The sequence below is a fragment of the Lissotriton helveticus genome, chromosome 1_1, assembly GCF_964261635.1.
Source record: "Lissotriton helveticus chromosome 1_1, aLisHel1.1, whole genome shotgun sequence".
In the NCBI taxonomy this organism is placed as follows: domain Eukaryota; kingdom Metazoa; phylum Chordata; class Amphibia; order Caudata; family Salamandridae; genus Lissotriton; species Lissotriton helveticus.
The window spans coordinates 29,645,076-29,789,254 of NC_136057.1; the positions used below are offsets into that span (position 1 = coordinate 29,645,076).

The 144,179-nt window shown below is 44.1% G+C and overlaps 1 protein-coding gene and 1 pseudogene across 1 annotated transcript; one reads left to right on the plus strand and one right to left on the minus strand.

Moving 5' to 3' along the window:
• Nucleotides 1-2,956: 2,956 nt before the first annotated feature.
• On the minus strand, nt 2,957-75,815 carry CD5 (CD5 molecule). Its single transcript, XM_078646381.1, has 5 exons — nt 74,960-75,815; nt 29,854-30,168; nt 27,227-27,289; nt 23,970-24,293; nt 2,957-3,273 (listed from the first exon to the last, which is right to left on the minus strand). The coding sequence occupies exons 1-5, from the start codon at nt 75,813-75,815 to the stop codon at nt 2,957-2,959; spliced, it is 1,875 nt and encodes a 624-aa protein (XP_078502507.1).
• On the plus strand, nt 4,665-4,735 carry LOC144780534 (U6 spliceosomal RNA; annotated as a pseudogene).
• Nucleotides 75,816-144,179: the final 68,364 nt, after the last annotated feature.

The following is a 144,179-nucleotide window of genomic DNA, read 5'->3' on the forward strand; positions in this document are numbered from 1 at the left end:
GCAATTTGGGAATAACGATTGATAACAAGCTCTCCATGAAAAACCACGTCAACCGTGTTTTGGGTACTTGTTATGGTATCACGTGGAAACTACGTAAAATCTTTAAATGGCTACCAATTGAAATCTGGAAGCCATTGGTCCAGGGCTTAATTGTGAGCCGCATGGACTACGGAAATGCGCTGCTGGTCTAACTAAATGAGGATCTCTTCTCCAAGTTGCAGATTTTGCAGAACACTGTAGCCAGACTGATCTTCAATCTACCTCCAAGGTCCCCCTCATGCCCTAGTTTAAGGCTCCCCCACTGGCTTCCAGTCAGGAAAGGAGGTCACTTTAAAATCTTATGCCTAACACAAGTATCTAACACAAGTATCTATGGTACTGGTCCCGGCTACCTAACAAAAAAAAACTTAAAAGATTTCAACCCCAAAGAACTTTAAGGTCTGGTTCAAAGTTTCTCCTTACCCCATTACGAGTTCGCACTACACGAAATGGGGGTCGATCTTTCTCTTTTCTTGCCCCGCATCTTTGGAATACGCTAACGCTCCATCTTTCGTCTATCAAGGAATTCCGCAAGGAATTGAAAACATGGCTGTTCTGAGTGTAACCATATATGGGATCACTGAAAGAATATCGACTACCAAAATATCGACTACCCAAAATATCGAGGAAAAAATATCTACAGCAAAAATATCGAGTTTGTATGTACAAACAGGTAAGTACAAAAATATCGAGTACAAAATATCGAGGAAAAAATATCTACAGCAAAAATATCGAGTTTGTATGTACAAACAGGTAAGTACAAAAATATCGAGTACAAAATATCGTTTACAAAAATATAGTTGTAAAAAATATCGTATTTACTAAAAACAGTGTTAAATTACATTAATATTAATAATTAATTACTAAAATATACTTAAAATTACTTAAATTAACTTATAATAATTAAATAATTAATGAAAGTTAAATAAATATTTTTTTATTTCATATTTATTAAACATATATATATAGTAATAAAATATAATAAAATAATACCCAAAAACTGAAAACTGACCCTGAACCCTAAAAATACCCCTTTACCCAAAAACTGAAAACTGACCCTGAACCCTAAAAATACCCCTTTACCCAAAAACTGAAAACTGACCCTGAACCCAAAAAATACCCCTTTACCCAAAAACTGAAAACTGACCCTGAACCCTAAAAATACCCCTTTACCCAAAAACTGAAAACTGACCCTGAACCCTAAAAATACCCCTTTACCCAAAAACTGAAAACTGACCCTGAACCCTAAAAATACCCCTTTACCCAAAAACTGAAAACTGACCCTGAACCCTAAAAATACCCCTTTGCCCAAAAACTGAAAACTGACCCTGAACCCTAAAAAATACCCCTTTACCCAAAAACCCAAAACTGACCCTGAACCCTAAAAATACCCCTTTACCCAAAAACCCAAAACTGACCCTGAACCCTAAAAATAAAAACGATATTACTTCACTTACCTTAAAAACGATATTTTGGCTGTCGATATTCTGTCCTGTAGATATTTTCTCCAAACGATATTTTGGAGTCGATATTATGTCCAAACGATATTATGTAGTCGATATTATGTCTGTGCACCCATATGGGATCTAGTTTTGGAATCTCCGCAAGTGCTATGAGACCCCCCGGTGATATGTGCGCTCTATAAGATTCTTTGACTTTGACTCTATTGAAATAGCTGCTGGGTGGACAAGGTAGAAGTCAAAAACTTATCTTGTGTATTTAATAAAAAACAAAGGTTGAAATTCAGTTCCAGTTGAAATGCTTGTCTTTCAGGAATGACTGCACCTATTATTTCAGTATGAAATCAGTAGCTGCCAAGATGTGTAACTATGATTAAAGACAAAAACGGTTCTGTCGGGACACACCCGACAGAACCGTTTTTGTCTTTAATCATACCTACCCAGGTTCTGAGGGACACAGGGTTACCCCTTTTTGGTAAAACAAGAAGTGTAACTAGGCGGAGCTTAAACAATTGACAGCTAACTCACAACATGCCTCTTACCAGAACTGATACACCTTTCAGTGTCAGTCTAGTGCTCTGGCCTTCTGTGACAGCAGACCTGCAGGAACAGGGATGACATTGGAAAGGAAAGGCATGTCATTTTTAACGTAGATCATACAGTGTCTGAGCTGTGTCCTTAGCGGGGCGCAAACCAGGAAGATTTACAAACTCATGCACGGTGGTGGTGATGAAGCCAAGAGACTCTACATCGATGAAGGAACCTCCAAGATAGGATGTTGAACCTACTAACGCTAGCAGGACACAAACCAACGAAGATCTTCAAACTAATACACAGAGAAGATGATGCAGCCAGCCGACTCAACTTCGATGAAGAATCCTCCAAGATGAGACGTAGAGCGTCCTACCACTAGCAGGGCGCAAACCAACTAAGACTGCCAAACTAATGCCCGGTGGCGGTGATGCATCCAGCAGACGCTACATCGATGAAGAATGCTCCAAGATAGCATGTAGAACTTACTACCGCTAGCAGGGCGCAAACGAATGAAGACTTCCAAACTAATGCACGGTGGAGATGATGCAGCCAGCAGACTCTACTTCGATGATGAATCATATCGAATTTACCACATAAATCAGAAGATTTAACCATGACCATTGAACTCTAATCCAGATCCTGTGTTAGGAACTGTGGGAAGGTGTGATTGACTTATTAAGTTATACTAGTATGGTAAATCCATCGGAGAGTATATCGTACCCAATAGAAGGTATAAAGCTCATTGGAGTGAATATAGCACTAAAACCCAGTAGATGGACAAGAAGGTACACAGTGCAGAGAGGAAGGAAAGAATAAAATAAATGTATAGACGGAAAGCCTTTACGCAAGAGTACTATGACAGTCTTCAGATCAGAGCATCGGGTAAGAGAACAACTCCTGGAAACGCCAAATGTGCAAGAATGCTAACACTTACAGGTAATCCTTGAGGGGGCACAAGCAGCTTCTGTTTCCACCTTCAACAAATGACATTCCTCTAACTTTTTTGCAGAACAGGAGACCCCAGCTTTCCCACGCCTGCCCTCTGAACGGGTCTCGTCCAGCTGTGATATCATGGAGACATTGCCACAATGGAGGTCTCTGCACACCTCAGCACCCCAGCTCTGGGCCTTCCCACTGTCTAAGCACAGCGGCCGCCATCTTCCAAAGTGGAGCACCTCGACTGTCCCATCACAGCGACTCACTCCGTCCACCAGCCGCGTCTTCACCTTCGGCAGGAATCCTAGAGGAGAAAGAATTAAGAGAAGTGAGAAGAACCTGTTCCAAAAAGTATAACTATAAAAATAAAACTATACAACCTATCTGTAGAATCTGAAAATAGCCATCCCATTGACTGAGCAAAAATTGTCAATTTCCCGTCCACTGGGACTCCAACTGGGTTTGGCAAACCCACCAGAGTCACATTCAATCCTCGGTGTCAGCCTGCCTGATTCTCTCAGGAATGTACTTAATGTTCCCTTGGGTTATCAAATCCTTCTGGGCGCTAGCTCAGCTTTAGGGCTCGCCTTCAAAGTTTTGAAGACATACACTATGTCAAATGACAGAACGCAGGTTCTAACTTTAATACAAATCAAAGCCCTTTTGGTTAACCCTAAATGTCATACACATCCCAATATCGAAGGCTCTGCACCAATCGGCCACTAACTAGCTGCCCCTGCATGGATCTCACAATTATACAAATGACCAGTACTAGTTCATCCAGCCAAAGACTGGCCAAACTTCAATCTTTAATGCTCTATGGAGTTTTATTAGAGTTTAAGTGAGGTTTTAGTAGGGTGTTTCTCTGACATGCCTTTGTAGTCGAACTGGGACTTTTTTAGAACTTTTCCCAGTGGCAACCTTTGCTGTGGGAGGACGAGATGGAGTATTCCTGGCATGGTCTTGGTCAGATTAAATCTTTCATTAATTTAAAAACACTAAGTTAAATAAAAATTATTGTCTGAAGATTAAAGTAAAAGGTAAATTCCCACCTAAAGTAAAACATATATTTTTTTATTATGCTTTTTTGTATAAACTCTTTTTATTTGTTTCAATATATAAAAACAAGAGGGAGTGCAGAATACCATATTGCATGCAAATTCTATGGTGTAATCTATGGGACAAAGTAGGCCTAATGAAGTGTAAATTCCACCAAGAGGGACCATTACAACATAGACCATTATCCAAAGATTCATACATTACATGACACTGTGAGCAGTCCCACCATCGTCCCCTCTGGTCCATTCGCTCTTAGAGGGGCACGTTCGGTATGCCAATATTTGGTGATACCTCTTTTAGCTGTCAACAAGCCCAAGCCGACAAGCGTTGTAGTGTACTGTGGGCCACTTCATTCCACCATAATTCCCAATAGTATAATTTTTGTTTCTAACTCAATCTGGTAACCCACCCAACGTAGTCATAGTTTCCTGCCAGTAACTGGAGGGCATATTACCAAGCCTGGCGATATTGGATTATCGCCGCTTTAGCGGCCGGCGGCGATAATTATATCGCCCTATTAGCAAGCTGTCGCTAACTGATGTTAGCGACAGCTTTTAGGCGATAGCGAGCGGTTTGGGCCCGCTTTGCATGTCAGCGATATTTATCGCTAATGACATGCAAAGTGGTCATACCCATGTGCTCAATTCGGCAGCACATATACTAAAATTGGAACGATACAGAGAAGATTAGCATGGCCCCGGCGCAAGTGGGCATACCCATCAGTTAGCGACTGAAAGCAGTCGCTAACGTCGCTATCGCCTATTAGCAAGGCAGGCGTAGCGATGGAAATATTCACACTAAGCGCGAATATCTCCAAAAACTAACGCCTGCTCAGACCAGTTCTTAGCCATTATATCCAATGGAAGGTGGATATTCTGGCTAAGTCCCTGTTAGCGATAATGCGCGAATATCGCTGGATTCTCAGCGATATTCTCGCATTTCGCCGTTAACGCCTGGAATTTTATCGCATTTGAGATAAACGTTGCTAATAGCACGTTATCTCTGCGATGAAATCAGGCGAAGCACGGCGATAGAAAATATGTCGCTAATCATAGTAAGCGATAATTTTCGCTAGTTGTTGATAATAGGCCCCTGGCTTTTTTCGGGTATTCCCAAACCATATGTATAGAAGTGCCTAATGTCGCTTTGCATCGCTGAAAGCAGGGGTCGGAAAAGCGGTTCTTTTTCTCCAAGTGCACCAGGTAGTAATATAACCTGTGAAAATATTTAAATTGGATCATTCGGAGGCGGGAGGATATTGCTAGTGTTCTCACTGCCAGTTTGATTTCTATCTGCTTATCATGCTCTATTTGGCCTGTATCCTCCTCCCATTTTACTGTCAGGGTGCGCATGGGGTCTGGGCAGCTGACCACTGAGTTGTGGTAAGTTCTCAATATCAAAAAACAACAGTTGATGGACAGAATGCAGAACAATGTCATACATTCACCCCAGTACTGAGATCTGGGCCTAAATCCATCGTTTTTCTGCACACCACGCCATTCCAGTTTGAACCCAGCCATATGAAAATCAGTCTTGACCCTGTGCCCCATGGGAACAGTCCAGCCCGAACTGCCAGGCCAGGTCCTCCCTGGACTGGAAGCAAGCATCCTAGGACCGGTTTCGGGCTTTCAGCCCTCATCAGCCGGGATAGCTTGACTCCAGTGACATCGAGAGCACAGGACTCACGTCTGAGCATACCCGTCCCACTCGGGGTGACAAATGTAAACAGAAAAATTGATGGACAGAATGCAGAACAATGTCATATATTCAACCCCAGTACAGAGATTTGTGCCAGATCTTTGGACTGGGGGAGAATGTTTGCATTGTCAGCATTTTGTCCATCATTTATTTGCTGCAACAAGTTCTCAATATCCCCTTGTCCCCCAGTTTCTCCATCACCAATGTAGCTTCCAGTGGGTTACTCTCCAGGGCCATCACTAGCTTCTCTCGATATGTGTTCAAAGTGCCTGGATACCTGAGAAGTAGCGCTCTACAAATCTACTGATTGATTGATTGAAAGTGTGCCTCAACTGCAGGTAGTGGAAATACTGGGGTTTGTGCAACGGGTATTGATTAGCCAGATCATCATACACTTTTATATGGTCTCACCACCAGACATCACCCAAGTGTGTTATGCCAATTAGATCCCATCGGTGAAACCTTGCAGTTGTGCCAATCCCATGCCCCTCCACAAGGGGGTTGCCAACGCGAGGACGCCATGCCACTATATATATTGTTACTCAAAAACATAAAAGTAAATAAAACGTGTAAATTACTCACTAGTGTAAGTTACATTTGAGAATAGCAGTGTGAATTTGAGCAAGTTCATTAAGTACAGCCTCACTGCAAAGTCTGAGCTGAAGGGATTGACTCAGGCGAATAAGTGGATTTTTGTAGATTTATATTGTTACAGGTACAAGGTAAGGAAATAATTAAATTTAATTAAAACAAAACCACATTAAAATCACTTCATTTCAAATGTAATTCACTGATGTCGACTATTCCTCTAAAAAAGAGAAAGACCAGATGGACTGAATGTTGACTATCTACTACAAAGGACTTCTTGGTGCTGAAACTTAAAAGGTGCAAACCACAGTTACCATCATCCAACTCTGAAATATAAAATTGAATATAACATCTAATACCACAAACAGTTTGAAATATGAACCATATTTAAGCACATTCTAATGTTTTCCATGTATGGTAAGTGGGGCAAAGTCCATGGTGACCCCACCTGCACAGCCCAGAGAGAGACAGTTCACTATTCACTCATTGGGTAAGCACCATTCAAACAGGATAGGGGGTAAGTCTCACAACCAAAGCAACCTTCTGCCGGTAAGTCTTCGGCACCGCTTAGCTAGCATGTTTCTTCGCCCATCCTGTCAGACAAACATGAAAGATGTTCTTCAGGAGAAGTTGTTTCACTTTCATCAATATCTTTCAGGGTTAGGAGCAGGTCTTCAAGATAAGACATAGTAGAAGGACTTCCCACAGACTTATGGTGACTTATGGCTATTAGCCATTAGCCATCGTCTACGCTCTACGGCAGAGTAAATGGAAATCTGAGAGGATGGATGGATGGATCGGTGAAAGGATAGAAGAGTAAATGGAAATCTGAGAGGATGGATGGATGGGTCGGTGAAAGGATGGAAGAGTAAATGGAAATCTGAGAGGATGGATGGATGGGTCGGTGAAAGGATGGAAGAGTAAATGGAAATCTGAGAGGATGGATGGGTGGGTCGGTGAAAGGATGGAAGAGTAAATGGAAATCTGAGAGGATGGATGGGTCGGTGAAAGGATGGAAGAGTAAATGGAAATCTGAGAGGATGGATGGGTGGGTCGGTGAAAGGATGGAAGAGTAAATGGAAATCTGAGAGGATGGATGGATGGGTCGGTGAAAGGATGGAAGAGTAAATGGAAATCTGAGAGGATGGATGAGTCGGTGAAAGGATGGAAGAGTAAATGGAAATCTGAGAGGATGGATGAGTCGGTGAAAGGATGGAAGAGTAAATGGAAATCTGAGAGGATGGATGAGTCGGTGAAAGGATGGAAGAGTAAATGGAAATCTGAGAGGATGGATGAGTCGGTGAAAGGATGGAAGAGTAAATGGAAATCTGAGAGGATGGATGAGTCGGTGAAAGGATGGAAGAGTAAATGGAAATCTGAGAGGATGGATGGATGGGTCGGTGAAAGGATGGAAGAGTAAATGGAAATCTGAGAGGATGGATGGATGGGTCGGTGAAAGGATGGAAGAGTAAATGGAAATCTGAGAGGATGGATGGATGGGTCGGTGAAAGGATGGAAGAGTAAATGGAAATCTGAGAGGATGGATGGGTCGGTGAAAGGATGGAAGAGTAAATGGAAATCTGAGAGGATGGATGGATGGGTCGGTGAAAGGATGGAAGAGTAAATGGAAATCTGAGAGGATGGATGGGTGGGTCGGTGAAAGGATGGAAGAGTAAATGGAAATCTGAGAGGATGGATGGAGGATGGAAGAGTAAATGGAAATCTGAGAGGATGGATGGGTTGGTGAAAGGATGGAAGAGTAAATGGAAATCTGAGAGGATGGATGGATGGGTCGATGAAAGGATGGAAGAGTAAATGGAAATCTGAGAGGATGGATGGATGGGTCGGTGAAAGGATGGAAGAGTAAATGGAAATCTGAGAGGATGGATGGATGGGTCGGTGAAAGGATGGAAGAGTAAATGGAAATCTGAGAGGATGGATGGGTGGGTCGGTGAAAGGATGGAAGAGTAAATGGAAATCTGAGAGGATGGATGGGTCGGTGAAAGGATGGAAGAGTAAATGGAAATCTGAGAGGATGGATGGATGGGTCGGTGAAAGGATAGAAGAGTAAATGGAAATCTGAGAGGATGGATGGATGGGTCGGTGAAAGGATGGAAGAGTAAATGGAAATCTGAGAGGATGGATGGATGGGTCGGTGAAAGGATAGAAGAGTAAATGGAAATCTGAGAGGATGGATGGATGGGTCGGTGAAAGGATGGAAGAGTAAATGGAAATCTGAGAGGATGGATGAGTCGGTGAAAGGATGGAAGAGTAAATGGAAATCTGAGAGGATGGATGAGTCGGTGAAAGGATGGAAGAGTAAATGGAAATCTGAGAGGATGGATGGGTCGGTGAAAGGATGGAAGAGTAAATGGAAATCTGAGAGGATGGATGGATGGGTCGGTGAAAGGATGGAAGAGTAAATGGAAATCTGAGAGGATGGATGGGTCGGTGAAAGGATGGAAGAGTAAATGGAAATCTGAGAGGATGGATGGATGGGTCGGTGAAAGGATGGAAGAGTAAATGGAAATCTGAGAGGATGGATGGGTCGGTGAAAGGATGGAAGAGTAAATGGAAATCTGAGAGGATGGATGGATGGGTCGGTGAAAGGATAGAAGAGTAAATGGAAATCTGAGAGGATGGATGGATGGGTCGGTGAAAGGATGGAAGAGTAAATGGAAATCTGAGAGGATGGATGGATGGGTCGGTGAAAGGATGGAAGAGTAAATGGAAATCTGAGAGGATGGATGGATGGGTCGGTGAAAGGATGGAAGAGTAAATGGAAATCTGAGAGGATGGATGGATGGGTCGGTGAAAGGATAGAAGAGTAAATGGAAATCTGAGAGGATGGATGGATGGGTCGGTGAAAGGATGGAAGAGTAAATGGAAATCTGAGAGGATGGATGGATGGGTCGGTGAAAGGATGGAAGAGTAAATGGAAATCTGAGAGGATGGATGGGTCGGTGAAAGGATAGAAGAGTAAATGGAAATCTGAGAGGATGGATGGATGGGTCGGTGAAAGGATAGAAGAGTAAATGGAAATCTGAGAGAATGGATGGAGGATGGAAGAGTAAATGGAAATCTGAGAGGATGGATGGATGGGTCGGTGTAAGGATGGCAGAGTAAATGGAAATCTAAGAGGCAGGATGTATGACATAAATGGAAATTTGCGATGATGAATTGATGGGCAAAAGATAATTTGATGGATGAAAGGTTTAATTGATGGATGGGTAAGACAATGGATGGATCAAATGGCAAAAGACTAAGGGGATCATTACAATGGCAGGCGGACCATAACGGTATACTGGACCGCCCACCAGGGGTGCAGTGGTTCCGCCGTGCAAATCAAGATGTTACCGCCACCCTGGCGGTCGCATCCTGCATTTAATGCATTGTGGTGGGTGGTGCTGTCAGCAGCACCGCCGCAATGCACAATATGTATGTTGTACATTTGCATGCACAAAGTGGCAGGCACAGCGCGGTGCATGCCACCTTGTGCATGCAAATGGAGGGGGTAACATGGGTACCCCCAAGTGCACCCCCCACACCCTCCAACCCCTGGGGGCACGCAACAGACCCCCAAAAGTAAACTCCGCCTGTCTTTCCATGGCAGAGTCTACGCCATGGAAAGCCCTGCACCGCTGGGCATCCTAATATGGATGCAGACACCGCCACCATATTGTAGCCCTTTTCCACCCGGTCACATATTCGACCACCAGAAAATTGGCGGATGGTCTTGCCGTCTGCTTGGGTCCCCCGTGCCACCGTAATATGGCGGGGGGAAATGGTAGGCGGGCAGTGGAAAATGGCGGGTGGATTGCCACCGCCAAATGGGAGGTGATGATCTGCCTGCCATACTAATGACCCCCTTAGTGATGGATGAAAAAATATAGGGGTGACAGAATGTAAAGGTGAAATGGTGGATATCAGTGTGTGAATAGGAGGATTAAAGCATGAATGGATAGATGCTTGGATGGAAGAGACAAGGGAGCTCTTCTAGGGAGGTTTGGGCTTTGCTTGCCAGCTACAGCTGGGTTGAGGTTCCTATTGGCCTCTTTCATCTGTAACTTGGCAAATATTAGGTCACAATTGGCTCTGCAATAAGCACTGAAAGATGGGCAGAAGAAAAAGGCAAAGGAGGATGGATGAGATGATGAATTTCGCATGAGGGTCCAAGGATGGATGAATGATTAGGTGAAGGAATAGTCGGATGAAAGGAAGGATGGATGAGTGGATGAAAGGATGGATGAATCAGTGGGCGAAAGGATGGATGGATGAGTAATAAAAGGATGGGTGGGTGAAAGGATGGATGGGTTGGCATAAGGATGAGTGGGTAAAAGGATGCGAGAATGAGTGGGTTAGAGGATGGGTGGGGGAAAGAATGGATGGGTAAATGGAAAGATGAATGAATGGGTAAACAGATTGGTGAATGAATGGGTTAGAGAATGGGTGGATGAGTGTGTGGGAGAACGGGTAGATAGGTGAATGAAAGGATGGCAGAGTAAATGGAAATCTGAGAAAACAATGGATGGAAGTTTGGATGGGTGGATGAAAGGATGGCAAAGTAACTGGCAATCTAGTGAAAGACTGAATGATGGATGAAAGAATAAACGGATGACAGAATGTAAATGTAAAATGGTAGATATCTGAGTGTGAATGGGAGGATTAAAGCATGAATGGATAGATGCTGAGAGACAAGGGAGCACTTCTAGGGAGATTTGGGCTTTGCTTCTTTGGTGCCAACAGAGCTTTGGTTCAAAGTGGGGGTTATTTTATTTTTCTGGCTACTCCTTTGCTCCAGGGCTGTGCATCATAGCTTTGAAGTGAATTAAAGATTTCATGAGGGGGGCGTGGCCAAGATGGCGTCGGAGTTGGACGCTTTCTCGAGCCTCTCCGGCGCCGGATCTACATAGCACCGAATAGCGGGGTCCCGGGGGTGCTGCCCGGTGTCAATGGGAAGGCGGAGGCTGCCGACCCCTGGAGGAGTGTTCCGGTGCCGTCGGCGGGTCGCATTAGAGCCTGGGGAGCCCGTCGGAGAGGAGGAGAATCGCGGCCTACGAAGCGGCGGCCTTGCGTATCCCGGGGGCCGCCATAGCAGTGAGTGGTGCCTGCAGGGAGAGGTGACGCCGGAGGCGGGTGATCCCGCGTCCCCTATTGCGGGGGCTGGGTGTTGGCCACACCGGCCGTGCTGCTAGCAGCGGGAGTGGATCGAGGGCTGCATAGACGACCCGGCTGGGTGTGGCGGGAGCACGCCGGAACCTACGGAGCGGAGCCGTCCTGAGGCCAGTGCAGCCGCGGTCTTGCGTGACCGGTGAACCGACCCGGATTGGACGGCGCTCGGCCTGGCGGGGAGAGTGTTGTGAGATGGTGGCCCCACATCGCCGCTTACAAGATCAGCGGATGTGCCGTGCCTATTGTGGCCCTGCCTCCTGAGGAGTTGCCTGCCGAGGCGGGTCAGTGGACGATCCCGGCGCTATTAGCCGGCAGCGGCCGGGCGTAGCGGTGGCTCTGTGGGCCGGGACCGGCGGAGGGTCCGGGCGGGGAGCCCCTGAGTGGAGCAGCTTTCGCGCCAGTGGGCGCTGGGTGTAGCGGTGCAGTGGCAGTAGGGCGGGACGCTACCCATACGGGACTGGCCTAGTGTGAGCCCTGGCCCTCGGATCTGCTGTGGTCCTCGTCAGCGGCGCCCAGGGCGACGAGGCTACTGCCCGCCCGCGTGCTGGACCCCCTTTGCGACTGCGCAGGTGGCGCCATTTTGGAGGGGCCTTGCAAGCGGCCTTTGGCGACCAGGTCCTGATAGTTCTTGCACTTGGCTTCTGCGGGGGCACTTGCTGTGGAGGGGTCACGCACGCTCTGTGACTGGGCGCCGACTTCGGGGTGCGGGCCCTGCCACCCGCTGTCTGCTCCTTGGATTGGAAGCACCCCGGGCACTAGCGGCACTGGCGGATTGTTGCTCGCCCTGGGGAGGGTGAGGCCGCTGTGCTGACGGGGCGTACCGGAGTGGAGAGACGCCGGTCGGAGAACTAGCTCCCGGCTGCGACTATTCGAGCCTTGTGACAGGGGAGCTGCGGCCACTCGCGGCCATGTCCAACTCACAGCGAAGGGGGGGGGGGAAACGCCGAAGGATGGAGCCTCCAAGTCATCGCAGCAGCCAGCGTCGCCGGGGGCCAGCAGTTCCTCGAGACAATCAGATGACGAAACGCCTGCGACTAAAGCGTTCATGAAGGAGCTCTTCGCCTCTATTAAGGATGACATTTCTGAACTCCGTGCACAGTTGGCCTCGGACCTCCGGGAGGTGCGGAGGGACGTGGATGGGATTGGTGAGAGGGTGGCGACGCTAGAGGATCACGACCTCAGCATGGCGAGTGATGTACATCAGCTCCAGCAGGACGTCCTACGCCTCACGGAACAGAATTTGGATCTGCAGACCCACGCAGAGGACTTGGAGAACCGCTCCAGGAGAAATAACATTCGTATCAAGGCGGTACCGTGGGACAGTGGGGCGGAGGACCTGCGTGAGTACGTGCAGGCCTTGTTTGTCCAGATCCTGGAGGATGAGGAGGTGCGTGACATTCAGATGGACAGAGTGCATAGAGTGGGGTTGCCCAGACGGGGCGGGGGCCCGCCACCAGATATCCTCGTCTGTGTGCATGACTTTCAGGTGAAGGAAAGGATTTTGAGGAAAGCTAGGAACGTCACAACGTTGCAATTTAGAGGCCATCACCCGCAGCTCTACCAGGATCTGGCGGCGACAACCTTGCAGAAGCGGAGGGACTTCAGGCCTGTGACCGCCTTCCTCCGTGAGCGCGGGGTCTCCTACTCTTGGGGCCATCCTTTCCGGATTATATTTCGCTGGGAGAATAGACTGAGGCAGCTCAATTCCCTGCAACTGGCGAAGGATCTCCTGGGCATAGAGGAAACCGGTCCATCGCAGGAGGCGCGCGGCTCGCCATTCCGGAGGCGGCGTCGCTCTTCTTCCTGGCACAGAGTGGGCCCATCCCCGGAGCGGCGGCGACCAGACCCCGCGGCTAGGGAGCAGGAGAGGGGAGCAGCAGTGGCATCGGTGGCCTCCGCCACCATGGCGGATTCCCAGACGAGTAATGGAGCAGCTTGACCCCGGCCTCATTGAATGCCGTCGGAGGGGCTCTTGGCCTGAGGTCCCCGGGGTATGATGGTACTTTTGGAGAAGACACCCGGCCCGTGGCCCTGGGGGTCACCAGGTTGACACCCCTGCCCCGATTCCAGACCAGTGGGGGACTTCCGAACCGTGACCTGCTGGAACTGAGGACTACGAGGTTCAGGTTCAGTGCCTTGCGTTGCAGTTTGTTGTTCTACTTCATGGTGCACTGCACTGTTCTGGGATGCTTCGATGACATCACGATGAGTATCGTTATAACTGTTATTGTTTTGCATGTCTTTTTTCGATGTTATGGTTGCTTTTGTGGGGTGGGGGGTGGGATGGGTGGGCCAGTGGTGGCGTCTGTTTGCGATGTATGTGGTGTGTTATCTTCCCTAGACGAGATAGATCTTGGCTTCTCTCGCAGGTGCCTCCGTTCAGGCCCCCTCGCTGTACTGGGGCTGGTTGCGAACTCTATACTTGCTGTGCGTTGCTTGAATGTAGATCTGGGAGGGTGGCTGGGTGGTGATTCCCCCGGGAGGGTGGCATCCTGGCCCTTGCGACTGCTGCCTCCGCACAACTGCTTTCAATTTGTCATGTTTCACAACACTCCTTATGTGCCTGGCGCTGGGAGCTTTGATGCTGTGGTGCGATGGGGTGGGGGAGGGGAGAGGGAGGAGTGGAGATGGTTGTTTGGGGCGTGGCCTGGTCCGGGGATGGTCGGACATTCTAGTGGTCGTGATCGGGGGAGTGACCGGATCGCAATGGGAGACATACAAGGCGAGACTCTAATACGTCAGTATGCCTGTTAGTGTGGGTACATGGAATGTGAAAGGTCTTAATTCTCCACAGAAACGCCAGAAGCTTTGGAAATACCTGACAGACCATCATCTCGATGTGGTAGCCCTCCAAGAAACCCATTTAGCTAAGAAGGATGAACTTAGACTCCGACACAAACATTTCCCCCTCATATACAGGGCATCTGCATCCACCAAGCATAGGGGGGTGGCCCTCATGTTCAAGGCGTCCCTTCATTTTCAGCCCCTGGGAGTGAGCACTGATAAGGAGGGACGTTGGTTGATGGTGAAGGGATCGCTGTATGGTCGACTCTGCACGTTTGTGGTTGTTTATGCCCCTAACGCTGGACAGAATGGTTTTTTGCAGGGCTTGTTGGTACAGGTGGGTGATTTTGTCGAGGGGCACCTGTTCCTCCTGGGAGACTTTAACATGGTGTGGGACAGAAGCCTGGACTGTTCAGGGTCACATAGGGCGGACTCTGGGATCTTCTCTGGTGAAACACAAAGACAATTAGGTGATCTGGGGTTAGTGGACAGCTGGCGGTTCTTACACCCACATACCATGGACTACACATTCTTTTCAAATGTCCATCGCTCTTACTCCCGCATAGATCATGTCTTTATCAGCCAGGCCCTTAGGGGGGATGTCCGCATGTCCAGTATCTTCCCTCTATCTGTCTCGGACCATAGCCTGGTGGTTCTAGGGCTGCATTGGCGGGTGGGGGGGGACGGATGGAGGAAATGGTACTTCCCCGCAGCGCTGGTGCGTGATGAGACGTCCTGTAAAGAACTGCGGAGAGCTCTGAGGGAGTTTATGGCCCTTAACCCTTCTTCCGACACCTCGGTATATGTCACTTGGGATGCCTGTAAGGCCACGATTCGGGGCACTTGCCTCGCTCTTAATGCAAACCTCAATAATTTACGGAGGAAGGAGAGGGAGGATCTAGAGGCGTAATTGGCGAACCTCGAACAAGCACACAAGTCTAACCCCTCTAGGATAACCCTGCGGCCGCTGACGGCGGTGAGGGGGAAATTGCGGGCCCATTATAGCAATCGTGCTGAGTTTACCCTCCTCCGGCTCCGACGCATATCCTACTCTCATGGGAACAAGGTGGGGCGCCACCTGGCCCGGCAACTTCGTGATAAACGTGAGAAAGACTATATTGGGGGCATACGAGACCACGCGGGTACTATACAGCACAAGGACGCGGACAAGGCAGCTCTTTTCGGCCGCTTTTACGCGGATCTCTATTCCAGCGACACTCTTGCCCCGGCAGCACAGTCTGCATTCCTGGAGGGTCTCCCGATCCCTCAAGTATCCAGGGAATGGAATGACTTGCTGTCCTCCCCTATCACTAGGGAAGAGGTGTTGGACGCTATCGGGGCTTTGAAACTCCACAAGGCCCCCGGTCCTGACGGCTACACTGCCTTGTTTTACAAGACGTTTGCGTCAGACCTCTGTGATTATTTGGTCTCCCTCTTCAACGCCATGGCATCCGAGGGGAGAACCTCGGAGACTATGGCCGAGGCCCTGATTACTGTCATCCCCAAACCGGGGAAAGACCATTCAGAATGCGCGTCCTTTCGCCCGATAGCGCTCCTCAATTTGGATGCCAAGCTGTACTCGTCTATTTTAGCTCGTAGATTGCAGGACTTAATGCCGGTCCTTATACATCCTGACCAATCCGGTTTCATAAAGGGCAGGCAAACGCATGACAACCTGAGGCGTGTCCTCCACCTGATTGAAAAGGCTAATAGATCTCAGGTGCCGGCAATTTTAGTGGGGCTTGACGCGGAGAAGGCCTTCGACCGTGTCGATTGGGGCTTCCTCCACCGCACGCTGGTGGCCTTCGGGTTTTCTTCCCATTTCATTAGAATGGTTGAGGCTAATTATAGCAACCCCACCTCTAGGGTGATAGTTAATGGCCATAGATCCGGGTGCTTCCGCCACTCGCGTGGAACGCGGCAGGGCTGTCCTCTCTCCCCACTCCTCTTCGCTCTCAGTATTGAACCACTGGCGCTTGCGATCCGGAGGGACGATCACATCCTGGGCATCCCCTTCTCTGGCGAAGAACATAAGATCACGCTCTTCGCGGATGATGTGTTACTCTCGGTCAGAGACCCCGCGCTGTCCCTGCCCCATATCCAAACGCTGCTCTCTGCCTTCGAAGAGGCGGCGGGCTTCAAGGTTAACCTCTCCAAATCGTATGTTTTGAACCTCACTCTTCCTCCCGAGGATGTACAACAGGTCAGAGCGATTACTCCACTGTCGTGGTCGACCTCCTCCTTGCTGTATCTGGGAGTGAGATTGACTTCTACCTTGGGTGCGTTATTCCAGGCCAATTTTCCGCCGATGATGACGGCGATCCGCGCGGAGCTGGAGAGGTGGAAGCCGAAGTTCATCTCATGGTTGGGCAGAATTCACGCGCTTAAGATGGTCCTCCTCCCAAAACTCCTATACCTCTTTCAGGCGCTGCCCATACCGGTGGACTTAACCTACTTTCGCCAGCTCAAGACCATGATGTTGAAATTTGTGTGGCAGAACGGCCGGGCTCGGCTTTCCTATGCAGTGTTGCGCCGTCCACGTGTGGATGGGGGGGTGGGTCTCCCTGACATGCACCTGTATTATAAAGCTGCGCAACTACGGGTATTGGTGGAATGGTCCCAGCAGCTCTCGGAGAAGCACTGGCTCAACATGGATCGAAGTGTAGCCGGACGGTCCATCTGGGATTTGGCCTGGAAACCCAAGGCTGACCGCCCCAAGAATGCGTATGTTAGTACTCCCACCAGCACGGTTTTAAAAATCTGGGACACGGTTAGTAGCGATGACCGGTGGACCACCTTCCCATCTCCGTTCACTCCGATTCATTTTAATCCGGCCTTTCCCCCGGCCTCGACCGACGGTCCTTTTGACATCTGGAGGAAGGGTGGTTGCAGAGCCCTTACTCATCTGTTTCATGGTGTGTCACCTCTCACCTTCCAGAATTGTATGCAGGACTACGATGTCCCCCCCACTGAACGCTATCGTCATCTCCAGCTCTTGCACTGGGCGACCTCGGCGGGAGTGGTCGACGCTGCTACTAGGCCACTGACTAAGTTTGAGGCTTTTATTCTCCGCACTTCTACTATGAAGGGGACGATCTCCTTTCTCTATGGGTTGTTGCTGGACACCGCGGTATCACCCCGCCCCCGTTACATGGGCCACTGGGAAACCACATTAGGTAGGGACATCACTGATGCAGAATGGAGGGCCCTCTGGAGGGACGTAGCGACACATAACCACTCGATTGATCTCAGAGAGGCACACTTGAAAACTCTGTATGATTGGTACCTCTACCCATCTAAGCTACATCGGATCTTCCCGACCACCTCAGACAGGTGCTGGAGGGGCTGCGGTATGCTGGGCGATGCGTGATGAGTGATGAGACGTCCTGTAAAGAACTGCGGAGAGCTCTGAGGGAGTTTATGGCCCTTAACCCTTCTTCCGACACCTCGGTATATGTCACTTGGGATGCCTATAAGGCCACGATTCGGGGCACTTGCCTCGCTCTTAATGCAAACCTCAATAATTTACGGAGGAAGGAGAGGGAGGATCTAGAGGCGTAATTGGCGAACCTCGAACAAGCACACAAGTCTAACCCCTCTAGGATAACCCTGCGGCCGCTGACGGCGGTGAGGGGGAAATTGCGGGCCCATTATAACAATCGTGCTGAGTTTACCCTCCTCCGGCTCCGACGCATATCCTACTCTCATGGGAACAAGGTGGGGCGCCACCTGGCCCGGCAACTTCGCGATAAACGTGAGAAAGACTATATTGGGGGCATACGAGACCACGCGGGTACTATACAGCACAAGGACGCGGACAAGGCAGCTCTTTTCGGCCGCTTTTACGCGGATCTCTATTCCAGCGACACTCTTGCCCCGGCAGCACAGTCTGCATTCCTGGAGGGTCTCCCGATCCCTCAAGTATCCAGGGAATGGAATGACTTGCTGTCCTCCCCTATCACTAGGGAAGAGGTGTTGGACGCTATCGGGGCTTTGAAACTCCACAAGGCCCCCGGTCCTGACGGCTACACTGCCTTGTTTTACAAGACGTTTGCGTCAGACCTCTGTGATTATTTGGTCTCCCTCTTCAACGCCATGGCATCCGAGGGGAGAACCTCGGAGACTATGGCCGAGGCCCTGATTACTGTCATCCCCAAACCGGGGAAAGACCATTCAGAATGCGCGTCCTTTCGCCCGATAGCGCTCCTCAATTTGGATGCCAAGCTGTACTCGTCTATTTTAGCTCGTAGATTGCAGGACTTAATGCCGGTCCTTATACATCCTGACCAATCCGGTTTCATAAAGGGCAGGCAAACGCATGACAACCTGAGGCGTGTCCTCCATCTGATTGAAAAGGCTAATAGATCTCAGGTGCCGGCAATTTTAGTGGGGCTTGACGCGGAGAAGGCCTTCGACCGTGTCGATTGGGGCTTCCTCCACCGCACGCTGGTGGCCTTCGGGTTTTCTTCCCATTTCATTAGAATGGTTGAGGCTAATTATAGCAACCCCACCTCTAGGGTGATAGTTAATGGCCATAGATCCGGGTGCTTCCGCCACTCGCGTGGAACGCGGCAGGGCTGTCCTCTCTCCCCACTCCTCTTCGCTCTCAGTATTGAACCACTGGCGCTTGCGATCCGGAGGGACGATCACATCCTGGGCATCCCCTTCTCTGGCGAAGAACATAAGATCACGCTCTTCGCGGATGATGTGTTACTCTCGGTCAGAGACCCCGCGCTGTCCCTGCCCCATATCCAAACGCTGCTCTCTGCCTTCGAAGAGGCGGCGGGCTTCAAGGTTAACCTCTCCAAATCGTATGTTTTGAACCTCACTCTTCCTCCCGAGGATGTACAACAGGTCAGAGCGATTACTCCACTGTCGTGGTCGACCTCCTCCTTGCTGTATCTGGGAGTGAGATTGACTTCTACCTTGGGTGCGTTATTCCAGGCCAATTTTCCGCCGATGATGACGGCGATCCGCGCGGAGCTGGAGAGGTGGAAGCCGAAGTTCATCTCATGGTTGGGCAGAATTCACGCGCTTAAGATGGTCCTCCTCCCAAAACTCCTATACCTCTTTCAGGCGCTGCCCATACCGGTGGACTTAACCTACTTTCGCCAGCTCAAGACCATGATGTTGAAATTTGTGTGGCAGAACGGCCGGGCTCGGCTTTCCTATGCAGTGTTGCGCCGTCCACGTGTGGATGGGGGGGTGGGTCTCCCTGACATGCACCTGTATTATAAAGCTGCGCAACTACGGGTATTGGTGGAATGGTCCCAGCAGCTCTCGGAGAAGCACTGGCTCAACATGGATCGAAGTGTAGCCGGACGGTCCATCTGGGATTTGGCCTGGAAACCCAAGGCTGACCGCCCCAAGAATGCGTATGTTAGTACTCCCACCAGCACGGTTTTAAAAATCTGGGACACGGTTAGTAGCGATGACCGGTGGACCACCTTCCCATCTCCGTTCACTCCGATTCATTTTAATCCGGCCTTTCCCCCGGCCTCGACCGACGGTCCTTTTGACATCTGGAGGAAGGGTGGTTGCAGAGCCCTTACTCATCTGTTTCATGGTGTGTCACCTCTCACCTTCCAGAATTGTATGCGGGACTACGATGTCCCCCCCACTGAACGCTATCGTCATCTCCAGCTCTTGCACTGGGCGACCTCGGCGGGAGTGGTCGACGCTGCTACTAGGCCACTGACTAAGTTTGAGGCTTTTATTCTCCGCACTTCTACTATGAAGGGGACGATCTCCTTTCTCTATGGGTTGTTGCTGGACACCGCGGTATCACCCCGCCCCCGTTACATGGGCCACTGGGAAACCACATTAGGTAGGGACATCACTGATGCAGAATGGAGGGCCCTCTGGAGGGACGTAGCGACACATAACCACTCGATTGATCTCAGAGAGGCACACTTGAAAACTCTGTATGATTGGTACCTCTACCCATCTAAGCTACATCGGATCTTCCCGACCACCTCAGACAGGTGCTGGAGGGGCTGCGGTATGCTGGGCGACTTCCGCCATATCTGGTGGGACTGCCCCTCCATCCAACCCTACTGGGCTGAGATCCTATCTCACATCAAAGACGTGGTGGGATACCCGATTCCAAATTCGATAGAGTATGTCCTGCTGGGGCTCAGAGACCCGCTGTTGGAGCACCAGACCAGAGCTGATCAACGCATTATATGGCTGTGCTTGGGAGCGGCTAAGTTGACCCTGGCGGCCGCTTGGAAAAGCCCGTCAGCGCCGGCTATCTCGCTGTGGCATGCAAGGTTGTGGCGACTCCTAAGTATGGAGAGAATGTCTGATATTTTTTTGGGGAATTTTAAAAACTTCATGTTCAAGTGGGGACCGCTGGTCAGGTTCCTGTCCAGGGGCCTGCCTTCTGCTGTTTGCCCTTCAACACTTCGAGCACTACACCTTTTCCAGGTCTGACCGCCGTCACGAATGTTGATGTGATGTTTGTCTGTTGGTCGCCACCACTGGGGGTAGGGAGGGGGGTTGGGGTATTTGGGGTTGTTGGGGGGGGGGTCTTTGTTCTCCACTTTTGAGTGCACCGCACATTGCGTGTGGACCTGGGGGACACAGCTTCCATACGCGTTTGTGTTCTCCCCTGGGGACTCCGGATTCTGCACTATGGAATGGATGCTGCGACCTGGGCGCTGCTTCGCCTGATATTGACTGATGGACAAGGGCATTGCCCGAGACATTCCATACTGTGATTCCCTTCTACGGTTATGTTCCCTTGGTTCCACAGCGATGCTTTCTGCACCCCCTGTGTGGGGTAATTTGGCGAATTGTTCCTCTTTCTATGTCTCTTTCCCACCTATCTCTTACTCCCTTGTTTTTCATACCTTTCTTTCTCAAAAACAAAAATTTGAATAAACGTATATTTTACAAAAAGATTTCATGAGAAGCCCAGACCCAGCTGTTAGGGCACATACTCAGGAACTAAGACAAAGCCAGACAAACTCGTGGTTGTTAAAAGCTTTGGCTGAATCATTTCATCCGTCACATGTTGTTGACTCCCTCGTTGTCCTGCATAGTACTACCTCAATCCATACTCCCTTTCAAGCAAAATGTCTCCACCACATTTAACTCCATACTTGTTTTTATGTGTTCCCTTATTACCATTTGTTATACTTCTTTTTTCTCTCTCTTTCCCAATTAAGGTGTGGTCCTCCATCAACGTTTCTCCCTCTCCCAATCCTCTTTCACCCCTCACCCCACTCTTTCCATTACAAGACAGCACACTGCCAGCACTCCCCTCAGTTGAAATAATTATACTTTACTTATGGACCCCAGAACAATGAATGCTGGAGTCGGCCCTGTCAGGGTGCCATCTATGACCAATGGGCTACTTCTAATCGCTGTAGTGGGGAACATCCTTTACAACTCAACTTTTACAATGAAGTACCTTTACGACGCAACCATTACAACGCAACTTCTACAACGTCTTGCGCCTGGGGGGGCGCTCTAGGATAGGGAAAAGTTTCCAACACCTTCCCTACTATCCATGGCGACTGGAGTTGGAATAGTAAATTAAACTATTCACTATCCAGCCCCCCCCATCGCAAGTCGTTGTAACGACTTGCGTTGTAAAACTTCCTTTGTAAAGGCATGCGTTGTAATAGCATGCGTTGTAACGTCATACATCCGCTATAGTAGGCAGCCACCCCAATGAGCTATCTTACTCATCATTAGAAAACACACTTGAAGGGTCCCCTAGTGAGACTGTCCGTCCTCCAGAACGAGGCGCGGCTGAACCCTGAACGGTTGCAGCTTTTAAGAGAGTAGCCCTTCCAGGTTCAAGAGCTCGAACATAGGCTTGTGTTTTTACCCAACTAGGATGTGTTATCAAATGTCAAATGTCAAACATTCTTGTATAGCGTGCAACTCACCGTGAGGTCTCAAGGCGCTAGAAGTGAGCTGTCTGATGGAGGACCAGGTGTACCAGAGTCCTGTCCACTTTTTATATACACTGAAACGTTTGCATAGCTGGTGGTTATTCTGGAAATCTGACCTAGTTAATGCCATCCTTGTCCTACCTTTGTAATTGCTAACTGACATTACCTGGCTACCTATATATTTAAAAACACACTTTTTTAAATTATTGATTTACATAAATATTCATGTAGGTCTATCACTGTAAAGCTCCCTTTTCAGTGCTGGGTACATTTCTGAATACAATAAACAAGCATATAAATAAATAGTAATTTGATAATCTGAGATGTCAGTAATGTCTCATGCGGCCTTGTAGGTTATGTGGGCAGGCGCAGAGCCTCTTCTTTCACTGATCTTCTATCGACACCGAATGATAAGTGTCTACAGCTTCCCTGTAAATATCACGCTGAGTCTCATGAAGTTGGGATGCATTGCACCCATCCATGCTTAGAGTCCGGCCTGTTCCATGACCCAGTAGCCCCTCCCACACTTCTCACTTCCTGTTCCCGCCTCTAAGATGGCTTCCTGTTCCTGTTTCTAAGATGGACCGGAAGTGTTCCTCTGGGCAGTTAGAACCTCCACTTACTGAGGAGATTTCCAGGCTGCAGTAAGAAGATATATGGCCCTCATTCAGTAACTGTGTTGTCCTGGCTTAAGACAGTTTCACGATGTTCTATATTTGTGCTTCCTTCATTATGGCTACTTGGTGTCAGTAGTCCCTCCTTTGTGTTCCCACCTTCCCAGCCTCCCATAGTACCTGTGAGTGTTCTAACTTGTATGTGAAATTTCTAGTCTTGTCAGTTGATGGTCTGGTCAGATGGTGAGGTGTACGGCTCTGCTGTCCTATATTAATAAATCTATCTTGTAACCTGAAGACGTGTCCTGCTAACTACCTAACCTACTTACAACACACAGCAATCCTAAAACTGTCCCTTCTGGCTGCAGGCCTACAATTTCCAAACGATAACATAACTAAATCAGGTCTGTAGGTCGCAGCTTCTGAAACGGGGTGCATTTGGGTCTAGTGTATTATGAATGCTGCATAAATAAAGTAGCGGTGCAAAAGGGGGTGGTGATGGACGGAGAATCTGAATCAATCAAACACTCACACCCAGTCAAAAGATCTGGGTTTAATCCATCACCGTTCTTTAGCCCACTCTGCCACCCCAGTTCAGACATGGCTATATGCAAATCAGTCTGACCCTGTGCCTCATGGGAACAGTCCAGCCCGAACTGCCAAGCCATGCCTTCCCTGGACCGGAAACTAGCTTCCGAGGACCGGTTTCTGGCATTCCAGCCGTCTTCAGCCAGGCTAGCTTGAATCCAGTGGCAAAGTGAGCAAGGGACTCACGTCTGAGCATACCCTGCCACACTTATGGCGGCCAAAAGCGGTACAAAAGAGGGTGGTGATGGACGGAGAATCTGAATCAATCAAACACTCACACCCAGTCAAAAGATCTGGGTTTAATCCATCACCGTTCTGTAGCCCATATAAATATAGTAAACATACATTCGAATGTGGCATGCAGCAGGGAACAGAGTTTCTAAAGGCCTGCAACTCGCCCAGGGTAGTTAGGATTGGGGGCCTGGGTAAAGCTAATGAACCAGTAAGGTCCTTTTAGCTGCACTAGGTAGTGGGATGTGAGATCAGAATACCTACTGATATCCACTGTCATTAGCATCTAAAAATGATATATTATGATGGACTCAAGGTATAGACCCTCTGAGGACCTGGACACCACAGCTGGTACTCACCGGAGCAGATAAGCTGGGCGGTTTCTGTGCATCTTCTTGGGAGGTCCCGAATGGCGCAGGACTCAATGTCGCTGATTGCACCCGGGGTCAGGCAGCCTTTGAGATTCCACAGGACAGGGGCCCTTGGACACGCCCACACAGGGGCCCGGCGGCTTCCGGTGAGAACTTGTAGAAAGGTGCCACAACCAAGGGACCTGCAGATCAGCTCACCAGTTGCCCTAGGGAAGTCTATGAGGCATACAGACCCCCACCAACCCTTTAAGTAGAGCTCCACCGCCCCAGAGCAGGTGTGAGTGCCATCCACCAGCCGGAAGCGGGGCGCGTCTGGAGGAGCGGGAGGAAGGAAATGGGGAGAAGAGACAAAACATATAGTTATATAGTTAGTACTATGGAAATGAATGAAAGGAGCGAGAACAGCAGAAGAAAGCAGGGAACAAACTATATAGATAGATAGATAGATAGATAGATAGATAGATAGATAGATAGATAGATAGATAGATAGATAGATAGATAGATAGATAGATAGATAGATAGATAGATGGAGTGAGGGTGATAGATAGATAGAGTGAGGGCGATTGATAGATAGATAGAGTGAGCGCGATAGATAGATAGATAGATGGATAGATAGATAGATAGATAGATAGATAGATAGATAGATAGATAGATAGATAGATAGATAGATAGATAGATAGATAGATAGATAGATGGAGTGAGAGTGATAGATAGAGTGAGGGCGATTGATAGATAGAGTGAGCGCGATAGATAGATAGATAGATAGATAGATAGATAGATAGATAGATAGATCCACTGAAAAAAACAGTTAAAGTAACATTTTAGTTAGGTGTTGAAATGGGTTAAAAACGAACACTTGAACCCCCCCCCAAAAAACACTAGTATGCATTATGATTCAGTGAACTAACTATAACTTCTGCCCCCACCATGCACTTCTTATGACCTCAGAAATTACATAATTCATGACATGTTAAATTACATCATCCAAGCTACTACTCATTAAATTAACTACTCTATAATTTTGTAAAAGAAAGCAATTAGCAAAGGGCCCACAAACATACTGCATACACTGATTGTATGTACATGTGTACATTGTATGTACATGTTATGTTATGTTACCACACATTTATAACGCGCGCACCTACCCGGAAGTGTCCTGGCGCGATAGACCAATGTGAAGGTGTGTGCGTTGTATGTACATGTGTGCATTGTTCTTACATATATACATCTATGAAATATAAATAGCATAGTCCTGGCAGCAAGTCTGATTCAGTATGGTTAGAGTTATATGGTATCAATTTAACTACTAGCACAATTTGAATTGCAAACTGTACTTCATTTAAACAAAATAGAGACCAAACACAACTAGTGTGAGTTGCAGACGCATGTTACAAATAGGTTGTGGCCTATATCAAAGTCCTGTTACCAAAACGCGTGAGAAAAACAAAAGCTTATGTTTACAACTCATTATTCACTTGTGTTGATTTCTATGCACATGCTGATATTGAAGAGTTGTCATGTAGTCTTATCGACAATTTTTATATAAACTAGAGATTTATAAGTTAGAGATATTTATACATTATACATTATAAATGTATGAGAGGTTGAAGAATGCACAATCTATGGTCCACTCACAACCAGTTCACGTCGCAGAATGATTTTAAGCGTTGTTGTAATAATGTACGTCACTCTGCTCATCTCAAGAATATGTGTAATGTATTTTAATAAACATGTCTTATCAGTGGCTAAAGCATAAGTATGAAGCAAATGATTTCAAATTCTATGGCAGAGTAGGTATTTAACAGATACCTCATTAAGGTAAATAACGGCCAAACACTCTTTTGAATATTATTTACGGTTCTAGAAATTTCAAAGGACATTAATATCTACAGATACATTATGTTTATTACGCATGTGAATACTAGTAAAAAAAGACCACAATCCGTGCTAAATGGAATAAGTAGACCTCTGTTAGCCCTATGGAAGTGCAGGCATATCGACATTTAGTCCCAGTAAAAATATGGCGTCCCATGAAACTCCAATTAATTTACCCAGAGGGACTTTGTGTTAGGAAGGTAACGTCACATATCAAAGACACAGGTATTTAAGTGGGCTTCCTTCATCCTTTCTCCAAGAGAGCACCCACAATAAATCTGACTTAGGGCCTAATTTAGATTTCGGAAGATGGGCTACTCTGTCACAACGGTAATGGATATCCTGGGCCTGATTCACAGAACTAACTTAAGACTAAATCCTAAACTTACTACTTTTGGTATTCACGGAAGTTAGGGTTTTGTCTTAAGTTTGTCTTAAAACAGACTTAAGACAGACTTAAGTTAGGATTTTGTCTTAAGTCTGTCTTAAGTCTGTTTTAAGACAAACTTAAGACAAAATCCTAACTTCTGTGAATACCAAAAGTAGTAAGTTTAGGATTTTGTCTTAAGTTAATTCTGTGAATCGGGCCCCCTGTCTGTAAATATAAATCCTATAGGATATAATGGAATTTAGATTTCAGCGGCTGGGATATCTGTCCCCACTGTGAAATCTAAACCAGGCCCTTAATGTTTTTGAGCCTTTATTCAAAGCTGGTCTAGTGCAGAGTTTCTAGCAAATATCAGAAGTTTACAGCAGATAGCAAAACAACCGCGGTGACTGTGAATGAACATGCAGTAAATAACATAAAGCCTGACAATATATTACATTATATGAATTATCTTCCTGTTAAGTCCTGGCCTGTAATAATTAGCACTGGTAGATCTACCATCCAGATGGGTATGGTATAGGTGTCCTATATCTGATTTTGGGAGGCAGGCAGCCTGGAGTCTGCAAAGTCAGGCAGTTTATACAAATCCACCATGTTGCCTGTCAGCAACCTTGATAGAGAAACATGCTGACCGTAAGTCGAAGAGGCTCTCCTGTCCCTGAGAGAGCGGAAGACGCTGTTTTTATAGTGATTCTCAGAGCATTGTAAGAAATTGTCCCAGTGATTAGTGATGGAGGGTGAAAAAACTCATGGGAATTATCATTCAATATTGCTCATACAATTCTACTAATCCTACAGTAAGACACTAGTAGATGTTACATGAATACATAAACTAAAAGCAATCAGGACACACACATCACATATTGTGATCAACAGCTGTAAATAGGAAACAACTTATGGGCGCAAGGGGAATAAAGGAATAATGGGAAAGTGTGCAAGATAGTGGATGGATCACAAAATGCAAACACATGGCACACCTTACCTGTGGGTTGTGGGGCGGTTGTCGGCCTGAAAGTTGCTGGCGAGACAGTGCCAGGATCAGATTCTGCAATGATATCAACATCAGAAGCACTTATTGGAAATTAGATCTCCTGCCAATATCCAAATATCCAGGGAAACAACCTTTACAACGCAGTCAAAACACCGCAATACATTCATAATGCTGCATTTACAACCCAAGTCATTACCACGACTTGCACTGGAGGGCGCTCTAGACTAAGCAATAGTGTGATTTACTATTCCAGCACCTTCCCCACTGTACGTAGGCTGGAGTTGGAATAGTAAATCATACTATTCCTAAGTCCAGCACCCTACAGCACAAGTCGTGGTAACGACTTGCGTTGTAAAAGCTGCGTTGTAATGTACCGCAATCATTTTGATCGCGTGGTAATGTCATACATCCAAATATCCATCCTTTCACCAGGTGAAAAATTACTTTTCTCTCACAAACACACAAATACACACACACACACACCCTTCCCTTACTTTCCTCAATGGAATAATCTGAGGATTTCTCGGGGACTTGAAGGGTCATTGTGCTGCTATGTTTTAACTTCCAAGTTAGATGGCATTGGTTTAACACAAAATAATGCCTTCCTGAAACAAGAGTGATTGAGTGGACAACGAGATTTCCGTCACATACGGCATAACTTCTGAAACATTGGTACGCCACTCCAAAGGCCCTCTGTTTTCAGCGCCAGTGTAGTTATCGTATGTTGTCAGTGTCTGTGGCCCTCTGTTTTTAATGACAGTGTAGTTCTGTAGTTGAAGTCTGTTGTCAATGTCTGTGGCTATTGGAAATGCCCATCTTTTGCGTGGCGTACCCCCAGATGTTTGCCTTGGCTGTTTTTGCTGGTTGTAGAACTTTGCACACTTTACTCCTTCTAACCAGTGATAACGTTCTTGTGCTCCCCATTTCAACATAATGGAATTGGCATACCCCTTATTGGCATATTTAAATACCTATAAGTCCCTACTATATGGTACAATGTGTACCCAAGGCCTGTAAGTTAAATGTCACTAGTGGCCTGCAGCGCCCACTGCTGTGACACGGCCAACATGACTGCAGGCCTAACATTAGTAAGCCTGGCTGTTGCAGTTTAAAGCTGCAAATTCGAATTCTCAAAATAACCCCTTTAGACAGGTCAAAACCTTCGCTATCAATATTAATATGTCACCCCTAAGTAGGTTCTCTTAACCATATGCAAGGTGCAGGGTATTTAAAAGTAAGATATGTAAAAGGGTAATGTTTCACATGTCTTTACAGTGGAAAATTCCCAATAGCTATTTTTACTGTTGAAAGGCTGCCTGTTTCATAGGAAATCACTGGGTTACCTTATTACATTTAAATAGCTAATTTTGGTGATGGAACAGGTAGAAATATAATTCAAAAACTCTTATTAATGGTTAGCTCAAATCCAATTTATTGATAAATGGTAGTTTTACAAAGTACATTGTGTGACTTTAGTGGGTCACCCTGACAAAGGGTTTTGGTTATTACTTAACACCCTTCTCAACTAATATTGCAATTTCTTACAATGGCCCTCTGCTTTAAAGCATTGTGTTCTGATCTTCTGCCCTTGGTTGGCGCCACAAAGAGGGACTAGCAAGTAAAACCCCATGAGGGAGGGGTACCTTAACAAGAGATGGGGTGGTAGTGGTTAGTACATCTCATCACAGATAAAAACCACCTGCACATAACTGCCAGGAACAGTGTCATACATCAGCTGTTGCTACACATTTTTTATCTATCTGTGAAAAACCTTGTAGTAAAGTAATTACCATGTCACAGTATTACCCTATTAAGCACCGCCTGTTTCCAAGGTCAGCGTTGACTTCTCAAAGATTACATGCACTGTAAGTTGTGCACAGATATGGCGATAAAGTGCAGCCTGTATTCTTAAATGAGGCCCTGTGCATGGCGGGTGTTTAGGTGAACATCGCTAAATATGCATGTCCAGCCTCTCTCATGAATATTCAGGAGCCAGAGGCGTATGCATTCATGTATATTAATTTGCAGACCTACTCCATATGGATTAGGTACCGCAGCCCGCTAGAGATAGCAACCTCCATTTTATTATTATTATTATTATTATTATGCGTTCTTATATAGCGCTCGATTACCCGTAGGCATCTCGGCGCTTGCCTTGGGAACCCGTCCTGGCGTTTCCCTGTGAGATACCCCTACTGGGCATCCCCAAGGTGAAAGCCAGGCATCCCGCCACGGGGGGGGGCGTAGTGGAGATTAAGCAGGCTGATGCCCAGAGCTGCAGAGTGTGAACCCGTGATTCGAGTAGGCACCGAAACGAGAATTATCGAGTCCGTGGATATTTTGGGCTCAAGACCCTGCCGCGACGGGAATTGAACCCTGTTCCCGGGTCTGACCTCTGCTTCAGGGTCTACCTCCTCTAACTAGTGAACCACGCTTCTCCATTTTATGAGAAAAGAACAAACAGACACTTACAAGCTCCCCTTCGTTCAGTATCAAGAACGTCATGATTGTTACCCCATTGTATAATAAACATCCTCACAGAACCCACCACATATTTCAGTGAACTCTAAGCCATGCTCTTGAAGAGACTGCTGTAGTCCCTCAAGTCCAGTACTCACCGCCACAGGCCAGGAAGATGTCTTCCTCATGGGTGCAGTTGTAGACTCCCTCATCAGATGGAACGCAGTCCTGGAGGTCGGGTTCACTTCCCTGGCAGATGAACCGACCACTCCAGATCTTCACGCTAGGATCCAATTCCCTCAAGGCTTGAGGTCTGTAGAGTAGACCCTGGACAGGACCGCAGTGCAGCTGCCTACAGACAACCGCGGCTTGACTCCGGGTCCAGGAACGTTCACAGACTGAGCTCCAGCTCCCGTTGAGGAGAAGCTCCAGCCTGCCGGCACATCTAGAGCCGTTGTTGGACAAACGCACATCTGGAAGGTGGAAGTGAGGGTTAGCCCAGTCTCAACCAAGATGCAATTCTCACTGAGTCTGTTTATGTTTATTTGTTCGTATAGCACACACTCCATGACCTCATTGCTTGTAGGCAGTTTTGAGAGGGACGGCGAAGGTAGACGTATTTGAGGAGGTGGTAAAGTTGTACTGCACACTTCTGTCATTATCAGACCCATTAAAACCCTGGATTCCTAAAAACCAGGCAAGCGAGGTTTCATTAGCCATGTCATTCAGGAGGGAACCTTTCTTAAGGACTGACCTGTTGCAGGCATAGTTTTATCACGTTTGGCGCCACCAGAATTTTAGAGGTAGGTGACCAGGGTACACAGTTTATCAAAAAATAGGGGGCCCGATGCACAGAATTAACTTAAGACCAAATCCTAAACTTACTACTTTTGGTATTCACAGAATGCACTTACTACTTATGATATTCACAGAATGGATTTATGACTACTAACTTTAGGTCCGCACTTGGGCCGGAAATTCCGGCCCGGAGGCGGAGCTTCCGGCTTGGAGGTGGGGATTTAGCCATGGCTGAAATCTCCACCTCTGGGCCGGAAGCTCCGCCTCCTGGCCTGAAGCTCCGCCTCCGGGCCGCGAGCTCCACCTCCGGGCCGGAAGCTCTGCCTCCGTGCCAGAATTTCCAGCCCGAGTGCGGACGTAAAGTTAGTAGTCGTAAATCCATTCGGTGAATACCAAAAGTAGTAAGTGCATTCTGTGAATACCAAAAGTAGTAACTTTAGGATTTTGTCTTAAGTTGATTCTGTGAATCGGGCCCAAGATTTGCAAGGGGTGGCAAGTTATGGGCATCACTTAAGAATGATTTAAGAAATCATGGTGACTTCATCTCAGAGGACAGATGAAATGGCTGAGTCTTGGGAAACTAAAGTAAGGTAGGGTTTAGTGTTGCTCTATATACACGTCAGAAAAGTTACTTAAAATCACTTTAGGAACGGAGAGAGTTAATATCCTGAGCAATAAATGTCCAAAATAATCCAGCCGGACCTTGGGCAGATTTTCCCCTCATCTCTACGTCCTATCTTCCTCTTACCCCTTTACCCTATCCCCTTACCCTTCCTTGCTCCATTCACCTTGTCCCCTATGTTCTTTAAATGCTTTTCTTGACACACTATGTAACTTTTAACTGATGTAAATTGCAACAATATTGTTCCTCATGTAAGGCGCTCTGATTCCTTCGGGTCAAGCCAGCGCTATATAATAACTCACTAATTACATTTGTTCCCATTTAGTACTCTTTCTCTCTGTCTACCTCCCTAGCTCCTAGCTCCTATCCCCTCTTCCCTGAATCTCTCATCTTGCTTGCTAGTCTGCCTAGCCCCCTGTCCTTTGTGCCCTTTGACTAAGCACTCCTTCTCCCCTTGTTGGGGAAACATCCAATATTTATACTCTGGAGTCTCAGCGAACCCGCTGAGAGAGTCCACTGCGCCAAGGGAGCCACTCGCAGCTGAGGTATGGTTTGGCACCCCTTGCCAAAGCACTCCCTCTCCCCTTTCTGGGGAAGGATCCAGTATGTAGGCCTTGGAGTCTCAGAGACCCCTTTGAGAGAGTCCACTGCGTAAAAGGAGCCTCCCGCAACAGAGATAGGGAAGTGATACCACTTCCCCTGGGATCACAGCTTACTGGACTTTGGACGTTGCTTTGACTCGTCTACCGGTTTGTGTCCCCGTCACCCTTCCCCTCCTCTAACCATGCAGTGTCCTCCACCCTCCCCTCCTCTTTCCCGCCTTCATTACCTGTCTACTTCCCCAGCTTCTACCCCCTTCCCTGAATCTTTCCCCTTGCCTGCTTTTCCCCTTACGTATTTGTACTTATTGTTTATCTCTACCTTACAAGTAACTATGTTGCCATGCTCTAAGAACTGTGTAACCTTTGTAACGATGTAACCTGTAACTATAAGCTGATGCTCATGTAAAGCGCTCTGATACCTCCGGGTCTAGCCAGCGCTATATAAAACCTTTAAAATAAATAAAAAGTAAGTCTTAGGTGGGGGAAACCACAGACTTCTTCAGGGCAAACTGCAAAACAGCTTGGTCAGAAACGTAGTATAGAGAATGCTTGAAAGTACAGTGGCCAAGTAAAGAACTCCAGTAACGGTTTCTGGTTGCAGGGTTGATCATCTCCATCCCCCTTGGATCTTCCATGCATTGGTGACCTTTATCTTCTGATTCCTACTACTTAGCGGAAGTCCTGCCGGCTCCCTGCCTATTTATCTCACCCCGGGACCTTCTTTATCTGATACCCCATCTGGACGTCCCTGGATATTCAGTCATTTTTGACTGAACTGATTTTATCTCAGGTTTCCCAGGTGCCCCTATTTCACCCTGTATCCCATTTCGTCTTCGCCCTGAAGAAGGTGCGACCCACACGCTGGGTCGTTCACCGAAACGCGAGTCGGAGCTGAGGTCCTCTGGTCGGCATGTCACATCTAACAATACTTAGTCGTGGCCTCTTCTGAGGTTCACATGAAAACTAGGGAAAAACTTTCTCTCACCCAATGGAATAATATAGTGATTGTATGATATCACATATGGACTGCACAGCAATTTGTGGATTGTCCTATGTGCTACAGTGTTAAAGATCTACTGGAGGAGACTAATGGCTTGTGATGCAGTAGACCACTTGTGAATTTTGTGTATGCTTGAACAAATGAGTATGTATCTGGTTGAGAGTACGAGTGGTTTTTATATATCTGTGTTGCGCCTGGGTCTCTTTGATTGTACATTGCATATCATGCAATATTTATTAAATGTATTGTAATTGTTGCTTTTTGTACCTCGAGAACTGTTATAATATAGCCTTATAGCCCGCCATTGAGGGCTATACTGGCTATTAAAGGCCCTCTCCAGCGTTAAAGGCCCTGAGCCGAAGGCGAGGGCCTTTAACAAGGGAGAGGGACTTTAATAGCGGTATAGCCCATCTAGGAAGGGCTATAAGGCTATTAGGACATTTGTCACTAGAGGACAGAATGTTCTAACAAAAAAAAAAAAAAAGCCTTTTGGGAGCGTGAGGGGATTGGAATCCCCTCAGGCTCCCTGAAGTCTTTGTTTACAGCTGTGAACAAAGAAACATTGGAATGTTGGAGCTCCGGGCTTATACCAGCCATTATAAACCCGGAGCACTCCATTGTTTTCAATGGAGCTCCCAACATTCCAATGTTCTAATAAACTTGATATATTGGTCTCAGGTCATCAGCGTTAGTATTTGTTGCCCTCTGGGGGATGTGACAATGCTGTTTTTGTGCTTTATCCTTGCTTTTCCTTAAAATATTTTTTCAGACAGTGGGATTCCTCCTTATTGAAAGCAAGGTAAGTTTGTCTTCATCTCTGCTCACGAGAGCTGGAAAAACAACTCGTTAGAACTACTCCATTCCTCATTTAATTCAGAAAGAAGACGAAGATCCTGCTCATCAGAGGGCAACTCATCTTCACACCATAGGATTTACTACCCACCCTTGTTCAGCACCTTTGGCCAGATGCACTGACATTAGGAACAGTGAAGTCCTAACTGCGAATCACAATTTGGAACGCGTTATTCCTAATGCATGTCATTTTTTGTTTTGATTAGGAATTCCTAGTGGGTTACATCAATGTTAATGAGATGGGTCTCAATTTGTGACCATTAGGAATGCCAGCCGTCCCAGGGACGGTGGCCTGTGTGGGTCAGAAGACCACCAAGTCTGTGATTGCTTTTAAATAAAGCAATGCTTAAAAAAATAAAATAGGGCCTGTTTACCTTAACAAAAGTTTTAAGTTTAATTTTTTAAGAGTTGGTCCACAGCCTACTCTCAAAATATATACTTTTTACATTCACAAAGGGGAAGGGGTCCCTTTGGGACACCAACTCCTTCAAGGAGTCTGTAAAATATAATTATTTTGCGACTGGAATTTGGTCGTAAATCATTAACACATACCACTGCAGAGTGGTATGTGGAAGGGGTGCCACAGACACGCTTCTTCCAAATACTGAATCGGAAATCCAAAGTGAGATTTGGTAACAAGTTACCAAATCGCAATTTGCCTTTTGTACATTGTAAAAAGCATTTTTGCAGTCGCAAACTGCCTGAATCAGTGAATCGAGCCATTTACGATCTCACAAAAATGTTGTACATCTGACCTTATGTTTTCTGTATTTTTTGTACAACTGTGCACAGGGGTGTAGCTACCATTAGTGCAACAGGTGCAGCAGCACCAGGGCCCAGAGCCTAGAGGGGTTCATTGAAGCATGATAATTGTTGTATTTTAATACCCCAACAACAACCAAAGGGGTCATTGTTCTTGCTTGAATCAGGGCACATTTTACTGGTTTTCCACTCAACAAATATATTACATATCTATGTTGGTACCCACATTCTAAAGATATCAAGAGATACAGACCTGAAGGGGTCCCGGCATCACCAGACACGACGGACATCACTGAAAGACACACAAGAATAGGACAGAGGGGGAGACATGAGAATTTCTGAAAAATGAATGATTGAAAAATGCAATCAGATATTACCTTTAAATAGAACAAGAGAGGATGACCATGGCATATGGCAAGCACAAAAGGAGACTGCGTGTAATATGTTAAGGCAGCGTGTAGAATATGGGCAACCCGCTCACATTGGCCATACTTTCTTCCAGCTAAAGTTTCTGAGCTCAAATAAGAAAGCTCTGAGGCTGCCACCCACGCCCATCACCAGCTCATCAGAAATACGAGAAAAACAGCGATCAAAGACAGGCTGTGGTCCCCGGGACCACTGCCCGCTCTTGGGCACACCTTCCCGTTTGTGAGTGGTTTACCACCTACTTGAAGTAGGTGCAAGTGTTTTGCGGCAGCAAATGCAGTCGCAAATCAATTGTAAAAAGCATTGTGTGTCGCTATTAGGAATGGACGCCCCTTCCTCATAGCAAGAGTCGCAAATACTATCTTGCGAGTCAGTGACTCGCAAAATACCGTTTGCACATGCCATTACCCTTTTTTGCGGTCGCAAACGGGCCGAGCTCCTATTTGAGAGTGTATAAAAGGGTCATACGTCTGGCCCTAAATGAGTTTTTTGGTCTGCCTGTCTGTCTTCGAGGGTACCTACTGTACAGCACAGTGAGGGGGTATGTGCAGGCGAGAGAGGGAGGTAGCCCGCATATGAGGCACTAGTAACGTTGAGTTCAGCTGAACACAGAACTGTTCGTACGCATTTTCTCAAATTTAAGTGTTTCATTTTTATCGTGTCCTTTTCCAGTACCCAATGTAGCGATGACGTCGTGTTCGGATGGTGCAGCTGTTAAAGACATCACTTTCTGATACAAAAAACATAGGGCCCGATTCACAGAACTAACTTAAGACAAAATCCTAAACTTACTACTTTTGGTATTCACAGAAGTTAGGATTTTGTCTTAAGGCAGACTTAAGACAGACTTAAGACAGACTTAGGACAGACTTAAGTTAGGATCCTGTCTTAAGTCTGACTTAAGTCTGTCTTAAGACAAAATCCTAACTTCTGTGAATACCAAAAGTAGTAAGTTTAGGATTTTGTCTTAAGTTAGTTTTGTGAATCAGCCCCAGTCTCTCTGAACATAGTATTAATAATGCAAACTAAATCAGGAAACAAAATAATGACTTTCCATCGTACATCTCCCTAGGTTCCCCTATTTTGCCATTTGGTATCCTATAAAAAGCCCCTGTTTTCATTGCTCACTTTTGTAGGGCTCAGTTTAACGATCATGGAAGGCTAAGAAGCTAAGTCGGTCCCTTCAGAGGTGAAAGGTGTGAAACATGCCCGGCACACACACCGAGGCTCTGATAGCTTTACTCATTCGTTCATTCATTCATTAATCCTTTATTCGGTATTTAGAAAATACCATAAAAGTACAAATTATACAGTTAAAATACGATAAAATACAATTCATGAAAAGATACATTGGAGACAGTTAACCAGCAATTCATTCAGCACAACCCTCTTGAGTTCCTGAGTCTTAAAGCGACCTTTATAAAATTCATAATACATAGCAGTGTGAGGGGATCGTTAGCCCTTTGCAAGAATAAAAGGGCAACCTTGGCATGTCTAAACTTCGCCTGTTTTAAAATCCTTACTAAAAAACTACGCCTAGGTAAAACATAAAACGGACATATTAGTACAAAATGAAGGGTATCCTGCGGAGACCTATTGTCGCAGCTGCAGGTACCCTTCTGCTCAACAGTTACAGTAAAAGCTGGTGGATCAGCCAGTAAATGATGTAAAAGGTTGAGCCTAAAACATTTCCTGCGCATTGTGCATGAGAGCGAGGTAAGGTTTTTATTTTTTTAAGAGAGTTTTATATAGCGCCAGTTACGTTACATGAGGACACCCATTCATTTTAGGCACGGGCAGATTAAGTGATTTGCCCAGAATCACAGGAGGTTTTGGCGTCGTTACAAAGACTCGAACCCAGGTCCCCAGGTCCGAGGTCGAGCGCCCTAGCCGTTAGGCCAACTTCTCTCCAGATTCCATTGCTTCCCCTGTCTTTACCATTCTGTGAGCGCAGACTGTGGTCTTACTAGCTTCCAAGGCCGCTCTCCGTGATACTGCCGTATTCAAGAAAATTCTTTTGATTCTCTGTATATCTTGCGGGATAATTGCCGTAGGGGTTATAAAAAGATCCATGCACCCAATTCCCTCAAGGGCCATCTTCACGTATTTCAGCCACGGAATACTCATTCCTTTGTCCCTATCTAAGCAGTCTCTGATGATTTGTCTGCTCAGGTCTGCCTCCGTGTTGGTCCTTAATCAAGTCCTCTATATATACCCTCCCTTGTTCCTCATGAATAATATAGGCGGGTGTACTTTGTGGGGTTTTGAGCACCTTTCTCAAATATTTGTTCTCCTCTGCCTGTACCTGATGGGTGCATACAAAACCCCAGACTTCAGATCCATATACCACTTTGGAGCAACAGATTGAGCTATACAAGTTCATAACCTGTTCTGGGGACCACCGACCCAGCCTACGTCCATAGTCCAGTTGAGGCCACCAGTTTGGAACACCGCTCTTCAATTAAAAGTTTGAAATTAAAAAAACTCATCAAATAGCATACCAAGGTAGGAGAAGGTCTGTACCTGCTCCATTTTGTGAGTGCCTATGTTATAAGAAAACTTCTTGCAGGGTTTGGATCCGGCCAGCATAACGTAGGACTTAGTTAGGTTGGCTGATAAATCTAGAGTGTCCATAAGACTGACAAACCTATCTATCAGACATTGGAGACCCTTAGGGGTTTGGGCTAAAAGGACCGCATCGTCTGCGTACAGTAGCACTGGGACCAGGCGGGAGCCTACTCTGGGAGAGTCTACTTTCAATAAGCCTAACGCCTGATCCAAGTTATTAATGTACAGGGAAAACAGGAACGGGGCCAGAATACATCCCTGTCTTACCCCGCTAGTGCAAGGGAAGGGTGCCGTAGTGCCCCCTTCCAAATTGTAGCTTACTTTGGCAGAGGTATTCCAGTGTAGTGCTCTCAAGATATTTACCAGGCCCTGGTCAGCCCCCAGTCTAATCATCAAAGCCCACAGCTTCTCTCTGTTCACATGGTCAAAAGCTGCAGTGAGGTCCATAAACCCTAAGTATACTGCCTCATTACTAGCTATAGTGTATTTGGCCACCAATAGATAAAGGTTCAGGCACTGGTCCGTCGTGGATCTCCCTGCCCTGAACCCATACTGGGTGTCAGTTATGATTTGATGTTCCTCGGCCCAGTCCATGAGACGCGTTAAGACCACTCGACCCAAGACTTTAGCCGTCACATCAATCAATAATATGGGACGGTAGCACTGGGGTTGTCCCTGTTCCCTTTTATAAAAATGGGCACTATAGTTGCCGTTGACCATGAACGCGGAAGGCCGGTTGCAACGGCCGCATTTATCACCCTTGTCAGGATAGGGTCCTACAGTTCGACTATGCTTAAGTAAAGGTCTGGTGGGATGCCATCTGGCCCTGGCGCTTTATTTCGTGTGAGTCCCTGAATGCCCACCACAATTTCCTCCAGCGTGAATTCAGTTGAGGCAACCCACGGGCAGCCCTTCCCATCATCCTGGTTCTTCTCGACCCTGTGATTATATAAACTTTTAAAATGGTCGAACCATTGTTCAGGAAGAATGGTTGTGCCAACTTCTGGGGCACTTGCTTCCTGGAAACATGGATTATTTATTATTCTCCAGAATGCACTAGTGATAGCTTTACTCACATAGCTATGTTGCCTTCTAAGATAGGAGATCTTGAAAAAATAAATACAATGTTTTCGAGGTGACTCAAAATCCTATCTGTACTATTTAGAAGATCTCGTCTTGAGTAGATGAAATAAGAACCAAGAAAATACATTAAAAATATCAAACCTTTGTATCAGTTTCTCTCCCCATTTTTTTTTTTTAATATATCCTTTATTAGGTTCACAGGATAAAAGAAAACATGAATTTCACATTATACAGTATCTTGCAGCTCGAGAGCGTGTACGTTGGTCTTGGAGCAAAGCATATAATGCACTGTTACATCACAATGAAGACAATGGTGGAATTATAGCTCAATCATGTCAGCCTCATTAGCTTTAAGTAAAGGAAAGACAATAATAGAGAGAATGGGGTGTGTGTGGGGTTGTCAAACTTGGAGGTGCGTGGTGCATGGTGTGGTGGATGCATATCGATGTAATTGAAGGCTCAGGGGTGACATCGTAGCTGGCTCATGGGTGCTTTACCAGCTCGGGGAGGGTGGCGCGCCATCAGTGGTGGATGTGTGCCGTGGGTGGGGAGGAGGGAGCGGGGGGTCCTGCCGGTTAGGTGGGGTTGTCAGCAGCGGAACCACCTATGTCGGTGTCCGGTGGTGCGTGTCCGTCTCCGTGATCTCTGTTTGGGGAGGTGTTTCTCGTGGGGGCATCCGGCGTCTGGCATTCCCTATGGAAGGAGTTGAGCATCTCATCCCATTGTGTCGCAATGGGGAACTGTCGCAGTCCTGCCGTCTTCTCATTATGAAGGGAAATGCTTTCCGCCTTTGCCCAGTTGTCCAGGGAGGTGCGCCAGTGTTCTGTCATGGGCGGTTCCGCACGTTTCCAGTGTTTGGTGATTAGTCTTTTGGCCGTGATGAGGCCGAGGTCCCAAAAGCGGGAGGGCACTTTGTTCTGTTTGGTCCTACGGTAGAGGCCTAATAGGCACGCTTCCCATGTGTGAGGAAACGGCATTGCCGTGCTCCGCTCTAGTTTCTTCAGTTTCTCTCCCCATGTAGTCATTTTGGCCTCATTTATGGGGACTTGGCATAGGGCAGCGCAGCAAGCCACCTTTCTGCGCTGCCCTACGCCAAAGTGAAAGGGGAAGAATACACTGTATTTGTGCAAGACGGTACATTCCTGTCCCTTCTCCCTGGGCGGGCACCGTTTTGGAAGCCTAGCGCCAACGCAGGCACCCTTGCACCATGGTGCAAGTGTGCCTCCGTTGCACGCAGGGTTGTTTTTTGTGCTCGAAGGGGCACCTTCCTTCACAAAAACAATCCTTACAGGCATTTTCCTCTTTCCATGTGTGCTGTAGAATGCATCACACATGGAAAGAGGGAAAAACGAAGAGAAATAAAGTTATTTCTCATCGCTGCGCCGCCCCTGGGGAGGCGGATGGGTTTGGTGCATTCCCAAGCTTACATGGTTTTGTAAATGTGGTGAAGTGTCAAATGTCATAGGTGTTGAATGGGAACACCCACCGTAATGCCCATGGAATGCCTCCTGGGCGCAGAGTAAGGCAACGCAGCGATTCACGCTGCCTTGCCTTACGCAGCGATTTACATTGCCATGCCTTACGCAGCGATTTACACTGCCTTACCTTACGCAGCGATTTACGGTGCCTTGCCTCACGCAGCGATTTACGCTGCCTTACCTTACGCAGCGATTTACACTGCCTTGCCTTTTGCAGCGATTTACACTGTCTTGCCTCACGCAGCGTTTTACGCTGCCTTGCCTCACGCAGCGATTTACACTGCCTTGCCTTTTGCAGCAATTTACACTGCCTTGCCTCACGCAGCGATTTACGCTGCCTTACCTTATGCAGCGATTTACACTGCCTTGCCTTTTGCAGCAATTTACACTGCCTTGCCTTTTGCAGCGATTTACACTGCCTTGCCTTACGCAGCGATTTACGCTGCCTTGCCATATGCAGCGATTTACGCTGCCTTACCTTACGCAGCGATTTACACTGCCTTGCCTTTTGCAGGGATTTACACTGCCTTACCTTACGCAGCGATTCACGCTGCCTTACCTTACGCAGCGATTCACGCTGCCTTACATTCCACCATATCTATGAGGCCACTCAAAGCTACGCAAAGTGACTTTGAGTGACCTCATAAATATGATTTTGTAGTTTGCACCGCTGGAGTCACAAAAAGTGATGCTACGGCCGCGCCAGTGCCTCATACATATGCCCCTGTGTGCCCACTTACCTAGCAGGGCTTGTACACATTTCACATCCCAGTGTTCTTCATCGGTGGAACGTGCAAAACTCAGGACAACATTTCAACGCCCCTTTTAATTCTGATTCTTATGGTAGTTACCGCCTCAGAGAATTCCGCCCCAGGGCTTTACACCCCTTGAAGCAGAATACCAGGAGGTGAATCAGAGCACCCATAATGAGGCTCTAAAATGTGTATCTGAAGCCAGGGGGCTTCTGCCTCCCACTCACAGGTGTATGTGAGCTGTGGGTCATAACTTCAAGTGCAGGTGGGATCAGCTCAGCCTTTTATCCTCACCAGGTCAATGAAATCACCATGAGACCAGAGTGCCTAATAATTTTTACAGACATGTTCTGTGAAAGGCACTTTGGATACACGTTCTGTACAACAGCAAGATCACATTGTTAAGCAGTAAATGCTTCATATGGCCTTGTTATTGTGCAGAACAAAGTACCTTACCCACTCAGATCCTCCAGTTCATCACGATTGTGTGATGGCTACAAAAAGTGATACAAATGCAAACGCAGGGGCTGACCACGAAATGCCAGATGACAAAAAAGTGCAGAGACACGTAGCCCGAGGTTCATCAAGCATTTTCCTTGTGTCGGAAAGGAGACACAAAGGCTCCAGTGTTATTTACGAAGTCACGCAAGGGGTGGTCTGTGTGGTCTTGTGTGGCTATGTAAAGAAATGTAACACAATGCTCGCGCTGCTTTACATTACATTTCCACTTGGGAGGCATTCAATGGGTGGAACGAGGGCGTTGCAATGCACCCACTCATGGGTTTCTTGCTTGTTACCAGACGTACTAAAGCGAGCGAACCAGAAAATGCGTCAAAATGCTACACATTCCCCAGTGAGGCATAGCGAGGAGAAACATCTTTATTTCTCCTCATTCATTCCTCTTTCCATGTGTGCTGCATTCTGAGGTACATATATATATAGGGGTACATGCCTCTAAGGCAGAGGTCTTGATATTTTTTTTCTCCGAGCTCCCTAAGAAAAATCCCTAAGAAAAATCTTTTGATGCTGGGCCCCCCCCAAAACTTTATGGCAAGATTTGAGGGAGCGGGTGGAGCAGGGCTGATCGAAGGGGTGGAGGGTGGGGAATTGGGGGCCCGATTCACAGAACTAACTTAAGACAAATTCCTAAACTTACTACTTTTGGTATTCACAGAAGTTAGGATTTTGTCTTAAGACAGACTTAAGACAGACTTAAGACAGACTTAAGTTAGGATTCTGTCTTAAGTCTGTCTTAAGTCTGTCTTAAGTCTATCTTAAGACAAAATCCTAACTTCTGTGAATACCAAAAGTAGTAAGTTTAGGAATTTGTCTTAAGTTAGTTCTGTGAATCGGGCCCTACAAGTTCATGTTCTGGGCTACGTTTTCTTTTGCTCATAATCCACACATGACATGAAACTTTTAAAAGAAGAAATCACCAATCAGACGTTGACTAAAACACAACCACTCACCATAATTGGGGTGTTTTCAGCCCCCTCACACTTCTTGGCCCCAATGCAACTTCTGCACTACTAATACCTATGGTTGTGAGAAGCAGGCTGTCTCCTCTGACTCTTTCACCGCTTCTCCACCATGCCTGACCATCAGGGCCAAACTGGGAGCCAAACCAGCCCTGGCAAAGTGGTTGGTTGGCACCCCGAGGGGTTGTGGGTGCGGCCAAATTATTTGCCACGGCCGGTTTCGGCCGATTTCGTTACAGTGACCAATATTACAGCTATGCCGCAAAAACAGCCCTGTAACAAAATCGGCCCCCCAGGGGCCCACAACCCTGGTGGCTCACCGGGGAAATGCCCGGTGCCCCCTACGGCCAGTCCGGTCCTGCTGACCATCACTTCAATCTTGAAACAGACTCTCTGTCCCTTTCAGAAAAAAGGAACTTCCATGGGTTGCTCACCTCTTTGTAGCACGGATGCCCTTCGGCCTAATGCTAGAAATGAGAAAAGTGAGCCCCATGCCTCTTTTGAAAAGTGAAACAGTCATAATTGTGATGCAATGGCCCACTCCCCCTTCTGGGCTCGAGTGCCACTGCACCTGCTTTACTAATGAGAAGTTGGCCATTTAATGGATTTACAAAAAAGTTTGCTGCAAAGTCTGCTTACCTATTGCTAAATGGTATCTTTGAAAGCACTTGTTTTAGCTTAAAAACTAATTCATTTAAAAATATTTATAATTCTATAAATAAAATGTGCCCCATTTTCCAAATAATTTGAGTTTTCTGGCTGTTTAATTCAGTCAACCCTGCCACATAATTTGGTCCTCCCCTGCCACATAATTCCAGTAGCTCTGCTTATACTGTGCTTAATACACTTTTAAAGAATTACTTTGATATTCACAGTGCTTGCAATGTTACCTTTAGGGTCTTCTTAGGACTTTATGCGCCAGCCAGGATTAAATTCTGTGACTATACGGTCTGCCAGACAGACATTTGGAGTGATTGCAAGAACCATCAGAGATTTCATTATGTAAAAGAGTGCCACCATTACTTTAAATTGCATTTATTTTTCATTTATACATGTGCACATTATTTTATATGCTGTTGCCTACAGGTGAAGAAAACAACAAAATACCAGCCTACAGTGTGAAGCATTGTGCTGTGTCCGAGGCTATAATGAACTGTTCATCAATAAATATTAAGGGGCCCATTAGGATGTCGGGCGGATTGCCCCGCCAGGCTGGCGGTAGCCACCGCCGGCCTGGCAGGGGCAATCCGCCCGCCATCCTCAGCTAAAACCCCCCGCCATATTAGTATGGCGGGGGGGACTGCGGCGGACGGAAAGACCGTCCGCTGCTTTTCCGCCCTGGTCGCCTAGCGACCATGGCGGAAAAGGTCTAATATGGTGGCGGTGTCTAATACGCACCGCCAGCCATATTACGATGGGCTGTTTGTGATGCCTTTCCGTGGTGGCATCAAGGCATGCGGTCTTAACTTTGGGGGCCCCTGCAGGCCCCCAGAGTGAAGGAGAGGTGGGGGTGCACACGGGGGGTACCTTTGGTACCCCCCTGCATTTACATAAACAAAGCAGCAGGCACCGCACGGTGTCTGCCGTTTTCTTTATTTAAATGCGTCACATGCATGTTTAGCATTGTGGCGGGCGGTGCTAAGAGCACCGCCCGCCACAATGCTAAACATGCAGGATGCGCCCGCCACAGTGGCAGGCCATCCTAATACCCCCCACGGGACCCCCGCCCTTATGGCGGGCGGTCCCAATCACTAATGGGTCCGCCCGCCATCCTAATGACCCCCTTAGTGTTTGATAAAAGGGAGGGTGGACAGAGAAAAGAAGGGATGGGAAGAGGGTAATGAGGCCTGGGTGGTAAAAGAAGGGGAGAGTGAGGAACAGAAGAAGAGCAAGATTGAAAAAGGGTACGAGCCGGCAGGGTGGAAGAGGAAGGTATAAAGAGACAGGTAGAGAATGTGGTGAGAGAAGAGAGAGAGAGATGAAAAAGAGAAGGAAGAAAAGGTGGAGAGGATAAATATGAGAGAAGAGAAGGTTGTCATGGCAGCGGACGTATGGCCCCCACTACCCTGGTAGATTTGAGGTATGTGAGCATCACCAATAAGACGTATAGATGCGTATACCCTTCGACAAAAAAAACACAGGAAACACGTTCATGCATAAAATCCACACCATACACATGAGCAACTTACATGGGTTTGGTAAAGCCAGCATGCGTGAATGGATGCGAGTACCATGATCATGCGTAGGTTACACACATAAGGGGCTTGTCGCAAGGGTAACTTACTCTTGTGAGTAATTTACATGTGTCATTTACTCTTACACTTTTGCGTACCTTTGCTACCTCTGGCTAATCACAAAATCTGACTGTAAAGTTGCTCAAAAGATTAGATGGATACGTCAAACATGGAAGTGTAAGTTACTACTACACAAAAAAACTGTATTAAATTCAGCACTACACATGGCCAGCCACTGGAACTGCAGCACCCTCCCATAGAAAATAACGGAGGTAGGATCATTAAATAAAACCTCAAAGGAAATAATGTTGAATCAAATAAAAAAAAAAAATTTTATTTTTTTTTAAAGTTTGATTTATTGAGAAAAAAGAGAATAAAAAAGGGGGGATGAGAGGAGAAGAGTTACAATGAGTGGATGGAAGAAATAAACAATATAATAATAATACAAATGTCATAAAAAGTAAGCATTACAAGCATGATGAATTATGAACACATCATAAGAGTACTAATACAATAGATAAAACACAGTATATTGAGACTTAAGAATTATAATAATCAAATAATAAGGTAAAAAACAGGAATAAGAAAATCACGGGGGCTTGCGAACTTCAACTGTTTCAGAATCAGGAGAGGAATGAACAGGGGCAGAGGAAGAGAGGTACGTTACTAAAGGGAGCCAAATCAGATCACGTTTGATAGCTAGGGAGATGGGAGATACATAATTGGTGTCTAAAGGATGATTAAAACAGACTGCATTCCACCAAGACTGATATGAAATAGCTGCAGCCTGTTTCCAGTTAGAAGTGATAATATGAAAGGCAACAGCAATGAAAAGGTCAAGTAAAGGGTAGTGATTGGGAGAATGAGGAAGGTCTGATGAGAGGGAGCCAAGAAATACTAGTGAGGGTGAAAAAGGGACCTGAAAATGGAAAATCTTTTGTATTTGCCGCCAGACCATCTGCCAGAACTGGTAAGCAGGGGGGCATTCAAACAACATACGTTTAAGATCGGCAGAGAGGCAGGGACAAGACCAACATGTAGAGGGAGTGTCTGGTGAAAAGCGGGACAAAGCAAGTGGAGTAAATAGAGTTCTGTGATAAATGAAAAATAAAGTTTGGGTGGTGTTAGCACTGCAGCTCTAGAGGTCTTATGAAGCTTAGTCCAAATTTTATCCCAAAGAAGTACACGCCAATTCTGAGAAAAGTCTAACTCCCATGCAAGTTCAATGCGAGATTACATTATTTTAAATAGTTAAATACATAAATGAATATAATTTAATGTTAAAAAATCTAAAAATACATGTTTATTTTTTAATTATAAAATATTTTAATAACCCTTTTTTTTAATATAACTTAATGTTACATTCATTTTTATTAAAATACCCATTAACTACTTGTAATTAATTATGTACATCACTTTTCTTTACCATACCTGTTTTGTAGCGAGCTAAATGGAATCATTCATTCGGATACAAAGGTGATACTAAAATACAAAATATTCTGCACAATTTTTCAGGCTTGCATCCATAAGGGAACAAACACTACTGGTATTTTGATATACTAACATCCTCCCAAAATCCCCCTAACATCCACTCAATATATGATTTACTAAGGGTAGCATTAAGTTTCTGTTACTTGTCCATGACAGCTATATCTTATTGTTGATATCTTGCCTTTCCCTGGGTACATTAAAGAGGGACAACCTTCTGCCTTCTGTAGCCTCTTAATCTGAAAACAGTGTCAGTGTCTTTATCTTCATATGATTTTAATGGGGTCCTTCTGGTGCAAATGGGCCCCATACAGACTTTAAATAAATGTCTCCATTGCCATCATTGGCTAAAGTCGAGGGTGCCTATGCATTATCTCTGGGGTCTTCTTCCAAAATTCCTCTGTGGTTGTCTTTGTGGTCCCCTGGCAATTCCAGAGGACTGTTTTTTATCACTTTTAAACTGGTATTGTGCATAAAATGCCCTTACTCCCATGAGTTCAAGTATTATACCCTCTGGTACAGGGCAACCAGTAGTTTCTAATGGGCCTCTCTACCCACACACACAGCACTTTTAATGTTTATTAATGCATAGAAAAAATATATTCTTTTTACTGTAGGTGTGAAATTATTTCCCGATCTATTTAAACTTTTTAAAGTTATTAAATATTTAATTGAAAATGAAGTTAATAGTGCTGCAATTGTTTTATTTTTTCTACATTTAAAATAAATACATATAACGTATTTATATTCATAAATTTAAAAAAAAAATATTTATACATATTCATTATAACGTTTAACCAACTTTTTTTTTTTTTTTACATTTTCCTGTACTTTACCAATGGGAGGTCTCCCGTCTAACTGTGCTGTCTTGCTATGTTGAAGGATTGGGAAAAGTGTAAAAGTTTATTTAACTCAAAAAATGTGTCACAATACTTGTTTCTCAAATATTAATGAGAATTATTTGTAAATAATTATTTTACGTGTAGAACACATTAAAAAATACTGGAGCATTAATAACTTAATTGTGAATTAAATATTTATTTAATTTAAATACAGTGCCGCCAACATTTTATACAATAGGAGCTACTTATGTTCAATGAAATTCCTCATCTGCTACTAATTTTATGAGAGATGTCGTAGTAACAACATCAGACAAGGTTACAATAGTGGCTGCATTATGCAAGATTACCAGCCACGATCACCTCTGTGCTCCAGGCACAGGTGCCAGCAGTAATGTGAATAATGTTTTCTCAAAGTGGAATGTTTCTACATGGGTGACACATAACAGCTATAGCTGTAATACCCCCGGCTTCCAGTTAATAACGTTAGTAATAGTGTTCCAAAACCATTTGATTTTTATCACTCAAATATCAACTTCAAATATATTTTGGAAATTCAAACATTTTTCTCCAAACATTATGTATTCCGAAAATGTACACATTTATTTTCTAAATACATGCTTTTTAATTTGGTTATGCTTACATTAATTTAACCAAGTAAAAGCTTCTAATGTAGTTCATTGCACTGCACACAAGAGAGCAACCTACAGTTATCCGGAGAGCCTTGAGCAGCTTACGAGCTACTCGTGGGTGGGAAAAGCTTGATTTAAATATATCAAATTGAATACAATTATTTTTCTGTAGTTTAAATCACAAAAAAAGCTTCCTAAGTAAAAAGAAATACATGTTGTATTACATATTAATATTTAATAAAAGTATAGAAAGAATTACAATTAAATTCTTTATATGTTAATAAAAATTAATGTTGCATTAATTTATAAATCCAAAATATTAGTTAAAATATTTTACAATTTAAGAATAAATATATTTTTTTACTAGATGTGTTAACTTTAAATGATATTGATTTATATCTTAAGTAATTTCCTTCAACATTATTGCCTATGGTGATTTATTACCACTAATATTTTCTATGGAAGGGTGTTGCAGTACCAATGGTTGGCCATGTGTGGTGTTGGATTTATTCCAGCTCTGATTTGTAGTAATTTACTACTGTTTTGAGTCTCTTTTTGACCTTAGTAACTTTAGAAGTGCAGTTTGTGAATAGCAATGGGCGTCCCTACCTAACCCCCTCTTTACCGCTTCCTAAGCCCCTCCCATTTAGTAGTAAGTTTGCTGCTTTTTCCAGGAACTTCTCCTGGTTCCTTCCTTGTATGTGTGAAGCACGTCTCCGAGAAAAGATAGGAGAGGTGGTGATGGTTTGTGAACTGCAATCTGTAGTATTTTATTAGTACTACTGTAATCCAATAAATGCATTACAAAATGCAGTTTATAAATTGCCCCCATATAGCTCAAGCTGTGCATGTATAAGATGTGAGTAAAATGGTGCTGTGAACGTGAAAGAAAAAACAAGGTATGCAACGACATTCTCCATCAGTGTGGTGAGCGTTCCACACAACAGTAGCCAGTTGTGTGGGGTAAGACAGATATCTCTGTACCCATTACATATTTCCATTAGATATTTACGCCAGGCTTACACTATGGAAACTCAGAATAGGGGCCATTGGATCCTCACTGGTTACAGAAGTAAGTTTGATGCCTGTAGAGGCACAGTCCACAGAGCCACCAGAAAGAGGGTCCCAGAATACCTGCCAGAAACATTTCCACTGGGAGAGTAACATCTCCCAGTTACCAGCGGTGCCGAGAGGAAATGAAGACTTTTCATAAATATCCTTGATAGAACAAGATGTTTAAAACCGTAGTAAAGGGAAGGTAAACATTTAAACTCAAAACTGGGTACAGTAATATTAAACCAAACAGGTTAAAGTAATAATCCTACTTGTTACAGGAAAATATCCAAGAATGACAGCAGTAAAAAACACATATGATGCTGAAGTAATACACCAAACATAGGTTATAGTAACATATATTGTAGAAGCAAAAAACATAAGAGAGTGAGTAGTAATAAACCAAAGAGAAGGTGCAGTAACAACTCCAAAATTGGGTGCTGCAATAGACCTATCTGTTGCTGCAGTAATAAGCCCAAGAGAGTGTGCAGTAATAAACCCATACGTCACTGCAGTAATAAACCAAAGAGAGGGTGCTGCAATAAACCCATATACTGCTGTAGTAATATACTAAAGAGAGAGTGCAGTAATAATCCCATATGTTGCTGCAGTACTAAATTCAAGCGAGGGTGCTGCAATAAACCTATGTGTTGTTGAAGTAATAAACCCATATATCACTGCAGTAATAAACCAGAGAGAGTGCAGTAATAAACCCATATATAACTGCAGTAATAAACCAGAGAGAGTGCAGTAATAAACCCATATATCACTGCAGTAATAAACCAGAGAGAGTGCAGTAATAAACCCATATATAACTGCAGTAATAAACCAGAGAGAGTGCAGTAATAAACCCATATGTCACTGCAGTAATAAACCAGAGAGTGCAGTAATAAACCCATATATCACTGCAGTAATAAACCAGAGAGAGTGCAGTAATAAAGCATATGTCGCTGTAGTAATAAACCAGAGAGAGTGCAGTAATAAACCCATATATCACTGCAGTAATAAACCAGAGAGAGTGCAGTAATAAACCCATATATCACTGCAGTAATAAACCAGAGAGAGTGCAGTAATAAACCCATATGTCACTGCAGTAATAAACCAGAGAGTGCAGTAATAAACCCATATATCACTGCAGTAATAAACCAGAGAGAGTGCAGTAATAAAGCATATGTCGCTGTAGTAATAAACCAGAGAGAGTGCAGTAATAAACCCATATATCACTGCAGTAATAAACCAGAGAGAGTGCAGTAATAAACCCATATATCACTGCAGTAATAAACCAGAGAGAGTGCAGTAATAAACCCATATGTCACTGCAGTAATAAACCAGAGAGAGTGCAGTAATAAACCCACATGTCGCTGTAGTAATAAACCAAAGAGATAGTGCAGTAATATTCCAATATGTCGCTGCACTACGAAACCCAAAATAGGGTGTTATAATAAACCCATATGTTGCTGAAGTAATAACCCCAAGAGAGGGTGCTGTAATAAACTCATTTTTCTCCGCAGTTTTAATCCCAAAAGAGGGTGCTATAAAAAATCCATATGTTGCTGCAGTACTTAACCCAAAAGAGGGTGGAGTGATAAACCCATATGTTACTGCATTAATAACCCTAAGAAAGGGTGCAGTAATAATTCCATATGTCGCTTCAGTAATAAACCCAAGAGAGAGTGCAGTAATAAACCCATATGTCACTGCAGTAATAAACCAGAGAGTGCAGTAATACACCCATATATCACTGCAGTAATAAACCAGAGAGATTGCAGTAATAAACCCACATGTCGCTGTAGTAATAAACCAAAGAGATAGTGCAGTAATAAACCCATATATCACTGCAGTAATAAACCAGAGAGTGCAGTAATAAACCCATATATCACTGCAGTAATAAACCAGAGGGAGTGCAGTAATAAACCATATGCCGCTGTAGTAATAAACCCAAGAGAGAGTGCAGTAATAAACCCATATATCACTGCAGTAATAAACCAGAGAGAGTGCAGTAATAAACCATATGTCGCTGTAGTAATAAACCAGAGAGAGTGCAGTAATAATCCCATATGTCGCTGCAGTAATAAACCCAAGAGAGAGTGCAGTAATAAACCCATATATCACTACAGTAATAAACCAGAGAGAGTGCAGTAATAAAGCATATGTCGCTGTAGTAATAAACCAGAGAGAGTGCAGTAATAAACCCATATATCACTGCAGTAATAAACCAGAGAGAGTGCAGTAATAAACCCATATATCACTGCAGTAATAAACCAGAGAGAGTGCAGTAATAAACCCATATGTCACTGCAGTAATAAACCAGAGAGAGTGCAGTAATAAACCCATATGTCACTGCAGTAATAAACCAGAGAGAATGCAGTAATAAACCCACATGTCGCTGTAGTAATAAACCAAAGAGATAGTGCAGTAATAAACCCATATATCACTGCAGTAATAAACCAGAGAGAGTGCAGTAATAATCCCATATGTCGCTGCAGTAATAAACCCAAGAGAGAGTGCAGTAATAAACCCATATATCACTGCAGTAATAAACCAGAGAGAGTGCAGTAATAAAGCATATGCCGCTGTAGTAATAAACCAGAGAGAGTGCAGTAATAAACCCATATATCACTGCAGTAATAAACCAGAGAGAGTGCAGTAATAAACCCATATATCAGTGCAGTAATAAACCAGAGAGAGTGCAGTAATAAACCCATATGTCACTGCAGTAATAAACCAGAGAGAGTGCAGTAATAAACCCACATGTCGCTGTAGTAATAAACCAAAGAGATAGTGCAGTAATATTCCAATATGTCGCTGCACTACGAAACCCAAAATAGGGTGTTATAATAAACCCATATGTTGCTGAAGTAATAACCCCAAGAGAGGGTGCTGTAATAAACTCATTTTTCTCCGCAGTGTTAATCCCAAAAGAGGGTGCTATAAAAAATCCATATGTTGCTGCAGTACTTAACCCAAAAGAGGGTGGAGTGATAAACCCATATGTTGCTGCAGTAATAACCCTAAGAAAGGGTGCAGTAATAATTCCATATGTCGCTGCAGTAATAAACCCAAGAGAGAGTGCAGTAATAAACCCATATGTCACTGCAGTAATAAACCAGAGAGTGCAGTAATACACCCATATATCACTGCAGTAATAAACCAGAGAGATTGCAGTAATAAACCCACATGTCGCTGTAGTAATAAACCAAAGAGATAGTGCAGTAATAAACCCATATATCACTGCAGTAATAAACCAGAGAGTTCAGTAATAAACCCATATATCACTGCAGTAATAAACCAGAGGGAGTGCAGTAATAAACCATATGTCGCTGTAGTAATAAACCCAAGAGAGAGTGCAGTAATAAACCCATATATCACTGCAGTAATAAACCAGAGAGAGTGCAGTAATAAACCATATGTCGCTGTAGTAATAAACCAGAGAGAGTGCAGTAATAAACCCATATGTCACTGCAGTAATAAACCAGAGAGAGTGCAGTAATAAACCCATATGTCACTGCAGTAATAAACCAGAGAGAGTGCAGTAATAAACCCACATGTCGCTGTAGTAATAAACCAAAGAGATAGTGCAGTAATAAACCCATATATCACTGCAGTAATAAACCAGAGAGAGTGCAGTAATAATCCCATATGTCGCTGCAGTAATAAACCCAAGAGAGAGTGCAGTAATAAACCCATATATCACTGCAGTAATAAACCAGAGAGAGTGCAGTAATAAAGCATATGTCGCTGTAGTAATAAACCAGAGAGAGTGCAGTAATAAACCCATATATCACTGCAGTAATAAACCAGAGAGAGTGCAGTAATAAACCCATATATCACTGCAGTAATAAACCAGAGAGAGTGCAGTAATAAACCCATATGTCACTGCAGTAATAAACCAGAGAGAGTGCAGTAATAAACCCACATGTCGCTGTAGTAATAAACCAAAGAGATAGTGCAGTAATATTCCAATATGTCGCTGCACTACGAAACCCAAAATAGGGTGTTATAATAAACCCATATGTTGCTGAAGTAATAACCCCAAGAGAGGGTGCTGTAATAAACTCATTTTTCTCCGCAGTGTTAATCCCAAAAGAGGGTGCTATAAAAAATCCATATGTTGCTGCAGTACTTAACCCAAAAGAGGGTGGAGTGATAAACCCATATGTTGCTGCAATAATAACCCTAAGAAAGGGTGCAGTAATAATTCCATATGTCGCTGCAGTAATAAACCCAAGAGAGAGTGCAGTAATAAACCCATATGTCACTGCAGTAATAAACCAGAGAGTGCAGTAATACACCCATATATCACTGCAGTAATAAACCAGAGAGATTGCAGTAATAAACCCACATGTCGCTGTAGTAATAAACCAAAGAGATAGTGCATTAATAAACCCATATATCACTGCAGTAATAAACCAGAGGGAGTGCAGTAATAAACCATATGCCGCTGTAGTAATAAACCCAAGAGAGAGTGCAGTAATAAACACATATATCACTGCAGTAATAAACCAGAGAGAGTGCAGTAATAAACCATATGTCGCTGTAGTAATAAACCAGAGAGAGTGCAGTAATAATCCCATATGTTGCTGCAGTAATAAACCCAAGAGAGAGTGCAGTAATAAACCCATATATCACTGCAGTAATAAACCAGAGAGAGTGCAGTAATAAAGCATATGTCGCTGTAGTAATAAACCAGAGAGAGTGCAGTATTAAACCCATATATCACTGCAGTAATAAACCAGAGAGAGTGCAGTAATAAACCCATATGTCACTGCAGTAATAAACCAGAGAGAGTGCAGTAATAAACCCATATGTCACTGCAGTAATAAACCAGAGAGAGTACAGTAATAAACCCACATGTCGCTGTAGTAATAAACCAAAGAGATAGTGCAGTAATAAACCCATATATCACTGCAGTAATAAACCAGAGAGAGTGCAGTAATAATCCCATATGTCGCTGCAGTAATAAACCCAAGAGAGAGTGCAGTAATAAACCCATATATCACTGCAGTAATAAACCAGAGAGAGTGCAGTAATAAAGCATATGTCGCTGTAGTAATAAACCAGAGAGAGTGCAGTAATAAACCCATATATCACTGCAGTAATAAACCAGAGAGAGTGCAGTAATAAACCCATATATCACTGCAGTAATAAACCAGAGAGAGTGCAGTAATAAACCCATATGTCACTGCAGTAATAAACCAGAGAGAGTGCAGTAATAAACCCACATGTCGCTGTAGTAATAAACCAAAGAGATAGTGCAGTAATATTCCAATATGTCGCTGCACTACGAAACCCAAAATAGGGTGTTATAATAAACCCATATGTTGCTGAAGTAATAACCCCAAGAGAGGGTGCTGTAATAAACTCATTTTTCTCCGCAGTGTTAATCCCAAAAGAGGGTGCTATAAAAAATCCATATGTTGCTGCAGTACTTAACCCAAAAGAGGGTGGAGTGATAAACCCATATGTTGCTGCAGTAAAAGCCCTAAGAAAGGGTGCAGTAATAATTCCATATGTCGCTGCAGTAATAAACCCAAGAGAGAGTGCAGTAATAAACCCATATGTCACTGCAGTAATAAACCAGAGAGTGCAGTAATACACCCATATATCACTGCAGTAATAAACCAGAGAGATTGCAGTAATAAACCCACATGTCGCTGTAGTAATAAACCAAAGAGATAGTGCAGTAATAAACCCATATATCACTGCAGTAATAAACCAGAGAGTGCAGTAATAAACCCATATATCACTGCAGTAATAAACCAGAGGGAGTGCAGTAATAAACCATATGTCGCTGTAGTAATAAACCCAAGATAGAGTGCAGTAATAAACCCATATATCACTGCAGTAATAAACCAGAGAGAGTGCAGTAATAAACCATATGTCGCTGTAGTAATAAACCAGAGAGAGTGCAGTAATAAACCATATGTCGCTGTAGTAATAAACCAGAGAGAGTGCAGTAATAAACCCATACATCACTGCAGTAATAAACCAGAGAGAGTGCAGTAATAAACCCATATATCACTGCAGTAATAAACCAGAGAGAGTGCAGTAATAATCTCATATGTCGCTGCAGTAATAAACCCAAGAGACAGTGCAGTAATAAACCCATATATCACTGCAGTAATAAACCAGAGAGAGTGCAGTAATAAACCATATGTCGCTGTAGTAATAAACCAGAGAGAGTGCAGTAATAAACCCATATATCACTGCAGTAATAAACCAGAGAGAGTGCAGTAATAAACCCATATGTCACTGCAGTAATAAACCAGAGAGTGCAGTAATAAACCCATATATCACTGCAGTAATAAACCAGAGAGAGTGCAGTAATAAACCCATGTATCACTGCAGTAATAAACCAGAGAGTGCAGTAATAAACCCATATATCACTGCAGTAATAAACCAGAGAGAGTGCAGTAATAAACCCATATATCACTGCAGTAATAAACCAGAGAGTGCAGTAATAAACCCATATATCACTGCAGTAATAAACCAAAGAGATAGTGCAGTAATATTCCATATGTCGCTGCACTGAGAAACCCAAAATAGGGTGTTATAATAAACCCATATGTTGCTGAAGTAATAACCCCAAGAGAGGGTGCTGTAATAAACTCATTTTTCTCCACAGTGTTAATCCCAAAAGAGGGTGCTATAAAAAATCCATATGTTGCTGCAGTACTTAACCCAAAAGAGGGTGGAGTGATAAACCCATATGTCACTGCAGTAATAAACCAGAGAGTGGAGTAATAAACCCATATATCACTGCAGTAATAAACCAGAGAGAGTGCAGTAATAAACCCATATATTACTGCAGTAATAAACCAGAGAGAGTGCAGTAATAAACCCATATGTCACTGCAGTAATAAACCAGAGAGTGCAGTAATACACCCATATATCACTGCAGTAATAAACCAGAGAGATTGCAGTAATAAACCCATATATCACTGCAGTAATAAACCAGAGAGAGTGCAGTAATAATCCCATATGTCGCTGCAGTAATAAACCCAAGAGAGAGTGCAGTAATAAACCCATATATCACTGCAGTAATAAACCAGAGAGAGTGCAGTAATAAAGCATATGTCGCTGTAGTAATAAACCAGAGAGAGTGCAGTAATAAACCCATATATCGCTGCAGTAATAAACCAGAGAGAGTGCAGTAATAAACCCATATATCACTTCAGTAATAAACCAGAGAGAGTGCAGTAATAAACACATATGTCGCTGTAGTAATAAACCAGAGAGAGTGCAGTAATAAACCCATATATCGCTGCAGTAATAAACCAGAGAGAGTGCAGTAATAAACCCATATATCACTGCAGTAATAAACCAGAGGGAGTGCAGTAATAAACCCATATGTTACTGCAGTAATAAACCAGAGAGAGTGCAGTAATAAACCCATATATCACTGCAGTAATAAACCAGAGAGAGTGCAGTAATAAACCCATATGTCACTGCAGTAATAAACCAGAGAGTGCAGTAATAAACCCATATATCACTGCAGTAATAAACCAGAGAGATTGCAGTAATAAACCCATATATCACTGCAGTAATAAACCAGAGAGAGTGCAGTAATAAACCCATATGTCACTGCAGTAATAAACCAGAGAGAGTGCAGTAATAAACCCATATATTACTGCAGTAATAAACCAGAGAGAGTGCAGTAAGAAACCCATATATTACTGCAGTAATAAACCAGAGAGAGTGCAGTAATAAACCCATATATCACTGCAGTAATAAACCAGAGAGAATGCAGTAATAAACCCATATGTCACTGCAGTAATAAACCAGAGAGTGCAGTAATAAACCCATATATCACTGCAGTAATAAACCAGAGAGAGTGCAGTAATAAACCCATATATCACGGCAGTAATAAACCAAAGAGATAGTACAGTAATATTCCATATGTCGCTGCACTGAGAAACCCAAAATAGGGTGTTATAATAAACCCATATGTTGCTGAAATAATAACCCCAAGAGAGGGTGCTGTAATAAACTCATTTTTCTCCACAGTGTTAATCCCAAAAGAGGGTGCTATAAAAAATCCATATGTTGCTGCAGTACTTAAACCAAAAGAGGGTGGAGTGATAAACCCATATGTTGCTGCAGTAATAACCCTAAGAAAGGGTGCAGTAATAATTCCATATGTCGCTGCAGTAATAAACCCAAGAGAGAGTGCAGTAATAAACCCATATGTCACTGCAGTAATAAACCAGAGAGTGCAGTAATACACCCATATATTACTGCAGTAATAAACCAGAGAGATTGCAGTAATAAACCCACATGTCGCTGTAGTAATAAACCAAAGAGATAGTGCAGTAATAAACCCATATATCACTGCAGTAATAAACCAGAGAGAGTGCAGTAATAAACCCATATATCACTGCAGTAATAAACCAGAGGGAGTGCAGTAATAAACCATATGTCGCTGTAGTTGTGGTAAATAAATAAATAATACCCTATTTTTGAATGAATAAATGAATAACAGATAGCTCAATAAATAAGAGTCAAGATTCGAGGTAGTAGGAGTTTTGCAGGTTTAATACAGCAAATACAGGAATAGGATGGCAAGGCCCAGCAGCGCTGCCGGGGTCAGGATCGGGACAAGGGGAATAACTTTTTAATAACAGTGCATGAGCATATATACATAACGCAAACACATAGCATTACATTGCAATAGGCGTAGCAGTGGGTGGAGCAAAAGGCGTGACGCGTAGCAGTCGCGAAAGATAAGGGTGAAAAGAGGTGTAACAGGGCGTATACATAGACATGTGATGCAAACGTAACAGAATATGTCATGAATGGGGCGGAAACCATGGAGGGGGCTACCTGAGGAGCCGGGACCTCTAACCTGATGGTGCGCGCAAACTAGCAATGACGTGTTACTAGGAGAAGCTGGGGGCTATGAACTCTGTGCTAGGAGCAGAGACTGAAGTCTGGAGAGTCAGGGCGACATGTACCTAAACAGCATCTAGTATCTGATGTTTAGAGAACATGTTGATATAAACTAGAAGTCAGGAGGGGAAAGGCTAACTTGATTCTAAGACTGGACCATGCATTATTCTACATGTAGTGCGTGATGAAGAATATTAAATGACCATTAAATGCAGTATTTCTCTAACGTGGAGACGTGAAGGCTAGACAATGACGGAAACTATCGATGCGATTCAGTAGCTTTAGGAATGCAGAGAAGGAGGACTGAACTGATAACTGGAATCATAACATATTCTTGGCAGACTCAGAGGCAGAGCCAGGGTGAGCCGGGCACTGCGAGGCAGGAAGTAAGTGAAGGGTCGAGGATACAGGTGGGGGCTGTATCGCTCCTCAGCGAGGCTTCAGGAGACAGGAGCTGAATCTGGTGTCCGGGCCCTTTTGAGGCCTAGAAACGGGGACTTTATAATGGAATAACGTGCACACTGAGAAACGTGGCAACGTAACTTTACATAGGCCTGATATTCGTAGTATTCACGAGAACTGGAAACTGGCATACTAGAGGTGGACACAACTGTAATTGCGTCATTAATCGAACATAGGGAATGCATATGCATATTTAATCATGCACACATAACATATGATGGATGACACGTAGGGACACAGAACATGGCAAAATTTACTTTTCCACATTCCCTCCTTGTCACTACGTTTCCATCAGGAAACATCAATATTCATGATACCATCTATCATTTCATACAGTATCATTTGCTCGTCTCGAATTATCCTGGAACGGGATTTAGAACGGGGCTTGGGACTAGGAATACAAGAGGTAGCACAGATGCCGCAAATCGCAGGGCCACATTGTATACAGAGGCAGCAGCTGAATATGATCGCTACTGCAATACCTAGAAAGGACAAGACTTTCCATCCCCAGGCGGAAATTATATTCCAGAACCAACCGGACCATGTCCAGGTGCCTGGATCTTGGTGTAACAGATGGGCAATTTTATGGAGTCTGGTTATAGCTGAATAAACAGACGGCGCGTTATTTGGAATGAAAATGCAGCAACTAGATCCGATGACTCTACAGGCCCCGCCCCTATCGGCCAGTATGACGTCAAGGACGAGACGATTCTGTAAAACGACAAATCTCATAGCAGATTGCTCTTCAGTTAAGTTACCTAGAGCAGAGGCAGTCTCATTTACTACAGCTTCGAGGGTTCTGGTTAACCTACGGATTAGCTTACTATTCTGGATAGGTCCTATAAAGAAAAAGAAACCTCTGTTGAAATCTGTATACTGTTCTAGAGCAGTTTCAGTATAATCGACAATTGGGGACTCCCTTCTATGTCTAATGTGTACTAGATGTGTGTTTCTATGATAATCAGGTGGGGCTAGGAAAACTGGTGGCAGTAGGAAGGCAATGTAACAGGTTCCCTCCCAATCGAGGGGCAGACGAACATATGCAGTTTGACCACAAATAAAATAAGAATGACGTGAAGCTTTGAAAATAGATTTCCCACTGTCACTATACTTGACAATAGTAGTACAATCACTATGTCCTACATGTACGGAACCATTATTTCGGACACATAATTCGCCTTTAACTGGTAGTACTGAAATAGCAGGTAAGTCTGGAGTAGTATCAGACTGAACATTCAGGACCATGAAATTCGAAGAATAGTTACCTAAATTATACACTTCATTTTCTAGATCTAACCCGGTTCTGTGGGGGAGACCTTGCTTGTCTGGAAAACATGTACTGTTAAGAAAAGACATATCTGTTGAGGATGACGTTAACGTGGACCATGCTCCACACGAACCATTATGTGAAAATGGATAAGGAAAAAGTGGCAGAACTCCCTTCGGTATCTGGAAAGGGGGGAGTCGACCACACACCCAACAATTAGTGGCATTGCTGGTCTGATGTGAGTAATGTAACATGCGGATGAAAGAATTATTTTTCATAGCGAGGCGGTAAGAGAGTTCATGAGGAGGCAGATCACTAAACGTGTGCTCTACTGTAGCATTAGCAGACTTATTTACATGAAGAACTGGGAAATACAAGAAAAATGCATAACTGGTGCAGGAAATCATAATGCTGAGAAACAATATGAAACATAGAAAAACGATACATCGAATTGAGTTTTGACTAACTCTCTCACTATGGGGGTCTATTTTATACATGTCAGAAACAGTCTAACCGTTTCACCTAGGGGAGGACTTAGACAATCAAACTGGCTGACTTATTTTACTAGACCGGAGTTTCAACTTATACTCCTGTTGCGGAGTTTTCTCTAACAGGGGAGGGTTTGTAGCAATGTCTTTTGCGGGACAGTCCTTGAGAACAATATTTTGGCAATCCTTCAAATCCTGGGAAATGTTCTTTGAGACGGGTTTCAGTCCATAAAACTTCTTTATATGTGAAAGGTGCACCCAGCCTTTGCGACCCTCCAACTTCACGGCTGTACGGGTGGCGAGGAGGACCTGTCGGGGCTCCTTCCAGCGTGGCTCCAGCGGACTTGAGCGGTCAAAATTGCGAACCAAGACCATGGATCCTGGAACGATTTCATGCGGTGCCACCTCGGTATTGTCTGGAAATGCGGCGGCAACCTGTGAACGACAAGAGTTGAGGGCAGACATCAAGGAAGCTAGGTAATCTGTCAGCATATTACTTGAAACATCGGTAATACTTCGGGGTCTAGGAGTACCCCACATGTTAGGGGGGCGGCCGAAAACGACCGCATACGGGGACAGACCTGATCTGGAATGTGCGACCATGCGCATATAAAATAAAGCGACTGGCAGAGCTACTAGCCAGTCCACACCTTTCTCTTTACATACTTTTGCAATACGGATTTTCAGAGTCTGGTTATGTCTCTCTACGAGACCGGCTGCTTCAGGATGGCGTACACAATGAAACTTCCACTGGTACCCCAACAAAAGGGAAACATGCTTCATTAACTCAGATGAGAATGGCTGGCCGTTGTCAGAATATACGACTCTAGGGAGTCCATAACGGGGGAAGAACTCACGAACCAACTGCTTGGCAGTGGTCGTGGCTGTGTAATCTGGGACTGGATATGCTTCTGTCCACCTGGACAAAGCGCATACAACTACAAGGACATACTTGAAACCTCGACATCGCTCCATCTGAATATAATCCATCTGGAGGACTTCAAAAGGGTGGTCAGGGGGCTGGAATCCACCTTGTTCCACCGGGACACTTTTACCTGGATTAAACTGGCAACATATCATACAGGTACGGACTTTCTGTTTGGCTGCAGCTCGTAAATGCTTGTTGAACCAGATGTTCTGGATACTGTCTAACATAGCTTTTTCTCCTAAATGTGCTGGACTATGTGCGGTATTAATAATGACTTGAACCATAGAGTCGGGGAGAAACCATGTGGCTCTACCCTTCGTTAACCATCCTTGATCTGTCTGGACCCCTCCTTGTTCGGACCATTTCTTGATTTCTTCGGGAGTAGCATGTAACTGTATGTCTATGACATCTTGTGTAGGGTCTTTAACTGTCATACATGTAATCGGATCTGGAGTGTGTGTCATGTTAACTGGAATGTCTAGAGTCTGTGCTGTAAGCTTGGCTGTGCGATCTGCTAGATCGTTACCTTGAGAAATGGTGTCAGTAACTTTCGTATGTGCTTTGCACTTCATGATAGCGATAGATGTCGGTAAATGTATGGCATCTAACAGAGCTTGAATAAGGAGACCATGCTGAATCTTGGTTCCATGAGAAGTCATGAAACCTCTCTCCTGCCAGAGCACTCCGAAGTCGTGTACAACTCCAAATGCGTAGCGTGAATCTGTGTAAACATTAACTTTCAAGTTCTTGGCGTGTATGCAGGCTTGTGTCAGAGCAACTAGCTCTGCTGCTTGAGCGGACAGGGTGTCAATACGGTGTGTTTCAATAACTTCAGTGTCAGTAGTCACTGCATACGCGGCGACTAGTTCTCCTGTACTTGTTCTCATACATGAACCATCCACATAAAGTGTCAGGTCGGGGTCTGGTAACGGAACATCTGTCAGATCTTGTCTTGGCTTTGTCGTAATGTTAACTACTTCCACGCAGTCATGTGTGGCAGAATTCGGAGTAACTGATGGTAACAGTGTAGCAGGGTTCAGGATGTTGCAGCGTCTGATTTCTATGTGTGGCTGGAACAGTGTCAATTCATAACCTGTTAAACGTGCAATTGTCAAGTGCTGAGTTTGTGTTCGGTTTAAAAGAACTTCCACGGAATGTGGAACTTGTACTGTCAAGGAGTGTCCTAAGACTATGTAATCACTTTGTCTTATAGCTAGGTCTGTGGCTGCAACTGACTTGAGGCACGCAGGCAGAGCCTGGGCTACAGGATCTAATGTGCTCGAAAAATAAGCACAGGGCTTGTATTGTCCTGCTTGATCTTGTGTGAGAACAGATAATGCTGTACCTTCGCGTTCAGTGACGAAAAGTGTAAAAGGCTTACTGTAGTTCGGTGTCGCTAGAACTGGAGCTTGGCATAGGGCTTTCTTTAACTCATTGAAACTAAGTGTATGTTCAGATGTCCAAGGGAGGACAGTCGATACGGCTGCCTCCTGTGTCGTTAACTGTATCAGTGGCTTGGCTAGAAATGCATACTGAGGAATCCATTGTCTGCAGTAAGAAGTAAGGCCGATAAAAGCACGTACCTCCTTCTGGGTCTTGGGCTGAGGAAGACTCGCTATTAACTGGATACGGTCTGGTGTCAACTGCCTACCCCTCTTGGACAGTAAGTGTCCTAAGTAGACCACTTGCTGGACACAGAATTGAAGCTTAGAAGCGGACACCTTGTGCCCCATCTCGGCTAGGAAATACAAGACTGTAAGGGATGCTCGCCCGCAAGCACGTTCAGAACGGGCTGTGATCAGGAGATCATCGACATACTGGAGCAGGGCAGTGTCAGTTGGCATGTGAATGTTGTCTAGTTGTCTTTTAAGTGCTTGACTGTAAATGCTAGGGCTTTCTGTGAAACCTTGAGGAGCGCGTGTGAACATATAGCTCCTTCCATTTAAACAAAATCCGAAAAGGAACTGGCTGTCTGGATGAATAGGGACACTGAAAAACGCGTTCTTGAGGTCGATTACAGTAAAGAACGTGGCTTCGGAATCAATGGCTGTCAATAGGGAAGAGATATCTGGAACGACTGGGTACTGAGGAATAATACATTTATTAAGTTCTCGTAGGTCAATCACTAATCGATATACTGGGGGTGCATTTGGATCAGTACGTTTCATGACTGGAATGATCGGGGAATTGCATACATTGGAGTCAGTTTCTACAACCACTCCTTGAGCCATGAGCTCGTCAATAATTTTGGATAAGGCTGCTACAGCCTCAGGTGGCAATCTGTACTGTCTGATTCGTGGTAACACCACACCTGGCTTGAGAGTCACACGATAGGGTGTGATTTGCATATAACCAACATCAGTTGGACCTTGCGCCCATAGATGCTGCGGAACATTAGACAATCTGGAATCAAAATCTCGTAATACATAGTGACCCTTAAAGTCACGTAGGAACAATCGTATTCCCTCTGGGGAACAGCATATAACTGCACCTAACTCTTTCAGTGTTTTAATGCCTAATAGGTTTTCTGGACATGACTTAGTAAGTAACAGATCAGTAGTGCGGGACAATGGACCTACTTCTAGAGTAACTGGCTTTGATATTTCATTTACAATGGGTTTTCCTGAAAATCCAAGGGAAACATTTCTTGAGCCTGAGAGCGGAGCCCCTGGAACTTCGGCGTGACTAATTGTGGTCCTACTTGCCCCTGTATCAATCAAAAACTTTCTGTCTTTCCCTAATACTTGACTGTGAACATAGGGACCTTCTTGATCTACAGGTATCTCGATGAGAGGCAAGCCTACCTCCCTCTCTAGGCTGTTTCATGAATACTGCTGGTACTCTGGATACTCAGACTGTGCATACTGGTACATCTGCTGTGTAACGTGCTGTGTTGCAGCAATAGGCTGCGGTGCGGTAACTGTCTGTGGTGCATTCTGTGGCTGAGGAGTCTGTGAAACTTGTTCTTGTCTAGGCGGACGTGGTCTTTCTTTAGTCTTACCAGTAGCTATGTTGTGTTTCAGAACTGCACACTCGTTTATAAAATGACCTGGCTGTTTACAATAATTGCAGTTCCCTTTAACGGGAGCTGCAGGATGACTGGCTTGATTCGGACCCCTCTTCTGACTGTCTTGAGGAACAGATTGTGCAACTAGTACTTTCATTTTTGTGTCTTTCATACGTTTTCTCTCGTGTTCTTGTTCTTCCCTGATCCTATTCTGGTGGTATTGGAGCATCTGCAACATCTGGGACGGGGTATTAGCTTGCCAGGTACTTTCGACTTTCAAAACTCGATTTTTAATTTGTGGACTTGAATTCTCGACTAATTTAGTAACAAAAAGGTGAGGGTATGACTCACTACTTGTCTTGAGGCCACTGTTGATGCTAAAACATTTCTCAAATCTGGAATAAAAATCACTAATATCTTCGTCTTGTTTCTGTTTACAGGCTGAGATTGCATCCCAGTCTTCTTTTCTAGTTGTCAATAATCTAGGTAAAACTTGTATTAATAATTCTGGTAATTCTTTACATTTCGCTCCAAGACCGGTACCTGGTACTCGTGCCTTGTCTTCAGCTTCTAGAACTGCCCAATCGATCTTTTTCTCTCCCACCTCCCATTCTTTTTCCTTGAGCTTTTCATACACCCCTGCGGGCAGCAGAACCTTTAACATTTTAATTATATCTGGATACGTGTATTCTCCCATACGGAGCATGTCTTTTAATTCTCTATGGAACCCTGCTGGATCTTTATCATGACAGGGAATTAATTTCTTCATCTCTAGGAGTTCCATCTTTGTAATCGGAGTGTAAACAAACACTCGTTCTAGTTCGCCACCCGTTCCTCTAACTGGGTGGACTTCTCGTAACGGATTCTGTCTCTCTATGTAAAATGGTTTACTTTCTGGGGGTGAGACATGAACAAAATGCGGGTTCAGAAACGTTCTATATTTGTGACGCTGTTCTAGAATGACACTAATTAAGTCGGTACCTAAACCTTTCCATCTATACTGGAGTAACTCGTTCAGGATATCATGTAACGGGCCTTGATCAGAGTGCTGACCCTCATACAATGTAATGAGGTGCTGAATCATATACATACCCGCCAGTCGTTGTTCGGCTGGGGGCATTTTCAGAAACATTTGTGCCACTATTTCGTCTGGAAAAGTGGTAGAATCAGTAATCCATCGGACTGCTGATCGGGCTAGTTCTTGTTCATGCATGGTACTCAACTCACTGTAACCGATTCGTGATTTCAGAATGTGATCGGTAGCTTGAAACACTTGTTCTAGAGAACCTTGTTCTGGTGCTGGATGATGAAAAATAGACTTGTGTTCTAGGCGTAAATGGCGATCTGGAAATCTAGATTTTCCTACATACGCTATTCTGTCGGGATTCTCGTCGTCTAACTCTTCAGGATCAGAGTTACTTTCTTTCTCGCTTACTTGTGCTGCTTTACGCTGTTCGTGTAACTTTATTATTTCTTTACGGATTTTCTTGTACATACTCTCCATAGCACCGACGGTCTTGTGCTTACCCTCGGCTATATTATCACTCCACCTTGTCAGGGTTTTCATTTCAGCCGGATCTTTAGACGGGTAATCTTGTTCTCTTATTAGACAATTGATCAGAAACTTTAATATCATGAGCTGGGTCTCAGCTTTCCTTTGAGACATGGCCTCGCCAATGCTTTCTGGATCATCCCCTGTACGGATGAAACAATATATTCTGTCTAGATCTTCTTTCATATTCGGTAAGGTGACTAGATACTCGGTCACCTTTCTTACGCGGAATGAATATAAAACCATATTATCCTCGCCTGGGACTGGATCATAGCCGCATTCGGCAAGGGATTTTCTTATTTCTGCTACAGTCTGATGTCTGGGCGTACGCTGTGATGCTTGCATATGTAATTCGGCTGTCGTTAAACGCTTGTGTGGCGGCGGGGTTTGAGGAGTACCTCCCCCTGCGGCCCCTAAACTAGAGTCGTCTACTGAGGCTCTTCGTCCTGGCAGAGTGGGAAATGGAAATGTAGGCTGGACTTGTATGGCGGGCTGGACCGGGGGTACCGTAACAGGTACTCCGGTGTCTGGAGGAGCGGGAAGTGCCTGATTTACAGGGACTGGCGGAGCGCGAACAGGATTTGCATATTCTGGGACTGTGTCGTCCAAATAGGACGAAATAAAAATATCAGCTGCGGTCTGTTTGTGACGTAGCTTGGTCGGAACTAATGGTGGCGGGAAATTACTGGATGCCTCTGGGGTCGCTTTTGGCAAGCCCTCGGCAAGGAGAGGATACATACCCCTAATAAGGGCATGCCTCTGTCTGTCTGACTGTTCGGCTTTGACTTGTTCACCTATCTCGATTAGTTCTTTTTCTTGTGCTCGTTCTAAGGATTCTCTACTTAATTCTGACTTTCTGATTTCTTTTTCAGTTCTTTTATGAGCTTCTTTGCGCCATAACTCGATGGCATCTTTCTGTGACTGTCTGGCTTTCTTTTTCCATAATGCCTCTTCTACTCGCATGATGCACTCGGCATCCCATGTACCCGATACGGGCCATCTATACTTTTCTTCTAACTGTTTGGTATAATCTACCCATAAGTCTAGATACAAAATGGCGCTTATGCCATGCTTCTGATACATAAAATGACCTGGACTGTCCCTAGGCGGAACTGGAACTGCTGCTTCCAGCAGACCCTTTCTAGTTTTTAACTGACGTAACTTAGAAAACAAGGGCATGACTGGACTGTAATCTAGACACAATACAATACACAATGAACACGATACTTATTCCCCATTCATACCACGACATTAAAATACATGAAGAACATTTAAAAATAACAGTTCGAACAGAATACTACCTGGAATACGGAACACAGAATACATGAATTTCCTCGAGAACAGAACTGACTGGAACAGAAACTAGGTGCACTGCTGAAACAGTACAAAACTTACCGGTCTCATAAAGAGACACGTCAGGACCCGCATCCACCGAAGTGGACACTTCGTTTGTGGGTCTGTGTACCACCAACCCACGGACCAGAGTCAATTAAATTGACCCTGTCTAGATACTACCCCAGTAACGGTACTCACCGGGCAGCAAGAACGGAAGGCCTCAGACTGGACGGGACTGCTTGGACGCCGGACGGACGAACTTCGGACTTCTGTTACAGGTGGGCCTCCGGATACCTCGGACCTTGGACTCTCGGCTTGGGCTCTGGTCGGGACTCGCCGCGTTCCTCCACCGTCTCGTCTGGATGCTGGACCGCCTCCTCCGTCTCCTCCGTGGGCCTGAGGGATACTTGAAGCAGAAATATCTGCCGGTGCGCAGAAGAGTTCCGTCATGACTGCAGAGGGTCAGGGGGTCGGCGTGGCTTCACCGACGCGTGGGGAAAGGGCAAGTTCCTATTCGGGCGCCATTATGTGGTAAATAAATAAATAATACCCTATTTTTGAATGAATAAATGAATAACAGATAGCTCAATAAATAAGAGTCAAGATTCGAGGTAGTAGGAGTTTTGCAGGTTTAATACAGCAAATACAGGAATAGGATGGCAAGGCCCAGCAGCGCTGCCGGGGTCAGGATCGGGACAAGGGGAATAACTTTTTAATAACAGTGCATGAGCATATATACATAACGCAAACACATAGCATTACATTGCAATAGGCGTAGCAGTGGGTGGAGCAAAAGGCGTGACGCGTAGCAGTCGCGAAAGATAAGGGTGAAAAGAGGTGTAACAGGGCGTATACATAGACATGTGATGCAAACGTAACAGAATATGTCATGAATGGGGCGGAAACCATGGAGGGGGCTACCTGAGGAGCCGGGACCTCTAACCTGATGGTGCGCGCAAACTAGCAATGACGTGTTACTAGGAGAAGCTGGGGGCTATGAACTCTGTGCTAGGAGCAGAGACTGAAGTCTGGAGAGTCAGGGCGACATGTACCTAAACAGCATCTAGTATCTGATGTTTAGAGAACATGTTGATATAAACTAGAAGTCAGGAGGGGAAAGGCTAACTTGATTCTAAGACTGGACCATGCATTATTCTACATGTAGTGCGTGATGAAGAATATTAAATGACCATTAAATGCAGTATTTCTCTAACGTGGAGACGTGAAGGCTAGACAATGACGGAAACTATCGATGCAATTCAGTAGCTTTAGGAATGCAGAGAAGGAGGACTGAACTGATAACTGGAATCATAACATATTCTTGGCAGACTCAGAGGCAGAGCCAGGGTGAGCCGGGCACTGCGAGGCAGGAAGTAAGTGAAGGGTCGAGGATACAGGTGGGGGCTGTATCGCTCCTCAGCGAGGCTTCAGGAGACAGGAGCTGAATCTGGTGTCCGGGCCCTTTTGAGGCCTAGAAACGGGGACTTTATAATGGAATAACGTGCACACTGAGAAACGTGGCAACGTAACTTTACATAGGCCTGATATTCGTAGTATTCACGAGAACTGGAAACTGGCATACTAGAGGTGGACACAACTGTAATTGCGTCATTAATCGAACATAGGGAATGCATATGCATATTTAATCATGCACACATAACATATGATGGATGACACGTAGGGACACAGAACATGGCAAAATTTACTTTTCCACATAGTAACAAACCAGAGAGAGTGCAGTAATAAACCCATACATCACTGCAGTAATAAACCAGAGAGAGTGCAGTAATAAACCCATATATCACTGCAGTAATAAACCAGAGAGAGTGCAGTAATAAACCCATATATCACTGCAGTAATAAACCAGAGAGAGACAGTAATAAACCCATATATCACTGCAGTAATAAACCAAAGAGATGGTGCAGTAATATTCCAATATGTCGCTGCACTGAGAAACCCAAAATAGGGTGTTATAATAAACCCATATGTTGCTGAAGTAATAACCCCAAGAGAGGGTGCTGTAATAAACTCATTTTTCTCCGCAGTGTTAATCCCAAAAGAGGGTGCTATAAAAAATCCATATGTTGCTGCAGTACTTAACCCAAAAGAGGGTGGAGTGATAAACCCATATGTTGCTGCAGTAATAACCCTAAGAAAGGGTGCAGTAATAATCCCATATGTCGCTGCAGTAATAAACCCAAGAGAGAGTGCAGTAATAAACCCATATATCACTGCAGTAATAAACCAGAGAGATTGCAGTAATAAACCCACATGTCGCTGTAGTAATAAACCAAAGAGATAGTGCAGTAATATTCCAATATGTCGCTGCACTGAGAAACCCAAAATAGGGTGTTATAATAAACCCATATGTTGCTGAAGTAATAACCCCAAGAGAGGGTGCTGTAATAAACTCATTTTTCTCCGCAGTGTTAATCCCAAAAGAGGGTGCTATAAAAAATCCATATGTTGCTGCAGTACTTAACCCAAAAGAGGGTGGAGTGATAAACCCATATGTTGCTGCAGTAATAACCCTAAGAAAGGGTGCAGTAATAATTCCATATGTCGCTGCAGTAATAAACCCAAGAGAGAGTGCAGTAATAAACCCATATATCACTGCAGTAACAAACCAGAGAGAGTGCAGTAATAATTCCATATGTTGCTGCAGTAATAAACCCAAGAGAGAGTGCAGTAATAAACCCATATATCGCTGCAGTAATAAACCAGAGAGAGTGCAGTAATAAACCCATATATCGCTGCAGTAATAAACCAGAGAGAGTGCAGTAATAAACCCATATATCACTGCAGTAATAAACCAGAGAGAGTGCAGTAATAAACCCATATATCACTGCAGTAATAAACCAGAGAGAGTGCAGTAATAAACCCATATATCGCTGCAGTAATAAACCAGAGAGAGTGCAGTAATAAACCCATATATCACTGCAGTAATAAACCAGAGAGAGTGCAGTAATAAACCCATATGTCACTGCAGTAATAAACCAGAGAGAGTGCAGTAATAAACCCATAAATCACTGCAGTAATAAACCAGAGAGAGTGCAGTAATAAACCCATATGTCACTGCAGTAATAACCCAGAGAGTGCAGTAATAAACCCATATATCACTGCAGTAATAAACCAGAGAGATTGCAGTAATAAACCCATATATCACTGCAGTAATAAACCAGAGAGAGTGCAGTAATAAACCCATATGTCACTGCAGTAATAAACCAGAGAGAGTGCAGAAATAAACCCATATATTACTGCAGTAATAAACCAGAGAGAGTGCAGTAATAAACCCATATATTACTGCAGTAATAAACCAGAGAGAGTGCAGTAATAAACCCATATATCACTGCAGTAATAAACCAGAGAGAGTGCAGTAATAAACCCATATGTCACTGCAGTAATAAACCAGAGAGTGCAGTAATAAACCCATATATCACTGCAGTAATAAACCAGAGAGAATGCAGTAATAAACCCACATGTCGCTGTAGTAATAAACCAAAGAGATAGTGCAGTAATAAACCCATATATCACTGCAGTAATAAACCAGAGAGAGTGCAGTAATAATCCCATATGTCGCTGCAGTAATAAACCCAAGAGAGAGTGCAGTAATAAACCCATATATCACTGCAGTAATAAACCAGAGAGAGTGCAGTAATAAACCCATATGTCACTGCAGTAATAAACCAGAGAGTGCAGTAATAAACCCATATATCACTGCAGTAATAAACCAGAGAGATTGCAGTAATAAACCCATATATGACTGCAGTAATAAACCAGAGAGAGTGCAGTAATAAACCCATATATCACTGCAGTAATAAACCCATATATCACTGCAGTAATAAACCAGAGAGAGTGCAGTAATAAACCCATATGTCACTGCAGTAATAAACCAGAGAGAGTGCAGTAATAAACCCATATATTACTGCAGTAATAAACCAGAGAGAGTGCAGTAATAAACCCATATATCACTGCAGTAATAAACCAGAGAGAGTGCAGTAATAAACCCATATGTCACTGCAGTAATAAACCAGAGAGTGCAGTAATAAACCCATATATCACTGCAGTAAAAAACCAGAGAGAGTGCAGTAATAAACCCATATATCACTGCAGTAATAAACCAAAGAGATAGTGCAGTAATATTCCATATGTCGCTGCACTGAGAAACCCAAAATAGGGTGTTATAATAAACCCATATGTTGCTGAAGTAATAACCCCAGGAGAGGGTGCTGTAATAAAGTCATTTTTCTCCACAGTGTTAATACCAAAAGAGGGTGCTATAAAAAATCCATATGTTGCTGCAGTACTTAACCCAAAAGAGGGTGGAGTGATAAACCCATATGTTGCTGCAGTAATAACCCTAAGAAAGGGTGCAGTAATAATTCCATATGACGCTGCAGTAATAAACCCAAGAGAGAGTGCAGTAATAAACCCATATGTCACTGCAGTAATAAACCAGAGAGTGCAGTAATACACCCATATATCACTGCAGTAATAAACCAGAGAGATTGCAGTAATAAACCCACATGTCGCTGTAGTAATAAACCAAAGAGATAGTGCAGTAATAAACCCATATATCACTGCAGTAATAAACCAGAGAGAGTGCAGTAATAAACCCATATATCACTGCAGTAATAAACCAGAGGGAGTGCAGTAATAAACCATATGTCGCTGCAGTAATAAACCCAAGAGAGAGTGCAGTAATAAACCAGAGGGAGTGCAGTAATAAACCATATGTCGCTGCAGTAATAAACCCAAGAGAGAGTGCAGTAATAAACCAGAGAGAGTGCAGTAATAAACCCATATATCACTGCAGTAATAAACCAGAGGGAGTGCAGTAATAAACCATATGTCGCTGTAGTAATAAACCAGAGAGAGTGCAGTAATAAACCCATACATCACTGCAGTAATAAACCAGAGAGAGTGCAGTAATAAACCCATATATCACTGCAGTAATAAACCAGAGAGAGTGCAGTAATAAACCCATATATCACTGCAGTAATAAACCAGAGAGAGACAGTAATAAACCCATATATCACTGCAGTAATAAACCAGAGAGAGTGCAGTAATAAACCCATATGTCACTGCAGTAATAAACCAGAGAGATTGCACTAATAAACCCACATGTCGCTGTAGTAATAAACCAAAGAGATAGTGCAGTAATATTCCAATATGTCGCTGCACTGAGAAACCCAAAATAGGGTGTCATAATAAACCCATATGTTGCTGAAGTAATAACCCCAAGAGAGGGTGCTGTAATAAACTCATTTTTCTCCGCAGTGTTAATCCCAAAAGAGGGTGCTATAAAAAATCCATATGTTGCTGCAGTACTTAACCCAAAAGAGGGTGGAGTGATAAACCCATATGTTGCTGCAGTAATAACCCTAAGAAAGGGTGCAGTAATAATCCCATATGTCGCTGCAGTAATAAACCCAAGAGAGAGTGCAGTAATAAACCCATATATCACTGCAGTAACAAACCAGAGAGAGTGCAGTAATAATTCCATATGTTGCTGCAGTAATAAACCCAAGAGAGAGTGCAGTAATAAACCCATATATAACTGCAGTAATAAACCAGAGAGAGTGCAGTAATAAACCCATATATCACTTCAGTAATAAACCAGAGAGAGTGCAGTAATAAACCCATATATCGCTGCAGTAATAAACCAGAGAGAGTGCAGTAATAAACCCATATATCACTGCAGTAATAAACCAGAGAGAGTGCAGTAATAAACACATATATCACTGCAGTAATAAACCAGAGAGAGTGCAGTAATAAACCCATATATCACTGCAGTAATAAACCAGAGAGAGTGCAGTAATAAACCCATATATCACTGCAGTAATAAACCAGAGAGAGTGCAGTAATAAACCCACATGTCGCTGTAGTAATAAACCAAAGAGATAGTGCAGTAATATTCCAATATGTCGCTGCACTAAGAAACCCAAAATAGGGTGTTTTAATAAACCCATATGTTGCTGAAGTAATAACCCCAAGAGAGGGTGCTGTAATAAACGCATTTGTCGCTGCAGTAATAAACCCAAGAGAGAGTGCAGTAGTAAACCCATATGTTGCTGAAGTAATAACCCCAAGAGAGGGTGCTGTAATAAACGCATTTGTCGCTGCAGTGTTAATCCCAAAAGAGGGTGCTATAAAAAATCCATATGTTGCTGCAGTACTAAACCCAAAAGAGGGTGGAGTGATAAACCCATAAATTGCTGCAGTAATAACCCTAAGAAAGGGTGCAGTAATAATCCCATATGTCGCTGCAGTAATAAACCCAAGAACGAGTGCAGTAATAAACCCATATATCACTGCAGTAATAAACCAGAGAGAGTGCAGTAATAAACCAGATAGAGTGCAGTGATAATTCCATATGTTGCTGCACTAATAAACCCAAAACAGGGTGGTATAATAAACCCATATGTTGCTGAAGTAATAACCCCAAGAGGAGGGTGCTGTAATAAACGCATTTGTCGCTGCAGTGTTAAACCCAAAAGAGGGTGCTATAAAAAATCCATATATTGCTGCAGTACTTAACCCAAAAGAGGGTGCAGTATCAAATCAAATCAAAGTTTCTTTATTCGACTGACAGGAAAGCAGTCATAAAAGCACACAATACAATAAAATACAGTTCATTCATAGAAGGAAAAATTTATCTTCCAATAGTCTTAAAAGAAAAAAGTAATAAGCGATTATTAAAAAGACATGATACAGTGGTCCTATGTGCATATACTTAATCAAGACGGAATTGTATCTGTATTATAATTCAGTTTGGAGTCATCCTTCCATACTTGATCTATACTTTAAGGCTGTTTTTAAAAACTTGCAGATAAAAAAAGTACTGTCTTCATGCAACATTTGAAGGTATAGAAGTGCGGGCTTAATTTGTGTAAAATTCATCTTTTTAAGCAACGGTTTTAAAAACATATTGCGTGGACTTGAGTAATAAGGACATAGGAATAAAAAGTGAGCCAAGTCTTGCGGAGACTTGTTGTCGCAGCCGCAAGCTGGCAACACTTGACCTCTATGGGCTCCACTTGGTACAGCTAAAAGCAGATGATAGAGATCAAATCGAAATCTGCTCAGCAGGAAGCGTTCGTATCTGGATATATTCCACGATAGATAAGGTTCAGAGAACACACAGGTCTTTGTTAGTGCATGGCTCCTTACGCTGGGCTTTTTGAGCTCAGTTTCTTCCCTGTAGAGTTGTCGCTTCAAGTAAAAGGTGTTTTTTACAAAGTTGACATCTTGCTTGGTGGCATTCTGGGGTGTTAAGTAAAGATCTAATCTGCCCAGATCTTTACAGCAATTACGAATGTATTTCATCCAGGGTAACTTAAGTTGTCCTTCCCAAGTAAGGGCTTCAGCTAGGATGTTATGAGTTAATGGAATCGCTGTATTGCGCCAACAGCTTAACCAGCAAAGCAGAGGGTTTGCAGCAATTTTGTCAGCTAGGTACGGGGTGCCCAATTCCTCATGTATAGAGAAGTTTGCGGTACTCTTTGGTAAGCTCATGACCTGTTTCAGAAAGTTATTTTCGAGAGCTACTAGGGTATCTACTGGTAAAAACCCCCACAGTTCACTTCCGTAACATGCCACCGCAACACTTTTTGCCTGATAAAGCTTCAACACGGCAGACACTGGAGTGTTACCCAATTTGCGAGCGAAATCCATTATACCAGAGTTGGTCCTCAGTATTTCGCCTTTCTTTTTAGTTATGGCAGGGCCCCATTTAAGTTTATGGTCGAAAAGTACACCCAGATACGAGAATGTTTTTGTAAGTGGAATGTTTTCCCCGTTGACTGAGAAGGGGTATTGTTTTTTGGGAGTTAAACCAACCGTCATAACAAAAGATTTGGAATTGTTAATATTTAGGCCACGTAAGGACATGAATTGAAGAAAAGAATCCAGTAATTTTTGGAGTCCGAGTGCAGTTCTGGATAAAAGAACAGCGTCGTCCGCATACAGCAGGACCGGTACGCCTGTTTTGCCAATTCGAGGGTAATCCGTGTCTGTTTTTATCAGGTGATCTTCAAGTCCATTAATATATAAGTTAAAAAGAAAAGGTGCTAATATACAGCCCTGCCTGACTCCTCGGTTGATTTTAAAATCTCTCGTTACTTTCATGTCTCTTGTAAAACGCACATTAGCACGGGTGTCGTTGTGTAGATCAGCCAGAAAATTGATCAAATTATTTTCTACGCCCATTTTTTGCAGGACTTCCCATAGTTTGCTCCTATCGACACAGTCAAAAGCAGAGGAAAGGTCCATAAAGGCCATATACAAAGTTCCCTCTCTTGCTTGGGTGTATTTACCACTAATTAGATACAGATTCAGACACTGTGTGGTTGTTGCGTGTCCTGGTCTGAATCCATATTGTGCAGGGGTCATTATGTTGTGTTGATTGGCCCATGCATTCAGCCTCTTTAGTAGAATCCCACCCACTACCTTCACAACAGAGTTTATCAAGGAGATTGGTCTATAGCAGGCCGCTTTTGTTCTGTCCCCCTTTTTGTAAACAGGGACGATAGTAGAAGCTCCCCAAGATTTAGGAGCCCCTACTTCGACCCCGGCATTGATGACAGATGTAAGAATGGGAGCCCATAAAGTGATGTTAGATTTGAATAGGTCAGGTGGAAGACCGTCAGGGCCCGGGGCTTTGTTACTGGAGAGACCAAGTATCCCTAATTCAATTTCTTTAGTCGAGAATTGTAGCGGGTTGCTTACAGGTAGATGAAATAGTTCTGGAGACTGTGGGGCGTCGCTCTTGAAGATAGCTCCAAAGTGAGTGATCCAGTCATCCTCCGGTATAACTGTACCGAGACTCTCATCATTTGGGTTGTCAAAAAGTGGTTTATTTATTATGCTCCAGAATTTTGAACTGTTGCCCAAAGTAGAGGGGTCGAGCAAAGATTCCCATGTTTTAGTTTTAATTGACTTCTTGCGTGAGGCAAGGGCCTTTTTGTAGTCTGTTCGAAGGGCCTTAATAAGTGCAGAGTCTCTCGGTTTGTTTTTAAGAGCAGCTTTTAATTTGCGGTTTGCAGAGGAACAAGCATGATCAAACCAGCGAGGGTGTTGAGCAAAAGATCCTTTGGTTGTTACCGTCAATAGTTGCTCTATTCTTTTGGACACAACCGCAAAGGCGGATAAAATAGATTCTGGAGAAGCGGAATTTGAGGCACAGAGCTTAAGTTCATGTTCACAATATAAAGCAACATCCTCATACAAGTTGTCGCTGTTTACCAGGTTCCACTTTAAGCGGCGGTTATTGTTGATCAACTTAAGAGCCCCAGGGTCCTTAATGTTTTTATGGAGCACTGAGGGGCCGCATTGCAATTCAAGGTGCAAAGGATTGTGATCACTATGGATGCTCTCAATAATGTCAAAGTTTAAAACCTGTTGGGCAACACCAGCAGAAAGAAGAATATGATCTATAAAAGACCCTGACTCAGATCCTTTGTAGGTTGGAACTTTGAAGGAGAAAGAGTCGTCTTTCATAGATAGTGCCATGGTCAAGTTCATGGTATCCGTTAGAGTGTTTAGTTTAGTTCCTCGCTGGCAGTGTGTGAAGTGGGGACCTGTTCTGAGTCCGCAGCCCAAGGATCCCAAGATGGTTGAGAGAGGATTACCGCAAATGTGTGTATTAAAGTCACCAAGAAGGATTTTATCCTGTGGTAGTTTTGAACCAAATTCATTTAGGTAACTTTCAAGTCTAACAAGGTTACAATCGTTTGAATTTGCGACAGAATTGTAGAAGTTTATTAGAGTTATAGCTTTCTTGCCCCTTCTGAGAGACAGTACCTGCATGTTCCTGTTATCCAGCTGTGCTTGGTTGATCTGCATTTTAAGAGACAGACTAATGAATATTGCCAATCCCCCCTTTGCTCTGCCGCTGGTGGAGGGAGATGCGGGAACAAAGAAACTTTGGTAGCCCTCAATAAAGATGTTGTTTTCTATTAGCCATGTTTCTTGGAAGCACAGTATGGTGTAATTTTTGACAAAAATTTCCCACGACGGGTCAATAATTTTTGAGGCCAAACCTGCGAGATTCCAGGACAGTATCTTGATTGTGTTAGGGGCATAGTGTGCTAAGTTTGGTGTAGGTGTTATAGCAAATGGAGAGCACAGATCTAGGTTGTCCCTTAACACAGAGTTCGTTCTTGGAGTTACAGGTGATACATGAGGTTTACAAGCTGTTGATAAGCAAGAGATACCTGCCTCGTCTACTAGGGAGGACAGAGCATGGCTTGCTTTAGGGCTGACTAAGTATTTTAAGTTCGTTGTGCAAGTGATATTAGGAGAAATGACCACTAGGGGATTAGAAGTTTTAAGTGGAGTCTTCATATTTCCTACCAGGCAGATTGTTTTAGCAGAGAGTGAAACAGGGAACAGGTCAGATTGCAGTCAGTCTACCTCCTCCAGTAGGTCGTAGCTGAGGAAAGCATCGTAACGATTGGCTGTAGGGAACCCGTAGTCATTATATTGTGAGGTTGTGTGGTTAAAGGCCCGGTGGTAACCATGCCCGTGGCGTTCAGCTGTTTCAATTGGTTGATAGTTATGGACTTTGTTTCCCCATAAATGAGAATATGGATGTTGGTCTAGGCCCATTGGCGCATCTGGGCAGGGTGGGACAAAGGCCAGCCAGGGTTGATTATTCTGCTGTGTCCTGTAAGATCCTTCTTGGGTATAGTGATAATTTGTTTTATTCCTATAGGGATCTAAACGGACTGGGTAGAAGTAGCTAAGTCCCATGGTTCGAATCAAGCTTTTTGTCCCTGTGCTTCTCCATCCTGCGATGAATTTCGCCGGTCCTAGATATTTGAAGGTGACCACAATACAGTCACCCTCTGTAGATTTAAAGCGAGTACCCACCCACTCTACTCTTTTGACATGATGGATGGTGCCTGTTATATTTGGGGGGAGAGGCCTATGTATGGAAAGCCATTGCATTGCTTTGTTCCTCAATTCCTCCCGTGTTTCTTCCCTGTTAGCAGCAAGTTTTGGCACCCCAATCATAACTATTGTATAGGGGTTGGCCTGTGGTGGCAGATTAATATGTGTTAGTGGACATGTTGTAGTAGGTCTGGGGGGCTGTGTTCCAATGTCTTTGAGTTGAGTGTTTCCATTGGGAGGGGCCGTACGACTTTTGTCCTCAGATATACCTACGTTGGAGCTAGGTAGGTGACCCTCTGCAGCCCACTCGCTATCATCCTCATCTATTTGAGTATTAGGTGTGTTAAGCATAGGTGTGTTTGGGATCACAGTAGGGGTAGGAGCTAATTGAGAATTTGGTGTGTGAACAGTTAAGGGTAATCTCTGAGGTTGTGCATGGTTTGTCTTTCCTATATTCTTTGATGTGTTGTCTACCTTTTTCACTGGTATTGAGTTTTTTACATTAAGTGTGGATGAAGATGGAACAAAAGTTGTGGGCATGTTAGTTGTTTTAAGCAATCTGAGGATACTAGAGGATATGTCATTTTGCGCTCTCTCAAATTTACTCAGCGCCCTTTCTATATTGTCGATCTGATGGCGAATGGGTTGTAGTATTGTTTTAATTAGGGCTTCGATCTCTCTCATTGTTGGCAAGATTGCACTACTCTGCTTCTCGATATGTCCTGTTTCCTCATTAACTAGAGAGATACCAGTTTTGGGATTGGTATACCCACTTGCATCGTAGACTAGTGGGGAAGTTGATAGGGGCCCACCCCGCTTTGTGACAGGGAGTTTCTCTAGACTATTCTTCTGCCACATGTCTTTGAGCGATCGCTTGGGTTTAACTAATATATGGTGGATTTTCCTTTTAGGAAATATGATTCTGGGCCTTTTTCTCTTGAGTTTTGGAGTGTTGCATTGTTTAGACGGTTGGGTTTCAGTTATAGCAATAGCTAATGGGGCAATCTCCACGGTGTGAACTTTCAGTGCAGAAGCAGGATCTTTTTCTTGCTGAATGTTATTTGCACTACTAGTTAGAATCATAAGGCTGTTATCCAGGGTATTCGCTAATAGGTCAGTGGAAGAAGAATTAGAGGGTTTTTCTTTGATATGCGATCTTGGTAGTTCTGAAAATGATTGCATGAGAAGGGACTCCTGTGATGAAACTGAGTCCTCCATGTTTGGGTCTTCTGCACTAGTATGTGAGGACAGATCTGGGAAACATAGATTAGGCGTCAGAGAGAGCCTCCTCTCGGTATTTTGAATGGCATCCGCCACTACGTGGATAGTTTTTTGGAGCATTTTATCTATAGCAGTTATAGTGGGCAAAGGTGTACTCACTGTTTTTAATCTGCTGGTTGATCGAGTGGCCATCGGGGTTTTGCAGGTTTTAGTCATCCTTGACTTGTGTTAACTACCACTTTCCTCTGAGTGTAGACTAGGTTTAACTTGTGACTTCCGAAGAGCGAACTTAGGGGGGTGGCCCGACCCGGCCACTTCAGGCCCCTAGAGGGCCACAGAGGGCCCGCCCTTTGCCCGGGCTTCGCCCGCGCGCGTCCCGCGATGCGCGTGCTAGGCCCTGTTTAAGTAGGTGAGGTGTAGGGAAGGGGCGGGGCACTAGGAGGGGGCGCGGCTCACGCGGGAAGAGGGAACAGCTGATGTTACTGACGCTGTCCCTCGCAGTCCCCGGGCCGCGCCTCTCGCCTCCGCTGCGGCCTCGCTTCTCCACACACAGGGTCTCCGTCAGATTTAACACTGGTGGGCTGCTCCTGCAGCGACGATGATTAGGGCTTTGAAGAACGCTGTCAGGTCTTTACGGAAGTCAATCTCTCTGGCGAGCGGCACCCGCGGAGCGGGGGCCGCGAGAGGTTTTAAACGCCTTGTAAGGGGCGGGGCACTGGGAGGGGGCGCGGCTCACGCGGGAAGAGGGAACAGCTTTACTGACGCTGTCCCTCGCAGTCCCCGGGCCGCGCCTCTCGCCTCCGCTGCGGCCTCGCTTCTCCACACACAGGGTCTCCGTCAGATTTAACACTGGTGGGCTGCTCCTGCAGCGACGATGATTAGGGCTTTGAAGAACGCTGTCAGGTCTTTACGGAAGTCAATCTCTCTGGCGAGGGTGCAGTAATAATCCCATATGTTGCTGCAGTAATAAACCCAAGAAAGAGTGCAGTAATACGTTCATAATAATAATAATGTTAATTAGGGAGGCGTTGTGATGGGTGTTCCGAAGCAAAACACTCATGGATTTTGAAGCAAACAGGGTGAGTTTGCTTTCTCCAAACAAAAAGGTTTGCTAGGTGGGCGCTTTAAACATGACGCAAAGCTGCGCGCCTGCCTGGGGAGGTGCAAAGAGGAGAAATATCTTTATTTCTCCTCGTTTCTTCCTTCTTCCATGTGTGCTGCATTGTGCAGCACACATAGAAAGAGACAAAAGCCTCGTACGAAAGCCCCATTATAAAAGTGACGCATTGGCGGCGCAAGGGGCTTGTAAATAAGCCCCCATTCCTCTTCCATCTGACTCTCACAGTTTACACCAGCTTGCATGGGAGGTGGAGTAAATACCCAAACAGGCGTAATAAACATTCTGACCTAGACTTACGCCGATACTAGGATTGCTTCTGTAAACAAGGCCCTCAGGGCATATTTACAAGCCCCTGGCGCCACTTTTGCGTCATTTTTCCCCATGTTAAAACTGATGTAAAAGTGGCGCAAAGGGCTTTTAAATCTGCCCCTGAGTGTTTAAACTGCAACAACACATCTTTACTCAAACCCCATGTACTGGTTCACATAATAAACATTTGCTGCCTTCCTTTTATTGTCTATTTCACTGTGTTACATAGTTCAATATACATGTTCTTGCTTGAAAAGCAAGTACCCGTCACACTCCAAACTGTGTGTGTGACTGCGCCTGAGGGTGGCATCTTTATTATGGTTTGTGTTGTGGTGGGAGCTACAACCCGCTCAGGGTGGTGTGTTTGGACCATAACACAGGGCCTCCCCTTATGTCTCTTTGATGACGTAAAGCGCACGGCGATGCATTGCGTCAGACTTGAAGGAATGACAGCAGTAGATGGTGTAACTCAAAATGACAACACCCCCCCTCCTACCCAAAATGGTATTATGAGGGGGCCCTGGGTCCTCTATGTCTAAGAGATATTCATTGGCCCTTGGCTGAATAGGGAGCTCTCTTGAGGAGCTGGCCCCCCTGGAGGAGTGGGGGCCCCCTGCTCCACAGGGGCCTGCGTTACGCCCCTGAGTCACACAGTGCCGTAACACATCTATAACCACACCCAAAGACTTGCATGATAACACACCTTGGGGCAGATTTACGATCCCCTTGTGCCACTTTTGCATCACTTTTCCCATGTTAGAAGTTACGCAAAAGTGGCGCAAGGGGATCGTTAATCTGCCCCCTTGTGAGTGGAGCAGGTGTGCGTGTAACATCACACCCAGGAAGCAAGTGACGTAGGCCAGTGGGCACTCAGTGAAGTAGACACCGAGGGGCAGATTTACAAGATCACTTTTCCCATGTTAAAAGTGACGCAAAAGTGGTGCAAGGGGCTTGTAAATATGACCCTTAGAGTAAAAGGTTTGTTGCAGAGTTTAGCAAAATTTGCCCCAAAGAAGAAATCAACTCCACCCTCAACCACATCTCCCAGAGGGGCAGATGTGAGCAGGTGCAGTGAAAGAGGGGGTTCGGGTTTGTGAGAGATCAAAAACATGAATTACGCATCCTCAAAGCCCCCGAGATCTGCTTTACCGCGAGAGGGGACTTACCCAGAACCCACAGCAGGGCAAGACCACCCAGTACCATCCGGTGGCTGTCCCTGGACCTGCAAGAGGTGACTTACCTAGTGCCCACAGCAGTTCAAAACCACCCAGTTCCTGACCACCCAATGCCACCTGGTGGCCATTCCTGGCTCTGCTTGGATGAGAGGTGACTTACCCAGCACCCACAGCAGTGCAGGACCACCCAGTGCCACCCGGTAGCCGTCTCTTCTTCTGCTCACGTCTCGTCCGCCCATGGCCTCTGAGATGGTTTGCCTCTCTGCGCCCCGTTGTTCAGACAGGAAGAGCCAGAGAGAGAGCGAGAGAGAGAGAGACAGAGAGAGAGGGAGACAGAGAAAGAGAGAGAGAGGGGCTCTTTCCTCTGTGGTTAGCACAAGTCCCAGCAGGTGTGCACGAGACGGAGGCTTCCACCTTCCAACTCAGCTGAAAGCACTGCAGGAGGGCCCCAGGGAGTGAGGACCCCACATGGCCTGCAGGGGGCACTCTGAGCCCTTTGGCTACCTTCATTGCCTTGACCCTAGAGAAGGCGGAGCCTGCGATCGACAAGGTGGGCGGATTTTACATGATCACCGGAAGGCCCTTCTGCCCCAGAGGTGAGAGAGGAGCTTGTATGGGGGGGCGGGGTCTGGCTGCATAGGTTGTGTGTGCCACAGAGGTGCCCCCCCCCAGTGATAGTAGACTAATATCCCACCATGCCAGGGCCTTTGGGAATGAGTTGTAAGGCTTTTTGAGCATAAAGTAGCTTTCTAACCCAAACATAGCATTTATTTTTAGGTGTGAGATTCTATAAAAGTCTGTTGTACTACTGAGTCTTGCCAGAAAGTAGATTGCCACTCAATACCTTGGACTACAGGTGTCTGTAATATTCCACCTGCTCCGGTGGAGGCTGGGCCATGGTGTGGTGAAGCCCACTCACAACACTGCGTGGGTGTGTTTGAGAGAGAGGAAGCCGGGAGCGGGTGGTCACGTTGAATTTACTGGAGAAAATTAACACTGAGGATGAATTCCACTCTTTTTCTTGGACAGAAATGCGCCCAATGGTAGGACCCAACTTTCTCCGTAGAGCAGCATGTGCTCCTTTGAATGGCCATCCACCAAATGGAATCACAATGAAATAAAACTCAAGCAGACTTAATCAACAAGGAGCATACTGGAATTCAAACTCGAACCAGAGACCGTGGCCTTGCAGAACCTGAAAGCTCACAACACTTCATTAAACAAAGAAACAACCGGACATCATTCAAAGTAACATTCAGGAGTTTAAATTCATCACAGCCAGACAACAAACTAAGGTGCATTCTGGAAGCAAAAATGCAATCAGATATCACAAAGCAAAGGATTACTCTGAAATCAAAGATCCAATTGGTCGTCAAACCAAGGGCCATTCTGGAAGCAAAACTCCAATCAATTTCATCAAACAAAGCATTACTCTGAAATCAAAAACCCATCATCCGTCAAACCAAGGGACATTCTGGAAGCTAAGTTCCAATCAGACATCACCAAACAAAGGATCACTCTGAAATCAAAAATCCAATTAGCCATCAAACCAAGGGACATTCTGGAAGCTAAGATCCAATCAGACATCACCAAACAAAGGATTACTCTGAAATCAAAAACCCATCATCATTCAAACCAAGGGACATTCTGGAAGCTAAGATCCAATCAGACATCACCAAACAAAGGATTACTCTGAAATCAAAACCCAACCACACACCATCAAACTATGGGAAAATCTGGAATCAAAACCTCAGCGAGAAAACCAACAAACAAAGAAGGGCATTCTGGAATTTAAATACCCAACCAGAAATTATCAAGAAAATTAACTTTCTGGAGTTTATAATCCAAACAGACATGAAACAAACTACAATTCTAAGATCTAAAACCAATTCAAATATCATCTGCAGGAGGGCCCCAGTGAGTGATGACCCCCACCTGGCCTGCAGGGGGCACTCTGAGCCCTTTGATTATCTTCGTTGCCTTGACCCTGGAGAAGGCAGAGCTGAAATATAAATGGCTCATTGGGTACAATTAACCCTCGTGGGGTAGTATTGGAACATTTGGCACCCAAAAAGCCAGTCACATATCATAAAACAGTTGCAGTCTGAATCTAATCCCTAGCTAGACATGAAAAGAAAGAGTCATTCAGGAATTCAAAGCCCTCCAGGCGGATTCATACAAAGGGACAATCTGACAGCCACACTCAAGCAGGCAGTATAGAACAGGAACATTCTTGAATTCAAACCCAACCCAATGCTAACAACCAAGGGCCTTTCTGGCAACTGGCAATGGTGAAGGACTTTTTTTCTTTCCCCTGTCTTGGGCACCTCTTGTGGTTGAAAGATGGAACAGGAAAGACTCAAGCTGAGGTCTGCATCTTTCATGGCCAGGATTGTGGGGTGCCACTCTCAGCCTACTTTAAACTTGGAGACACAAGGCTCTTCCGGGTCAGACTTGGACTGCAGCGGTGGAGTACGGTAAGTGTGTACGTTTTCATCTGACTTTCTATATTATCTCAAGTCAAGTCAAGTTATTCTTTATACATTATGGTCTACCCTGAGCGCACCCAATAAATGTAATAGTTCATTCAATTTTGAAAAAGTCCAAAAACTCTTGATCCAGATTCAGGGTATTTATTCAAATTTCCAATTCTCAAGGTGTAGCCGAGCAATATTTCCAAGCCTCAGCTTGATGTCAAATTATAGTCACAGCATATATGTAGAAAAACAGCCAACATGTGTTTTGTCCTGCGATGTAATAAACAATTGACTTCTTCAGGGCTGCAATCCCAAGAAAAACACAATTACTCAACAATTTTCAATAAAATATGTGGATTACAGGAGTTTAATCCACTCACCATGTACAGAATGAAAGACCCATATCCATCACTGAATTGTGACCAAAGATATGAAAAAGGTACGCTAATGGATATGGGTCTTTCATTCTGAACATGGTGAGTGGATTAAACTCCTGTAATCCACATATTTTATTGAAAATGGTTGAGTAATTGTGTTTTTCTTGGGATTGCAGCCCTGAAGAAGTCAATTGTTTATTACATCGCACGACGAAACACATGTTGGCTGTTTTTCTACATATATGCTGTGACTATAATTTGACATCAAGCTGTGTCTTGGAAATATTGCTCGGCCACATCTTGAGAATTGGAAATTTGAATAAATACCCTGAATCTGGATCAAGAGTTTTTGAACTTTTTCGAAATGTAATGAACTATTAAGTTTTTTGGGTGTGCTCAGGGTAGACATTAATGAGTATTGTATCCCTTCGGACGAGGGGAATTATAAGATTGAATTTGTAACCAATCTTCTCTCCCTTTGGGGCACCAATTATTTCCATTGCTGTATTTTTACATTGTCCGAGACTAGAGTTAAGCGCCCGTCAAGTATAACTTTCCTGGTTACCAAAGCATTTTTTTGTCAAGTTATTCTTTATTTGATTATTCAATGATCATAAAAGATACAATACAGTACAATCTTGCAGGAAGAAACAAAACATAACAGCATACACATACATATAAAATATAAAAAAGTAGTACATTCTAGCTAATTAATAAAGAAAGAAAAAGGAACAAGACTACAAATGAATTCATGTGTCATTCTTTGTCCTCAAACGTACGGCACGCTGCACAAAGGTTGCAACTAAAACGCATTATCTCGGTGTTGTCAATGATTGCAGAAACACCACGGCAACCCTACATTGTCTAAAATTCACTGGTTTAAAAAAGTTTAAAATAAGACTCTTCCTAAATTTAGAATAAAACTTGCAGAATAATAGAAAGTGCAACGTGCTTTGTGCTGAACAAGCATTACATGGACAAGGGGGTCAACTACTAAAATATGTACCTTGGACCAGGTATATTTTTTATTATGGTGCAGGACACTGCAGCAAGGGGTTACTCAGGGGTCTACACTAAGCCTCACGCTATTCAACATATACATATATCCGCTGGTGAAGTTAATAGTTGGAAATCAAAGTGGGGGGAGAAGGAATGAGTGATCTTTCAGTTTCCTTAAGTTTGAGATCATATAATCAATAGAGAAAGATCACTTGTCCTGCATAACTAGGGTATGCAGTTTTCGTTCTTACCAGTCCCAATAGAACCCTCATGCACGTGTTTTAGATGGCCGTTCAAGCGGTATATCTTGGTTCTCCGCTTTCCCTCACACGTGTGTGCATAATCATTGGGTTTAGTTGTTTTTTTGCACCCTCCACCAGGAGGTTGTACCCTTAGTTAAGAGCAGTAGGGATCAGTGATTTGTGCGTGATATAGTGAGGTGAAATACATTTAAAAGTCTCTTGTTACCAGATTTGTATGTTTATTGGTTCTGGTTTGGAGACAATAAAATTAATTTAAGTGAATGAGAGTGATTATGACTCTCTCACATTGTTATTCGTGAAATAGGTCGACATGTTTCAGCCCTTCAATGCCAAAAGGTCAGTCGGGCTTTCTTCAGGACCAATGTGTAGAGTGTTGAGAGGCCAAAGGCGTCTCTAAATGTGATGAGCAATACAGGTATTTCCTAGTATGCTAGTTTTCAGTTTCGAAGCGTCATTTATTATAGCTCTTTAAAGGTCTCCAGGTACCTTTGATTTAGGTTATTATTACCTCATCGGGATTACCAGTGGGTCAGAGAGGCCTTCTTCGGTCTCTGTCGGCACAACTTGTGCTGACTCTACTATCCGGGCCCAGATGGTAGAGTCAGCACAAGTCGTGCCGACAGAGACTGAAGGGCTGAAACATGTCGACCTATTTCACGAATAACAATGTGAGAGAGTCATAATCACTCTCATTCACTTAAATTAATTTTATTGTCTCCAAACCAGAACCAATAAACATACAAATATGGTAACAAGAGACTTTTAAATTTATTTCACCTCACTATATCATACACAAATCACTGATCACTACTGCTCTTAACTAAGGGTACAACCTCCTGGTGGAGGGTGCAAAAAAACAACTAAACCCAATGATTATGCACACACGTGTGAGGGAAAGCGGAGAACCAAGATATACCGCTTGAACGGCCATCTAAAACACGTGCATGAGGGTTCTATTGGGACTGGTAAGAACGAAAACTGCATACCCTAGTTATGCAGGACAAGTGATCTTTCTCTATTGATTATATGGTGAAGTTAATAGGTCATAAGGCTTCGGTTGCATGAACTACTGATGCCCATTGGATCATCACTCCGGACATGGTGGACAACGATCCGCTCGGCCCCTTCCATCGGTTCATGAATGCAGTGTCCGCCTGGTTACAACTGAACTCGCTGAAGTTCAATGCGAGTCAAACATTCTTGCCCCCCCCCCCAGTCCACCGGCAATAGACTCTTGGCCTCCCTCATGGCATGCCCCACCCACTCCAGCTAAAAAAGTAACAATTCTTGGGGTCTACTTGGAGCCTGGACTGTCACAAGCAGAACATGTGAAACATATTGTGTCAACTTGTTTCTTTCTACAGAAAGTGATCCGGCCTTTTCTCCCTGAGAATGTCCATCACGTGGTAATCCCGGCCACTGTGTTGAGTCGTCTGGACTACTGTAACTCCCTTTGTTATGCATTGACCAAGGCCTCCTGAGAATTCTGTTCTATGCATACTTGTATAGCGCATGACTACCCTTAGGCATCCCAGCACTGTTAGTGCGACACAGAAAGGGATTTCCGAAGACAGATTCTGGAAGAGCCAAGTTTTTAGCGATATCCAGCAGAAGGAAAGTTCCTCATTATGCCATGGTTTCAAATAAATTCACATTACTGGGCCATAATATCTATTCCAAAATTCATCAATTTTACACCTTCTCGCTGTGTCTGTTCTTCCGAGGCCGACTTGCTCGCTGTTCCCTGAGTTCAGTAGGCTCATTCGGGTGGTAAACGTTTCTTGCTGAAAGCTAAAATGTGGAAAAAGCTTTCTTGCTCTCTCTGTGAGATTCCTGTCTTATTTAATTTCAGAAAGGCCTTAAGACCTCACTTTTCAGGAACTGGTTTCTTCCTGTTGCTTTTGCCGTTGTCTTTTCTATCGTTTCCAGCGCCAGCACACCTCTCGACAAAATGTTTGCACTTTATGAACCTTATAACATAACATGTACTGTCTGCTGACTGCGCATATGTGCCCAGCCGATGCAAAAACAGGCAAAAGGGCAGAGGTACAGGGTTGAAAGGCTTATTAAACCAAGTCTGTGAGGTAGAATTGTCAGGAAATGGACATTTGCAGCTCATTCACCAGATTTCCAAAGTAAACCTGGGTGGGACATGGGCGTGCCTTCACTCTCACCCATGGGTTTTATGCAAAATACTACCTACTCATATTTGTAGTAAGGGCTTTGTGCCATAAAATATGGCCCCTTGAAACAGTTGCAAAGTAGGGGAAAAGATTTTTTTCTCCAAACTTTTCAAACTTTGCAGGTGTGTTGCACTGTACAGCATGCATAAGAAGTGGGAAAGGTTCAAAGTATACCAGATCACATCATTTTGTGCTGAAGGGGTACCATTCTGATACTAATCATATGCTAGACATCATGAACACACTATTGCACTAAGGTACAAAGGTGTATGCGTGGCGCAAGGCAGCTTAACTCTGCATCAGCGCTGGGTAGAGGGCAGAAGAGTGCCATATCTTTGGAGATCTGATAGTATCTGTCTCTCTCTCTCCCTGTCTCTCTTTCTCTCAACTCAGCTACTTTGGTTGCTGTGCGTCATTGCATCCAACAATAGTAAATTTACCCCTAGGTATATAATCATGTGGATGAATTTGTGAACCAGTACCCTTTGATTGAGGAGAGAAGCCACATTCACAGGGAGGCTGCACGTGCGATTCACAAGCAGGGGCCTGTTTCCAGCGCGCCAATGTCCTTACAGTGAGTGTGCACGTAGATTCAGGGATGAGTCTAAACAGTATGAATATTATATTTTAATCTTCAAGATACCTTAATGATTACAGAGCCTGTACCCAGAGTTTCAATCTTTGATTGACTCTCCACTTGACTGAACGGTGTGATCCTGGGCATGCCACCTTGTATGTATTTGCTATTATCAGGGCTTTGGTTCAAAAAGCTGTTGAGCACTTTACAGGGTACATTTTTTGTTGCAGCAGGAATATCACTAGGCACAGTGCATACAACAGTGTGGTATGGAGGTGCCCTGTTTTACCAGAGTACAGAAAGCAGCAAGTGAAGGAGGAGGAGTGCGTCTCTGGCACAGCATTAGGAAATGCAGTGCCCAGTTCATTGTGGCCAAGTGCTGAGGCCGGGTTTACAACCTAGAAATCACATCTCATTTGATTATATGTATGGATCTAGATATGTGTATTTCTTGATATATATAAGTATAATAATCATGTTTTGGCATTTAAACAAATTTTTTAGGCCTGCTTAACAAATATACATATTACAAATGGTTAAAAAAAAAAAATACATATATATATATATATATATATATATTCACTGAAAAAAACATGGGTTATAGACCATATATAGTTAGGAATTAGCATTTACAAAACCTTATTTTACTCACACAAAACCATTGAAATTCCATATATAGTTAGTTGCACTAACTATATATCGCGCACCCGCAATCCACTGCTGATGATGTCACATATTACATCATTCATGACATGGTCAGTGACATCACTGATGACATCACTGATGACATCTCAAATGACATCACTGATGACATCACTGAAAACAACATCCAGTAATTTTATGTTTCTGTAAAGTTTAAATATGTCTTACATATTGAAGAATGAGTGGATGTATAAGTGTCTGGATGAATGATTTAGTAGGTGCATGACTGACTGTATGAGTGAGTGATTAAATATGTCTCACTGAGTGCATGGGTTAATGACTAAACTGTCTTAATTTGTGCATCATTATGTCTGTTGTTCTGTAAACTGCTGCATGTGTTGATCAGTAGCTATATGAGTAACTATATGGGTTATTGATTGATTGCCCAAGTATTTGTATGGGAGACTGAGTGTGTGTGTGGCTGGCTGGGAGGTGTGTGACTCTGTGCAGATGAATGTGTACTTGTATCAGTGATTGTATAAGAGAGTAAGTATTTGTGTAGTATATGTTTGAAAATGTAAGGTACTCTATGTTTAACTGTATAGAAGAGAAAATGGAAGTGTGATTGATTATTTACAGGACTGACTAGGTGTGTGAGTAACTCCATGGATGAGTGGCAGACTGTGAGTGTCTGTATAGGTGTATGAGTGCATATGATAGTGTTGTCAAGATGAGTGATTGTATGTATGAATGATTGTATGGGTGAATGAGTGAATGTGTGTGTAGACATAGGAATCAGTGAGTGCGTATGTAGTAACTAGTATTGGTTTGTCAAAGGTTTCAAAAATTATACTCTGTATTTAACACTGGGTGTAACAGAGGTTATATTAAAGTGTGAGGAGATGCATTGTATTGTCACATGAATGATATCATCAGTGATGTGATCATTGATGTCAAATGAGATGTCATCAGTGATGTCATCAGTGATGTCATCAGTGATGTCATCAGTGATGTCACTAACCATGTCATGAATGATGTAATATGTGACATCATCAGCAGTGGATTGGGGGTGCGCGATATATAGTTAGTGCAACTAACTATATATGGAATTTCAATGGTTTTGTGTGAGTAAAATAAGGTTTTGTAAATGCTAATTCCTAACTATATATGGTCTATAACCTATGGTTTTTTCAGTGAATTTCAATGGTTTTTTTATTAGCAAATATCAAAAGCTTTAAAATGTCAAGTACGTGGTAGGTAAAAACATTTTCGTGTTTATGCACGCTGATGTGCTTTGAACGCTGCCCCCCCCTCTTTTCTTTTAGGAGTATTCTCTCTTTGCAGATAGAGAAGGGTAGGTAACGCAGGCCTTTGCCCCCGTTGTAATCCGTCGTGCCTGCTTCTCTCTCCATTTGATTGATTGTTATCCAAGCATTTACTGTTTTAGAATTGGTTCTCTTTGGTTCATTCTCTATTTACAAACAAGCACAGAGTCGCAATACTCTGTTTAGTCTTTGCAGATAGTGAAAAATCGTTAGAAAAAACAAAAGGAATCAAGCAAAATCAGTGGGCCACTAATGGGATCTCTTTTTGACCTCGCTAAAATAGAAACATTAGGAACAACCCCTCATGAGAAATATGAAACTAGTGAGAGGAACCGAGCTCGACGCCATGATGGCTGCAAGACAGCTCGGCTCCGCCGCCCACCCCGCCCAAAATAACGACAAACCCTATGCAAATATTATAAATATATACAACACACCAGCAAAGTAACAGGGTAAAACGTTTTATTAAATAACTATTTACATGGCAGCCTGCTGCAACATCGATCCAAATGCATGCCGCCGTTCCCGGGATTTCTCCCCGACTACTCTGCGGCCTACGAGATGGAGAGGCCGGGGCGTTGACTAGGCGGGGCCTACGGCCGCAACCACAGCGCCAACGATCGCTGCTGACGGAGGGGAGCCTTGCCGGTGAGACCACTGATCTGAAGAACCGCTGCCTGCGGTGCCTCCCTGAGCCGCTTGACGGAGGCCCCCGAGGGGTGGTGTGGTGGCGCGGACTCGGAGGGGGCGCTTGGCTCCTGCCCCCTCCCCAAGTCTTGTTGCCCTGGTGTGGCCTGAGATCGCCCCCGACATAGGCGGCCGGCTCCCGGGGTCCGGCGGAACTTTTTGCCTTTTGGTGACTCTTCCATTCTGGACCTTGTCCCACAATCCGTTTGACCTGAAGACACGTCCTGCGGTGCCCTGGTCCAACCATCACATATACCTGCGCCAGGAGACGGCGTGGGGTGCACTGGAAGGGAGAGGCGGCGCGAACGAGCCTCCCCCACCTCCCCAGGTGGAGGTTTCTCAGCTGCACCCCAGCGCTTCACTCGGCCAGCTGAATTGCGCCCGCTCTTGTGGCACAGTGCCTCGCTCTGCCAGCTGAGTTGCGCCTGCTCTTGCTATTACAGCGTCTCACCCGCCATCCGGCTGAATTGCACCCACTCTTGTGGTACAGCGACAGGCGGCTGCCACGGAGCTCACGAAATGGCGGTCGGCTCCACAGACTTGGGCCTGGCCTGCAAGGATGGCTCTGGGCAACCCTGGAACTCGGACGCTTGACTGCGAGGGCATGGGCCCCATTCCCAAAAGCGTCCCCTCAGCCTTGAAGATTCTACAAGAGTCACCGGGGCCCCCGACTCCCGCAGACTTCCGGTGGGGAGCGACTGCCATCATTGCTCGCGGAATTGCCACGACGTAGCCACGGGGTGCTCTCATGCTGACGCCAGCTTCAGTCTGAAACATCCAGAAACACTGTAGACTACCAATTCGATCAGTTCCGGTGGAGCCCCAACGTGACCCGGTAGAGAAGAACTTGCCCTCCCCTCTTTGACTGATGGTTCTTGTTGCCTGTCCCTTCTGTTGTCATTTAACGGAACTTTTTGGACTGCTGAAAGGGGTTCTGTTCCGACCGCTGGTTGGTGGAGACATTTTGACTATATTCTGGACCTGCCCGGCCTCGCCCAAAATGGCGTCGGTATAAATGAGACTCGCAACTCCTTGATGTGTACTGGTTGCTCAGCCTTGATATCACGAGATATGTATGCAGTTTTGGAGCACATGGCGGGCGGGGACGGGTACTGATTGAACATTTGCACATCCCTATTGATATTAAGTTCTGATGTATTATTCATTACTGTACTATTGAAAGTTCGAATTAACGTTACTCATGGTACTTGCCCGCAAATGTATATCTAGATAATTTCATTGTAACTGGTCCTGTCATACTTTCATTATAAAATTAACGTCCACCGATTCCGCAACTGTTAGACACCTTAATTCCTGCAACCTAATGGCCCGCCCGTTACGTTTTTCAACAGTGTAAAGGTCCCCTCATCATATACGATTCCAGTTTGCTCCGTGGCCGGCCCACGTGGTTGTAGGCCCGTATTTGTATACTGACATTTTTGCAAAAAAGAGTTTTCGAAGGAAGTATGGAATCAGCGTCATAACAATCGTCTAGGTTGGTAGGATTTTAGAATAATGGCTGTTATTCCCAAACAATAGAAGACAGATAATGCAGACCCTTTGCCTGAATTTTGGATTGATTGAAATTTGTATCCGTCACACCTGCCCTTTTTCCAGAATTGTTAGAAAATGGTCGACCGTAGCTTAAGGTATCTGCCGAATGTAAGGTGTGGTATTTTGTCCCATAAAATAAGACTAATTGAGAAACAAATACACGAAGAGGGAACTCGAATTTAGAGACAAACAAAATGAAACATTTTTTGGCATCATAAGAAGGGGAGGATATGTTACACAGAAAAATAATGCGAAAGGGATAACCAAGATCTGTTGTATCACACGTTCCTGCAGCTAGTCTGATACATGGTAAGTAGAAGCTTTTTCGTGTTTGCGCGCGCTGACATCCTCTGAATGCTGTATCCCCCCCCCTTTCTTTTCTCCTCTGTAGGTTACATCGGAGTTCCGACTGAAGAATGGAGTGGACATGGACCGCACCGTGCTCCATGTAGGGAAAGACATAGACAAGCGCTGTGAGATATTGCATGGAGTGCAGACCATCACTGTGAACGTGAAAAATTGTATGGTGTGACTGTGCGTACATGCCCTGATTGTATGGTATGAATGTGTATGTATTCCATATGCCCGGCCGATAAACGTTCTTTTTGCGCAACTGCCGCGTTAGAAAACAACATCGTGACGCGTCGCGTAACCGCGATGTATCGCGTTGTCGCGTAATGCGTCATATGACGCGCCGCGTTAGCGCACCCGGAAGTGCTCCGTTGCGAGAGGCGTGAAGCGCAGCTTCCCGGAAGCGATCCGGGGCGCGGCGCGGAGCGCGTAACGTAAGCATAACAGGTCATGTGACTTGTTAATAAAACTTTTCATTGGTTCATTTCACTTTTGGGTTCCTAATGATGTAAGGCTAGGTCATGTGACCTAAAAATAACACTTTTCATTGGTTTAGAACTATTTTTTGTCCCAAATGATGAAAACCCCTCCTTGTTTCCTCACTCTGACTTTCATCTTTGTCAGAGGAAGACCTTTTTTCATCACTTAGCAATGGCAAGTGTTGTAGCTTCAGCTGGTGCATCCCCACCACCACCACCACCTCCTAGGAAGAGAGTACCACCTCCTCAGGTGGTGGTTGAGCAAGAGGTGCCCCCCCCACCTTCTTGTTGCCTGATTCGGCCAGCTCAATCGATCGAGCATGAGACTCTGTTGTGATCTGAAGAACCGCTGCCTGCGGTGCCTACCAGAACCGCTTGACGGAGGCCCCCGAGGGACGGTGTGGTGGCGCGGACTGGGAGGGGGCGCTTGGCTCCTGCCCCCTCCCCAAGTCTCGCACGGCCAGCTGAGTTGCGCCCACTCTTGCGGCCTATGACATAGAGAGGCCGGGGCGTTGACTAGGCGGGGCCTCCGGCCGCAACCACAGCGCCAACGATCGCTGCTGACGGAGGGGAGCCTTGCCGGTGAGAGCCACTGATCTGAAGAACCGCTGCCTGCGGTGCCTCCCTGAACCGCTTGACGGAGGCCCCCGAGGGGCGGTGTGGTGGCGCGGACTGGGAGGGGGCGCTTGGCTCCTGCCCCATCCCCAAGTCTCGCTCGGCCAGCTGAGTTGCGCCCACTCTTGCGGCCTACGACATGGAGAGGCCGGGGCGTTGACTAGGCGGGGCCTCCGGCCGCAACCACAGCGCCAACGATCGCTGCTGACGGAGGGGAGCCTTGCCGGTGAGAGCCACTGATCTGAAGAACCGCTGCCTGCGGTGCCTCCCTGAACCGCTTGACGGAGGCCCCCGAGGGGCGGTGTGGTGGCGCGGACTGGGCGCTTGGCTCCTGCCCCCTCCCCAAGTCTCGCTCGGCCAGCTGAGTTGCGCCCACTCTTGCGGCCTACGACATGGAGAGGCCGGGGCGTTGACTAGGCGGGGCCTCCGGCCGCAACCACAGCGCCAACGATCGCTGCTGACGGAGGGGAGCCTTGCCGGTGAGAGCCACTGATCTGAAGAACCGCTGCCTGCGGTGCCTCCCTGAGCCGCTTGACGGAGGCCCCCGAGGGGCGGTGTGGTGGCGCGGACTCGGAGGGGGCGCTTGGCTCCTGCCCCCTCCCCAAGTCTCGCTCGGCCAGCTGAGTTGCGGCCACTCTTGCGGCCTACGACATGGAGAGGCCGGGGCGTTGACTAGGCGGGGCCTCCAGCCGCAACCACAGCGCCAACGATCGCTGCTGATGGAGGGGAGCCTTGCCGGTGAGAGCCACTGATCTGAAGAACCGCTGCCTGCGGTGCCTGCCTGAACCGCTTGACGGAGGCCCCCGAGGGACGGTGTGGTGGCGCGGACTGGGAGGGGGCGCTTGGCTCCTGCCCCCTCCCCAAGTCTCGCTCGGCCAGCTGAGTTGCGGCCACTCTTGCGGCCTACGACATGGAGAGGCCGGGGCGTTGACTAGGCGGGGCCTCCGGCCGCAACCACAGCGCCAACGATCGCTGCTGACGGAGGGGAGCCTTGCCGGTGAGAGCCACTGATCTGAAGAACCGCTGCCTGCGGTGCCTCCCTGAACCGCTTGACGGAGGCCCCCGAGGGGCGGTGTGGTGGCGCGGACTGGGAGGGGGCGCTTGGCTCCTGCCCCATCCCCAAGTCTCGCTCGGCCAGCTGAGTTGCGCCCACTCTTGCGGCCTACGACATGGAGAGGCCGGGGCGTTGACTAGGCGGGGCCTCCGGCCGCAACCACAGCGCCAACGATCGCTGCTGACGGAGGGGAGCCTTGCCGGTGAGAGCCACTGATCTGAAGAACCGCTGCCTGCGGTGCCTCCCTGAACCGCTTGACGGAGGCCCCCGAGGGGCGGTGTGGTGGCGCGGACTGGGCGCTTGGCTCCTGCCCCCTCCCCAAGTCTCGCTCGGCCAGCTGAGTTGCGCCCACTCTTGCGGCCTACGACATGGAGAGGCCGGGGCGTTGACTAGGCGGGGCCTCCGGCCGCAACCACAGCGCCAACGATCGCTGCTGACGGAGGGGAGCCTTGCCGGTGAGAGCCACTGATCTGAAGAACCGCTGCCTGCGGTGCCTCCCTGAGCCGCTTGACGGAGGCCCCCGAGGGGCGGTGTGGTGGCGCGGACTCGGAGGGGGCGCTTGGCTCCTGCCCCCTCCCCAAGTCTCGCTCGGCCAGCTGAGTTGCGGCCACTCTTGCGGCCTACGACATGGAGAGGCCGGGGCGTTGACTAGGCGGGGCCTCCAGCCGCAACCACAGCGCCAACGATCGCTGCTGATGGAGGGGAGCCTTGCCGGTGAGAGCCACTGATCTGAAGAACCGCTGCCTGCGGTGCCTGCCTGAACCGCTTGACGGAGGCCCCCGAGGGGCGGTGTGGTGGCGTGGACTGGGAGGGGGCGCTTGGCTCCTGCCCCCTCCCCAAGTCTCGCTCGGCCAGCTGAGTTGCGGCCACTCTTGCGGCCTACGACATGGAGAGGCCGGGGCGTTGACTAGGCGGGGCCTCCGGCCGCAACCACAGCGCCAACGATCGCTGCTGACGGAGGGGAGCCTTGCCGGTGAGAGCCACTGATCTGAAGAACCGCTGCCTGCGGTGCCTCCCTGAACCGCTTGACGGAGGCCCCCGAGGGGCGGTGTGGTGGCGCGGACTGGGAGGGGGCGCTTGGCTCCTGCCCCCTCCCCAAGTCTTGTTGCCCTGGTGTGGCCTGAGATCGCCCCCGACATAGGCGGCCGGCTCCCGGGGTCCGGCGGAACTTTTTGCCTTTTGGTGACTCGACGTTCTAGTTACTTAGCCTTGACGTTATGGGGGATGTATGCGGTCTTTGTGCACATGGCGGGCGGGGAAGGGTACTCACTAGGAATACGGACAACCCTATTGATGTCGATTTTTCATTATTGATTATTGTATTAATAAAGCTTCGAAGTAATGTTACCCATGATACTCGCCCATGGTGTGCGTATGGACGATTTTATTGTAACTGATCCTGTTATACTTTCAATTATAAAATTAACCTTCACTGATCCTGCAACCGTTTGTCACGTTTAGTTTTTTCAATTAAATGGCTCGCTTGTTACATACTCCTATACCCCTGGCTTTTGAAAGACACCATCTTGTAGAATAAAGGGCTGCGTCAAGGGTGGTATTGCCCAGAATGTCTTGTTTTCTAGTGCTCGTAATGACGAAGCCAGAACTGCCGAAAGGGATTCTGGTCCTGCTGCTACTTATTGGAGACATTGAACTATACTCTGGACCTGCCTGGCCTCGACCAAAATGGCGCCAGTATGGGAGCGAATTGCAACTCCTTATGACGTTCTAGTTACTTAGCCTTGACGTTATGGGGGATGTATGCGGTCTTTGTGCACATGGCGGGCGGGGAAGGGTACTGACTGGGAATACGGACAACCCTATTGATGTCGATTTTTCATTATTGATTATTGTATTAATAAAGCTTCGAAGTAATGTTACCCATGATACTCGCCCATGGTGTGCGTATGGACGATTTTATTGTAACTGATCCTGTTATACTTTCAATTATAAAATCAACCTTCACTGATCCTGCAACCGTTTGTCACGTTTAGTTTTTTCAATTAAATGGCTCGCTTGTTACATACTCCTATACCCCTGGCTTTTGACCCTTTCCTACGCGCGGTCTGTACTACCGCCCTCGGGCGATCTATGTAATGAACAGACTACCATTGCCGAAACACAAGGGAATGCATCTCAGAGAGATAAGTCAAGTACGTGGTAGATAAAAACATTTTCGTGTTTATGCACGCTGATGTGCTTTGAACGCTGCCCCCCCTCATCATTTAGATTACCACCGCCCATTGCACAAAAGCGTACCGGGCGCTCCCCACGCAAAAAAAAAGTTTTTTGTTTTTTTTTTGCCCCGCGGGGCCCTTTTAAAGCCTCCACATCAAACCTAGGGGGTCAGGGAGGATCTACTATGCCCCCTTATGGTCATTTCCCCCTTTGTTTTGGCCTCCTCTTGTCTCTCGATCCTACCGAGAGACAAGATGGCGGCCGCTCCGGACTGTTTAGAATGTTGACAGACACCGGAGAGCCAATCAGCTTCGCTTCACGAAGTTCCGTTACGCGTCCCGGAGCGCTGTTACAGATATATATATTTTTTTTAACGTTAATTTATCAAAATCCACTGGAGCACATATATTGAGACCTAGCAAAGGCACATCGGGCTACCAGTCCCTACAATTTTGCCAAGTTTCGTGCAAATCCATTCAGCCGTTCGAGCTAAAAGTGAGGCCAACCGCCCTATGGAAATTAACATGGGAAAAACGCGTTTTGGGACCCCCCTTTTTTCTCGGCCCCCCTTGACGAAACCCCCCCAGATTTTCAGGGGCTGCTCAGAAACAAAATTTTCCACTTTCCTGAAAATTTCAGCCAATTCCGTCCACAAACGCCAAAGTTATTAGACATAGAATTTTCAAAAATCCCATAGAGAAAAAATCCTAACTATATATACCTACTGGCGACCGTCAGGGAGGATCTACTATGCCCCCTTATGGTCATTTCCCCCTTTGTTTTGGCCTCCTCTTGTCTCTCGATCCTACCGAGAGACAAGATGGCGGCCGCTCCGGACTGTTTAGAATGTTGACAGACACCGGAGAGCCAATCAGCTTCGCTTCACGAAGTTCCGTTACGCGTCAAGTACGCGAACCGGAGCGCTACCCAGAGCGCTGTTACAGATATATATATTTTTTTGAACGTTAATTTATCAAAATCCACTGGAGCACATATATTGAGACCTAGCAAAGGCACATCGGGCTACCAGTCCCTACAATTTTGCCAAGTTTCGTGCAAATCCATTCAGCCGTTCGAGCTAAAAGTGAGGCCAACCGCCCTATGGAAATTAACATGGGAAAAACGCGTTTTGGGACCCCCCTTTTTTCTCGGCCCCCCTTGACGAAACCCCCCCAAATTTTCAGGGGCTGCTCAGAAACAAAATGTTCAATTTTCCTGAAAATTTCAGCCAATTCCGTCCACAAACGCCAAAGTTATTAGACATAGAATTTTCAAAAATCCCATAGAGAAAAAATCCAGTAGGTAATATACATATATATATATATATATATATATATAAATATACATATATGCGAAGAATCGTCACCACCACTCACAGGCCCTTGACAGGCAGAAATGACGAGGAGTAGACCCGGAATTTGCTGGCGCAAAGCTTAAAGTAGATTTATTGTGCCCAGCGCGTCTGCCATGACGCGTTTTGCTTCTTCACGAAGCTTTATCTCATGACATATAAATATATAGGCATATTACATATATATTATTCTATGCTTAACATGTATATTGGTAACTAGATAGTTTTCATATAAGTTATTTGATCAGATGGTTATGGTTCTCCCTTTCATCTTATCTATCACACTATATAAATAGTAACACAACTATTTTATCTACAATTGCTTCACTATTAAACTAATGAAAAATATGACTTTAAAAAAAAAATAAAAAAAATTAACTTCAACACTTAAATGTCTGAGTTTATTAGATACAATTTACATCTTGATATGGTATTTTCTTGTACATATATTCTCTCATTGTACTTATGTATCTTTATATTTATTACTTTACTTCTACTGTAAAAAAAGTTGAATCTCCCTAATGCTCTACCATATGTTTCACCCTATACTCTCTCAATATATCCTCTACCTCGACTCACTGACTCATCCCAAACCTCATTCTACTACCATGATCTCCACAATACATTTCTAGAGTCTTCCCTCCTCTATCCCTCCTTGGATCACCCCAAAACTCATTTTACTACTGTGATCCCCCAAACAACCGTTTCTAAGTTCGCCCCTCGCCTATCCCCCCCCTTAGACTCATCTGAGACGTCATTTTACTACTATGATCTCCCTAATCCATTTCCAGAGGCTCCTTCCTCCTCCACCTCTCCCTTACTCAACCCTAACCTCATTTTACTACTACAATCTCTCAATAAACACGTTCTAGACTCTTCCCCCTTCTATCCCTCCATCATCCTATTCAATCCAACTAACATATTCACCACTCAAATAAACACATATTTCCCTATACTAATCCATCACTGATCCTTTTGGGTTCCGGAGTAGCGTGCTACTCACCGAAAAGAGATTTGATGCCTCTTCAGGGGTAGTAAGCGCTAAATAAATACAATTACAATCTTCTCCACAGCATCTCACAATCCTCAGTTCCTTCAGTTATCACAAGCGAGCGCTTAGCAACAGGTGCAGTCTTTATACCTTTACTTTTGTGTGCAGCTTTTTTCAAGAACTGCTTCTGGACCGTGTGCCCAATTCATAAAAATGCATGCATCTATGCGTCAGAGACTTGGGTACATTTACACACTGTGACATGGTAAATGCATGAAAAACAATCATTTACTGCTGTGTACCTTGTCCTCAATGTCTACTTGTGAATGTTTCACTTGTCAGTATGTGCACAGGGGCACACATGGCAGAAACCAGCAAAAGGAGATTTACAACGTTTGTTTTCTCTCTACGAGCAAAACATTTTCCCACATGGAGGAATCTGTTTGTCTTTATGGATAAGAAATATGGGAGGGGGTGTTCTGTCCTCCTCTACCCAGAAGACACTGCTCTGCTTTGTACTGTGGTTTTAAGTGTATTTCCAGAGTGGAATACCACCTGCAAAATGTTCCTGAATACCCACAAACCTATGCCAGATTATGCCTAAATTCAGGGCCACTGTTATTATGTTGCAGGGGAGGGCCAAATTATGCGGCAGGACCACATTATGGGGCAGGGTTGAGTGAATTACCCGGCAAGAAAAGGCAAATAATTATGTGGCAAAATTCGGCAAATTTGTGGATAGCATTACTTCATTATTTTGTCATTTTTACACTTAACACAGTCTGTCACATTTGTTGTACCTCATTATTACCTGTTTAACACCGACATATAGCAATAAACAACAGAAAGATGACCAGTTATCCTTTGCAACGGGCCTTCCTCTGCGCGGCAACACGTGTCCCTGTGTTTTTAGTAACTTTTGAACCATATGAGCTCAAAACCTTTTTTTGTTTAAATCGGGGGATTATGCAGCAGATGAAGGACTATGTGGCAAATGCAGCAACTCTATAACTAAACGAAAAACGCAGCAGCCCACAACCACATAATTCCAGTGGCCCTGCCTATATCCTACAGCCTCTGACAACTGCTGGGTGTCGTCCTATTGGTTGATTGCCTGAATTCTCTGAATTAAGTTCAGGGAACGTCAACCCGCAGGGTAACCGGGGCAAAATTGCATCATTTCCTTTGTGGAAATAACAAAAATGGCAAAAAAATTAATTAAGCAAAATTGGAATTATTTCAAGAAATGCTGGTCAAGCGTCCTGCACTGCTTTTATTTATTTATTTATAAAGTTTTATATAGTGCGAACAGGATCCCGAAAGATATCAGAGCGCTTTACAATAGGTTAGAAGAGAGGAAAATAATCAAATGTACACAGCAACTGTAAAAATACAGTAAACATTAAACAGTGGTACATGTATAGAGTATAATATTATGCAGAAGAGACGATCCGTGGCTGGTAGTTGTGCCATGGAAATACAAACCAAGAACAACCGCCTTATGAGAACCTCCACCACTTATGGTAAGAATTTGCTCATTAGGAATCTTTTGGCTTCCAGTTTGAAAGCCGTCGAGGAAAGTCTGCGTACGTCCGGAGGAAGAGAGTTCCATATTTTAGGAGCAGCACCAGAAAAGGCTCGGAGACAAGTTCTCTTTTTGCTAAGAATGATCGGTTTCAGCGTGAAATGCATCGTCACATCCATTTTGGACGTGAGGACACAGTAGGGGCCCGATTCACAGAATGAACTTAAGATTCAATCCTAAACTTACTACTTTTGGCATTCACAGAATGAATTTACTACTTTTGGCATTCACAGAATGAATTTACTACTTTTGGTATTCACAGAAGTTAGGATTTTGTCTTAAATCTGTCTTAAAACTTAAGACAAAATCCTGTCTTAATTTTGTCTTAAGTCTGTCTTAAGTCTGTCTTAAGTTTGTCTTAAGACAAACTTAAGACAAAATCCTAACTTCTGTGAATACCAAAAGTAGTAAGTTCATTCTGTGAATGCCAAAAGTAGTAAATGCATTCTGTGAATACCAAAATTGTAGTAAGTTTAGGATTGAGTCTTAAGTTCATTCTGTGAATCGGGATCTAGGATTTTACACAAGTGAAATCTCCAATATGCGATGTGGCAGATTCTCAGACGTGAGTCCCAGGCACTCCACACCACTGGAATCAAGCTAGCCGGGCTGAAGAGAGGTGTTACCTCGAAACCGGGCCGGTCCTCGGATGCTTGTTTCCGTTCTGGGAAGGACATGGCTTTTGTAGTTCGGACAGGACTGTTCCCATGGGGCACAGGGTCAGCGCTGATTTGCATATCGCCATTGTCTAACCCAGGGTGGTGTGGAGTGGAAAAACGATGGATTTGGGCCCAGATCTTTGGACTGGGGTGAATGTGTGACATTGATCCACATTCTGTCCATCATTGTTGTGTTTGCAGTTACCGCTCTAAGTGTACTGGGGATGCTCAGACGTGAGTCCCAGGCACTCCACACCACTGGAATCAAGCTAGCCGGGCTGAAGAGAGGTGTTACCTCGAAACCGGGCCGGTCCTTGGATGCTTGTTTCCGTTCTGGGAAGGACATGGCTTTTGTAGTTCGGACAGGACTGTTCCCATGGGGCACAGGGTCAGCGCTGATTTGCATATTGCCATTGTCTAACCCAGGGTGGTGTGGAGTGGAAAAACGATGGATTTGGGCCCAGATCTTTGGACTGGGGTGAATGTGTGACATTGATCCACATTCTGTCCATCATTGTTGTGTTTGCAGTTACCGCTCTAAGTGTACTGGGGATGCTCAGACGTGAGTCCCAGGCACTCCACACCACTGGAATCAAGCTAGCCGGGCTGAAGAGAGGTGTTACCTCGAAACCGGGCCGGTCCTCGGATGCTTGTTTCCGTTCTGGGAAGGACATGGCTTTTGTAGTTCGGACAGGACTGTTCCCATGGGGCACAGGGTCAGCGCTGATTTGCATATCGCCATTGTCTAACCCAGGGTGGTGTGGAGTGGAAAAACGATGGATTTGGGCCCAGATCTTTGGACTGGGGTGAATGTGTGACATTGATCCACATTCTGTCCATCATTGTTGTGTTTGCAGTTACCGCTCTAAGTGTACTGGGGATGCTCAGACGTGAGTCCCAGGCACTCCACACCACTGGAATCAAGCTAGCCGGGCTGAAGAGAGGTGTTACCTCGAAACCGGGCCGGTCCTCGGATGCTTGTGTCCGTTCTGGGAAGGACATGGCTTTTGTAGTTCGGACAGGACTGTTCCCATGGGGCACAGGGTCAGCGCTGATTTGCATATCGCCATTGTCTAACCCAGGGTGGTGTGGAGTGGAAAAACGATGGATTTGGGCCCAGATCTTTGGACTGGGGTGAATGTGTGACATTGATCCACATTCTGTCCATCATTGTTGTGTTTGCAGTTACCGCTCTAAGTGTACTGGGGATGCTCAGACGTGAGTCCCAGGCACTCCACACCACTGGAATCAAGCTAGCCGGGCTGAAGAGAGGTGTTACCTCGAAACCGGGCCGGTCCTCGGATGCTTGTGTCCGTTCTGGGAAGGACATGGCTTTTGTAGTTCGGACAGGACTGTTCCCATGGGGCACAGGGTCAGCGCTGATTTGCATATCGCCATTGTCTAACCCAGGGTGGTGTGGAGTGGAAAAACGATGGATTTGGGCCCAGATCTTTGGACTGGGGTGAATGTGTGACATTGATCCACATTCTGTCCATCATTGTTGTGTTTGCAGTGGCAGATTCTCAGGCATTTTGCATAACAAGTGTAATGTGAAATACCAGAAACTGCACAAGATTACACCAACATAAAATGTCACCCAGGCCAAGCTCAGATCTGATTCTCTTGCTTACAACATGTGCAAAACCCATTGTCGGCCCTGTTACATCTCCCAGGTCAGTGTGTGAAGTGCTGCTCCAGCCCAGTTTTTTGTGTGAGTGCTGGGGCGTGTACTCTTGATTATGTCAATTGAAGCAGGACTACAAGTCCCAGAATTCAAAGAATAAAAAAACCAGGACTTGACCAGCACATCACGCATGGGCCTGGGAAGCTTGGCAGCTGTGCGTTGTGAATCGGTCTGAGCGAGGTCCTGGGTTTACTTCACAAGCTCGGATCCCAGGGCTGTGACGCAGAACCCGCACAGCGCTGCGGTGACCAAAATAACCTGCGCGGAGCTATCTTTACTTCAGCTTTGTTTTTCTATATTTACTCCTCTTATCTGGCCTCTGTGGTGGGTTTGTGGTAAGACAGTTGTTGATTTCCTTGCACGGAGCACCTTGCAGGGCAGATGCTTGCACCGAGGCATCCTTTCTTGTGCATAGCAGCAAATGGCGGGGAGGCGCCTCCCTGTTCTGAGGGGTGGCTGTGATGCACAACATGCAGAGACCGGGCGGTGCCCCTGCCTCCAGCAACCGTCAGCCGATATGGAAATCACAAATCACCACTGTTTCCGCTTCTGCACCTCTGACGTCTGTGAGATAGCTCAGTGGGTTGGGAGCCTACTCTATAGAGAGGTCAGTGAAGTGTACGGGCAGGGCCAGCTTTAGCACTGGTGGCGCCCTGTGCGACAATGTTTGATGTTGCCCCCCAATGACCACCTTGCCACGGATTACCTCACTACCACCATTAAACAGTGCCCCTCAAGTCTCCATAACCACTGTCTCTCAGATTCATTTAGTTTCATAGCGCCACTCATACCAGTGTAGGGTGTCAGAGCACTTTATATCACACACATATTGCACAGAGACAATTATACATATGTAAATCAGTGTATAGGAAATGTTACATAAGACAGAGGACTACAAGGTGTAGGAGTGACATGTTATCCTTTCTGGTAGGCACTGTAGTTTAAGTGTCCTTGGTCTGGAAAAGCACAAATTCAGAATTTAAAATGTAACACCATTGTTGGGGGTTCTCTTTAAGAATAAGAATTTATTTCTACCCATATGAACCCTTTTTGCAAGATTATGATAATGAAAGACCGGGCAAAAAACATATAGCTCTAATGTATACCATGCAGTTTGCATGCAGCTCTTTGATGACAGTTAATAGCTCAATGTTCTACATTAGGATTTTACATGATATACACTATGTAATCTGCATGGTACATGTTCTTTACAGCAGGCATATTAACCCTCTGCGCTACCTTAGGATGAGTCAAAACTTCCACTACATAAATCTCTGATCTCTCTCCAGAAAGAACATTAATCCCTGGAGTTTTCTTGACATTTTCATTGATGCCTGAAAATTGCTGGAGGCAAGGAACCCCCACCCCAAGTCAGCACCCGGTGCGGCTGCACTGATCACACCGGCCTAGAGCCGGTCCTGTGTACAGATCAACAGGGCTGGTGCAACTTTATAAAGGTTTTTTGTTAATTGCTAATACGATAATACAAAGCTTTATTTCGATATAAAAATATCTTAAAAGCACGACACAGTTAAAATACAGTACATATTTTTTAAGAACCAATAATAAATAGTTAAAAAACAGGAATAAAAAAGACTTTAAACCATTTGACAGCTTTGATCGTGATTTGAAAACACAACAGCCTTGTAAAATTTTTATCTTAACTCTTTGAGTCTAATCACCCATGCCCAGCTAAGAAATTTGGCTACCCCACAAACCAGTGTAGTGCTAGGATCTGTCTGAAGGATTCTTAGGGCAAAGGCATGGCTCCTAGTCTCGAGCTGCCGACAGACAGGTTTTAGCCATTTAGATCTCGGTTTATTGTAGGCACTACACACAAAAAAGAGGTGAGGAATGGTTTCGAGTGCATCATTACAAGACGGGCAGATGGCAGTACCGTACCAGTAAAGTTCCCAATCTAAACTGGATGTATAAAGCCCTGTCTTTGGGTTTTCTAATGAAATCCATATAAGGTTCAAAGGATTGTACTGAATTGCTACTACTGAATGGTTAAAAATCCAGCAAAATGTAGGGTGAGCAGATGGTGAAACCCAAACCTGGGATATTACATAAGCATAAAAGACTCAAATTTTGAATCGGTAGTGAGGCATAGAGGGCGTATTTACAAAGAGTTAACGTCCCTAGAATGTCACTTGTTCTGACGTTCTGACATTAAGCCGTTTAACGCCACCTTGTAAATAATGCCCCTATTCACACAGCACTTAGTGTGAAAGGGGCATGCAATGGGTGTTTCCGTGGGCGTCCCGCTGCAACACCCATTGCTTTTTTCATGCTGCCCCATATTTACAAGGTATGGGGCAGCTCCAAAAATCCTGCCAGGGAATACCTGGTCCTAAGCAGGGGATACGAGGAGAAAATTTTTTTTTCCCTCATATTTTGCTCTTTCCATGTGTGCTGCATTCTACAGCACACAAAGAAACAGCAAATCGCCTGTAAAGATTATTTATGTGCAAGAAGGTCTCCCTTCCTGCACATAAACAATTGCCCCTGCTGTGCAGGCACCCTAGCACAATGGCACGAGCGCCTGCGCTGGCACTAGGTAGCTGTTTTTTTGCACTAGGGGTAACACAGGGGTGGGCCTCATTCTTCTGAATACAGTGCTTCCCTGTGTTTTGAAACCAATTTCTGGCGTAACACTGCGCTTCCTCAGTTTCTTGTAAATATGCCCCTAGAGAGTCTTAACTGACAGGGCACATCAACACAGATAGTGTCTTACTAAGAGGAAGTAAAGGTAACTTTTAAACCCAATATCACCAGTGTGAACAAAAATTGCTGTATGATCAGAGATGAGAAGACTGCACTGCCTAAATAAGTCACATGGTTTGTAGATATTGCCATTTCCTTTCACGCTGAGAATAGGACGCCAGCCGGACAGAGATTTTTCGCGCTACACAGCAATTTACTAAGTTACTTACCTACACTGAAGATACCTTGGCACAAAAATTCTACCTTGTTACTTTACTCCCCTCCGGGTTTGGGATCATTTTCTTTTCTTTACGAGACTTCAGCATTTCTACTATTTGCCCTGAAGAAGACCATGCTTGGGCGAAACGCGTTGGCTGTCTATTTGATGCAAACCAAGTGTACTTGAAATAAAGGCATAGAGAGACTTCAATGAAACGTTTACTCATTGTTTTCCAACCTGTAGACAGTAGTGTCTCTTACCAGTTATCAGCTCGTATTGCCTCTCATTCCCCCGTTGTGCATGTTAAAAATTGCTTTCTGGGCTGCTAACTAATGCTTTAATGGAACATGTAAAAAAACTCCTCCCACTGTGTTCTGTCAACGCTCTCTGAACAGCAAACCGAGACGTGCATTACATTTTGGGGAATTTACCAGGAGCAGATAGTGAAACAACTGTGCCTGTCCAGTACCTGCCCACCTTAGCAAAGTGTGAAGGTTTAGGGAGAAAAAACTCCCCTCCACTAAAAGGAATTTAGGTAGGAAATACAATGAAATGCCACCTCCTGACCAAGTGGTGTGATGTCTAGTAACTACAATTTCTTAAAGGTGGGTAGGGTAAGGTATACTTTGCACAGGTCTAAAACTGACCAGCTCCCATATTATGTAACGTTTTGCACGTGTTTATAAATAGAACAAATTAATTCTGCACCATTTTCCCAAAGAAAAGAATGACTGACCGAGCACATGACGTGAAGATTTGACCCAGGGCATAAATCAAGCAAAATGTTTTGCTGTTGGTGCGAGTAGTGGAGCAAACTCCCCTCACCCCTAAATTCGACCAAACCCCAACGATGACAGAGCGCAGCATAAAAAAACTCCTTGAGCTACCTGCAAGAAGATAGGATGTAGAAAACTCTGCTGCTTTCCCTGTAATTTATATAGGAAACACAGCAACACATGTAAATGCTCTATTTTTTTTTGCATGGGTGCAAACATTTAGGGGCACATGCATCAATATTACTTTTTGCGATTCCTTAATTGCGAAAAATAAGGAATCGCAATTAAGGAATTGCAAACTGCAATGCATCAAGAAATCGCTAAAAAAATAGCGATTTCTTAAAATTCCTAAATTGCGATTCTCTAATTGAGAATCACAATTAAGGAATACCTCCCCATCCATTCCTATGGGCCTAGAGGCCCATAGGAATGAATGGAAAGACATTCTTAATTTGCAATTCACCATTAGAAATTCGCAAATTGAGAATGCAATTTCACGGGTGCAGGGGTGTCCAATGGACACCCTGTTGCACCCCTGAAATCTGCCTATAAGTACATTTTGCACACACACATGCCTCAAGGGCATGTGTGTGTGTAAAATGGAACTTTAAAAAATGCACTTTAGTGCATTTTTCAAAGTTTTCGCAAATTACCATGAAGGTCAATTTCATGGTAATTTGCTCCCCTTATTTACGAATTCGCAAATTTTTAAAGTTTGATGCATTGCATTAAGGAATCTCAATTTGAGATTCCTTAAATGCAATCGCAATTTAAGAAATCGCAATTTTGCGATTTCTTAAATAGCGAAAATTACAAAAATGTTAATGCATCCCAAAAATTGAAAATGCATTCGCAAACGGCCGAATTTTGCGATTCGCACCATTTGCGAATGCAATTTCCATTGATGCATGTGCCCCAAAGTGACCCCGCCCTCTTAGGGTAAGATTATTAACTTTGGAACAGCGCAGCACATCAGCCAGGTAGCTGCGCTTTGTTGCGTCACAGGGACAGAGGCGCTGTGTTCCTCTTCCCAGCGCTGGCGCACCGTGGCTGCCAGGTGCCTACGCCACGTCCTTGCACAGTGGTACAAATGTGCGCGCATTCTGTCACGCATGGGCTTTGTACTGCGAGGCTACTCTTTCAAGTGTACAATCTATGCTTTGACATAGTTTAGCACTTTTCCGCTCTGTATGCCTGTTTTACAGTGCAGCAGACATGCAACGCTGGAAAACCGCGCAAACTTTTAAAACTTGCACCACTGTTACGCCTGCCTCAAGGAGGCATCATTTTTTGGGGCAAAGCCCTTCCTACGAAAGTTTGTAGATAAGGATTTGCGTCAAAGCCCATGAGTGCACGTGACCTTGCACCACCTTCTTGACACAAAGTAGTGCGTAGCGCTGCTTGGCATTACTTTAGACTACATTCCAACACACACCGTGATCTGAGCTGTAAAGTCATTCCCAGCACAAGACTTTGCTGGCTTTGCATCAGTTTTGTGCAGAGTGTTAGTAAATGTTGTAGCACACACAGAGAGGGGGTTGTTTTTGTTCAGTAAGGGGCCCCTTCCTCCACTAAAACTATCCTGCTCACAACACAGGCAATGGTGCAAGGATGTATGCATTTGCGTTGGGCACTAAATTGTGCACCAGTGAAGGGTGAAAGGACAGGAATGCACTGTATTTCATAAATACCTCCCTTTTCACATTGGCGTGGGGCAGCACAGCAAGAAGACGCAGTGATGCCCTACGCCAGTTTGTCATAAATGAGGCCTACGCAGAGCCGGCCCCCTGTTATTATACTTTAACCAGTCAATTCACTCGTTGTGTCTACTATTAAAATACTAAATACTAGTCATTCAAGGGATGTGTGACATTACTACGCATCCTTTTACCACGCATGCCTTTACATCGCAATTTTTACAACGCATGCTGTTACAACGCATATTGTTAAAGGGTGCTGGATAGTGAATAGTTTAATTTACTATTCCAACTCCAGTCCCCGTGGATAGTAGGGAAGGTGTTGGATAGTAAATTAAATCCATTCCCTATCCTAGAGCGCCCCCCAGCGCAATGCGTTGTAATGACATGCGTTGTAATAGTTGCGTCGTAAAGGCACTGCGTGGTAAAAGTTGCGTTGTAAAGGATGTTTCCCTTATTGAAGCCCACTCGTGGCCTGACGTCTTCGAAGGGCCTCTTGAATTTGCAGGAGACCCCAGTCTAACCTACTCCTGACCCTCATGGCTTCATTTCACAGAATAGAGAGGTGCAGTGCACACATGCTGACGTCACATGTAAGCCATGGGAACAAAGAGCATGCATTCATTAGTGGTGCAAAAAATACCGTAGTTCCTCGTTCACGGCCCTCCTGCTTGTGCAATAGTGAATGTGCAAACCCGTTGCACCAGCCCATAATACATACAAATATTTGCAGCAAGCCACAAAATGGAGCAAACAGAAATTGTTCGATTTTTACACAACAAGGGAGGGAACACATAAAGGTGTCTCCATAATTTAAATGTGAAAGATGGGGGTACTTTGTGGCAGAGCCCCATTCCTATTTTATTTAACAGAGGCAGCAAAAGAACCTTTTGATCCTCCCTAAGAGGAAAGTAAAAACAGTTAAAAATCAGTTTGCTTCGTGGTTTTTAACAGAGTATTTTCACAACCCTTGGTTGATCTCTGTTTTAAATAAATTGCATTGAGGACATAGACTGCAGGCCACTGTGTCTGAGCTGTGGCTGGTGTGTTTTTTGTCTTGCTTGTTGTCGCTCCCACAGCCTTCTTTTTAGTCTAAGGCACTTTAGATAAATAAGTACAACGTTATTTAGCCAAAAGAAGTTTCACATACGTTTGCATTTGCAGCACAGTCGTTTGTCTCAATGTTTGACCTTGTGCAAAAATGTTTCTGTAAATATGATTTCCAGTAAAAACACTTTGCTAAAATTCCTAATCCAAAAGCAGCAAAAATGGTGCAAAAATGAATGTTCTGTTTTCTTGCGCCAGTGAAAACCTTACGCAATCTGGTTCCTGGTGCATTCTGGGTACTCAAAAAATCAAAGGAGAGAGTGAAGAGGCAAAAAGTAGAATCATCCGCCTCTTGACACTGTTATCCAACAGAGGGATTCTACCATGCATTATGTGAATATATAGGCACGCATGTGTGTGCTGCTATTTTTATTTGAAGTTTTTAGTCATACGTGAAAAGTTGTGCAAAAGGATCAGAGCTCCTTCTCTCAATTTGTGGGAAAGGCAATGTTTCAGAAAATTGTAAAATACCCCTCACACACTGAAACCTGATTCAGTGTCATGCTTCATCATTGGTGTCTTCCCGCCCCTCTACAGGCGGGGCTTGCTACGACTTACGGAGGCCATTCCAGATGGCCGTAGGATTTGAGGGCGGTAAAGCAACAGTCCCATGTTTTATGGGGGGCAGGAGAAGGGGTTTCTAGACAAAGAAAGAAGACACAGAAAAGGTAAATGTTCCTCGTCCTACCCGTTAGAGGGTGTATAACCCTGGAGTGAGATGGAAACCTGCAAATACTTACTGGGATCTTTATGGCTTTTTCTTGCTTCAGTCCCAAAATATCTCTGTCAAAAGTCTTTATTCCTGAACTGTAAGTGGTACTGCACTCGCCAAATATTAATTAGTTGGTTCACTATATAAATAATGCACACTTCGAATGTGTCTTTTTATAGAAGCATGAACATACATTAAAAATGATGACGCTGGATACAACCGTGAGTGTTTTTTAATGTGTTATAACGTTGTAAAAGCTGGTATGATTGTTCATGGGTACACCCGGACGGGTTTACTTTTCCAAAGGTGGCCATATTCATTTTTTTCCAAAATAGTAAATCGAACGTGTGTCTTTTCACTTTAGAAATAAAATATTATTAACAGCACTCGGGGCCAAATCGATAATTACAGCAAATGATTGCATGGGCCAGCTCACTACCAGACAGCATTAGAAGCACCCAGAAGCACATACACTTTGACAATTGAAAACTGGGAGTCACACTGCAAAGCTTACATGTCACAAGTTGCAAGCTACTCAACCAGCAAACTGCTTTAATTGTGCAGCTAAGCAAACAAGGGCTGGCCTATAGCTCGCCGTGGCATTATATAGTTATGTGCATCCATATATAAATGTTATGGCCCATCATATAACTCAAACAATAAAACACAGCGGTCAGGAACAAATTGTAACTTATACCTACTAAATTCACATAAGATATATCTGCTTTGAGGGTTGTCCATCACCAGTACTGTACAGCCCAAAAACCAAACATTACCAAACAAACAGACATGGCATAACTGAAGACATCTGTCACACGTTGCTGGACAATTTTGGAGGATTTTAATATAGTCCATTTACTGCAGGTCCCAAATATCTATAGATCTGACGACTTTTTACATCTCACAAAGACACTCCGATATGCAGTCACCAGCAGAGCAGACTGTATCATAGAACCCATAGAACTGCGCGCCTGCCTCTCACACTTCATCTTCGTACACACAGCTACTTGCTGCGTCCAATAACATGATAACCACACCTCTGTGATCATCACACACGACATGGAAACACTTCCCACATAGGATCAAAACAAAGACAACGTCCTTCCAACCACACACCCTACATGTAGGGTGCTACTCATGTACGCAAGCACTTCAGCATCCCACATAGGGGTAGTAAGCACTCAGTACATGCTGCAATAGAATACAGTAGTTTACACTGCGTCTTTATCCCTGTTACTGTCAGCTGGTGTTGTAGATTCCAGTCACCACGACCAAAACACAAGCATGCACACACACACACACACACACACACATGTATGCACACACACTTTCTCTCTCAACACATACACACATCCTATACATCTAACAATATATCCTCTACATCCACTCTCTCATTTATCCCAAACCCCATACCACTACTATGATCCCCAAAATAACCCTTTCTAGACTCTCTACTACTCTACCCCTCATTCCATCATCTGACACCTCTTTTACTATACCAATCCCCCAAAACAAACCTTTCTAAACTCTTCCCTCTTTTTCTACCACTCCCGAACCCTTCTCAATCCAAATAACTGACTAACATATCCACCACTAAAATGACTTTCATGTTTCACCATACTAATTCAACACTAATCCTGATGGGTCCCGGAGTGGCGTGCTACTCGCCAGAAAGCGCTTCAACATCCATCAGGGGAAACAAGCACTATATAATTACAAACCTTTTTTCCTCCTCTATCCTTCTGCTATCATTCCAAATCCAATCAACTGACTAACCTATCCACCACTTAAAATGTACTTGCATGTTTCACTATACTAATTCAACACTAATCCTCTATGGGTCCCGGAGTAGCGTGCTACTCACCAGAAAATCGATTTGACGCATCATCAGGGGTAGTAAGCGCTATATAAAAGCAATTACAATGCAATACAATACTACATGGCACACCACAGGACACAGCCCTCCTGTCTAAAGTTTCTGGTGTGTTGTGTTCTTTTTGGCCAGATGTTTCCTGATTTCACACAGAAGTGCAGAAGCAGCACAGTGAGTAAAAGGTGTTTTTTTTTACATTACACTGACTACGTAAAACGCCTTCGTGTATGTGTGTGCACAGAAGGCTCCCTCCCGCCCCGCTGGGAGTAGTGATGACCCATCTCGGGCTCTTTCACCTCTCACCGCCTCTTCTCTCCGCTCACGGAGGTGAGGTGTCAGAGGATGAAAGGAGTGCTCTTCTGACTCAGCCCGGCGGAGCGCGGCTCTCGGTTCCGGCCCTGATCGGTAGCTCCGGAGCGCGGGCTCTCACTATGAGACCACGGGTGGCACGAAACTTCCCGAAACCATCTGGGAAACAGAGGCAGATTCATTCATTCCTTCACCACCCCTACACAATGCACCCTGCACTCTTCTGGTTCACTCACTATGTTTACTTTCCTTTTCGCGCTCTCACACTCTTCTCCACCTGCTATTGCAAAATTGTGTTTTTTCCTTTTCTTGTCTTTCTTTGCCCTTCTTCTGTTTTTGTTTGTTTGTTTGTTTTTTCTTACTTTATCTATTTAATTCCTGCAGATGCCTTGTTATTGTAATTACATTTATATTGCACAAACTACCCCCAGATGCAGCTGGTAGAAATATAGGTATTTTACAGAAATAATTTGATCCGCACACAATAATAGCAAAAAACAGTTCCACCAGCTGAAATTGTTCACACGTAATTTACTCTTGTTTTCTCTTCACAGGTAGTCAATACATGATTAAGTACACTTTATGAATGAGTTGATGGTTCCTAAACATCTGAGTGTAAATATGTAAATAGAGTATTAATGTTTATATGTATATATGTGGCACATAAACGTTCCTAATGGTGTATATACGTGTGTACATAAGAGGTTTAAAAACATTGTATGTTGTCTATGTTTTGTAGCCCTGAAGAAGTCCTCAAATAGGACGAAACGCGTTGGCTACCTGTGAAGAGATAAAAAGAATAAAGTTTAAAGAATAAAGAAACGTGTGAACAATTTCAGCTGGTGGAATTGTTTTTTGCTATTATTGTGTACGGATCAAATCATTTCTGTAAAATGTTCATTGTGAATTTTTTTCCACATAATAGGAAACTATGAGGTCTTATTTCCTTTAATCTTCGCATCATATGTTTACAACTTCCCAAGGTATAAATAAGTGCGGGTATAAATCCAAGACCTCTTTTGAAAATCATTCTAGAAATATAGGTATAATGAGGTATATGTTCCAGAGGTGAATCAATGTAAATGAATATAGATATATGTTTGGCCTTTTGGAAGTATAAGTACTGTCCACCATAGGCAGTATTAAAACAGAATTCAAACATTCGCCTGTCACACCTGTAGAGTGTCACCCGCCCCCTGCGGAAAAGACAGTGACCCACAACGCAATCGAAGGCCAGACTGCAAGATGACCTTATGCAGCCTATTGCTCCCGCCACCCTCACCTCTCCACAACCGTGCGGTGCATCTCTGCCTCTCCACTCCTGACCACCCCCCGAAGCTGGTGCGTGCTGCCTCCGCGATAGCGGATAGTGCATACTACCATATGGCAAGGGAGCACCCACTACTGGCCATGCACTGCCACCACTGGCATATCAATCTTCCAGCCGTGTGGGCAGCTGATCGACAATACCCCGTGCACAGGTGGCAAAATAAGTTGAAGAGCCCTATTACCACACCTAAGGGAGGTAACGTTTACCAAGCGGAGAAAGGGAGGATGAATGCCAAGCGACTGACATAGTCACATCAACACTATCCCCCTCAGTATGGGCCTGCTGGTCCACTAGGGCACAACACCAGATGTCTGCGCTGTAGTGTAGACCCATTCAACAGTCTTCAACCCTTCCTTTGCAATGGCAGACAATTATGGCAGACAATCCTAATCCATACATCGTATGTTGCCTGCTCAGCTTGCACCAGAAACCAGCATTCACACCTCCTGCGTTCAAGATGAAATTGCAGGTGCAGTTCTTCTGTTCAAGGCGAGAAGGCAGGTCGTCAGAAATGCAGCAGATCAGCAAGGCAGCAGCAGGGTCAGCAGTCACGCAGAGCAGCAGTCCTTTCATCAGCACAGCAGTCCTTCTTCATGTCAGAGTATCCACAGCTCCAGAAGAACATTGAAGATTTGGTGTTTCAGGTCCTCTTTTTAAACTCTGGTGCCCTGGTTCTAGAAGGTGGGAGAAGCTTTTACATAGTGCTTTCTTGCTCCCCCTGCCCCAGCTCTAAGTTGCTGCAGAAACAATGTGGAGTCTTAGACCCTTTCTGTGAAGGCAGAGCACAGGCTATTCAGGTGCTAGTGGGGCTGTGCTCAGCTCCGCCCCTCCCCATCCTGCTAGCAAATGGCCCATTCAGGCACACCTAATCCCTCTATTGTGTGACTCTCTCGGAGAAATTCACAAAGTCTGAACGTCAGTTACACCTTGTCATGTGACCTAAGACAGGTTTCATGCACAAAAGGGCAAAGAGCAGGAAAATGACAACTTTCTAAAAGTGACATTTTCAAAATAGTAATGAAAAATCTGAAAGAGTGTTTATCATTTCAATTTAATAGACACCAAACATGACAACTTCTACCTGCTTCCAATTGGCTTATTAAAGGTAATAAGGAATCACCAATGTTATCCTACTGGAGGGGTAGGCATAGCAGTGAAAAACAAATGTAAGAGTTTTGCACTACGAGGACATGTAAACATACAAGTGCATGACCATCTTTTTAATTGCAAAGCACCCTGCCCTACGGGCTACCTATGGCCTACCTTAGTGGTGTCTTACGTGTAATAAACGGGGATTTTAAATCTTGACATGATGGTTTGAATGCCAAGTCACATGGCAGTTTAAAACTGTATTGAGGAAGCAGTGGCAGGTCTGGGGCATGTTTTAAGATGCTACTTAAGTGGGTGGCACAATAAGTGCTGCAGTCACACTGATAGCATTTCATTTACACGCTCTGGGTTTATGGTATTCTAGTCTACAAGGCACTTACAAGTAAATTAAATTGGCCAGTTGGGTATAAGCCAATTCAATCATGTTTTGGGAAGAGAGCACTAGCACTTTAGCATTGGCTAGCAGTGGTAAAGTGCAGAGAGTAATAAGGCTAACAAAAATTAACTCAGCAAAAACAGTGGAGGGTAAAGGCAAAAAGTTTGGGGGTGACCCGCCAGAGAGGGCCAGTTACAACAGCAACATTTTGACATTTGTTTACCACGTAATATCTGAAAACAATAGCAAAAACATCAAATAAATAATGGTCGCACACAAAAATATTACCTTGGCAATATTATTTTCTTTATTGTAAAAATGACAAAGTGCAAATAATAATGAATGCAGGTTTGGACACAAAGGCGCAGATTCACTAAGATTTGTTCCCGTGCATTCACCCATGTATTTTGATGCAAGCCTTGATTTACAAAGACTTGTAAGCCTGGGTTTTCACCAAAATGGTGTGATTACCTACCAGAGGTGTAACAAGGAGAAATGTCTTTATTTCTCCCTGTTACTTCCTTTTTCCAAGTGTGCTGCATTCTGCAGCACAAACAGAAAGAAGAATATGCCTTTAAGACATCCCTACCTGTCCCAAAACCATCCTGCCTGTCTCTGTCTCCCTATCCCAGCATCTCTATCTTCCTTCTTCAATGTTTCTGGTCCCGATTCACAGAATGAATTTAAGACTCAATCCTAAACTTACTACTATTTTGGTATTCACAGAATGCACTTACTACTTTTGTTATTCACAGAAGTTAGGATTTTGTCTTAAGTCTGTCTGAAGTCTATCTTAAGTTTGTCTTAAGACAAACTTAAGACAAAATCCTAACTTCTGTTAATACCAAAAGTAGTAAATTCATTCTGTGAATGCCAAAAGTAGTAAGTGCATTCTGTGAATACCAAAATAGTAGTAAATTTAGGATTGAGTCTTAACTTCATTTTGTGAATCGGGCCCTTCTTTGTATGTCTTTTTATCATAGTCGCAATCTCTCTCTCGCCTAGCACGTGCTCAGTTCCCCTCCCAGATTCATCATTCAATACTGCACCTGATGCTTGTGTTTAATCGTCAACACGTTTCTACTCACTGAGGCACTTCTTCAGGCTCAAATACAGTGGAGAAGCGACTTCCGGAAATGGTGTAGTTAAAACTAGCGTTTTGGGAATTAAAATACTGCTGGCAGAGTTGTACAAAGTTATCAGATTTTGTAATTCATGACGTTGCAAAGTTTACTCAATATCTTTAACTTTTGTTTACGGCAGAACTGATCAGCGAAAAGTAAGGCTCACAAACTTTCCAAAATTTGTAAAAGTCCAAAAAACCAATGTGCCTCGGAGTTTCAATATTATAAATAAGACTCCCAGTTTTCGTTTTTACTGATGTTTACAGATAAATACAAATAGAAAACAATGGGGCCGATTCACAGAACTAACTTAAGACAAAATCCTAAACTTACTACTTTTGGTATTCAGAGAAGTTAGGATTTTGTCTTAAGTTTGTCTTAAGACAAACTTAAGACAGGCTTAAGACAGACTTAAGACACAATCCTAACTTAAGTCTGTCTTAAGTCTGTCTTAAGACAAACTTAAGACAAAATCCTAACTTCTGTGAATACCAAAAGTAGTAAGTTTAGGATTTTGTCTTAAGTTAGTTCTGTGAATCGGGCCCACCGTGTTTCCAGTATGTATTTATTTTTAAAAGCGGAAAGATGCTAAAAATGGTGTTCCTTGTGTGTGGGTGACTTGCCATGCCGTCTTTCATGAATTCCAGGCCAACAGCTGAGCAGGTAGACAGCATGGGGAGTTAAAATGCAGGATGAAATTTCCTTACACACAGGCACACATTAACGTATATATGGTAAACATCATTTACAACGCAACTCTTACAACGGACTACCATTACGACGCAACTTTTACAACGCAAGTTATTACAACGCATTGCGCTGGGGGGCGCTCTAGGATAGGGAATAGTTTAATTACTATCCAACACCTTCCCTACTATCCACGGGGACTGGAGTTGGAATAGTAAATTAAACTATTCACTATCCAGCGCCCCCCAACGCAAGTCGTTGTAACGACTTGCGTTGTAAAACCTGCGTCATAATGGCATGCGTTGTAAAAGCATGCGTTGTAGTGACATACATACCGAATATATGAAATATAATGGGAATATTTACAGATGGGTGTAATGTTTTGTTATGTTTGGCTGGTTAATTTGCTGGAACTCGACAGGCATCAAAGTATGAGTGCATGTTTATCAGTTAAATAAATGTGGAAATGTATCAATTTACAACTCGATTTATCCTCAAAACACAAAATAAATATGGATAAATACCAATAAGATGTCCAAAATATAAATATGGAAAATTAAAGATGGAAATGTTAAAAAAATAAACACCATAAAGCTGGGAGCCCTAATTATAAACATTTGGGGCCCGATTCACAGAATGAACTTAACACTCAATCCTAAACTTACTACTATTTTGGTATTCACAGAATGCACTTACTACTTTTGGCATTCACAGAATGAACTTACTACTTTTGGTATTCACAGAAGTTATGATTCTGTCTTAAGTCTGTCTTAAGTTTGTCTTAAGACAAATTCCTAACTTCTGTGAATACCAAAAGTAGTAGGTTCATTCTGTGAATGCCAAAAGTAGTAAGTGCATTCTGTGAATACCAAAATAGTAGTAAGTTTAGGATTGAGTCTTAAGTTCATTCTGTGAATCAGGCCCTCGGAATGTAGATAATATGGAGGTTTTAGTGCCTTTTCTTAGCTTTCGATGTTGGTTACTTTACAATCACTGGCATGGCCTGTCCATCATGGTTCCTTTGTTTGGTTTTCATTACCTTCCACAGGAGTGCCCTTCTGTACGTTTTTCATTTTGAAGACCTTAGTAGCGTTGTTATCGACTTTTGCTGGTCATTAACATTTGTGTGCTAGGAGAATTTGGGCATAGGAGAAGACTAACAAAGGATAATTGGAATACTTCATTTATGGTCAGCCACAGTGGGCTACATTCTATTCCATCGTTTTTGCTCACTCAATTCCTGCTGTGAAACAATGATCTCCAGACCAGTTTTGGTCCTGATGCTGGATTCTGCACCAATTGTAATAGGTCATCGCACCGGCTAGCCAATAGATAAAAAAGAATGGATGGAATGTAGCCCAGAGGAATTAAAGTAGATAAAGATGAATTTAGACTTCAATCCATCGTTTCTTCTGCTGTGTCATTTGATGACGTTACTTAAACAATAGCTTGCGTTCCTGTCAAAATACTTTTAGTTGACTATATATCCATAAAAAGGCAGGCACACAGTAATCAAACAAATGTTAAAAAAATAGAAGGAAATATGCATAAAGTGCTTAAGGTACTAGCCCCACTACCTAAATAATGTGTACACTTATATGAACAAGTTTAATAAATACAGAGAGAGCGTGAAAATAAAAATTACTTTACAATTCATACGTAACTATCGACTGCATCAAATAGGCACTCAGCTTAAACACGTCATAATAAATAACGCCAAAGAGGCCCTTGTAATGAAACGCGAGAGCTAGCAAAGCCAGAGCATTCATGTCTCTCCTGATACTCAGTGTTTGCCGGGCATAGCAGCGAATGAAGGCCTGACATATAAACTGTGAGTCCAGGCACTGTAAAAATCACAGACTTAGGGGCCGATTACGATGGCAGACAGACTCAAGTCCATCCGGCATCGTTCTGGGAAAGGAACCGAACGACCTCCAGTCGTCGCTTGCAGCCCAGGAATTAGGATGCATCGAACCATGTTCGATCGCAATCCTACACTTTGCTATGAGAGCGTGCATTCTGAACGGAATGAATGCACTCATAGCAAAATGCTAAGGTGCAGTTCATCTCTGCACCCCGAGGCAGGGATCTCAAAGTGCCTGCTAACGGGTGCAGGGATCAATAAGGGGCACCATGGAGGCCCTGCTGGGGGCCCCCCAAAGCTGTTTCCCAATGCTTTTTGTGCTGGAAAGGCTGACACAAAAAGGCAGTGGAAAACAGCCATCGTAATCCCTCGGCCGGAAAGAGCCAGCCGGGGGGTTACTGAAGGCCTTCTGAATGGTGGACGGGCTCCACCAGACCTTTGTAAGCCATTCGGATTCCCTTGTGAGCAGGCCCATCGAATTGCTCTGTCGGTAGGCAATCAGAATCGGTGATTATGATGCGGCCAAGAAGACTCACACCGACGGTCGGGGCCCTTCCTGCCCGCATCGTAATTGGGTCTTTAGTCTAAAAGATCTGAGGTTGTTCGCATACAGTATGTGATGTAAAAACCTAACACTAGGTTTAGTGTAAAATCCACAGAAAAACATAAAATGAATAACGGATTGCTGAATAAGGTTATCACAGGGACAGAAGGGTGTTGTGATGTACTAATTACCCAATCCACTCAACATTCTATATGACCTCATCATAGGCTGAGGTCATATAGAATTTTGAGTGGGTTAGTATGCAAGAGAGAATCAGTTGGTGTGGAAGGGCTGAGCAGCGAGGAGGCTGCTCCTGGTGGGGCATTTTAAAGGATCAGAACATCTTCCTGTAACTAAGAACCTGTGATGTAACTTGAAGAATAAATCTACTACCTGTAACTACAAGACATGACTGCGCATCATTCTTCGTTTTAACAAAGGGCAATGTAGGAAACCAAGTACCCTGCGATGGAAAGGCTGCCACGAAATGGACTGTGCACAATCAAACACGGGTTAAATAAAGTCTTAAGGATTAGGGATCCATAATAAATAAGGTTCTGTCCCTTCAGAAGTCATGATCTCTTTATAATGGCAGACTGTGTCCATCGCCGGGATCTTGGCTTTCCTATGTTGCCATAAACCCTGGTTTCTGTATGCACACAATGTGGGCTGCTTTCTTTCCACTTTGGTACACACCTCCTTTGGAGGCATTGGGTTTTTTATCTGTTTGCAATTTTTGGCAAGTCTAGTATGAAATAAGAAATAGACAAGTAAGGGGGTGTTAGATGACACATGTGCCAAATTAACCTTCAAAATTGGCTGATCTACAGTCTTCAGTACCTTCAGAAATGGCGTCAGCATGATTCGGCCATGTTGTCAGGCTTTAAACGTCTGCCAAGGCGGGGACCGGAGAGCCGCTGTATTGAGGGAGGTCCCCCAGGAGCGTGGCAATTTCTCCACCAAGGTCGCGGTAAGCAGACTTTGTAGACGGGTCACACACAGAATGGGCGGGGAATCTGCAACCATGTCGGATGGAGCTATGGCTTACCCTCAGGAATGGATTCAGGAACGGTCTCTGCCTGCACATGTCTGATGGAGGTAAGACTGACGCCTCCAGGAATGGATTCAGGAACGGTCTCTTCCTGCACATGTCGGATTGAGCTAAGGCTGACGCCTCCAGGAATGGATTCAGGAACGGTCTCTTCCTGCACATGTCGGATTGAGCTAAGGCTGACGCCTCCAGGAATGGATTCAGGAACGGTCTCTTCCTGCACATGTCGGATTGAGCTAAGGCTGACGCCTCCAGGAATGGATTCAGAAACGGTCTCTGCCTGCACATGTTTGATTGAGCTAAGACTGGCCCCCCAGGAATGAATTCAGGAACAGTCTCTGCCTGCACATGTCTGATGGAGCTAAGGCTGATCCCCCAGGAATGGATTCAGGAACGGTCTCTGCCTGTGGAGAAGTGTGGCTCACTGGTTAGAGGCGGCAGACCCGTAAGCAGAGAACGGCCCGGGACCAGGGTTCGATTCCCGACGCGGCAGGGTCGTGGACCAGGGTCAGCGGACTCGATAATTCTCGCCTCGGTGCCTACTCTAGTCAGAAACCACACTCGGCAACTCTGGGCATCAGCTTGCCTCATCTTCACAACGGCCCCCCCAGACCGCCGGGGATGCTTGGTCGCACCTTAGAGATACCCATTAGGGACCATCTCTCAGGGTGAGCCAGGACGGGTTCCCCAGCGGTCGAAGCGTGGAGATACTCCTCCGGGAGTCGATTCCTAGCGCTATATAAACCCGCAATTAAATTAAATTAAATTACATGTCCGATGGAGCTAAGGCTTATCCCCCAGGAACGGATTAAGGAACGGTCTCTGCCTGCACATGTCTGATGGAGCTAAGGCTTATCCCCCAGGAACGGATTCATGAACGGTCTCTGCCTGCACATGTCGGATGGAGCTAAGGCTTGCCCCCAGGAATGGATTCAGGAACGGTCTCTGCCTGCACATGTCGGATGGAGCTATGGCTTACCCTCAGGAATGAATTCAGGAACGGTCTCTGCCTGCACATGTCGGATTGAGCTAATGTGAGAAGTTGGCCTGATATATGATGTTTCCAATTCTGGAACCACCTTGTATCAGTCCAAGCTATCCCTTATGGTGTCTGGTTGTAAGTCAACCTTGTAGACAAGCTATCTTAATGGTAGCATAGACTAAGCAGCCTTAAAGGCTAAACTCAAGAGGTCGTGTTAAGCGAGCTGTTTTACCAATCACAGTCCTGTAATATCAAATGAAAGGACACCACACAAGTATATATTATAAAAATATATGTATTTATTTCTAAGAATAATCCCCAGTACTCTTTATGAATAAAGGGGCACAAGCGTTAAATCAAAAGCACAGTATAACATACAAAGTTGCACAATTATGGATGAGGGCGGGTGGCCACTCAAACCATATATTAAGAAAGTGGTATAAGAGATACCAATCGAACAGTGGTGTGGCCTAGGGCCTAGGGAATCGCTGGGAGCAGTCGGGACAAGCAATGCTGAAGTCGGGAAAAGCCTGCGGGATTCGGGTGCAGTGCTTAAAGCACACGCATGTACCAATGTTAAGTCAATGGTGCGTAAAAGGTACACAAACAGAGTTTTAGGATACTTCCGATGAACCTAGAAAGACAAAACTTTAGACACAGACCCTAGAGGTGTGTACCAGTGTGGGAACATCGGCGTTGCAATGTTACCTCACCCACAGGAAGCGGGTGCATAGGGTCGAAGTGGCGTCGGATTTCGTCACGCAGGTTCTGGGTGCTTGAAGCTGAAGATGCTGCAGGCGATGTGAAGGAGAAGTGTCCGGTGGGATCCAAGGGTGGATCCGAATAGAAAAGTACCTGAAAGCAGAGGGAACAGAGTCTGGGTCACTCAGCAGTGACCAGGGTGGAACCAGGACGGAACCAGGCAATGTTGGGCGCAATCAGGTGGTTGTCTAGGAGCTTCTCTCCGCTGCCACGTGGGCTCTGGGGCATCTGCGATGTCCAGGAGCGGGTCACGAGCTGTCCCACGTAGGTTCTCCCCGTCGGCGTTGTCAACTTCAAGATTAGAGCAAACAACACTTGGCAAAAGCAATCCACGCGGAACTGGGAGATTGCTTCTCACTCAGACCAGGAGGGTCAGAGCGGGTGCTCCTTTTCAGAGGAGTGGGTGCAAATCTAGAGCAACCAGAATCATAAGTCGTATTTAGGTTTTCGTTGGCACAAGGGCCACAAGCCAGCTGCCAAGTGACTGGGCCAACGCGTTGAGCCAAAGGAAGCAGAAGGGCCCCACGCAGCACTCGTCGAGTGTAGAGGGGTGAGCTTCAGTGCAAGAGTGGCTCCGGGTTGGGGCTTCTCAAGCCCCGGTGTACAGCTTCGAGGGTCACTCGTGGGCTGCACGGTCAGCGTCTCGTGGTCTTTTCAAGATGGCGTGCCCCACGCTTCTGGTCGCCTCCACGGGTCTCAGCTCTGCAGGGACTGTGGATCCGGCTGTAAGAAGGCAGGCAAGCTTGATCTCGTTGATCTCTGTCGCTCGAGTTCTGGCGGGAACTGCAACAAAGCAGACATCGAGGTGCTGGATGGTGCCTGTTTGCACAGGGTGGTCACTCCTTGACCACAAGGGAGATTCTTCAGTCTTCTAAGTTGAGTAGGATGTCAAAGGGTCCAGAGTTTCGTTTCTTATGTTTCATCAGGATAATATGAAGTGCATTGGCACTGCTCCCACTCTTATTCGAATCTGGGGGGCTGGATTACCTGCTAGGTCCCCTCCTATGGGTGGGACCCAGGAAGGGGGTGGATACACCCCTTTCCTTTGATCCAGGCCACGCTGGGACAGGGGCTGGTGGGCCCCAGAACCGGTTTGGCCGGATTATGCAAGGGGCAGCCTTGTGCGCCCCAAGCAGTGTCTGGTTTCTTTCAAACCTCCCTGCTACAATCCACTATCTCCTGTCTGGGGTGGTGTGACACCTCCCTGTGACAGGAAATCCTTTGTCCAGGCCTCCTTGGCTGAGTTTCGGTCAGCTGCAGGGGGTCAGACCTGTGTCTGTGGCAGAAGCATCCATTTTGTGGATCTGAGGCTCTTTTAAAAATCAACCGCGTTTTAGCAAAGTAACATGTCTTCTCCCTCTAGAGGGGTGGAATGCTATCCCCATCGCCAGGACTGGCGAGGGGACAGTATTCCAAATCGTATGACACCTTACACGACATGTTTTGATAAAGCCAAACCAAAGTTGCCATATAACCGCGAGGATTATAATGCACTTAATAGTATATGGTATGGCATTATCCCGGAACAGCTTAGGGAGTTGTTCCCGACAGCTGCAGACAGGCTCAGCTCATGCTAGAGCTCCATCTCACATTAAACCACGCACTCCGCCTCCAGGATTGATAAGGCCTTCCATAGGAGTGGCTCACAGGTTTATATGTGTCCAGATAGGTTTAGATATAGGCATACTATATCTAAACAAGGGGTGATTACACCACCTTGCCTCAGCTGAGTGATCAGCCAGTTGTGTCAATTTTAGATAGCCAGCCAGGGGTGGCAAAAGATATGCTGCAGCCCCTGGTAGGCCTTGGATGCACCTATGCCCTGGGCACCTATAGTGCTCTGTACAGGGGCTGATAAGGTGACCCAAGCCAATCTAGTTATGCACCTAGGGTACATGGAATCCATTTTACAGAGAGAGCAGATGGCCTGGGCCCTGATTAGCAGGGAACCAGGCCAACTAAGTCGAAAACCAGCTAAACACAAGGCAAAAAATCTGGGGTAACCATAGTCAGGTAGCCACCTTCCTACAGCTAAGGCTGGCCCCCCAGGAATGGATTCAGGAACGGTCTCTGCCTGCACATGTCGGATGGAGCTATGGCTCAGCCCCCAGGAATGGATTCAGGAAGGGTCTCTGCCTGCACATGCCGGATTGAGCTAAGGCTGTAACCCCCCCCCCCACCCCCAGCAATAGATTCAGGAACGGTCTCTGCCTGCGCATGTTTGATGGAGCGAAGGCTGACCCCCAAGGAATTGATTCAGGAACAGTCTCTGCCTGCACATGTCTGATGGAGCTAAGGCTGACCCCCAAGGAATTGATTCAGGAACAGTCTCTGCCTGCACATGTCTGATGGAGCTCAGGCGGACCCCCCCAGGAATGGATTCAGGAACAGTCTCTGCCTGCACATGTCTGATGGAGCACAGGCTGGCCCCCCAGGAATGGATTCAGGAACGGGCTCTGCCTGCACATGTCTGATGGAGCTAAGGCTGACCCCCCAGGAATGGATTCTGGAACGGTCTCTGCCTGCACATGTCTGATGGAGCTAAGGCTGGCCCCCCAGGAATGGATTCAGGAACGGTCTCTGCCTGCACATGTCGGATGGAGCTAAGGCTTAACCCCCCAGGAATGGATTCAGGAACGGTCTCTGCCTGCACATGTCTGATGGAGCTAAGGCTGGCCCCCCAGGAATGGATTCAGGAACGGTCTCTGCCTGCACATGTCGGATGGAGCTAAGGCTGACCCCCAGGAATGGATTCAGGAACGGTCTCTGCCTGCACATGTCTGATGGAGCTAACACTGACACCACTCCAGAGCAGATTCTGTGACGGTCTCTGCCTGCACATGTCTATTGGAGCTAATGCTGCCCCCCCCCCAGAGCTGATTCTGTGACAGTCTCCGCCTGCACGTGCCTGGCCCTGGAGTGCACAGGCCCCACCGCCAGAGGCGTGGACAGGACATGGGCCTTTCATGGAGAATTCTGTGTCCTCACTCCTCTGATAAACGCTTGAGTCATCGAGGCTAGACCTGTACATTGGTGGTTCAGCTGTTGCAAGTCGAGGTAAAAGTGCGTGGACCCAATGCAGCGGCAAAAGATCTAGAGTTTCAGAAAACTATTTTTAGTAAAGTTTAAAACCAGCGCTCCAATTTAGTTGGTAAAATTCAATTTTTTTCAGTAAAAGTAACCTTATTTTTTTTCTTACGCTTTAAAATGCCCGTAATGGAAGTTAATTGGAGAATGTATTTCTCTCGATGTTTTAGGGCCCGATTCACAGAATGAATTTAAGACTCAATCCTAAACTGACTACTATTTTGGTATTCACAGAATGCACTTACTACTTTTGGTATTCACAGAAGTTAGGATTTTGTCTTAAGTCTGTCTTAAGTCTGTCTTAAGTTTGTCTTAAGACAAACTTAAGACAAAATCCTAACTTCTGTGAATACCAAAAGTAGTAAGTTCATTCTGTGAATACCAAAAGTAGTAAGTGCATTCTGTGAATACCAAAATAGTAGTAAGTTTAGGATTGAGTCTTAAATTCATTCTGTGAATCGGGCCCTTAGATTTCTGCAAGAGTTTCCTTGTGTTGACACATACAGATTGGGATGTGCAAGAATGGGGGGATGGGTGAAAAACAGGAAATGTAATTTTTTTTCAAGAGAAATACAATGGGACATTATTATACGTGCGCCCCAAGGGGTGATTTATGCATAACTTTTTTTTTTAAAGTGAGAGATTTTGGAAAAAATGGGGGAATATATTTTCCCCATTTACTTCTATTGATTGCCAATGTAAGTTTCAAATCAGGTGCAAACATTGTTTGATCTAATATGAAATCAGGGTTTTGTGAAAATTGTGTTTTCAACCAGTGTTTTTTCTCATGCACAATTTCCTCCAGGTGGTACCTGGAGTAACTTAGGTGGCATAACAGTGAAAGATGGGAATGCTTTTTGGTCAAATATGTGGCAAAGAAATCTCCACATGGCATTTTTTCCAATTTTCAGTGGAGCATTTTAGAATCACACACAAATACACACAGTACAAAAACAGTATTTCCCCAATCATTTTTTATAAGCAAATCTTTATTATTTTTTTTGAAAAGGTCAAATACAGAAAACTACACTGACCCAAGCAATTTTTACACCCAGTTGTAATGAAGTTGCTTATTTTTTAGCACAGAATAGGGCCCCTGTTCCAATTTGATCAAGAGCTTTTAGACTCAATGTTGGACTTGGCCCTTCGTGTTCCTTAAACTTGTTGCCGTCCTCCTACACTTTTGCATGGCCATCTTGCCCATAGGACAGAATGGGGGAAAGCTGTGTAATATGTCTCCAGACTATCTTCCCATAGGCTTAAAATGGAGAGGTGAATTTTAGTGTGCCTGAACTCACAATTTAATAACACATCTGTTTGTGAAGGTGGTTTTTGAATTGTGTGTTTAGAAACAACGCTTTTAGAAGTGGCTGTTTTTTTTGTTCTAACAATTCTGTATGTCTCTGCCTGGCTGTGGATTGGCTGTCAGGATTTGAATGTGATAGGTTCTGGGAAATGTCTTGACCCAGGGTAGGAAGTGAGACAGCAACAGGCATCTGGAGTGTAGGGTGGAGGAGTAGCTCCTGGAGGTGAAGAGGCCTGGGCTGCCGCCATAAAACAATGGCTCCATCACCTGCTGAGTGAGTGAGGATCCAGACCCCCACTATCAAATCAAGAAGATGTCACTGGCAGGGAGACACCCAGAACTGGTTTGGACAGGTGTCCGTGCCCCCTGAACACAAAGACTTCAAAGACATTTAGGGGTATAACTATGAGAGCTGAAACCCCTGAATGTTGGACTGATCAATACTGAAAAAGATTGAAACTACTTCATGGTCAAGAGGAACCTCTGCCATGGGGAGAGGAGTTGGCCTAACGGCTAGGGCGGTCGACCGCGAATCTGGAGAACCGGGTTCGAGTCTCAGCAATGACGCTGGACATCCTGTGATTCGGGGCAAACCACTTAATCTCCCTGTGCCTAACAAAAATAAATGTGTTCTCATGTAATGCAACTGGTGCTATGTAAAGCGCTCTGATACCCGATTTGGGTCAAGTTTGCGCTATATAAAACTCTGTGAAAGAAAGAAAGACCCACAACTTATGAAAGCACACCGAGAGTGGAAGGGGCGGCTTCCTATCACAACGCTGATCGTGCACTGTGGAAATTCAGATATCACACTTGTGATGTCAGCAGGAAGCGCGCCCCAGGGGTGCAAACACGCGGGCAATGGAACAAGGAGCGGCAGGTGTGGAAAATGTCACCAGGCTGAGGCTGGGCATTTCCTGTCTAGAGAAACATGCCCCAGTCTGAGCATGGTTTTCCACTCACACTGCGGGTTGTTGTGCTAAAGCACCTATATCCTTGTGCTACAACGTGCAAAGAACAAGCAAAAAATGCTTTGTGCATTTTCCATGCTCAAGAAAAATGATTATTTTGCTTCTGGAGCACTCCCCAGACCCAGGGAAAGGGACATTTTTCGGACCGTTGACTGATGTTTGGTAAGGCCACCAGGTGGCACCAAAAGGCTACTTGCAGCCTTACCTCACTTTACAGTTGTGAAAAAACACCAGATACCACAAGACTGCAAAATAAATTACTCATTGGGCCGCCTAACATGGCTCCCACCAGTTACATTTTGCACCAACATTTTCAGATTACATGGCATCTACTGGCGCTGGTGCAATTTTGTACAAGTTACAAAATATTATTTGCTCAGCTTGACCAGAGAAAAGATTACATTTTCATCCGTTTAGCGATTGCAATTTTGATTTTAAATTACACTGGGCCCGCTCAATCCAAAATAATCCAGAAATATCACAGCAAAATTACACTGGCGAGAGCCTGATCTATTTATTCTGGAATTTTGATGAAAATTGCCCAGGCCCCACTGCAGTCTATATAATCCATAAAGGTCAGAGCAGAATAGATTGACACTAGTGAAATATAATAGTCCATAAATGTCAGAGATAAATACACTGCCCCTGGGCAATCTATATAATCCATAAATGTCAGAGTAAAATACACTGTCCCTGTGCAATCTATATTATTCATAAATATAAGTGCAAAACACACTGACCCCTGTGCAATCTATATAATCCATAAATGTCATAGCAAAATACACTGGCCCAGTGCAATCTATATAATTCATAAATGTCAGGGCAAAATGCATCGACAGTGGTGCAATCTATAAAATTCAGAAGGTTAATGATAAAAATATCACATCAAATATATTGTGTGACAGGAATATTCTGTAAGAAAAAATCAACTCTACAAAAATATTGTGGTAGAGTATATAGAAGGTAAGAATATCGTTTAGTAATGCATATGAAATCATTTTTAAAATATTGTTGTGTATAATATTTCTTACTTTAATATAATTGTAATGAAAATAGTTTCTTTTAAATCAACTTAATATGTATTATTTATTATATAAATGTTAGGTGTTAGAAATGTTCATTTTTTTTTAAATTAAAGTATAGTATGTCATTTTTAATATAAAATGATTTTTTTCACATCTAATTCGTAATTCATAATTTAGTAGCAGGGTTTTCGGCGTTTAGCGGAATAGGGTTGTAAGTTATTTAAATTGTCAAATATTGATTAATTACATTTGTACTTTGAATACATATTTAATTGGTGATCAATTATGCAAACTGATTAATATATATTTGTAATATACATTTCAGTTTTGTATGAATAAATGAGTAATTCATATTTTAGCTGCAGAATGTTGGGTTTGTAGGGTGATGGGGTGAGAAGTGCTTTAAAATATAAAGTTTAAAAAAGGATGATATTAAGTGGCTATCTAGCTGGTAATTATTTATGATCATTTCTAATTGATTTTTTTAATATATTACTTTTATATTACTTTTATTTTTATTTTGTGTATTTAATAATAAACTGATAACATTTTCTTTATATATATGATTGGTTTTCATTTATTTGTCAATTTCATTACAGTTTTAATGTTGTATTTATAATAATTTTTGGGGGTTGTGTTTTTGTAGTAGGGTGGAAATGCCTTTTTAAAAAACAATTTTTTTTTATATTTTTTATATTTAATTTCATGTATATAGAGTAGATGTCTTTTGTTTTTAACATGTTTAAATAGTTTTATGTAGCTAGGTGTTTAAATGTTTGTTTAAAAATTATCAGAATTTGGTATGGTATTTGTAAACTTTTCTATGTCCAACACTTTCAATGTTTTCTCTTACCTTGCAATGGAAACTGTAACTCTAACCCCTCCAAATTCCAACACGTTCCCTACTGTTGCTTAAGTTGAAGTGGGAATAGTAACTCTAACCGCTCCAAAGTTCAACTCTTTATCTGCTTTTGCTAATACTGGAGTGGCAGCAGTAATGTTACTACTCCAAAGTAGAAAACATGTTCCCTACTTTTTACTATGTTTAAGTGGGAATTTTATATATAACCCTTTTCCTGCTTTTGCTTATGTTGGAGTGTAAATAGTAAATCTAACACCTCCAAAGTCCAATATTTACTCTACTGTTATTTAAATAGGAGCAGAATTAGTAAATATAATCCCTCTAGAGTCACTTTCCGTACTGTTGCTAACTTTAAATGGAGATTAGTTAACCCCTTCGACGCTCATGACGAGCTCATGAACCGCGGGTTTTTGCAAACTGCAGCGCAGCGCGGAAATCTGCACCGCACGCATGCGGTTAATTGAACTCCTTTAAAGTCCAAAGCTTCAAATGTTTAACTTTCCCCAAAAAGGTTTTTTCAAGTTAACTTGTTTATGTTACTGAACTTCGAGGAGGTCCTCAAAGCATACACACATAATCTTATATTTACTTAAACACAAGACAAATTCTTGACACATTCAAATGCCTAAAGCTTCATTATTGTACAGTACATACTTAAATTAAAAAGATTACAATCAATATAAATTTAAAAACCATTTCAAAAAGTTGAAAAATCTGTAACAAAATATTTTATTAGGAAGATTATAAAGTGCTTGCTGCATTTCCAAGGCGGTTCGTATATACAACTTCTGGGAAATTGGCCAGACAGACGAAGAGGACATGAGTCAAGTCTTGCATCCCATTCTGACAGAGATTAGATTCCGTGGATATTCCATACCATTCTGCCATGAAAAGGAAGCAAACCTAAACACAACAAAATCTAGAAATGACTCACTCCATATGGTAAGTTCCATTTTTATATAAGGTTGTGATCTGTTCATTACGATTAAAAGTATTTTGTAATTCCCTTGACCAAATGGCTCTCAAAGACCCTATGTTTGTAGTAGAGTCTAGAGTAACATATGTGATGGTGGAAAGGTTTGAGGACAGTCACACTTGGTGGGTGCATCTTAAACCATCTTGCCTTACCTCAGTGCCTTTTGGACAGGTGCACTGCTGCTCCACAGTCACTTTAGATATACCTTTCAGTATGGAATGACATACTGCAGTACCAGCACAGCTCACTGAGCAAAGAAAAGATGCGATGCCAATGTGCAGTGGTAGCACCGAGGCTCCCTGATTGCTAATCACAACATTACATCAAAACAGCGTCTTAGTTAGGTCCATGTTGTTTGTTCTACCACAATACCAAGCATTAAACATCACCACCCAAAATATTGTAACCAGAATATTGGGTATTACAATATCATGAAGATAAGTATTCATTGGGTAATAATAGATTTACTATTGTCAAATCCACATCTATGAACCCTGACGAGGTACAATAATAATAATATTAATAGTCGCATTTATAAAGTGCCTGGTTACACCCGGGCCAGTGTGTCCCCGTGTTATGGTACCCGCTTAACTCAGCAACAACAGGGTAAACAAGTAAAATTGTACAGCAGGGAACAAATGGGTCTTCAGTCCTTTCCGAAAAATAGACTCAGGGCACTCCAACCGGAGACTCTGAGGAAGTGCGTCCCACAGCTGTGCGGCCAGATAGCGAAAGGAGCGGCCACCCATACTTGCTCGCTTGATGATGGGAACACACACTTTTCCCGTCCCCCTAGATCTTAAATGTCTGGTCGGTGCATAGGGAATTAATAAATCTTGCAAGTACGAGGGCCCCTTCCTTTGTATAATCCGGTGGCTAACGCACAGGGCCTTAAACTGTACTCCTTCCTAATTGGAAGCAAGTGTAGGGAGGCCAGAGCCTTTTTTGCTGAGACTCTCTTTGGAAGCATAAGAATGAAAGCCTTAGCAAAAAGGGCCTATGTATATAGGTTCAAGGTATGCAAATGGGAAGTTCAGAATAGTAAGTCTATACTTGCCTATGTTGTTACATGCATAGTATTATGGTAGTCTGTAGAATGGGTACAATGTTTTGGTAAGGTGATATGATGACACGCAATATTGCGACATACCTCCCTGAATTTCACATTCGTTCGTGTGACAGCCTACAGACCTACTTGCCTTTTCCAGTTAAACCCCTAACTCATCTATCTTCTGGGATTACTTGTGAGATCTGCCCCCACTTTATATCCTTACCTGGTGATTTAAAACATCCCACAGTTAGTACTTTTAAGGAATTTATATTTGAAGCCTTGAGGAAGGTCTGGCGGACGAAACGAGTGAACAAAACTGGAGTTGTTGGTCGTTGTTGAATACAATATAAAGACCATGAAGAAGAAAAGATGCTGACCCAAGAAAATATATCATAATTTTGTCAACCAAATGGATTATTGATAACTGTCTTGGCAAGTAATTATTAGGTATGCAACAGGCTGTAGTGAAGCAATCTTAAAAAAAGTTGTCACAGTATTTCCACGTTGCATGTTACTAAATCTAAGCTCCCCCTTGCTTTATTACAAGACATTGTTGTGATTACCTTTTTTTGGAAAAGTCAATTCTGGAAAAGTTGATTCCTGGGCGACAGCCTGAGAAAGCAAACTTGAGTATCAGATGTAATGATTTTTATAACACATGGGAGCCTGTAATCCCGATATAAAAAGGCTCGTCTCTAAGTTCCTTAGTATAGGCAACTTATAACGTCTCTAGTCGTGATACAGCTGCTCATCTTAATAAATAATTACAGTTGAGTTGTGATGTCACAATGTCAATCAATCCTTGTGATTAGCCAATTGCGGCTAATCAACCGATAGGGCATCCAGGCGCTTGAAGGCTGCTGCCAGAGCCAGTAACCTGGGTGCAAGGCAGGACCCGCAGCATAGGTAAAGCTGCGGTTTCAACAATGAAATCAAGAACATAACCTTCCTCCCTTTGATCTGTTTTTCTAAATGAACAGTGATCCCCAGAAAAGAGATATTAATGCCAGCATGTTTCTTTGCACGCTCATGGTAATTATTGGAAAGCAGCAATCACCCTGCATGTTTCCACACAATCTGAGCTACAGCATTTTTTAAAACTCACATTAAATTGATTGCAATATTTTTTGCAATAAATATGTAATTGCTTTTTGTGTTTAATTTTGCACTAAAGTTACTAGTTTTATTCATCAAGTTTGTAAATATCTTATCTCTTTCACATGAAAGAGCAACAGACCAGCAATTTAAGCTGTTTGAGGGAAGGGTGATGGTGTTACCGGATGTATGTCGTTACAACGCATACTTTTTCCACGCATGCCTTTACAACGCAGGTTTTACTACGCAAGTCCTTACAACGACTTGCGTTGGGGGGTGCTGGACAGTGAATAGTTTCATTTACTATTCCAACTCCAGTCCCCGTGGATAGTAGGGAAGGTGTTGGATCGTAAATTAAACTATTACCTATCCTACAGCGCCCCCAGCGCAATTCGTTGTAACGAATTGCATTGTAAAAGTTGCGTGGTAAAGGTAGTGCGTGGTAAAAGTTGCGTTGTAAACGCTGTTTACCGGTGTTACCATGTATTATAAGGAATAAAGTACACCCTGTCATATGTTACAAGGATATTGCAAGTCACCATGGAGATCCATGCCTTTATAAAGGAGCTCGGCATTCGGCCTCTTTATCTATATGGTTACAGAATTCCTCAGTGAGTTCCAATGTCCTTATAAAGGACTGCAGAGGGTATTTTATCTCATATATAATATCTCAATTCTCTTTGTTGAAATGATTCCTCCTGTTGCAGATCAGACCTAGCCGAAAAATACTATTCTAGACATATTTTTGGGTAATGTATATTTTAAAGCAGAAAGTCATACAGCTACTAACTAATAGCTCCTCTAACAGAGAATGCCATTAAACAAGATCGCTTTTTTGCTTTTAGTGCTAGGTTTTGTTATCTGTGGTTAAGCGCTTAACCCATAGAGCTGAGAAAATCCACCTGCACATTCCTGCTGCTTGAGTTGTAGGGAAAGGAGCAAATGGATTTTGCACCAGCCAACATGGCAGAAAGATTCTTATACTAGGCAAAATGGAGAACACCAAAAATGGATTGTGAAACCATGTATTACTCAGCGCTTGAATGGGCCGGATCCCTGCAGCTCTCAGACCCAGTAGTAATTAAAAATGGACATCCCTATCGGGCCCTATATTCATGTCCTTAACTTTACAGGCAAAAACAGTGGTCGACTTCTGAACCATGAATGTAAAAAGCATGAAGGTAATCCATGTCATCAATGTCATTCCGGGTTACATTTCACATGTTTTTCTTATTCATGTATTTCCAAAGAGTGTTAGGTAGTTCTAGGATGCTGTGCTTCAGTATTTTTTTCTGTGTTGCATATTGCTCTTGTATAGTGCATACTCTGAACAGAGTGGCCTCTAGGCGTTAGTAAGGGGCACGTTTGAGAGCTCTGGAGCTGAGGCTGAAGGCAGTGCAAGCTTCTCACAGTGTCTGTCAGTGGGTGAAAAGGGTATTCAGAATACAAGGTCATACAATCCTTGGCCTCTCTGCAGACAGCTCTGAGCAATATTCAAATATTCCAGTTTTGATTCTGTGCAAATGTATGTAAAGCAGGTACACGGTTGTCAAAATATTGGCAAGGCAAAAGTAAAATAAACCCCAGTGCTGACTGGTGAGCGGGCGCCTTGTGTGTCTGGGGAGTGGTGAAGTGAAGGAGATGCGATGAAATGGATTCAGGAGAGTGTGCAGATCAGGAAAGAGATGAGGTGTAAAAAAATGCGGATGGAGGAGAAGAGGGGGGAGAAAAGGGGCCTATAGCGTCACCACAACAGGAGTCTTTGAGACACTCTGAGACCGCTAACCCTTCCCCAGGCCGCAGTAATCTTTAATTTACAGTCTCTTAAACTCAGAATTAAAACATTTTCAGTATCAATTATTTACAACAAAATTCTATTTGTCACTAATGTATCTTAAATTGCTGACAACCCCTGACAAAGCCAAACAGAATTGTTGTATTAAGGTTTAAGCCATGTGCTTAGTTACACAGGCCACGCCCTTTTAGAGACCCCACCCACTTTTTTTCATCCCACCCAAAGCCTGGGTATTGCTCATACATCATGTTAAGTGAGTTATAGAGATTGTGACAAAGAAATGTTAATTCTTAAACGGACATTGTCATTAATAATTTAACGCAAAACAGGTTTATAATATTTTTGCTACGTATGTTATTAAAAATGGCCTAAACTGGTTTTACCTCAAAGGCAGGCCAAGGCCGCCAAGCTCACATTTAAAATGTGATGGACGTGTAGTTATTCAGCTTTTAGATGTAAACAGCAGAAAGAGTGTGAGATTGAAGTCACTTCACACCATCTGTGCCGCGGGTGCAAATATCCCTTTCTCCCTTCCCTGGGAAGGTTGGTTCATGTTGTGTTCTTTGAAACAAAGCAAAGTTTTTGCGTAAGGTCCTGTGATTGGCAGGATTAGGAAGCGGCTAGCTTGCTGTAAGCAGCGCTATATTAGCCGCAAGGGCTAGGTTACATTTTTTGTTCTGGTGCCAAAATAATTCAAATACTTTTTGGGACTGTGTCTGCTTGAGGAACAGAGTCAAATCAATATGGAAAAATTTAATTTCCTTAAAGTAATTGGAATGCATACATTATTCCCAGAGTTTGAAACGTGAAGGATAGAACTCAGGACCTGATTACGATGGCGGTGAGACCGCCATGTCAGGCTGTCGGTGGCGATCCCACTGCCATCAGCCCCTGCAGGACCGCCCGCTGCATTAGGATGGCGTGCGGATGGTGGGGGGCGGAGAGACTGCCCCCCTGCATCCGACGGACGGTCTGAAATCCCTACAATGGTGGCGGGGCCTGCTCAGGCCCCGCCATAGGGATTCCAATGTCCCTTTCCGCTGGCGGTTAACCCAACATGAAAAGGCTGGCAGAAAGTGACTTTGGGTGCCCCTAGCGCCCCCCCCCCCGTTCCCCCTAGCCCTCGCCATTGTACCTGGGTGGAACCTGTGGTGACCCCCTAAACACATCTGCACCACGTGGCAGGCAACGCATGGTGCCTGCCACATAGCGCAGGTTTTTTTTTTTTTTTATGTATTTTTTTTTGCAGTGTGTGCTGCAGCCCGCAGGACACACCGCAATACAAAAGATACACATTGTGACCGCTGTGAAGGTGGTCGCATTACAAAGTGGCCAGCGGGACCTCTGACCCCGCGTCGGGCCGTTCTGCTTCTGCGCCAGTGTCGTAATCAGGCCCTAAGAACTGAGAAATCAGAGTGTTCCGTGTTTTATTAAAAACACAGCATGAACAGAGAAAAGTGGGTTTGCTTCATTTTGTTTGCAGTGAGTAATCGTGTCTCAGGCCTTTTGTACTCTGCACAGTTCTAGTAAACACACAGGATGACTTTCCAGCTAAAGACGTGCAAGGGATTTTTACAAGTTCATGACAATCTTTGCACTCCATTTCTACATGTTTATTTAATATGGGCTGGAGTAAAACCTCCCAGGTATATTCTCTGTGCAAGATGAAAAAGTGCAAGAGGGCAGTTTTGGAGATCTGCACCAGTGCTGGTGATTTTGGACTGGCATAGAGCGGCTTTGAAGGAACATTTGCACCGACTGAGCACTTTACCCCAACCTATGCACGGACCGAGCAATGCACGGAAAGCATGAAAGCGTTTGAAACTGTCGCAGGTGCAAATTTCAGTCCAAAATTGCCCAGCCCGGCTGCAAAGTTATCAGACACTGGTACAAATTATATTTTCTGTCCCTGGCCAATCATATTTAAGACTCCCGGTTTCATGGTATTATTTTTATTTCTGTCTGTATTTATCCATATTTCTTTTTTGGAAATGTAATCTGCATTTATCTATTTTGATTTGTGCTTAGTGTAAAAATGGTATCTCCAATTGGTATATTTCCACGTTTATTTAACCGACAAATGTTTACTTATGTTTGATTGTTCAATGGATTTAACGATTTACAGTACAATACAGTAGTTTCAAACCACTTGCAACATAGAACAGCGTTAACATCTATACAGTTGCAGTTATTTAAGCTTTATTAGTTTTAAACACGTTTTACCTTCCCTACCTGTCAGTCTTCACAGCTATTGACATACCACTCACGATTGACTAAAGAAAACGTGTTTTCAGTAATGACACATATTTACAAATAAATGCAGACAAAAAATAGATAGTTTTCTGTATGTATGTATGTGAAAAAAATCAGTAAAAACTGTAAACTGGAAGCCTTTAACATAATCTATTTCTTACCATGAGTCACATCCGTTATAAATGTTTCCTCTTTACCTTTAGAACTCACAAATTAAGATAGGACGTAGCACCGTAAAAATAAAATTTTAAAAAAATGACTGCTGGGACGTTGCCACGTTTGCATCTGAGTTTTCTTTAGAAGTTGTTTCATGCCTCCGGTGAGAGGGTGTCTCTTGCTGCTGTTTTCGCGCTCGCTAGCGCCTGGATGCCTTTGCAGTTTCGCTTCTCGCCGCGGGTTCAGGTCTGACTGTGCCCCGGCGGCTGTAAATTCTGCAGGTTCCGTTGTGGTCGGCGTCGTAGGCCGCCCCGGGACAAGAAAAGAGGAGGCTTCGGGGCAAGATCGGGGTTCGACAGGAGCCGGACGCCAATGACCCACTCACCGGTGAGAGGACCCACCCGCGCCCAGGCTCACGCGCACCGCTGACATGCTGCGGGTAACGCTCCTCCTTTCATCATTTCATCATTTCATCATTTCAAACGTGCCCAGCCGCCCCATCGCTGCAGCGACAATAGACAACTCTTTAGGAAAGTTGTAAGACGTGTAAATCTCCGCATGAAACAGCGGTTTATTTCTTGCCTGGTTACACGATATTTTGATTTATCCATCAATGAATATGTATTTAACGGAAAACAATCTTTTGTTGAGAAATTTTTGGTTAATAGATTATTGTTAAGGACTCCACATTAAAAGGAATTAAAATTGTATACGGCCAAAGCCAAATAATTCTGATTTTGTAGTTGGCTAAAAGCAGAGATCTAAAACCTTTGGCATGAAAGAACGCTTGAACATCTGTCCAGATTGGGACTCGCCTCAATGCACGCTGCAGCTGTGGGTGTGCCCACCGACCGGGCCAATGTTTGCCTCTAAATTACGAAACATTGTGAATGTTTCTCGCGCTTGTGCCCAAGGTCACACGTGGTCGACGCAGGGGCGAGAGTGCAGAGCCGGGACACGACCCTTCACGACCCTGGCACAGAGGGCCTCATAGGATAGACTGGCTCACTATATCTGATGCACGTGTCCATAGGCCCCAGGTCTTCGCACCTGCCCAAATGTGCCCAAGATCACGCCATTTGTTCAAGATGGAGCACTTCGCTCTCTTGAACGAGGACACTTTTTTATCACATATTAAATCTTGGACCTGTAGCCTTAAGAAGCTTCCAAGAAGTGCAGCCACCTTCTGATCACACCCTGCAGCCTTCTAGAAGATATTCAAATTCTAAGTAAGAAGGGGGCGTTTGGCTCCACTGCCCCAAATCTGTGACAGGATGAATCTTTCACATGGCCCAGTCCTTGAGCTGCAACAGTACGACTGATCAATATTCGATCACTGACGTGTCACTTGAGGAGATTGAGAGAAAGCTTAACAACGGCACTTTAGAATACAATTTACATAATTACATTAAGTAGTATTGCATACATTACCTTGGGGAGAAAACGAAGACAAGTGGGATGCAATGACTAGGATGTGTTGAACAATAGTTTAGGTGGGCTGACTGTGGTTTCGACTTGTGCTTTACATTCTGGGATTGCTTTCTTTTATTTGTATATATGTTGGGCCCGATTCACAGAATGAAGTTAAGACTCAATCCTAAACTTACTACTATTTTGGTATTCACAGAATGCACTTACTAGATTTGGTATTCACAGAATGCACTTACTACGTTTGGTATTCACAGAATGCACTTACTACTTTTGGTATTCACAGAATGCACTTACTATGTTTGGTATTCACAGAATGCACTTACTACGTTTGGTATTCACAGAATGCACTTACTACTTTTGGTATTCACAGAATAAACTTACTACTTTTGGTATTCACAGAATAAACTTACTACTTTTGGTATTCACAGAATGCACTTACTACTTTTGGTATTCATAGAATGCACTTACTACGTTTGGTATTCACAGAATAAACTTACTACTTTTGGTATTCACAGAATGCACTTACTACGTTTGGTATTCACAGAATGCACTTACTACGTTTGGTATTCACAGAATGCACTTACTACTTTTGGTATTCACAGAATGCACTTACTACTTTTGGTATTCACAGAATGCACTTACTACTTTTGGTATTCACAGAATGCACTTACTACGTTTGGTATTCACAGAATGCACTTACTACTTTTGGTATTCACAGAATAAACTTACTACTTTTGGTATTCACAGAATAAACTTACTACTTTTGGTATTCACAGAATGCACTTACTACTTTTGGTATTCATAGAATGCACTTACTACGTTTGGTATTCACATAATGCACTTACTACTTTTGGTATTCACAGAATGCACTTAATAGATTTGGTATTCACAGAATGCACTTACTACGTTTGGTATTCACAGAATGCACTTACTACTTTTGGTATTCACAGAATGCACTTACTATGTTTGGTATTCACAGAATGCACTTACTACGTTTGGTATTCACAGAATGCACTTACTACTTTTGGTATTCACAGAATGCACTTACTACTTTTGGTATTCACAGAATGCACTTACTACTTTTGGTATTCATAGAATGCACTTACTACGTTTGGTATTCACAGAATAAACTTACTACTTTTGGTATTCACAGAATGCACTTACTACGTTTGGTATTCACAGAATGCACTTACTACGTTTGGTATTCACAGAATGCACTTACTACTTTTGGTATTCACAGAATGCACTTACTACTTTTGGTATTCACAGAATGCACTTACTACGTTTGGTATTCACAGAATGCACTTACTACGTTTGGTATTCACAGAATGCACTTACTACTTTTGGTATTCACAGAATAAACTTACTACTTTTGGTATTCACAGAATAAACTTACTACTTTTGGTATTCATAGAATGCACTTACTACGTTTGGTATTCACATAATGCACTTACTACTTTTGGTATTCACAGAATGCACTTACTAGATTTGGTATTCACAGAATGCACTTACTACGTTTGGTATTCACAGAATGCACTTACTACTTTTGGTATTCACAGAATGCACTTACTACGTTTGGTATTCACAGAATGCACTTACTACGTTTGGTATTCACAGAATGCACTTACTACTTTTGGTATTCACAGAATGCACTTACTACTTTTGGTATTCACAGAATAAACTTACTACTTTTGGTATTCACAGAATAAACTTACTACTTTTGGTATTCACAGAATGCACTTACTACTTTTGGTATTCATAGAATGCACTTACTACGTTTGGTATTCACAGAATAAACTTACTACTTTTGGTATTCACAGAATGCACTTACTACGTTTGGTATTCACAGAATGCACTTACTACGTTTGGTATTCACAGAATGCACTTACTACTTTTGGTATTCACAGAATGCACTTACTACGTTTGGTATTCACAGAATGCACTTACTACGTTTGGTATTCACAGAATGCACTTACTACTTTTGGTATTCACAGAATAAACTTACTACTTTTGGTATTCACAGAATAAACTTACTACTTTTGGTATTCACAGAATGCACTTACTACTTTTGGTATTCATAGAATGCACTTACTACGTTTGGTATTCACATAATGCACTTACTACTTTTGGTATGCACTTACTACGTTTGGTATTCACATAATGCACTTACTACTTTTGGTATTCACAGAATGCACTTACTACTTTTGGTATCACAGAATGAACTTACTACTTTTGGTATTCACAGAATGCACTTACTACGTTTGGTATTCACAGAATGCACTTACTACGTTTGGTATTCACAGAATGCACTTACTACTTTTGGTATTCACAGAATGAATTTACTACTTTTGGTATTCACAGAATGAACTTACTACTTTTGGTATTCACAGAAGTTAGGATTTTGTCTTAAGTTTGTCTTAAGACAAACTTAAGACAGACTTAAGACAGACTTAAGTTAGGATTTTGTCTTAAGTCTGTCTTAAGACAAACTTAAGACAAAATCCTAACTTCTGTGAATACCAAAAGTAGTAAGTTTAGGATCTTGTCTTAAATTAGTTCTGTGAATCGGGCCCATTGTTTCTCTTCTTTCTGAAATAGTTCAGCAGTAATTGTCTGATTTATGGGCAGGGCTCTAAAGAAGTCATCAGACCCAATAACATTTACGCCAAGGCTAAACGCCTTCAACATGTTTTGTGAAATCCTAACTGAATGCACAAAATATTTTTTTCATTTTTATAGTTTCTTTTTTGTGTCTATCTCACTACCTCCGTTCCTGTGGCATCTTCGGTTTGCTTTCAGTACCGCTGAGGTCCAAATGTATTATTTTTTGATGCAACGTAGCACAGCAATCAAAGTTTCTGCACTGTATGAAAGGGAGAAAACAGCGCACAGCCAGCCATGTTTCTCAAAAACGGCCTGCTGGTGCTGTGACCCCAGCTCTTCTGCATCAAAACACACCCTTGGTCGACACATAGCCTCACGCCAAGGAGAAGAGGTGAGTGTCCACTGTCTCCTTGACATAAAGTGATGCAAAGCAGTACAACGTGCTAATTATGTGAGAAAAGGGCACATTTTCAGCACAAAATAACTTTAGTGCTGCAAAGTAATACTAAGGCAAGGTAAGGTGACTTTGCGCGGCTTTGTGCCAGCATACATTTTAAACACATCTGGGCCAAACAGCACTCATAATATGCTGTTTAAATTATTGTTTTTTTGGTGCCTGCAGAAGAAGTGTATTTATGAGCCAGCATTTACCTGAATTTGCTTTTAGGATTAAAACCATAGGGATGTCCTATGGGTATTTCAAGCCTAAATCTCCACATATTAACACAGTCCTTCATCAGTTTTTCATGTTGTAAAATACACTTATGAATTTTGCTATGTGTTCAGAAGCCTCTTCAAACTAGCTTACACTAGTAACAACCATGTGGGGTGAATGTTTAATAATTACACACACAATAAATATGTATTGTATTACCTTTGCCTCAAATTGTAAAGCGCCCTGATATCCTTTGGGATCAAGTTCGTGCTATATAAAACTTTATAAAGAAATACAAAAATTGAATCACTCGGTATGTCTCATTCATCATTCACTCACACACTCTTGTTCATTCACTCATTCCTCACTCGCTCTTTCATTTACTCACACAGGGCCTGATACACAAACGTAAATGTGCAATTTTCTGTAAGTTTACGCTTCTTTGGTATTCACAAAGGCATTTACGAGTGGTATCTTTACAACTAAGGAGTCTACGCACATATACCGATGGGGCTGTCCTACTTGTTATGTGCGGAGAATCTGCACTCGCAAAGATACTACTCGTAAATCCCTTTCTGAATACCAAACAAGCGTAAACGTACACAAAAATGTAACTTTTCCTTGGTGAATCAGGCCCACAGTCTCTCATTCATCTGACTCATTCGCACTCACACACACTCATTCACCCACTACTCACTCTTTCATTCATTCTCAGTCACCATTTTACTCATATTCAATTAAATCTTCCTCACACACCCATTCACTTACGTGTATTGGATTCAAAATAAAAATGTAACAATAGTATAATGTAACCAAATTGACATTTCGCCAAATTATTCAGTTTTTCACACCCCGGAGTGAGGGACACGACTTTTTACAGAAGCACCTCACTCTCAGGTGTGTGTAATAGATGGAGAAAGAAGACAGGACATCTCAGTACTGACATCAGGGGCTGACTCCTGTCTACCCAGCAGTAACTCTTGGTCACAGTAAAATCCTAGTTGAGGAGAAATCTTTTTAATCCCAAAGTAAGGAATGTGAGAAATACATGGCTTAAGCTGTCTACATTGGTCTTTTTTCTTCCTATCAGTTTTGCTTTTGCTTTTGCTGTTTGTTGCACTGAGAAATGGTCAATCTTGACAATTACACATGGTGCCCTGCATTTGTGAAAATGCGCCTTTTTTAAAATTTCAATATCTATGCAGCTTTCTTCTAATACTCTTATTGTAAACAAAAACAGAAGTTTAATATCTTCACATTAAAAACACGAGAAAATATGTTGCCATATTTTCGCATAAATCCGAATTACAATAAGATTGATATAGATTTAAGTTTGGATAAAAAAGTGTGCAAGTAAGTATGCGTACACCAAACCGAACCTAATTAAAAATTATTGCAAGCCATATATTAAAGTAATAAGGTCTAAATTTAATTGTTAAGATATGCAGTTGAAAAAAGGTGTATTTTACATGTGTCTCTGGCCATGACTGACTGAGTTGTAAGTAGAGAAGGTGTACATAAGTAACAGATGTAAGTGTAGTTTCAGCTTTTGGTGACCTATTTACAAACTGCATTTTGTAGATCATTTAGTAGTAATACAACAGTACTTCTAAGATACTACTAAACACGATTCACAAACCTAGGAGTGGAAATCCCCCCTCCACCTGTACTGTCTTCTCGTTAACACATGTTACTTTACTACTTAGTATTGAGTGTAGGAGTGACCATGTGGTGTGGCTGGACAATGGGCATACTTACTTACAACTAAACTGGAGGAGGTTCGAGTGGAGTAAGGAGGGGTTTAGGAAGGATTAGGGAGAAGGTTTAGGGAAGGACATGCACCTCCGCATAAAAGAGTAAACCCATTCATAAACTGCACTTCTAAAGTAACTACAATCAAAAGGGTCTCAAAATAGTAGGAAATTACTTCAGATCAGAGCTGGAGTAAGTGCAGCACCACACATAGCTGACCAGTGGTACTGCAATACCTTGCTTCTAAAAAATGATGGAGGTAGGGATTACAAATTAAACCCCAAAGAAATAATGCTAGAATAAATCATTGAGTATAAAGTATACATTGCATGTTAAAAAATCTAATAATACAACCTATTTATTATTTATTAATAACATATTTTAACAACTGTTTTTGGATTTATAAATTAATGTAAAATTAACTTTTATTACAATATATTTAAATAGTTTTAAATACATTTTATACATCACTTTTCATATTTAATAATGCATAATAATAATAATAATAATCCACATTTGTAAAGCGCACAATCACCCGTAAGGGTCTCTAAGCGCTGGGGGCCGTCGGGAAGATTAAGCGAGCTATCTCCCAGAGTCACATGGTGCTGGGCTAACCTCCCGCCGGAGCCGGGGATCGAACCGAGATCCCCAGAAGCCGGAGTCAGTCGCCCTAGCCGCGGCGCCACATCTCTAATAACATTTAATTTGGGTGAGAATATATTTTTCAATTTAAATATAACAAATAATTCTTATATTTAATATATTTTAATTTATTACATATTTTAAATATTTCATTTGGTATTAGGTGTACAGTAGTGTTGTAGGATTTGTTAATTTTGTTCTACATTAAAAAAGTATATACACTTAATTTTCATTAATATCTAACAT

Excerpts from the sequence above, each read along its gene's own strand:
- CD5 (XM_078646381.1), bottom strand. The coding sequence starts at position 75,815 with ATGAACTTGACCATGGCACTATCTATGAAAGACGACTCTTTCTCCTTC. Across the intron at positions 27,290-29,853 it reads CATCTTCCTGGCCTGTGGCG|AATCTGATCCTGGCACTGTC; the intron begins GTGAGTACTGGA and ends ATATCATTGCAG. Across the intron at positions 24,294-27,226 it reads AACCGCCCCACAACCCACAG|ACGCGCCCCGCTTCCGGCTG; the intron begins GTAAGGTGTGCC and ends CCGCTCCTCCAG.